Source organism: Zeus faber (assembly GCF_960531495.2).
Source record: "Zeus faber genome assembly, chromosome: 3".
In the NCBI taxonomy this organism is placed as follows: domain Eukaryota; kingdom Metazoa; phylum Chordata; class Actinopteri; order Zeiformes; family Zeidae; genus Zeus; species Zeus faber.
Genome location: NC_137190.1, coordinates 26,133,701 through 26,257,597, shown reverse-complemented (window position 1 = coordinate 26,257,597; position 123,897 = coordinate 26,133,701). Strand labels below are relative to the sequence as shown.

Sequence of the window (123,897 nt, the reverse complement as noted above, 5' to 3'; positions counted from 1 at the left end):
CTGGACAAATGCACTTACAATATTTGATGTAGGGATGCAACAATCCACATTTTTTTCAGTCCCGATCCGATTCCCATACATATGTGCCGATACTGATACCGATACCAAAGCTCTTTTTTTCTGCGTGGAGTAGAATCTTTTTTTTCTACTGGACCTAGACCATAAACCCTTGAATTTAAAAATGACTTGAGAATCGGTTGAGAAATTGGTCTGATTGGCGGGATTTTTATCCCAAAAAAACTGCAGCTCCCCCATTTACTTCTATTCTGTTCACAGGCCAGTCTTGCCCATTCCAATATGGCGACAACTTTGATGTATTGCACCAATGGGCCGAAGCGGTCAATGTGGCGTCTATAGCCCTGGTTATCTATGCTTGCGGGCGCGGCGCGGCCGGAACAAGGATTTTCAGCAAATGGCATCATGGAAGAGATTGTTGCGAAAAAGAGAAGTCCCTCTATGGGATTATTTTGGTTTTAAACCGGCGCAGACGGTCGCAGATGTCGTTTTTAAATCTTCATCCGAAGATCCAGTGACGGTTTGCCCAACTCCTACTTCCAGTTCCGATTTGCGCACGCTTTGAATTTTGCCTCGCAGGTTAATTATTTGCAGAGTTGAATTCTCAAGGAGGCAGACCATGGAATGGAATTTGGATCGGTACGTAGATCAACGATGTCAGTCCGATAGCCGACGAGTGATTGGCGTCAGAATCGGCACCCGATACTGATATTGGATCGGATCGGTCCCATCTCTAATTTGATGTGGCACATTTTATTCATCTTGGGAAATCCTGTTCAGATCAGATTTTAGAAGAGCGTGTGTGCAACTAATAAGCTAAATACTGTCGTAGTAGTCACAAGTACAGCAGGTATTTGGATTTCAGTAATGACACATACAGTTGGGACCAGTTTTGACATGTCAATAATTAATGGCCTCGCTGTTCTTAGTTTTGAAAATGCAGCATATTGTCCTCATTAATACACTAGCTGAATCATGACTTCAAGCTGTTCCATCGACACAGTATTGATGTTGTCCTTTTAAGAAGGGAAACTAGGGCTGTGATGGAAGAAGCTTAAGAAGCTTTCAAAAATGCACATCGATAACATTTCATTGAGGAATTATAACGGGAATCATAAATATATTTTTATATACTTAAATCGTCTGTGTCCGGACGTGGACACGTTGTGCCCAGTTCATATTCCCGTTGAACAGCCAAATCCGATTTGGCTGACAAAATTCGGAACAGCCCTAGAAATGATAAATAATAATCCGACACACACAAAAGAAATCCCCCCATATGTTCAATGGACTCACCCTCCCCCTTGCTCACACTATCAGCAAGTCGTCATGAATGGAGAGCCAGTCATCTAGAAAAGTGGGGCCACCTTGCCTGCTAAAGAAGGATTTGTTGGCTATGTTCCCCTGGTTTCCAAAGCAAATGTGATTATGGAGACAGGGTTTCAGAGCAATGATGTCCAAGAAAACAATGCATTTTGCTCAGTGATCACAAGAAACTTGATGAATATTCATGCTTTTCCTCTTCATCTAATGGGTGTTTTTGTCTCTAGCACCAGCATTTGGTACTTCATGGCTATCTATGGTTGCCTGTACTTGCCTTATTGTAAACCATTTGCTGATATCGGCAGCTAATATCTGTTCCCCAATCATGCCGTCATACATAATAGGAATTGCACATTTACTGTATATTCATACCTGTCTTAATAGAGTACCTTTACTGGTAAACTACTTATTCTGCTTAAATGGCAATAGTATAAAGACATATGTTTTTTTAGTCGATTCCACCATCATTACTTACCCTACACTTGATGAAAGGAAAGGCAGATGTAGAAGTTTTTTTGTGGTCAAGGCTGATTCCAAGGTCACAGCTTTAAGCTTTATACATTAACATTTGATATGTTTGATGTGTTTAACATCTTTTTGATAATTGCTGAATACATCTTGCTCTTTGTATAACAAATATCACTGCAGACAAGCATTTAAAGATGCTCAAATGTGTATGGCACAGAATGAAACATCTAGCCACTAAGCAGCTAGTCACTGAGAATGCGTTGATAGATGGTGTCGTACTGCATAAGTTAACTTTTTCAGTATCTAGTTAAGTTTGTAAACCACATGACAGAATAGCTATTATGCTGAAAATTGAAAAGAAATTCTGTTGGCCATCCTTTTAACCCTTGTGTTGTGTTTCCTATAGGGCACAATGTGGTTAAATGGGAACGGAACGTGTAGACCGTGAAGATTCTCTTATCCCTGCCCCAGCGCCCGAACCGTCTGAGAGGGTGTCGGACCTCACCGAGGCAAATCTGGGCCGTTGGCACTAAAATGTCCCTAAGTGGTGGCACTGCAGGCGGGAAAGGTGTGGACTCTAATGCGGTGGACACTTACGACAGCGGGGATGAGTGGGATATCGGTGTTGGAAATCTGATTATCGACCTTGACGCTGACTTAGAAAAGGACAAACTTGAGATGTCTGGCACCAAGGACGGCATGGCGGCACCACCCAGTGCAGTGGCGGCATTGCCGGACAACATCAGGTTTGTTAGTCCAGTATCTGGCTCTCAAGGCAAGGAAAGCAAATCCAAATCCAAGCGCAGTAAGAACTCTAAAGACAATAATAGCAAAGCCTCAGCTGGAGATGGGGCCAAAAAGGAAACTGCAGGACGGACTCAAGGGGAGCCTGTAGGAGCGGCAGTGGGGGCAGCAGCTGCTAGCAACAATTCAACACCTGGGAAGAACCTGGAAAAGGGGGGCAAGGCGTCCCGAGGTGTTCTCAGCGGTAAGAAGGAGAAGGAAGGAGCGAACGCAAAAAGTAAGAAGGAGAAGGCTGATGGAGGCCCCGTGGTGGCAATAGTTGCCGCAGAAAAGGACGTTGTGTCCCAAGCCCAAGTGGCTCTGGGGGCCGGTCGCATCGCATCCTTTGAGAACACACAATCAACAGACTTGTCTGGGGCTGATCAAATGGGGAATATTGCACTTGAACCTGTTGGGATTGTACCAGCGTTAACCACAAAAACTGAACCAGAAGAGCTAGAAAATAGTACTAATGAATGCAGAACATTGAAGAAAGTGAAAAATGAAAAGGTAAGTTTCTCTTTTGACATTTTTTTGCCAATTCTTGTTTTGTGTTCTATGTTATGTTGGGTTTGCGTTTGATATTTCGCAAAATTATTATATGTAGATTGTAACGCGATAAAATGTTGTTATGCAATGTTAGTAGCATACCAAAAAAGCATATTATTGTTTGCATGGGCATGAATGAATGGTGCACAATTTAAGAGTTGGCATTTTTATTTCCAGTAATCCACTTAAATTACCAATTTTCAACAATTTTTGACATACTTTGCTTAGCATTAGCTTGGGAACTAGCTGGAAATTAGCACCATATATGACTTCTTCAGCAGACAGAAGACAGAAAGAAAGCCCTTCGATGTGTCAAAAACAGTTATTTTCTTAACAAATTTAGTCGGACTGCTTATAAATATGCTGAATCTGTCTAAAACATATTAGAAACAATATTGTTTTGTGTAGCTTTTTCGAACATTTGTGATTGATCACTTGAAAGAAAGCTTGAATGCATAGTTAAAATTCCTTAAACAAAATTGAGGGATTCGATTATATCTGAAAGGTTTTCTGTTTGTGGTGTTCCACGTTCTGGGGTGCAACAGATCACAAAACTCACGGTTCGGGTTGTATCACGGTTTTGAGTCACGGATTGGATCATTATTCGGATCAGCAACAAAAAAAAAAGGGAGACAAATATAACTTTTCTCTCCATTTTTTCTGTAAAACACTTAAAGCTTGGAACTTTTGGCCATAGTCTTCAATGAAAACAACATTCAAGATGTCCCCAATGTTTAAATTAAATCTTAATTTCTCAGTTGTTAAATTAAAGTGCAATATGAGCCACGCATGATACCATCTTCCTTTTAAACATGGTAGTGAATGAAAACATTTGAGATCTGCCCCCAGTAACTGAATTTAATTCCAGCAAGAAACCTTGTTAAGTTTTGCAATTAATCTGCGGTTCACATGGGAGCCGAACCGTGGGAGGAGGTCCGTGCGGGTCACGGATCAACCACGTACCGTTACACCACTAGTTAACACCATCTGACAGTAGTTATGGATATCTTTCTGTGCACCCCTAGGTTTCTCTGCTGGTAAATCTTGCACTTATTTCATCATCTGTCCGTCGCCGTCTGCATCACCCAGTGAAATAGAGCCCTGTTTTTCTTCTCACTCAGTTTTTTTTTCCATGTTGTCAAGTAATAGTCAGTAATGTCAGTAATGTATGACAGTAGAGAGCGTATTGTGTACAAATTTCTGTCAAACAGGTTTAATTATTGCCGTGTTGCAGTGTAAGCTTAGTAAATGTTACATTGTGGTTTCCCTTTGCAGTTGATTTTTCCCATCCTTTTAAACCTTTTACATCCTTACAATCGCAGCACAAGAGAGTCACAGAAGAACTGCTTAACTATTCACCCACACTTATCTTGTCCACTCGTTGAGTTGATCTATCTTTGTCTCTATTGTGTGCCTGGGAGCAGCCCTTTCAGGCTCTCCCAGTGTAGAAAAGACAGCAGTGCGGGGTGGTGCCTAGGACTGTTTTTGTCTGTCATCGTGTTCCATTCTTAATCCCACAAGCCCCTGCAACGCCTGGTGCAGCAGGGTGGGGGAGGGAGGCAGCCAGCGAATGCAAAACGCTCCTCCGCCGTTTTTCCTGCTGCTCTCAAAGTGGGATGGGGGGGGGGGGGGGGGTGGGCTGCCAAGAAGCCTGTTGGATTCCTTAAAACCAGGACACCCTGATAGGAATGCAAGCTGCAGAGGCTCCCCAGACAGCTTGAATGAGGAAGGAAATCTAAGGACAGAAGGCTTAGCCATCACAATGTATTTAGACTGAAAAGGCTTCCCTGTGAGCACCGCTTGGATTAGTTGACATTGAATAGAGAATGGGGGGGACACGACTGTAATAACAAAGATAGCTATTGATATGAATATTGATAAAATGACACATCAATACTGCCAGACATTTAATCAATTATTATATCAAATATTTACTGGCTGACATTTCCAAAAACAATAAATATTTCAGTATAGTAGAAATGCATTTGGTATAATTACAGGACAAAATACTCTTATGTTTACCTATTTGGCCTTTTTTTATTTCAACATTGCTGCTATTTTTGCTAAACTAATAAGACGTTGCCTGAGAGGACTTAAGGACGTCAAATAAATCCACATCACCAGTGAACTAATTCTATTAAGCTTAAGACTTCAGCTCCTTTTCACTATCTCCTCTTAAACTACGCTATGGGTTAGGAAGGATGTTTCACTTTAATTCACTGTGTTTGAGTGCGAAATGGTGCATCTACATTGTCTCTGCCCAAATTTAAAGCTCCCCAAAGTATTGTCCTCCTTTGTGCCAAATAAATCATCCCTACTTCCTTAATACAAGCCCTAACCTCACAGACTGTGACCAGCTCTCCTCCCTTTATACAAGCAGAGAGGAGTAAGGTATTCATCAGCTGTCCCGGTGTACTGCTAGCCTTGACGAATGGAGCAGCTCTCATGGAAAATTACATTGGCAATGTCACTTCGCACAAGGAAGGAGAGGGGGGGGGGGCTCCACTAGAGAGTGAAAGAGCACGGCCACCACTCAGCACAGTTACTGATGTGCAGCTCAGGGAGTGCACAGGTCTCGTGAGAGCTAGCATGATTTCTTTCACTTGCCTGTGCCCAACTGACTGCTGCTATTGTGTTACAGCTCATTCCTTTTAAGTAGCTGCAGAGCTTTTAAAGGCTCAGGGAAAAGTTGAGAGGGTGACCTTAAACTGAGTAGGTGAGACATTTAAGTTGGTGATATTTTACAAATAAAGAACCACCTGAGAACTTGTCCCTGAGCAACACTGACAGAATATTCAATAGGAAGTTTATTCATGTCGATACATTGAGGAAATTAACTAGAAGATAAAGCTGAACTCTGCCCCTGTCACAGTGTCTTTTGTACCAACTGCAGACTACAATTGGGAGGTCTAATAACTGGTGAATAACTTGTTCTGTGTGATTTCACTCTGCCAAATTGGGATACAAAACACATTTGTGACTTTTTTTCTCAATGTGTCCTTATGTTCAATTCAGTTAAGTGCGACTACACTGTGAAGGTCCCCCTCAGACTGATGCTGTTTTTATAAACATGCAGGATTTACATGCCGTTCTTGTCCCACTCGTGATACATGATTTGCGTGATTTTATAGGCCTACAGAGAATGTGAGACACTATTTACACAATTAGCGTTAAGTACAACCCTTGCAGTCAGATTTTATCCAAATTGAGCTTAACCAAAAGCACAGAGAAAAACTATTTATAATTGTCACCAAAATTGTAGCGTAGGGGGCACACTGAACCAAGTGTTAATGACATTGCTGCCATCAATGTACAGCACAATTAATATGTAATTGCGATGTTTTCTGATCATGGGCCAGCTCGAGTCAGCTGTTATCCAATCATGTTGTCTCAGTTCCTGCACTTGCTTCTGATAGGCCGGACCAGAGGTTTGCATCAGCAGACGGGATGTGAGGGTGGTTGGTCGGGTATCTGGGGACCAGGATGTGGATGGCTTTTTCGGGAAGGAGAAGTTTTAACGCAATTAATTGCAGGCAGGGTACCAAGAGGTTCTGGTGGGTCACGTGGGAATGGGTGAGCAGATTGGACCAGGAGTTCTTGATGTATTGATGTTTATTAAGGATTTTGGAAGATGTTCCTTAAAGCAGGCTGTTGTAGCAATGGAATGTGAATAATACAAAGCTAACAATATTTGTTCATTAAACTTGTCCATTCAGCAAATAACAGAAAAAATGTTTAACAAAATAAGAGTATAAACTCCACACCGAATGAAAATCTAGAATTTACTGAATCAATATTTAGTACATTATCCAATATCCAAGTGACAACACCATTTATTGGTTAAACCTGAACTGGAGCATTGGTTGGGTCAGGGTTTTCTATTTGTCAACCATTTCCCTGACATAAGGTAATGAGAGAAAGGGGGGGGGAGAGAGAGAGAGGTTATTGACGGCTCTTATCAGAGCTTCTCCCCCTCGCTCCCCTGGATCGCAGTCTAATACCGTTTTTACACCAAAATAAGCGTGTATATGCATGTTTTTAAACGCGGGTAAACCCGCTGAAAGTAGATGATTGACTCCCTCCCTTGTGTCACATTCGACGTCAGGAACGCGCAGAAAAAAGGCTCACGTCATATTTCCAGTGTGATTGGGGGACGGGGACAGTAGAAAGCAGCAGGGACTATCTCCATGCCCACACAGCAACCCTCGCTCTAGGAGCAGGCTGCTAAGCCGGCCCCCTCTCCGCATCGGGCCCGGTCCTTCGACAGTGGGTGGGCAGAGGTGCTCCTCTGGCTTGGAGGCGGCTTGGAGCGGTGCTGGAGTGGCCCAGCCGGGGGGGGGTTCTCTGCTCTGTGCGCGCCCAGTCACGGAGCGGTTGGAGTGGTCCCCACGGGGAACGGGTCGATAACTTCGGATTTTGATTTTGCATTCTAAATCGGATATGAAAATTACCGAATGTTATACGGATATTCTGGTCTATTTACATGCCAGAACCCATGTCCAGAGCTTCTGCGAACGTAATAGCATCGCGCCGGAAAACGGGTGAAAAATTAGCGGCTCTGCCCAGGTGTAGGGATGTAACGGTACACCGTTTTAAGGTATACCACTGTATTAAGCAACCACGGTTCTGAACCGTAACCCTTTCCTTGTAAAACAGTGTCCACAGTGAAAATTAGTTCCAAAATTGAAGATGTAAACTTTAATTCACCCCCACTTAGCCAGACCAGATGCGTTCCTCCATCTTACCCAGATCAGTGCCACCATCTTTGTTTACAGTGGCAGCAGCAGAACTGCTTTACGCCAAATTTTTTAGATACCGTGCTTTACGTTTCTTGCGCGCATGGGAGCAAGTGTAAAAAAAACATGGCGGAATGGGGCTTCAGGAAATTGCTCATTAGATGGATTATTACAACATTTGCACATCTGCACAGTAGCAACATAAAGTTTGGTGAATTAAAGTTTATATCCTCCAATTTTCCAAAAAAGTCGCATTTTGATATGTCCTTATTTTGCCTCTGCTGTGAATTTTAGAGCCCCAACGAGCACCTTCCCATGTCGTGTCAGAGGGTTTACCGTGTGTTTTTCTTTTTCATATCAACTATTAATTGAATATACAGAAAACAAGGGAAATGGGAGGTAGTGTACCCTGAAATACTGTATAATGCTGTATTTTGGTAGATACCATACTGTGGATTTCATACCGTTGCACCTCTCCCTGGGGTTCTATCACTGCCGATCGGCGCTGGAGCCGATAAATACCCGCAACTACTGCACTCATTTGTCCGGAGAATGAATGCCAATTGTAACATTCCAATTAAAGACAAAAGCCAGTTACTAAAGACAAAAGCCAGTAGGCGTTAGTGTTTTTTTTGGGGTTTTTTTGTGCAGAGGAAAAGCGGCTTAAGTATGAGGCTGGTGATCCGGTTCAGGCTCTGCTTGGGCAGGTTGACAATCGGCAATAAACTCCATCAGTTGCCGATTGACATTAACGACAGACTATTATTATAATTTTTTTTAAAGCATTGAAACAGTGTAAGTGCAGTTAACATGTTGTGAAACTGATCCCGCAGAGCGGGGGCGGAGAGGGTGAGGGCCGTTCTCTCCCTCTGCGCTCAGAGCTGTTTTGGATTTATTATTGATTATTTGTAATGTTCATTGTGTTAAAGTGTTCTTGCAATGCTTGTGAAAAAAAAATAATAATAATAATAACTACTGTGATGTTTTCCATGTTGTTGTTGTGACTTGGTGTTCTTCTAACCCCCATTGTGAAGTGTATTGTCTAAATCAACTACAACCACAGAAATGGAATTTCTTACACATTGTCTCACGGAATTTATTCATGTTTCCTTTGTTTTTAACTTTTATGGAAAATGAAAAACATAAACCTAACTGGCGCACACGCATCAGGCCCGGTTCTTTGGCACCCGGGAGCAGAGACGCTCCTCCAGTTCGGAGGCGGGCTTGGGGCTAGAGTGGCTTGGAGCCCGACGGGCAGCGTGGTGATCCCCACACACTCAAAACATTTCATGGGGTTGCATGCACGGAAAAAATGTCAATAACTTGACTTATGATTAAACTGATTTTAATTTTGTATTCTGAATCGGATTTGCAATGATTGAGTGATGGACGGATATATTCCTGTCAATTAAGGCAAATTGGAGTGGAGTTGATTTTTTATTTTTTATTTTTTCACTGCACATGCTGGTTCCCGGCTCTTGTGCCGGAGTTGTTTGTTTCCTACTTATATAAAACAAAATATGTAAACACAACTGGGTTAAAGAACTGTCCCGTTCCAAAAAATCCTTTGTGTCCCCGCTGTTCCTTGCCGCATCATCTCCCCGTTGTTTTTCTTTGCAATGGAACTTAATTTAGTAAAACTAGATGTTATGTGTCAATGCTTTACTTGTAAATAATAAATCCTGCACTTCTGTAACAGGGAGACCACATTTATTCCCATTATATTACGTTCTATAACACCCCCCCCCCCTCCAATAGAATCCTAAATTGGCAATCGGCCAAGCCTAGTTCAGGCCCCCAACACTGGTATGTGCATTATAAAAGCCGATCAGACATCGGCACATCAGCTGCACAATTTTGTATTGCTACCTTCTGAAATGCCAGTTGCCCCAAATTATCTCTTGTTTTTTACTAGTTTTTGTCAATAATTGTTGCTAAATGTAACAATGGTGTTGCCATGGTAGCACCACAGCTACTGTCTCAATACTTTGTCAGTGCAGAATGCAACAGCAGTGTGCTGCTTTTAATTGGTCTGAATCCTGAGAGAGTTAATTTACCCTTTGACCTGCTGAGTGGAGTTTCCCCATTTCAAGCTTTGTGTTTCATTACTATGACCTCCCACCCAGCAAACCGGCAAGCCAAACAAATTGATACTCTGGTTCCTGCAGAGTCCAAGAACCAGCTAAGGAGGGGGGGGTGTATGTATGTATGTGTGTGTGTGTGTGTGTGTGTGTGTGTGTGTGTGTGTGTGTGTGTGTGTGTGTGTGTGTGTGTATGTATATATATATATATATATATATATATATATATATATATATATATACATACACACACGCACACTACTCACAAAAAGTTAGGGATATTTGACTTTCGGGTGAAATTTATGGAAAATGTAAAAAGTTCACGCTACAGTGATATTATATCATGAAAGTAGGGTATAAGTAGAAGCATGCAATGGTGATTTCCTCATCTCAAACAATTTATTGAAACTAAAGCAACAACAGTGATGGGTTTACCACAACAAAAAAATGTCAATGTCTCAAAAACTTGTCATGTGCCCTTGAGCATCAATTACAGCTTGACAACGACGTCTCATGCTGTTCACAAGTCGACTTATTGTCTGCTGTGGCCTGGCCCCCCACTCTTCTTGAAGGGCGGCCCTCAGGTCGTTGAGGTTCTGAGGTACAGAGTTACGAGCCTCTACACGGCGACTCAGCTGATCCCATAGGTTTTCTATGGGATTCAGGTCTGGAGAAAGTGAAGGCCACTACATTTGAGGTGCCCCAGTCTCCAGCAGCTGTTCCCTAATGATGCCACCTCCATGAGCTGGAGCATTGTCATCCATGAAGATGAAATGAGGCCTGTGTTGTTCGTGCAGGGGCACAATGACTGGATGAATGATGTTATTCAGGTAGTACGGGCTTGTCACTGTACCATTCACAAAGTGTAGGGCAGTTCTGTATTGACTAGACACACCTGCCCACACTGTAACACCACCACCACCACCAAAGGCTCGTCTGGTGACAACAGTGGCTGATGCATAGCGCTCTCCTTGACGTCTCCAACATCGTTGGCGGCCATCATTTCTGCTCAACGTGAATCGACTTTCATCAGAGAACAGCACTGAGGCCACTGGTCCCTCGTCCAGCATCAATGCTCCCTGGCCCGTGCAAGACGATGATGCCTGCGCCTGGTGGTGTGGTCAGGTACCCTTGCAGGTCGTCTAGCACGCAGACCACGCTGATGTCAACGGTTTTGAATGGTCTGACGTGACACTTGGGTGCCTCTCACCTCCCTTACATGTGCCCGGAGTTGAGTGGCATCATCATCCGGTTCCGCAGGACACTGTTCACAATGAAGCGCTCATCAGTGTGGGATGTGGCCAAAGGACGTCCACTTCTATGCCTTTCTGTCACTCCTCCAGACTCTGTTGCAACCTGCTGATGACACTCTGTGACACTCTAAGCTCAGTGGCCACTTCCCTCTGAGAACATCCTGTTTGAAGCCTCACAATGGCGAGGTACTGTTGATCAGTTGTTAGGTGTCGTCTTGGTCTCATGATGACAAAATGTGAACAGCATGATGAAGAGGACTGTTTAAAAACCAATCCTAATTGAATCAGGAAATGTATTGGTCGATTCATGGATCAAACACCTGTTGTGAATTTTGCCGTTCAGCTCCTTCTTAGAGAACAGCAAGTTGTGCAAAAAGTACTGAAACATTGAACAGTTGGACATGTGCATTCAAAAGTTTAGAGAACGTCAAATTAAGTTCATCTGTAAAGATTGTAATGCAGTTTAGGTTCATCCTGAAATTTCACCCGAAAGACGAATATCCCTAACTTTTTGTGTGTGTGTGTGTGTGTGTGTGTGTGTGTGTGTGTGTGTGTGTGTGTGTGTGTGTGTGGCGAAAAAATCTAAAATGTCTGTCCTTGAAATTGAGATTACCGTATGGGATTAATTTACACCCAATAAAGATAAAATAATTGACTGTGATCTAAACCAAAGCTGTAATTATGTTGTCATGTTGTGCAGGCGTTGTTTGTTTTAAATGAAATTCATGTTCATCTTTTAGATTTTTAACCCCGAAATCCAAAGCATGATAGATTTGGGAAAAATAATTTCAAAGGAGCCTTAACAATGAGACACTTGACTATGAAACTTAACTTAGAGCTTTTCCTTTGCAGATCAAGTGTAAATATTATTCAGTTTTATGGAATGGCCGTTTTCTCTCATTTCCTTCATCTAAAGCCCAGACTTTATGTCCTCTTTGCCAAGTGATGACATGATGTGTACAATAATTTTTAGCAAGTCATTGTGGAGAAAGTCTAAGTATAAAGAAATAATGAAATCAATTAATCTTGTTGTTGGAGACAAGATGTGTATTGCTGCTTCTGTGAGTTTGAAACATTTACCCTCAGGGAGCCCCTCACTACTCCAGACAAAAATAAGACATTTGATACTAATTGTTTTCCACATGTCTGCCATTAGCCTCTGTCCCTGGAAATAATGTGAAATTAGTTTATAGGCCAACCAACAGTGGACCACAAAAATTTGTATTGGCACTGAAATTGACCAATTCATACCAATTCATGAACACCATTGGACAGTTTATCTATTTCTTAAAGTTTAAACTATAGATCAATCACATCAAACATTTTATATTATTGGGGAACTTCAGGATTTAGGCCAGGCCCTATTAATTTTCTGTGATCTAAAATTCCACAACCCTTGGGCCTATTCCACGCCCTCAGCCCAGGGCTCAGCGGACCGAATAAATCAACCTAATTTCCCTACCTCAGCTGACACTATTTGCACAGTTGGCTATAAGATTGCTAGAAGGGGTTTAACGATTTCGATTTCAAATTAAAAACCTTAACGTTGGATACAGTGTGTCACCATTTCAAACTGTTCAGACAATTCTCATCTGCTTTATTATTTTTTACACAAACACACAAATATATACACGCTTATTTAAATTTGCCATCAGTGGGAGTGGGAGGGAAGAGGGACAAAATGCACTTGAGTAAAGGGTAGAGGAAGTTAGTTGGAGTCAGAATATGGAACCAATGAGCGAACTGAACTGGTAACTGCGGATTTCTAGTTGCTAATTCAAAGCAAACCCTCCAGCTAGCAGCACCAACAATTTTGAAAACTGAATTTTGGCTACTAAGTTGAAAATATCAGCTGAAAATTTCCAGTTAGAATAATAATGAGAAAAAATGATTGAATACTGATTTGTAAACCTGGTGTGGCCAATATTTTCAGTTATTGATTTATTCACCGCTTTTTGTTTTTTTCTTTTGGGTGGGTGGACACTTTTCTACCTTGTGCATTTTAAAAGCAGACATGCATAATGATTCAATATCACTGCCCTACCAGGGATATCTTGTGAAGCTCTTTAAAAATGATTGGGTTTGTCTCAAAGTGGCAAATCATGGCACATATTCTTAGTGAATATTCAAAAGGTCTGATCATTTGATCAAAAGATTGGTGGTTTTGGATGTGTGTTTTGTATTGCATGATAGTATAACTGATTGAATAAGTGGCCATCAAATTGAATTATTAGTTCTAGGCACACAGAAACTTATTTAGCCAAGGTTATAGTCTTAATACTGGTGTTGTCAACCCTGCATTTGGTTAGATTTGTCAATCATCTTTGGTTCCATGCTGTTTTGCTCTCTTATTTCTTTGTTTTCCCAAAGCACCTCCATTGAAGCTGTTAACTCCTTTGTTCATGCTCTCTTGTAGCTGACGAGCAGCATTTTGCGAGCACTAATGCTTTGCTATTGAACTCTCTTGCTAATTTCCATACCAATGGTGAATGAGATGCTGAGGTTGTTAAGCTTTATCTTTGTGTATAATGACTTGGACTTGGTCTTTGAGCTTGTTACTAATAATATATTAAGAATTCACTTCCTCTGCCTAAATGTGAACATTTCAAATGCTTTTTTAAGCTCGTAGATATTTCCCCCCCCCCCTCATGTTCGTAGACTAATCCCAACACTTTTCATTCAATAGAAGAAGCATGATTGGGTCCACTAAATTAATCATGTTTTGTCAAATACATGTTTTCGTCTGATGTTTCTGTGTTTATGTTTTTTCAAGTACCCGAGTTGTTTGTCTGTTTCTGTCTCACCCATGGGGATTCTCCTAGTCCTCTTGGAGAAGTAATGATGATTAGTTGTTTATAGATCAAAACATGGTAAAATTGTTCTCCAAAGAGGAGGATTGGTGGCGGTCTTGTATAATAAAAAGCTGTGTATCTGTGTGAACTGTCATCCCACAGGTCACAGCGTTATTTCAAGCGGTTCTTGATGATTAATATAGAGTGGTAATGCAGGTTGAGAATTTGAACTCCACTTGCAGATTAACTCTGTCTTTGCAGTGGCATACAAATACTGTGTTGTATGCCAAGCCTGCTGACAGCACAGGTTATAACAAATAAAAAAGTGGCTCCATTTATATGCGAGTTCTGTGTTGTTTTGTCACGTTTCTTTACCTTAGATACGGGAGAAATACTTAGCATTTGAAACATGTTCGTAACCTCTGCTAAGGTTTAGTATTTAATAGAAATATGAAAAACAAGGAAGACAGGAATAAAGAACCCAATTGACTGCTTGGCTTTTAGTCCTTGTGCACCGGAAATCTGAAATGGCACCAAAGGTTGCTGTGTGGAAATATTTAATGTCTCTTAATATTGAGTCTGGTCTTTCAGGGTCAAATACTATGCCTGTAGTCATCTTGACATTAGAGAATGTCTTCATAGATTTGTTCCCTAGTTTACCTTTGACTTTTGGGAAAAAAAAGAAAATCCATTCTGATTCATGGCCAGCTTCCTTCACCATTTGGTAATTTTTCTATAAATATTATAAAAAAAAAGCTAAGATTTATATTTAAAGTAACCCTGATGGTGGTTCCAATTCCTTTGTTGTTCTGTTGCTGTTGAAACTATTACATTAAGCAAAAGTAAATGTATTAAGCACGCCAAGGTTCTGATAATCATAACAACTAGAGGATTGCAACTCCATCTAAATAGTCTTCTGCTGCCATTCTGCCAAGTACCATTCTCACCAAGGCAGGAAGGAAACGGTTGCCCAAAAAATGATATTCTTAATGAATTGACAAAGCATGATCTGATTTAGCTTCATCAAGTGCTTGTGGATCAATACCGTGGGTTGACTTATTTTTCTATATCAGTATTGATCCAAGTTATTAACTTTCTTGTATATTCTGTTGGGGATTGTGCTTTTTATTCGTTTTGAAATTGATTGATGCTTGAGGGGCTGAAGGTCTAAATAGGATAAATGTTTGTGGGGGGGGGGGGGGGGGGGTTTCCTTCTTTTTTGATGTATGGTGACTGTCATGGTGAATCTGAATCCTTGTCTTTTCTGACTTCTTGGTTGCAATGATACGACCGCAGACCATAAAGCATTATAACGTGCCTTCCAGTATTTGAATCCAGGCATTTTCACCCCAAATCCAGCAATTCTCTTTGTTTAAATATCAAACACATTAAGAGGCTGACCGTTTGACTTTACAAGAAAAGGAATCTGAGATTCCATAAAAAATTTGAAATAAAGGCACCAAACCCTCATTAAGAATTGATGCGATGGTTCACTCCGGGGATGCAAAGAGACATCTTGGGTCAGCCCCGCAAAGGCAATCAGAGATCTGTCAAACAAAGCCCCGTCATGCTTTGTCTTTCCCTCCCCTCTCGCCGTCCTCTCTCTGTAAGCTTTTCAACGGGCTGCGTTGATGTGTGTCTGGATCAGTGCGCCATGAGCAAGGCATGTGTTTCAGAAGGGGGGATGGGACGGCAGAGGAGGCTTGTAAAAGTAATTCAGCTCATGAAAGCCTTATGCAGCAATAGCAGCTGTCTCCCATTGTCAGCCTGTGAATTTCCAGCGGGATTCATTTTGCCCCTTAAAGCGTGAGTAGCAGGAAAAATGGAGAGGGGGGCAAAAAAGCAAGAGAAAAGCTAAATAAAGAGGTGAGGAAAAAGACCGTCGTCGGCATGAGTAGATGTAGCTCTTGATTTTATTTTATTTTTTCTATTTAAAACATGGTGGGTGTGGGGTTTGACCGTCGTCTAATAATAAATCCTAAGTCCATTCGCACTCAGTGTGGAGCTTGAGGGAGGGAAATAAGAGCTCTGCTGTGGAGAAACCAAGAGGGCACATGAGGGGTAAGGAGAGGAAGGGGGGATGGGTGCACTGCCTTATGAATGAATAGTCTTTAACCCCCTTAGACACACACACACACACACACACACACACAGTGAATAGTTTGTCACAGGCTGCTGAAGCTGTATTGGGAGTGAAGAGGCGCTGCCTGAAACTTCCAGGATTCCTGAGTCCTTGGCATGTGGTCTGATTAGCAGAACAAAACCCACACAGTGGGGAGGGGCAGACGGGGCTCGACACCCCCCCCCCCCCCCCCCCCCAGCCGCCTGGAATTTTCTAGCAGTGAAGGAAGAGCTGGCTCAGAGTTAGTACTAAATCTTTGCAGTCGTGAAGAGCTCGCAGTGCTGTGCTGGGGGAGCTCTCTCCATTCTTTCAGGTTTTTTTTGTGTGTGTGTGTGTGTGCGTGTGCGTGTGCGTGCGCGCCTGTTTTCTGGACTGCCCAAAAACATTTGGTTTCTCCTGATTTATTGTTCTTGTGAGGTCATCCTCTTCAACATTCTGTTGAATGTCATCAGCCCAAAAATCAATTTGGATGATAAAATGTTTGTTGGTCAGTTTTTATTTCAGTCAAGGATCCTAATTTATTAAATAGCACAATGACTGGTAGTCAGCATACTAACAAGGCGGTGTTGAAGACTGACTGACTGGATTTTGGCATATTGGTCACCCCCATTCACATTTTCTGTGTTTAGTAAACTGCGGTTTCAAAAATATTTTTATTTTCATTTTGTCAAACATCCAAACATTCCAACGATTTCCATTCTCCTTTTCATGCTAACAGTATCATCCTGTAAGCGATTTTCCATTGCTATTGGGTTCATTAGAGAGAACTAATTTTCAGATTTGTAAGCATTAGAGACAGATATTTGGCATTGTATTAGCATTGTAAAGAAAGATGGACTACACATGGCTGGCTATGAATACAATTTCCCTCTCAACAAAGTTAGCGTATTGAGCAGCACTCAGCACACTGAAGCTTGCCTCAAACTGACTGACTGTTAGGCATGTGCTGATCTGAATTTCCTCTGTGGTTTGAACTTTTTTTTTTTAATACTCTAACAAGGTCTGTGCCAGACAGAGGAATCCTTTAATACAATTAAAACATTACCCAAAACAGTGGCGCCAGCGCCAGGGGCAACCATGTAGGCCAAGCAATAAATTCCTATTTTCCAATACACACTTGTTTCATTTCGACATTTTTCAATACTTGCTGATACATGCTCACTTAGTCTAACAAAGAACTTACTTGTTTTTTGCTCTCACAATATTGATTGCGTTTCCCACGTATGGGATTTATCCTTTTGTTAGGCTGAGGCAGAAAGACCACCAGCTCTAACACTTAGGACTGATAATGCTTCCAATTCAACCATAGAACAGTTGGATTGATGGATTCATGTTTCCACAATATGTGAGATATTTATCCTTTTTATAGGACCATTGTGTCTGAGCCCACACAACTAAAATGCGCTACTTGTCATTTTGCAACCCCCCCCCCCCCCCCTTCCACGACAAACAAGATAACTGACCAACAGGGGAAAAAAATGCCTAATCCATTTTCTTATCTGTCAGATGGTGTTTTGTCAGGAGGGTGGAGGGTCTAGATCCGTGTAGTCTGACTGAAGAGGTTGTCTGGGCTTATCCCCTTGTTACATTTTGCCCAATGTCAAAAGGCTATCTGCCAAGAATAGAGCCGCTCAGCCTGCGCTTCAGAGAGCGGCATCGGAGAAGCAAGTTAGCTCATGTGCATGCTTTTCACTGCTCCCCGTCTCCAAAGAGGCAAGCCGAGAGGTCAGGCTGGAGAGTAAAGCTTTTCGACTGGCTTTTCTTTAATCCAGTGACTACCGTGCCTGTTTTCAACATAATTGAATTTCATCTGGTTAGACACAAATAACTGCCTCTTACATGTGAAAAGAAATAGTGAAGCATATAAATCAACCCCCCCCCCCCTTGAGTTATTTTCATGTATGTGTGTCTGCTTCCAAGCTTGGAAGTACAGATTGGTGATGAAAGGATTTTCTTTGCCATTCTAATCCACACAGACAGCTAGGCCCTTGTGATTATTCCCGCCCCCCTTTCTCCACTCATCTCTTTGAATGCAGGGCCTTTCTAATTCACCCTAAAAAGGGTTTCTAAAGGGGATTATGCTGCTGATGGAAATTAAAGGGAGAACACGTCCGTCCTTTGGGACCAATGTCAGACTTTCACGAGGCTATGGATGCTCACACTGCGCACATTACAGGGATTTCATTTGTAGCAGTTGGAACTGGTGCTCATTTTGCATAAGAATAATTGTCGCTGCCCTCTCCATCGCACTAAATTATTTACAAACCACTAATCTAGGAGGCACGGCAGTGTTGTTGGCTTGACATTGTTCTAAATGCAAATATTTCCCCTTGGTTGAACTGTTATTCCCAAAGCTCTTTGTAAGCCAGGTAGCTATGAACACATCACGATAGCGTCTCTCTCTCGAGTTGCAATGCAGCCTTATTAAGGACCGCTCTGGCACATTTTTGGCACACCTTCCCGTTTTTCCAAATACGTTTGAAAATGGATATCGTTTTTGTCATTGTAGAAGAGCTTAGAAAATTCCAAGAAGTGTTACCGTTAAGACAAACCTTGCGCCATGACCAAATAGGAAGGTATTTTTGACCCGAATACAAAATAAAGCGTAATATTACCTGTGTGTATACATATGTTTCTTTACACCGATCAGTCACAACATTAAAACCGCTGACAGGTAGAGTGAAAAACATTGCTCATCTCTTTCCAATGGCACCTGTGAATGGGGTGGGATATATTAGGCAGCAAGTGAACAGTCAGTTCTTGAAGTTGATGTGGTTAAAGCAGGAAAAATGGGCAAGCGTAAGGATCTGAGCGACTTTGACAAGGGACACATTGTGATGGCTACACGACTGGGTCAGACCATCTCCAAAACGCCAGGTCTTGTGGGGTGTTCCCGGTGTGCAGTGGATAGCATCTACCAACAGTTGTCCAAAGAAGGATGCTCACGTTTTGACTGTAAAAATCTGTCTGACATACTGAAATCTCTTTGGTCATTTCTAGTAAAAATAATTCCCACTATGCGTAATTTGAATTAGTGCTGGGCGATGAAACAATTGTCATTTTTTCCCTCAATGTGGAAGTAAAATGGACTCGATCATTTTGATAAAAATTCCGAAGGTCTGTTAATTTCCGTGTTCGGCAAGTTGCAACAGAAAGCCAATCAGCTTGGATGAGCTAAAGCTGACCTTTCACCCTTAACCAATCACGTTTGTCCATATAGAACTTAGCCCCAACCCCTCCCTCGTGGACGGGTTGCGCTTGTAAACACAGACACGGAGCGGAGAAAGAGGCGCAGCGTCCAGAATTCGGAGAAGCAGGAACGTGATGTGACAGGGACACATACATCCGTAGTCTGGCGTTGTTTTTTTGGGGGGGGATATTTAAGTCCCAACCCAAATAAGACGATAAATATCAATTATGTAAAATATGTCGACGGGACGTCCCAGTGAATACAGACAACACTACAAACTTTCTTTTTTTAGACCTACTTGCCATTTTTATTTTGTTTTTGATTTGATCGAAATTTCATTTTGGTGAAATGTTAATTAAAGCAGCTGTGCTTGTTACTTATTGTTCACGAACAGAAATGATTTAATTAAAAGTCATAATATTTAATTATTTTTAAAACGCGTTAACTGACGGGACGTGTTTTATCTTGAATATTTGATATCTATTTGAAAAATATTATACATCTACATTCCTTTATGATTTCATTCTTTATAAAGCCTGCCTATCAATTGTTTTCAGCTCAAACACAGATAATATTTGACCGGAATCTCTCCCATTGGGACATTGAATTCTTCCTGGACAAGTGGAACGGCATCAATTTTTTATAGCGGAAACTCGGTTTGGCACCGCTAGGGGGATATTAGTGGTGGTTTTAATGTTGTCGCTGATCGGTGTATACTTCAGGGGGACTGATTATGAAAAAATATGTCTACTTCAGAAAACATGTGGTCCAGCAGGTCATTCACATTTGTCTCCCAACCCTATGCCATGTTGCGTCTCAGTAGAATTCAAACTGCCCCCCATCCGAGTAGCTCCACCCACGGCTTGAGCGCCATGGCTAGCAGGTCTGGTGGCGAAGAGCTACACTAAGAGCTAAGCTTGGGAAGTGCGCTTTTGTTGGCTGCGTAGAACAGCACAAATATTTTAAATGAAAGAGGAATTAATACCAACTTCCCGTGACAAAACTTGACGAGGGAAATGTAAGTATTTAAAAAACGTTGGTAACGTTGATCCGCTGCGCGCTGATCACACAAAGTCTGAACCAGCTTTTGAATTAGGCCTTGTAGATCCAATATGAGTGAAGATTCAGCAACTGGATCGCCTTTTCCTCGCCTCAAATTTCTTTAACTGATTTTGGTGTACTGATAAGGTGAAATCAGTGAAAGTTTACGGACTACATCCAACGTAACCCAGAGTAAAGCTTAAACCCCATTGGCTCACAGAACTCGGGCTCCTCCCACTTAAACAGAGCATCAGAAACACGATGGATTTTAGAGTAGGGTTGCCGTGGTTATCATTGTTACATGGTGTTCGGGTGTGTTGCCGATTTTTGTTGCCCACCAAAAATCTCACTGTGCAATACATAATCTGTGTGGAATTTTCAACATTAAAACTCCAAAAACATGATTTGGGGAACTCAGAGACCTATATAACTTGTTGAAAAGGAGCATGACAGGTCCCCTTTAAGACCAAATTCCACTTTCAAGATTTTCCCTCGTACTCCATGTTTCCTGTATGTTGGAATGCAGTAAAGCTTTTGTTTTTTAACTATTTGGAGAGGGAGAGTTGATCTGAGTGTGTGGGAAGAAGCATTCTGTGGCTTTCTGACCTGGGCTTGTGTCCAAAGACTTGGCATAACGCCTCATTATCAAAGGATCACCAAATCCTCACCCTACCCCAATGCTCCCTGAGTCGTTACATTTTATTTATTTAACCTATTTTATGTGTACCTCCCTGGAGCCATTCATGTTGTCTGGTTGTTGGTACGTTTTTAAAGTGGTATATTAATCTTAATTCCTATTAAAGCTGGAATTGACCTTACTAAACCCAAGTGAAACATCAATATGAGAGCCCTATATCTTTGAGACGGGTTGGATTGCTTATTTTGAGTGTGTACAGCTGCATGGAAAGTTTCATATTACTAATACCAGGAAGACACAAAGTTTTCATGCACTGCAAGCTCTGACTACTGCACCTGCACCAAAAATAAAATGTCTGCTCGTAGAAATGTTCTATTAGTGGGGCAACGATGTGTTAGGAGTGTTTACCTGACCTCACTCTCTTTATCTAGTTGTTTTTTTTTAGTATCTGGTATTTAACAAATTAAAATACTACCAGTCGTGTACCATTTTGGAATATTAAGCGAAGGGAAAACAAATACCGAATTTGAAACATTGCATGTTGAAAAATATTGACACAAATCTGCATTTTAACATGGTGTTCATCCTTCTGATTAAGAAGGAAACACTGGCAGCTTAGTTGGAAATGAGCTGTGAACTCCTTACCAGTTGGGTTTTCTGCAAAGACATTAAAGGAGACTTACATATAAATATTATTTGATAATAGCAGCTATTTGTTAAGAGCCTGGTAGCTAGTGTTTACTTGTTTGTTAATAAGTGTCATAAATCTGTCAGATTGAATTCCAACCCCAATATTTTACAATGTTCAGTACTAGAATTCAGTAGTTGTATGCAATTTGGTTCCACAACCACAGAAAAGGTTAAGTCAAGTATATTTATATAGCTCTAAAACACAGTACAACCTCAAGCCCACATTTCACATAGAAAATCAATTGCATCTTCTAGCCTTATCCTCCACCTGGACAAGGAAAAACTCCTCGAAAAAAACACTAAGGGGAATATGGAAAAAACCTTGAGAGGGGCCGTTGTGAAGGGAGAGGTCCCCTTCGATATAGATTGAACATCTTAATCGCTATTGGTTTTAACCAAGTGTTGGTTAGGCGACAGTAGGGTTGCCGCGGTTACCGGTGTTACACGGTGTTCGGTCATACACCGATTACATTACTTGCCCACTGTCATTGAGCATTTTTTAAATAGGAATAAAGTTCATTCCATTCAATTTAGTTCATTCATTAAAATATGTTAAACTAAATTATTTTGTCTGTCATTGTAAGATTTTATGCAAGTAATAACCTGGAGCTGCAACTCCTGTGCAATCACCAGACCAATCACGTTACGTAAGAGCACCGTCCAAATCGTCCATCTGTTTCCTCGCTACAACCACCAAACTGCCTATATGCAATAAATAAATAGAAAAAAAAAAAGTTTTTTGAAGCCATTGAGTGCGTTATTCCAGATAAAACATACCATTTCGCGCAGTAGACTACAACTTTAGTACTGATGTTGAGCGTCATCGACTCAAATGTCAAAGGTGTTACCGGTACCACCGGTGTTGTCATGAGTTTATTAACCGGTGGAAAAATTCCTCACCGTGGCATCCCTAGGCTTTCGCAAAAAATGATTTCCAGGAAAACCCTGCATGGTGTCATGTTTCATTGGTATGGAAATTCTCGTTCAACAAACAGCAGTTGCATGTCACAACCAGAGGAACCACCGACGTGCCAAAGTTAAACTGTCAACTCTATACAAGGCTATTTGACCAAAGCCAAACCAGGTCAATGTTGAGCCAAAAGTATGTTTTACTTCAACTTTCTATTTCCATTAAGGTACCACCACGCCCAGTGTAGCAATTATCTAAGGTCTTGAGTGTAAATTACAACACCAAACATGGTGTCTGAGTCACAGTGTAAATTGAGAGATATTTACTGCCAAGCAAGAGCCATCAGTTACTTAGTTCAGCTGAACAGCAGTTTCCCTCTGGCAGGGCGGAGCTGCTCATGTTTATCATTTCATGGAAAGAGAACTGGTTGAAAGGCTGTTTTGGGAAAATCATTTATTAAATGGTTTTATGTCTTCAAATAATGAACTGGCAAGCTTGCATTGCATGCTCGTATATTTTCAGTGACTGTCGCGTAAATAGTTAGAGCATTTTTTAACCGTATTTCGATTTGTCTGTAAACTCTAACTCTAGACTGCCTCATCTCGATCTAGATTTTTGACCTCTGTAAATTGTTTTTATTTGCATGATTCATCACAGTAAAAGCTTTAAATGCCATTGTGACATATTTACACTGTCTTCTGCCTACGTCTTTGTTTTAAATGTGGTCATGTGCATGTGAGTTTTATAGGCTCGACTGTTTTGTTTTTCATGCTGTTAGCTTTCTTCAGACAACAGCGCTCCATGCATCAAAGTCACCCCTGCCAATGTAGAGTTATCTTATGAATGCTGATGTGCTTAATAGAGACTGCATTGGAGTGTCCTTGAATACACCAACCCTGCAATATCTGATGGAGATGGGTGGGGGAAAAAAAAAAACTTCCATCAAAACATTCTTCATTCCATTCATCCGTTCACCTCCTCGCTCTGTGTTCCTCTTTCACAGTGGTGCCCCACCCATTCGGTCAGCAGTCCAGTCAGTTATTTACTTTTTTATTATTTAGTTTAGTTAGGGTTTTGACTATGAGGTTAGAGATACCTAGACGGTAGGTTGGAGATGGGTCCAATCCAATATCTGTATCGGGTGCCAATACTGACGGAAAATTCCAATGCCATTGCATACCTTGTACTGGACCATGAACCCGCAGTTTAATTTTTTATTGTTTTTGCTCCTTTAATGGTCTGCCTGATTGAGAATTCCACTCTGCAAATAATTAACCAGTAAAGCTCAATGCGCGAATTAGAACTGGGAGTTGGAATTGTAAACCGTCACTGATTGAAGCAGCCATTCAGTTGTGTCAGTCTTCAAAATATGATAATATAATATGCGGCGCCAGACAGATACTGGGAGTTGTAGTTCTAGTCGTGCAGTGCCGCACTGAAACAAATCACCGGCTGAGGATTAAAAACTACATAGAAACGCTCGACCAAAACAATCCGAGGTCAGTGTCGCCGCCATATTGAAACGGGCAAGACTGGCCTGTAAACAAATTCAAATAAACGGGGTTGCTGTGGTTTTCTGGATAAAAAGCACTATAACGTTTACGTTTCTCAACAGATTTCAATGAGTCGTTTTTAAATTCAAGGAATTATGGTCTATGCGGAGAAGAAGAACTCCATGACCGTCCCAATATGGCAGCGACGTTGATCCAGTTCTCTCACCTGTCAGTGTTTTAACGTTGCAGCTGATCGGTGTATACTTTCAGTTAACATGCATGCATAAAGAAAATATTTCTATAAAAATACAACTGTTTATTTCCCAATTATTTGAATTGTCTTGCATTTGTGCCAAGAACTGATATGGATGACTGTACTGTAATCTGAATTCAGATGGCCCACAAGACGTCCTGGGAAGTGATATAATGTGGTTGTCATATCAGAATCACAATTAGTGAAAAGGAGTAAATATTCAATATTATATATGCTTGTGTATCTTGATTTTATATATATATATATATATATATATATATATATATATATATATATATATATACACACACACACACTTTTTATTGATTTATTACTTATCTGTTAAAATGCTAATTTTGTCTGAATAGCATACACATTTAAAAGTGTGCTTGCCAAAGCCCTCAAATAGCAGTGTGAGTCAACAGTGTAAACAATGGGGACAGAGAAACCAGTTTATAGTTATAACATGTTACCTTGTAGCTCTAGATATTGGGTATTATGTTAACCAATGCCACCACAAAGGCAACAAATGTCAACATAATACCACTTGATGGTTTCCTCCCTCATATGAAAGATGAATGAAAGAAAATGATGATGAAGTTAACCGAGATTACACGCACGCAAGATCTGCATGTGTGCAGATATATATACACTCACTGAGCACTTTATTAGGAACACTATACTAATATTAATAAAAATGTATAATTTTTAACTTACACACCTAACAATCATTTATCCTGCACATAATATTGCATTTGTTTATCTTAAATATCTGACTATTTCTGTTTTGTATTTTTTGTCAATTTGTACGTATTTGACATTTTAATGTTTTTATCCAGTTCTATTTTATTAATTGTATTCTCCTTTTTCTGGACTCTTAAGCTTATTTTTTAATGCTTATGGTCTCTGCTGAAGGGCACCAAATACACAATAAATAAATTGATAATAAAATAAATTCCTCGTATATGTAAATGTACCAGGCAGAAATAAACCGATTCTGGGTAGGGCCTCTCTTTGCCCTCAAAACAGCCTCAATTCTTTTTGGCATTTATTCCATAAGATGTTGGAAACATTCCTTTGAGATTCTGGTCCATGTTGACATGATTGCGTCACGCAATTCCTGCAGATTTGTCAACTGCACATTCATATTGCGAATCTCCCGTTCTATCACATCCCAGAGGTGTTCTTTTGGATTCAGATCCGGTGACGGTGGGAAGTTCACCGAAGAACACTGAATTATTTCGCTGCCACCAGCCTGGACTGTTGACACAAGGCAGGTTGGGTCCATGGATTCATGCTGTTGGTGCCAAATTCTTAGCCTACCATCCGTGCGACTCAGCAGAAATCCAGACTCATCAGACCAGGCTACGTTTTTCCAGTTTTGGTGAGTCTGTGCCCACTGCAGTCTCAGTTTTCTGTTCTTGGTTGACAGAAGTGGAACTCGACGTGGTCTTCTGCTGTTGTAGCCCATCCACCCCAAGGTGTTGTGCATTGTGAGGTGTTTTCTGCTCACCGAATTCCTTGGTGAAAACACTATTATACAGTATATACAATTATCAGTTGTGAAGTGACATATACTTCTGGAAAATCCATAGTAACAAATTGCCGACACATTTCCTCGGCTTCAGGTACACATTGCATAAATACAAAGAATAAACCCATTATTTTTGCACCCCTTTCTTTGAACTTCGCATGAAAGTGGACAATAGAGAAAAAACCCGGCTGTTTTTTTCCGTTTATGTTTCTCATTATAGTACTCTAAGCCCAGAGATGGGCCAAAGGTTTGAAAGCTTGGACTGTAAAAAAGAACGGAAAAATACATAATTCTTACTTGATATGCAGAACCAAGCTTCTAAATATTAATCATGTTGTGGTTGAGATTCCTTTGATCATGCAGCCAACATCATAAATAAAAATTCAGGAGATTACACAAAGACAAAGAGGTTTCGCGGAATTATTCTGTTATTTTTTTCTATGCTTGAACAAAAAGATCTCTTTCGTGCAAAAATGAATTCATTAACATGCAATCCCTATCTCTATTTATCCCTGAAGGACATTACGGTATCGCTGCCCTGCTTGGGCGCGGCGGGGCTCGCTAGTTGATCAATAAAGGTGAAAATAACATGGAAATGAGTCGCTCTTCCTGAGAGAGGCAAAGAGTGTGTTTAGTCCGTTTCGTGCTGGGAAATACAACCCTTCTGAAGCCCCTAGTTGTGTGAGCCAATGGCGTTGGAGCTTTACTCCGTATTCCGTTCTCTTTCTCTGTAAACTTTAACTGATTCCACCTAACCAGTACGCTAAAATCTCCTCCTGAACAAATTTGAGGCGGGAAATAATAAATCCAGCTGCTGAATCTTCGCTCATTTTAGATCTACAAGGCCTCATCTAAAAGTTTGATTTCCGACTTTAACCGTGGTGTCCGGAGCAGCGTGGAGCTTGGGGCACCACCTGATACGGCGGGGCTGGGGGCCTTTTTTTGTTTCATTCAATTACAGAAACGTCGGAAAACAAATAAAACAAGTATGTCTAAGGTTTGGTTTGGGAAAACGCGGAGCGGATCGCGCGCTGCAGCCTACAGTACAGAGAACCTACCGTGGGCACACACACACACACACACACACACACACACCCACACACACACACACAAAGAAACACACCACGGTGTCTGGAGCAGCGTGGAGCTTAGAGTACCTTGGGGCTTGGCTTTTTTTCTTTTATTCAATTACTGAAATGTCGGAAAATTTAATAAATACATCTCCAGTTTCTTCCAGTTTGAAGAAATGTGGAGCTGACCGCACGCCGCAGCCTTCAGTACAGTGAACCTGCCAGGTTGACTGTACCGTTTGTCACAGACAGTTCATTCCAGTGTTCATTCCTCTTTCTTTTTTTGTGCCGGTCTTTAAGCCAACAAGAGAGGCCCAAGCTTAGTTCGTAGCCTCGATGCTAGCGGGTCCGACTGCGCTCCAGCCGTGGGCGGAGTTACTCAGATGGGGGCCGTGGTTCTAATTCTACCGAAGCCCCACTTGATGTAGGAGGGGGCTTCAAATCTGAACGGCTTATTTCTCAGCAGCATTTAGTACCCTCGTTTGTTTTTTTTAAGAAAATACTTATAAAAAAGAAATAGGGGTAACGATCTGAAGATAAAATGTGCTAAATATAATTTTTATATAATGAACATTGGACAAGTGCAGCTGCTTTAATTTCCATTTCACTGAAATAAAATTTAGATAAAATCAAAAACTTAATATGGGAAGTTGGCCTAAATCAAAAAAAATATATGAAGTTTGTGGTGTAGCCCGTCTTCGTTGGCACGTCCCACAATGGATATTTACTGTCAGCTTCGGAGAAAGTCGGAACTTAAATATCCAAAGAAACGCCAAACTATTGATGTATGTGACCGTCATTTGTCAACAACACCTGAGATATCATATATCATAGGATACAGTGTTATCTTTCTCCTTCCGCTCCGAGTCGCTCATTTTGGACGCTGCGGCTCCGTCTCTGCTGGAGGTGTGTTGACAAGTGCAATCTAACCCCGAGGGCGCTTCCTTCTATATCAACAAACGTAATTGGCTGGAGGTGAAAGGTCAACTACATCGGCCAAATTGGCTTCTCGTTGCCACATGCCTAACGCTTCTATAAATGAACAAATCTGCGGAAGACTATCGAAATGATCAAGCCTATTTTGTTTCGACATTGAGGGGGGGAAAAAATTGCGATAATTGTCGTTTTTTTTTTTTTAAGTCTGTGCCATCATGATGAACTTGCACATTCAATTTTTTGTTTTAAAGTGGGGCCTGTTCTTTCCATCTGGAAAACTAGATCTCACTCTCTACGACGTAGAGAGTGAGATCTACATAAGGTAAATCGCAGCAGTAAATCGTCATACCAGTCGGCTCTGACGGATTTTTACAATTTGCGCTCTACGTGAATTGGTTTGACAATAAAGAATATCAGACGGTCTGCTATCAAAGTTTTTCCACACAAATGACATTTTGTCCTAATAATTTTTTGCAATATATTTCCAAGCGATGTAGTGGAGGTCGGGGCTTTTTTATTTCTATTGACGAGCAGGTCTTGGAAGCTAGACAGAAGAAATTGGTATTGAAATTAGCATTGCAACACCCGTCTTCCACCATTTTCCTTGTCCATGCAGACCTTGATTTATATCTCGCACGCTATTAGAATTCAAAGTCAAAATAACCGTCAAGTCTGCACTTTTTTTATTTAAGACAATTATTCAGATGCCTTAACAGGATCTTTTAAACGGGCGGTGATGACGAGCTGCGCAACATACAAAGCCTCACCGCGCTCGGCTCTTAATGTTATTGACAAAGAGCGGACTCGTATGACGATTTACCGCTGCGATTTCCCTTATCCGCTGCGCATCCCCATTCCCCGTTTCTTCAAACAAGAACAAAGGTGTGTTTTCCTTTAGATCATAATTTTTTAATTTTTTTTATTTAATTTCAACTAATAGAATGTGCACTGTGACACAACACTAACAATCTAATATTGTCGTATCGCACACCCCTATTGTCGTTTGTATCCTCGTCTCAAATATTGAAAATACTGCTCTTGACAAGTGCTCTAATAATATCACTAACTGTGATATTAAAATGTTCGATAAACAGCGCAGATGGCTGCCAAGTTAGCATTAAAGATATTACAACATGCTCCAAGTAGCGTTATCACCCCTTTGAGTCTGTCTGACTTCAGCAGACGTCACACAGTTCTCCACCACCACACTGGGATTTGTATGCATCCTTCTGCTCCTGATAAAAAGATTTTGATCGCACATGGAAGCTACAGCTGTATGCTAGAAAATATGTATTTATTTACAATTACTGTCACTCAAATGTATTGCATTAGAATCCTGTCTTCAAAAATCAAGAAAATATTTCCAAATGAATCAATGTTGTGATAAATAGATGTACACTAGATATGCACTTTTAGCAACAGGATCTAATGCTAACCTCTAAACTCCAAGACTGAGAGAGCGCTGCCTAATATACAGCACAGAACAGAGTTTTATCTGTGCTTGTGGACAGCAGCTGTAGGGCAGGGGGAGGGTCCACAATGGCAGCACTGACTGTTTATTTTTATCAGAGCATTAGCAGATTAGGCACTCCCAGCTAACAAGGTCATCAGACTCTGGTGAGAGTGGCAGCCCTCTGTAAAGCAACTGTCAAATTAAGAAGATATGGCGTGTCAGTGTTTTTTTTTTGGGTTTTTTTTGCTCTTTCTTCGTTCTCCCTTTGCCATTCGGACATAACTAACTCCTCATTACTGCTTTTCTTCAAACACACAGCACAGGGAATTAGCTGATTTAGCGATCCCTCACTGTATTGTGCTGTGACACGTCATGTCCTGATTAAGCGACCATCTTGGGAGTGTTTGAGGGCGCCATCTGCAATTAGAGATGCAATGTTTTCATTTTGTTCGCTCTTGCTGTTGGACTATGGAATGAGCAGCCCACACTGGGTAATTGAGAACAGATATCAAGAACGATGTAATAGTTTGTCATTCCAGCGTCAGCCAGATTGGGAGGTATTTCCAAGGTATTCCAATGGATATGGTTTTTATTAAACAATATCACGACACAAATGTTTGTTTTTTTTCTTTTCAGTGAATTACAAACCATTTATTTCCCCACAAATATATCTCTGATATGAGAGTTGACATGACATGTAGCACTGGCCACTGTGATCATGGCCCTGAGGAGGATTGAGGCAGAAGTGCCCATAGGACTTGGAAGCTGAAGTCAAGAAACTACTGCCAGGCAGTAATAGTGCCCATCACCCTCCATTAAGCGAGACATGGTTCAATAGGAGTTCTGTGAGACAGCCAGCAGTAGAGGTCAATCACAGTGCTGTAGCCTGTGTTAAAGCAGCGGCGGCGGCATGAGGAAACAGGGCGCCGCGCGCTCGCGAGCACAGCCATCTGCCCAGCCGCATCCCATCTTGTAGGCACTTGGTACCCGTACGCACCAATTCACACACATACACCTACACACTCCCCACCCCGACATCATCTGCTAAGCTCCCTGCCCTGTTGAAGCCATTAAATCCATTCTTCTGACGGCGGCAACACTATTCTGCAGGGATAACCCACCATTTATTAACGCTTGTGAACCCTTTTCTGTTTTTTAACTCACTTCATAGAAGGCTGCCACATGAAGCATTGTGCAAGAGTTGTGTTAGTTGAATCTATTTATAATGTACCATACAACATTTCCAGCGTGGCCCTCTGATGTATTGGATTACTTGCTATTCTTGCTAAATTCAGTATCTAATGTTGGATAACATATATAGCAAAAGAAAAACTCTGGTTTCAAGCTGAAGATCACATACACCCGAGTAGTCTAAACCTCAAACGTGACCCAATATTTATAAACACCTAATTCAATGGCTTGAAAATGTGTTAACAGACAATCCAAATTCACACATCTACTGTATCAAGTGTTTGAAGAAGGCACCCACCAATGGAGCCTCAACACAGGGGAAGCGGGCTAACAGAGAACATCTATAAATAGATTGTGGTTAGGGGCTCTGGGGAAATCTCCCAGCCTCAATAACATGTTTCCCTTGTGTAATATGCAAGGCTAGTGAAATGTGTTTTGTGACTAATCTGCAAGTGGTTGGTCTTGGTACATTCAAGAGCTTGTATTTGTCTGACTTGAATATGCAAACTTTTGTAGAGATGCACCGATCGATCGGTCGGTCGGTGCCTGGAATCGGCCTGTTTTCAGCTTGATCGGCTATGACCGATGATTGGCCGATCAGTGTCGCCCAAATTTACACGCCCGACACAGTGCTCATGTGCTCATACTTGCAAAAATGTTCCGATACTCAAACCCGATGCCAAAGTAATTTAACATAATTGCGTAGTTGACGCTCAAAAAAGAGGGAAAGAAAGAAAATGTCAGCTGTTTGGAGGTACTTCGAGGTAGAAGATTAGAATTATTTATCCATCGCCGGACAATTCCAAAAATGTGCAGACTTTCTATCGCTGTCACTTCAGCGGAGCGCCTGCTCTGGTTGTTTGTAGCACACATTACGAGCTCAGCTCATGAGGAAAGATTCAACTCTTTTTTTGAGACTTGGTTCTTAACTAGTCACTCAGGAAAAGGAGTCGTTTGATTTGATTCAGTTGGTTTAATGCATGGTGAGCGAAGGAGGACCTCCGGTGAACGAGAGTGAGAGGAGTGGGCCAATTATTATTGTCATATATTTTTTGCTTGATTGAAATTTATTTTGGAGAGGAAAGTACCACATGAATATAATAGAAAGATGTATTTGCACTTAAAAGTGAAAGAGACTTTATCTTGATGTTCAAACTGGACATTTCCATGTTAGTTATATGTTGTGTTCTACTAAAACTCAATGGGAGTTACAGATTGCATTATACTGGAAACTGGTGACAGTCCTATATTCTATTTTATAAGAACTAAGTGACCGTTCCATGTTGTACTTTAATGGATCTCAGGGACAGTTTCATGCTCTTATATCGTTCCATAATGAATAATGAACAATAATAAACACGCAGTGTCAAAATCAGCAATGCCATTATTGTGGTAACTGAAAATTGCAGCGGTAGTCCGCATGTGCAGCTGTCTGCTGATCACGGGATGTATTTGTCATTGACGTACAGCAGATACAGTATACCCAATGAGATGGGTAAATGTAAAAGTTATTTAATAGCCAATGTTTTATTATGAACATACAATTCAATGGGAATCGGCCAAAATCGGAATTGGCAGGTCAGACTAAAAAAAAAATAATAATAAAAAATCGAAAATCGGTGCCATCGGTGCATCTCTAGTCTTTCGAATGCTAGCTAGCTGAAATTCTTCAGGCTCTGCTTCCCAGGATGAATTACAGATTAGAGCTCCTAGCGTAGCAGTGAAAAGCAAACACTGAGCACACCACAAAGGGCCTTCTATCTAGACCTAATCGCGCAAGCTCTCTCCTGGTGAAAGCCTGAGACTTGTAGCAAGTCGTAGAGTGAATCTTGTGCTTTTGGGTGGGAATCTAGGTGGCTGAGCTGTTGATGGAAGCCTCTTGGTTTGTTGTCAGCTTTTCCCTTTGGTGTGAGATAAGATTTATAACTATGGAGAAGGCTGGCGACAGAGAAATCCTTGGAGGCTCAGCTCAGCTTATCTGGATTTCTGCTCCCAGAGCAGCCTCTCTTTCTCTGGTGAAGCACAAGTGGGTGACCTTGACAAGAATGTGGCTTATGATTGCAATAGATACCCTTGTTGCCAACTGACCTATGGTCTTGAGTGGGAGTCCGAGCAAGGGGAGCCAGGGGACGGGCAAAGACTCACCATTATATCCTGACCGTTGGATTAGTTCTGCGCTGATGCGGAAATATAAAATGTGTTTTCTTCTCGATGGAACATGTTTTCTCGTCAGTAGAGCATAGTTGAGCTACCTCAAAACACCTATTGTTACATAAACAGGTGAAAGGGTTTCGCTATGCATTGCACAGGTTGACTCACCGTTATGCCATCATATGTGGGAAAAGTCGGTTCACTTTTGCCTCTTCGTGCAGTGTCGAGTAAAAGGAGGTGTTGCAGTAGCCCATCAATCTTGAATTCACCCTGCTTTTCTTCAGTGAAACATAAAAGGTTGAAATGATTGCCCGTTCCTGCGTGGAGAGCTTCCAGGCTTTATAACGTCCACAGTTGACCCTAATGTACCCCGTAGCCAACCCCCTGCGGTCAGCTAGCAAGCAATACCAGGCACTTGCCCAGGACAGCCAGCCGTGCAGAGAGAGGAAGGGGTGGAATTATGGGGGTGTCCGGCTTGCGGGGTCAAGCTAAATTTAAGTACGACAAGAGAAAAACGGATCAAAAACACCTGCTGGCTGTGAGCCAGCAAACATGGCAGCCAAACCCCTGAATCAGGGAAGTACAGATGAGGTAATCTTTCCTTAATAGTTCACAAAATTGAAATAGGCTTCTCCTTTCTCATCTGTTGCCAGAAATCTGCTCCAGAAAATAGAAGCGCTCGACCACATCAGGGAATCATTTGCTTTTGTTTTTCCATGTGCAAGTTAGCCTTACTTGGTAATATGTATTCATGTTGGAGAGCCTGGCTCGGGATGTGTATGGCCCCCTTTTGAATTTTCCAACTCACCAGCTTCTTAACACAAAACAAACAATAGTTTTCAAGGGTTTTTCCGTAATTGTTGGAAATTAAATACAAATGTAAATATTCATAGATGTTAATAGCTGACATTCAATCCTGTCTCTCACTAAACCATGCTGGTCTTGTGTGTTGATAGCGTTTACCTATTTTGTTTCCATTTGCTTTATTTAATAAGCACATTCTTGACAGCTAGTAATGCTTAAATACAGTGGAACTTTAAGCTGCTAGTTGAAACCAGTCCCTGATCTTTGTTGTCGTCGCCTATGGTTATTTGCTGTTCCCTCTCCTCTTTTTTTTTTGCCTTTATTAAACCAGGTTGGTCCCGTTGCGATCAAGGATCTCTTTTCCAAGGGAGACCTGGCCGAGAATAGCAGCAACACTTTCAACAAAAAAAAAAACATAAAAACACATTGATCTGAGTGACATGTTAATACTACCTGTTCAATTATATAAAGAAAATAGTAGTTTCTCCTCAAGACTAGCCAATATATTGATGCAATTAAGTAAAACATTAAAGCTCTCTTGAGCATCTTTCCGCTAATCCTGCAGAAAGTGCTACTGACAGCAAGACCAAAATGGGATTTAAGGGTGCTTAAGATGAATATTATTGAGGAATTAGTCAAATCAAAGCTGTTAATGCGTTAAGAACAGCAGGGCGTTGATGTACGCACTTAAGAATCACTCATCATTCATCCAGACAATTTTCCCCAGAAGTCCATGAAAGACATTTCTCGGAACTAATTCTTCCTCTTTTTTTCTTTCAAACTTCACAGAAAGTAGTGTGATGAAACCGTTTTGGATTCACAGAATAATTGAACTAGGTGGGTCATTCTGGCAACGTGTTAATACAAGGATTCTTTGGAATACACTGGATGCATCATTTTTGCAAAAATTTCTCCAAGTCACATTAAAAAGATAAATTCTGCTACCATTTGTACATACAGCAGGAAACTGTAATGCTGTCAAAGGTTGAGCAAACATTTTCCAGGTATGACAGGTAGTCCAAACACACTAGACAATGCATATTTTGTTCTAAATTGTACAGATCATTTTAACTACAATATAAAACTTTTACGAACGAATGAGGACTGCCTCTAGATCTCTACCTTCACACAGCATTACGATTCCGAAAGGGAATAGTTTACACAGTTTGAGTAGTTTTTTCTTTTTTCAATCATTCATTTTTGGGAAAATTTTACTTTAAGTATGGGTGGCTTAAAGGAAACTGTCACCGCTATTAATGTGGACATTAAGTAAATGCTGGTGGCATTTGTAGTCTATTAAAACTATAATATATACTATATATGTACAGTTAATTTTGACTGAGAAATCAGCATTCTCCAGTTCAGAGAGCCTGTCCTCAGTTGCTGTGTATAACAGTTTGTATTTTGCAAGAGTGTCTCAGCGGTGAGCCCTCAAGGCTACATACGAGTGTGTAGCTACAGTTACAAATCTACGCTGGCTGACAAATTCCTACGCTGGCTGGGTCATGTCTGTGTTCTAAAAGAAACTGTACTCTAGCTACTTTTATGGGGTTGGGAAGGGGCAGGAGCAACAATGTAAATCCTCGTTAGTTGTGCTACAATTGTCCCTCAGAATACATATTTTTGCTCAAAGAACTGAACAGTTTTTTTGTTGTTTTTTTTTCCAAGTGAAAGACTAACAACATTAAAACTGTCTGGAGTGTTTTTTTGGGGTTGTTTTTTTTACACGACGGAAGCAGAGGGTATGTCAAAGTGTGTAATTTCATTTGAAGGGGCCATGTCATTCAGTGGTTCAGGTGTGAACAGGTTGGTGAACGCCACTTATGTCGGCTGAGATTTTTTCCCTATGGTTGTCGACCCTGTTTTCTTTTTTTTTAAACATCTCCAACAAAGACGTCACTGTTTGCACTCGGAGCAGCCCCATAACAATTATACCTGTTGTCCTCCGACAGATGAGAGCCGACGTCTCTACAGGTAAAGCCTCTAACGCATGGTGCGAGATGGAATTCATTTTCTTTTTGTTTGGGGTTTTCCTGTTCTGTCTTTTTAATGGTAGGCTTTGACTTTTTGCGGTAGCACTGTTGCTATGCTGTACAGCTCCAAAAAGGTTCTCTTCTCAAATCTGGAGCAAATGTGACAGTATTACTTGCCTTAGTAACAGGCGAGCTGTAATTTGCAGCTGTTGCTAAGGGCTGTGAGATGAAAGGGTTCTCGCCGCTGAATTTGGTGGTGTTGCCTCTCTAGACGGTTTTCATGTTTTCTTCCCAGATTTCACTGTTCTGTTTCGAGTTTTCCAGGGGCTGTTGCGTGATAAAGTATGAGGCTTATGGGTGTCAAAATAAAGGCCTTTTCTGTGATTAATTGGCATTTTAAAAGAAGTCCAGAATAAGGGACTCTAAATATTTAAGTTTTAACGTAGTCATTTAGGTACCTCGCATGGGCATACAAATCTAGAGTAGTCATGACAAATACAGCTCCTATCTTATACATCAGCTTTGTAAAATGAGAGCCTATCTGAGTGGTTACAACTCTGAAGAGATTGTAGCTCACGGTTGACTGATTTTATCGCGGCTTACGTTCCTCTCTTTATTATTAATGTGTGGTTATGCTTCCCTGAAAGCCTACAATTAGCACTTGAAGCTTAAAGAGTTGCCTAGTAACGGAGTGTCTTTTGCCAGCCGTTGCACTACAAAAGCTGTCAGGTTCTCCTGGCTCATGATTTCTCATTCACTTCCGATGATTACTGCGAGCTCGAAATAGTGCTGGTGTGCTTTTATCGAGACAATACAGACGTGCTGATGTGCAGTGACTGGAAAACCCAGGGCTATGCTTTCACAACTGTTTGAATTGACAGGACTTCCATATTGACTAACATTCAATATACAAAGTCATTTTGTGGTTTCTCTGTCTCTTGTTTGCCGTGAGCATTTTGTCCATCAATAAAGTACTGAAGCTATTAGATGTGTGGCTGCATTTATAGTATTTGACTTGATGCTAGTGTTGGTCTTGTGACTTCAACATCCTCCTGAATAAGATTCAGTTGACCACGCTAGAAGCAGGATATTATCGTGTGCTGCCATTCAAATTCGAATTTTCTGAACCACTTTGAATATAAATGCTTTCTGTGTTCAGCGAGACAATGTGGATTACAAGTCACCGTGTCACTAGTATGACCGCTTATTGTAGAGGTTTTGGATCTTTTGTTCAACAGTGGTTCACTGCATACCACTAGTACTAAAAGAGGCTGTGGACAAAGTCAGCCTGCAGTGTATGTTCCAATGGACTTAGACCTTAGAGGTTCATGTTAGGGGTGTGCAATATGGCCAAAATCTTCTATCCCGATAAAGGTCATTTCTAATCTCTAACAATCATGATATAGCACATTTTCTGTATATAAAATGTAGAAATACTTTATCTTGAAAAACAAATGACACATGGTAAACCCTTTTTTAATTTGATTTGGGACGCGGTGAAGCACAGAAAAAGGCGCTTGTAAGGGCTCTCAAATTCATAGGAGAGGCAAAATAAGCGGGTAAAAATAGCGACATATATAGCAAAAGATTACGATTAAAAATATTAAACTGGACAAGCTTTAGCTCGTCTTTTATTATCACCCACACACCACAACACATGCATAACTTGCAGCTACGGCCAACACATCCCATGGCCGTGAAATGGCTTTGCCCGCATTTTTCCCATCGAGGCTTGTCCTTCCTCCAGGGGGAAGGCCAGGAACAGTGGGCAGCTTACAGCGCCCGGGGGCCAACTTCAACGTCCATCGCTGGTCGGACGATGTTTCTTGTGCATGTTTTTAGTGAGGGTTCTTACAATGTTATATGGGGGAAACCCCACGTCAGCGCATGGAGAACAGGCAAACTCCACTCAGAAAGGCCCCTGATCGGGAGATAACCCTCTGGAGTGCCGTGCCAACAGCGTCCCAGGCGGGAATCGAACCCAGGACCTTCTTGCTTTGACAAAATAGAAGGTGTAAATTTTCATTCACTGAAACATTGAACTATAACGCGATCTGCAAACAAACAGGTACGTTGGTTCGGCTCGGTTGTCATGTTTTAGTGATCCATCAATGGTGACATCGTGCAATTTGACATATCCTTAACAAATACTAGTTTATCAACACACTTCAAAAAAGTTGTAAACGAAGTACAGTGTTTTTGTTTTTTTTCCTCTTCGATGTTGAGCTCCATGCACCGCGATTGCTCCGTGAGTAATTTCCCGAAGAGCCATGTTTGTTTACATTCGATCCAACGTGCAGATTCTGCTCATTGCAAATAAAGCAGTTTGAGTTCATGTGGGTAAGAAAGGAACTGCATAGCATTAATTAAGTTTCAACCAGCTAATCTATTTTTGTTAGGCAGAGATTCCTTTCTACCAATGCCATGGACACACTACTTAACTTTCAAAGTCGTCAGATCGCTGTACTGTTCACACTACACAACTTTCTGCCTTGTGATCGGGAATCTTGAACTCATGTGGTTTTCACGCTTCATGACTAATCAGCGACAGGGGGTCACACATTACAAGATCTTTTACCGGGAGGAATCCCCGATGAGTCTGTCGGGTTTCCCATCCTCTTGATCACTGTAAAAACTGAATAAAAGCAGAATTTCAATAAGAAATATATTAAATACCCAGAGAAGAAAAATGAAATTGGTATGTTGTCTGTTGACCCCGCCGCCCCCCCATGTCTGCTCTCATCGGCTGTAGCTCGTTGCGTCAGTCCCGAGTCGAGCCCGACACGACCAGATATTAAACCTGCTTGATTTCTCACCGGCGTCTACGAGCGCTTGGTAAGCGGTCGGGTCGTGTTGTGAGCAGTTCATACCACACGCTCGTCGCTCAGGGGGTGCACTATAATTTGCCTCCGATCGGGGACTTTGCTCGTTGATCTCCAAAAACCTGTCGGCGAGCAAAATCACGCCAGAACCATGTAGTCTGAACTCTGCATAAGTCATGCCCCATGTGGCTCCAATGCGTTTAGCCCAGGTCAATCGACATAAGCCAGAGAGGCCCATGCAAAGGGTTTGAATATTTCCTGAGCAGGGCTGGTGATAGGATTTGGCCCCAAAACTCGTGATACAGGAAAAACCTTAAGATTTGCTTCCCGCTACACAATATGGGCCACAGATATGGCATACAGCCAAGATCTATCTTAGAGGATAGTTTTATTTATTTATATATTTTTACTGTGAGTAGTTTGGAAGAGTGCTCATTTATTATCGGCGTGAATTGTTTTCTTCCAGGGTTTTTATTGAGCAAAGACTAATTCTTCATATACAAAAAATAGAGCATAGAGAAGATACCTGTGCAATTAAAATCTAATAATATTCCTAGTTGTTTTTACATTGTGCTTGTTAATGTGTTTGCTGTGTCTGGAGACAAAAAGCCCTCACTATTTTGTTGCTTTGGTCTAAAGAGTCAGAACTCAAACCAGACACTTGCATCTGTTCCTCAAATTTTCCTCCTCGGGTTTGCATTATTAACCAGTCATTTACTTTGAATTCGGTTTTTTTAATGCTGTAAAACCACAAGGAAATATGTCTGTCCAAGTTAATTGTCTAACATTACATGATATTCCAATTATAAAGTAATGTCAAATATTTGTGAATCTTCGACTTAAAGCTGGTGCTCGTGGAGTAGTTCAGTTTTACATGTTCTCTGTCTATGTTTAGCGCATTTTTAACTCTTCGCTGGTATGCAATGAAGGACTAAAAGTCAAAATATTTTTCCAGGTCGAGTTTATTATTGCCACTCACCTCCCACATGAGTATAGCCAAGACAGGTGTCTCAGTATGACACTACAGTGTAATCCTCTCATAATCCTTTCCCAAGCCATACGCTCAGTTTCTTAATCCCAACTCAAATAAACAAGTTAAAGTCGAGGTTAATGTGTCCAGCAAAAAGTGCAGAATACATCCCTCTGCCGGGGGGGGAATTATTGCGAGATCCCTTAAAATCCGGGCAGAGATTTTCCTCTCCATCAGCACTGTGAAGCATGCTCGACATCCGTCCAAGATTCATATAATTCTTGTCAGCCAGTAAAACATCACTCACGCCAGTGTGACTTTCAGAGGGAGTTGGCAGCGGGGTTGCCTCGAGACAGGGTTTGCGTGACACTCAAACTATGTGTTTTTTTTGTGGGGGTAGATTTGGAGACCCAGCTGCAGGTCCTGCATGGAGGGGAAGAGTCATGGAATCTGGCACGGGGCGAGTGTTTGGTTGAACCCTGTTTAATCTGACAGGTTGTGTAGCTCTGCTGCATGTGGTTTTTGGAAGGGATTTCTCTGCGTGTGCGCCTGTGTTTACATTCCTCTGCCACAGAGTGAATGTCCTTTTGTTTTCGACATCTAACCTCTGCCTGTTCAAAAGGTCTTAACATTGACTACCAGTGGTGGTTAAATTGTTGGAAATAACAGTAGGGCTGGGCTTGATATTGTGATTTGAGACTAAATCATAATAGTGTGTGTGTGTGTGTGTGTGTGTGTGTGTGACAGAGTTAAGTAATCCACTTTTCTAGACTTCTTATCAATGACTCTACCTTCTTGGTTTTAATATCAACATTATCAATATCTTTTGGCTAGTTGCAAATTTTTGAGTGTTGGAATCCCTTCCTAAAGCCCCTTTCACACATACTTCCCGGTAAATTACTGGGATAACCTTTCTGGCACCACAAGTGATTTGAACTATTCACACATACAACTAAATTCAGGAATATTTCCGTCTTATGCCTTTTCACACATGCCATGACAAATGGCGGAATAGATGGAACAAGGGATACTCCAGCAAAGATCACCCGGTGCGCTCCCAGTCTGCACCCCCTGTGCCAGACGGACGGAACAGCAGAGCGCATGGAGCAGCGTAAGGACAAAGCTCAGTCACTAGCACACACAAAGAGGATGTACGTGGATGTAGCACGATATGCTATGAAATAAATCCTGAAATAAATAAATGCAATAAATATTGGAATAAATGTAAATATAAATACATAAATGGTTAAACATATGCCGGACAGACAGAGGCTCTTTAATTGCGAACCATGGGATCTTTCATCACTTGCATTGCGCCGCGGGGTTTCGTGAGACTCCTCTGAATATCATGCAAAGTTGCCATTTTCAAGCACGCAAAGTGAGAAAGCAAAACTCCTGCAGCATGGCACCGCCACCGCTAGGCTGTTTTGGAAAACAGTAAAGTATTTAGAATGTTTTGAAAAGGGTTACATTACAAAAAAATTACAACATTTTAGATTTGACTGTTGACATGGAGACAGTCGGTCGTTTAGTCGGTGCATTTTTAATATCTCTAGTTTGTCCCTAGTTTTAAAATGGTCCAGTCCAATAAATAAAGATGTCAGGCCTTGTCCCGGAAATGTTACATCTTCCATTCACAACACAGCCATCCCGGCATTTTCCCTAAGTCTTGAGGTGGGGAAATTGATTTTTTTGGAATATGGATCCGTGCTCCAGTTCACACATGACCCCATGCAGGAACGGTTCCAGGACATTGCTTGGAAAGACTGCATGTGTGAAAGGGGCTTTAGAAATCTCCACACAATTTTTATTTTTTTTTTGCCACCATTTCCTGTCAGTTTGAAGTAGGTTTAATTCGGTGGTGTCCGAATGTGCGTCCACATGAGGCATGGCCACAAAGCAGGTTGACAGCTCAGGCGATTACCTGTCCTGTCCTATTCGCTCAATCTGGCCTGCAGCTTGGCCACATCATGCATCAGAAAGTGACACAGAGTGATTACGATGTCATTAGGCCTAGCTCACTGCGGCTCGCTGCCACTCTAATTTGTTCTTCCTCAGAGGATCAGGAGAAATGGGCTCTCAAGACACATTTCAATGAACCATGAAATCTGCCTATTTCGACATGACGGGTATAAAGCTGGTGTCGAATCTCATCATATCCTACTGTAAAGTCTTCAGAGTAGTACACTCATCATGCTGCTATGGTGAAATGTATATTATCCTGCGTAGGTGTTTTAATTTGTAGTTTGTTTTGCACACTTCATTGTGTAAACAATGCTAAGTAGGCCTGCTTAATGTATGTTACTCATCTCAAAGTGCTCTGTTTGTTTTTGGAGTTCTGACCATAACTATGAACTGATCAGTCGTGTGAGAGGTCAAACACAGGCTGATAGCTTTCAGAGTCTGCTTTCGCAGCACAAAACCCTAAGAATCCACAACATATACAGTACATTTAATATTGGGCATATATTAGATGTGATACTGCCATTGCTATACACAACAAGCTCATTCTGTATAGCAATTTGTCTCTCATGTTGTTTTCCCAATTCGTAGGCTGTATCTGTCTTAAAGCCCACATGTTAATTATATTTATTCTAAGTCTAATTGGAACCAGCGCTGGCAACATATTTGCAAAGACCCAGCGCTTTATGCCCAATTAATAAATGTGGGGTGTTTGGCTGCAGTGTGGGATTCCTCCTGCAGTTCGGCGCTAATGATCTGGAGCACTTTAATGTCGAGTCGACTGCCTTGAATAATGAGCACTAAGCCTGTTGTCAGTACGGCCCTTAAGTCACAGTCAGTCTTCCCATCTTTCTCCCTTTACCCTCCCACACACTCTGCACCTCCAGTTCTCTCTATTCCTCAACCTTTATTTGTGCTCATCATCTTGCCACCATCTCTCCCTCTCTCTCATTGGTTTTCCCTACATAGTCTCCGCTGTTGCCTCATTGCTGTAGCAGTGTGTCTGAACAGGTGGAATCAATTACTGTCCCTCGGCAGCGCCCTCCCCCACTGCAACTTTCTTCTTAATTGAGGGAATTAATGAGTGATCAGTCCATGAGTTGATTGGGTGGATCTCGGGGCTGTATTCTAGGAGAAACGGGATGGGTGGGATCTTGTTTGAGTCACACCGCAGAGCTCACTGAAAGCATTTAAAGGGGGCCTTTTATGCAAAACTCACTTTTTCAGTGCTTGTGCGCATACATTTGGGTCGCGATGGGCTGACTAACACACAAACTGAAATAAGACAAGCCAGTCGTTTTTTTTTTTGTAAGCTGCGTATTTCCGAGAACATGTCATAAAACATGCCGTTCAGCTTTACAGCCCTGATCTACGTTATCCAGGCTTTCAGTACAATAAGAACCGCCCTCCATCTGAGTAACCCATGGCTGGAGCGCCACCAGAGTGACCGGACCCGCTGGCACTGAAGAAAGAACTAAGCATGGGAATTGCTCTGTTAGAGACCGGCACAAATCTTTTAAAAGAAAGAGGAATTAATATGAACTTTCCGTGACAAAACTGCAGATGAGGGAAATGTAAGTATTTCTTATAAAAAAAAAAACAATCAAAAAAATAATAATTAAGTATGCGGTAGGATGACTGTAGGCTGTGATGTGCAATCTGCTGCACGTTTCTACAAGCAAAACCCATAAAAGTCCTGTTTTTATTGTAGATGTTTTTTGTTTTTTTTTCCTTTTTTCCCCATTTTTCAACGTTTACATGCAACAAAAGATCCCTGCATGACGTGTCCCGGTGGGTCCCCCCACAAGCTTGGAGAACGGGAACAACGTTTTTAATTAGGCCTCATAGATCTAGTTTGAATGAAAATTTTGGTGGACTGATGAGGTGTAGACAGTGAAATTTTACAGACTAAATAAGGGCGCTTTTTTTTTCTTTGTCAGTCAGTGTGCATTACAATAACAGGATAAAACAGATAGAAGCTTACAAAAATGCAGAGGGATAACATTTCAATGGGAAATGATAAATAAGGGGAATCATAAATGTATTATATGTGTGAATTGTTCACGTCCGGACACGGCTCTCCATGCGCCCCGACGCCGTGCCCTCAAAGTAAAACGACTAAAAACGGTGTGGGGACGGGGCAAGACTCGTAGGCTAGATTATTTTTCTGCGAATAACGCATGGAGAGGGGGCAATCAGGGAGAGTGCGATCGTTCCATACCATTCCATACGCACTTGTTTCGCTCCATAAGCAGATGTAAATAAAATAACTTACACCTAAAATAAAAACACACAGTTGGGCGCTCCGAACGCGGGCACCTCATCACTGGCGCGCGCCTGTTAGCGTCCATCATCGATGTCGTCGGAGGGGTGCAGTCAGTTCTTGCGGACAGGTGCGCAAGAACTGATCGGGATGCCACCCTAAGTGGCCGCCTATCTCGCCTCAGGAATTGACTGACAAAATTCTGAGTCAGGTACAGCCCTTGACTTAAAACAACGGAACCCGGAGTAAAGCTCAAACCCCAAAGGCTCACACAACCCGGAACTTGTGCTCAAACCCCTTTGGCTTACAGAACTAGGGGCCTGGCAGCCCATTTACACTTAAAGCTACAAACACACAAAAACACAAAAGCGTCCTGTGCGGTTTGAAACAGGACGCTTTAGAGGCATGTTGGAGCAATGGAAGGTGGCCTGGTCTGATGAATCCCGTTTTCTTCATCATGTGGATGGGCGGGGCTAGGGTCCGATCGAGCATATGTGGGATGTGCTGGAACGCCCGATCCTTCGAGACCTTGCCACCTCGCAACTTAAAGAACTTCAAGTATTTGCTGATGACATCTTGGTGCCAAATACCACAGGACACCTCCAGAGGTCTTGTGGAGTCTATGCCTCCACGGGTCAGAGCTGTTTTGGCAGCACGAGGGGAAGCTACACAATATAAGTGGTTATTAGTGGTGGTTTTAATGTTGTGGCTGATCGGTGTGTGTAAAGAGCCCCCCACTGACTACAATAAATATACATACATTTAACACTTTGTATTTAAATTTTACTGCTCTTTTCTAGTTATTCAGATCCTTCCCTCAGGACTGCTGTAAACTTTGTGATGTTTACAGCAGTTCTTCAGTTTCCCCTGCTGGTTTGTGCACAGTGCCAACTGTCTTTCAGGAGAATATCTACACGGCAACACGCAACTATATATGCCCGTGCTCTGGTAGTGCACACGGCATGAGCCGCATGACTCACTCGTGGTGACTATGACAAACCTTTAGTCCTTCCTCTTGCTAAACGGTCTTGGTGCGAGGTTAAGGAAAAGGTCTACCAAGTCCACACGGCAACAGGAACTACTGTTGCGGCATTATCCTGCTCAAGCCTTGAGTTTGTTTTCAAGGGCCGCCGGCATTCCAGAATGCCTCTCATGCCTGCAGCGTCGTAGTCACTTCCTTCGACCGTGGCATCCGCTCTCTGTATCTGTTAACATCTGCTACACGCATGTTTATCTGGTGGTTTCTGAGGTCTCATGTCTCCCCTACCCCCCCTCTCTCTTTCCCATGCAGATGGAATCTCCAGTGCCTACACCAGCCCCTCCCCCGCTTCACCTCCTGGCTACCGTGGGCAACAGTGAGATTGCCTCACCATGTGAACAAATAATGGTCCGCACGCGCTCAGTGGCCGTCAACACGTCGGACGTGGCCCTGTCCACAGAGCCGGAGTGCTTGGGCCCCTGCGAGCCGGGCACCAGCGTCAATCTAGAAGGCATCGTGTGGCAGGAAACTGAAGACGGTGAGTGCTGCGGTTTCGCCCGACGTGCTGTTTACACTTCCAAGCGATTCTCTGCGCAGATGGGAGAGGAGGGCATCTGGCCCGCGGTTTCAGCATCATTGAAACCAGCTGTGATCAAGAGGGACGCTTTCGTCTTTTATTGGCTTTTATTGTTTCTGCAGTTGTATCATAGTCCATTGTATTATAGTCCCAGGTTTTTATGAAAGGTAGATTTCTCTGTTTCTGTCTGTATAAATTCTGCCTGTTGAAACTGGGTATCCTTAGCTGCCTCAGGAATCAGTGGATCATCTAAACAGCATTCAGGCAGCATGGTGCTGCCAGCCAGAGCACTAGGTGGCCTTGATTTTATTTATTTTTGCTCAGGTGTACACAGACATAGATAGAAGATATCTGCTCTCAAGCACACTGCGCCTCACAACACGGAGCAGCACTTCTTCTTTTCGGCACTGTCAGTCGGGAGCTATTCTGGCGTTGCTACCGAAGTGCAGTCCTGGGGAAACGGTAGACATGCACATTTCCCACCCTTTGGTCGAAAACGCATTTGCTGCATTTAATTTGAGGAAGGCACTGCCAGGTTCTCCCTGGGTCCGAGTTAGTGGCCTCATTTTCTGTTGTGCATGTGAAATGGCGCAAACACCTAATCTTCAAAGAAGCTGACATTCAGGCGCACTGAGTACAAATCAGCCACACATCCGTGCCGCTGCAAGGATGTGTGGACAGAAAAAGGTCTCTGCCTCATTAACATTCCCAAAGCACCGTTCCCGCTATTGAGTGGGTTCTCCCCCCTCTGTTTTCATTTTCACTCCAGCCCTGGGCAGCGTGTCTGATTCGCCCCTGTCCTCCTCTACACCCCTGCTCCGCTCTGTTACCAAGCAGCAAGTCAGGCGCTCCCTCACACTCTGTTTCCAAGCAAAACTGGGAGAGAGCAAAGCAGGCGTGGAGTCAGAGCACTGCGTAGGAGGCCCGGCGACTGCCAGAGATGGACAAGGCCACTTCTGTCAGTGACACAAACGTGGCTCGGAGCCAGAGCCCATTCTCTGCCTTCTATCCAGGGACTGCCCTCCCTCCTCTACTCCCTCTTTGAGACCTCTGTCCTCCCCCCGCCCTCCTCCCTCCCTCAGAGCTGCTATTTTGGCTGCAAGAGGCGATGTTTTGGCCTGATTGAGCTGTGTGTTCTTGTGATTCCACTCTACCTGACTTGGTGAGGAGGGGGGGGGGGGCAGGCAGGCAGGCGGGCGGGTGGCACTCATCCCTGCAGGCGGTGGCCGCCGGATGTTATATGGCCTCCAAGCTATAAAAACCAGTCGGGCTGCTTGAGTGCCCCCCACCACACTTTGAAGCCTGTGTAGTGTTTCACTTTTTCTTTCTTTTTTTTTTTTTTTTTAACCCTCACACTGGAAGATCACAGAGACGTGCCGTTGGGGGAGGGGGAGCCATTGGACGTACAGCTCTCCTTTTAACAAATTCGGCTTTGTGATGATTGTCAATTGCCTGTTGCACATAGCATGCTTTCCCAGACAGCCTTGTGCCTTTGTTTGCGTTGGCTGTGCCTGTTGGGGCTGTTTTGTCTCTTTCATCACAAACAAAGTCAACTTTAATCTTAACGCTGATATTGCGTATGTTAACAGGAACTTTGTTTTTTTTTTATATTTGTCGGCTCGGGAACCTTTCCGAGATGTGTTAACAACTATTAGTTTGTCGGTTTTTATGTTCAAATTTTGAAACGTGCTGAAAGTTGAATTATGAATTTCCTGGCACTGAGCTACTCAGCCTTCCATTCATCACAGGCCATTGAACAATATTTTCACTGTACGTCTCCTTCAAGAGCTCCTTTTCACACAATTTAATATAGGTCTCTGTGGTCCCTAAAACATGTTTTTGAAGTATTTTTCTGTAAATGCCACTCAGATTATGCATTATGCAACTTACACGGCTTTCAAAGTCGCCAGATCGCAGTGCAGTTCACACTACACACCTTTCTGTCTTGTGATCGGGAATCTTGAAGTCTTGTGGTTTTTCCACTACATGACTAATTGGCGACAGGGGGTCACACATTACAAGATCTTTCACCAGGAGGAATCCCCGATGAGTCTGTCGGGTCTCCAAACTACGTTTTGTCACAAAAATATGCGAGAATTGACACCGGAAATTACGCGATACCATGCGCGGGACAGGATTATTTACTTTTTATGATATTGATGATCACTGTGTAAAAAAAACAAAAAACAATTAAAAGCAGAATTTAAATTAGAAATATATTAAGCTAGAGAAGAAATATAAAATAGGTATGTTGTGTGTTTCTGGCTGCTGCTCCGCTGTCTCCCCGTCTCTCCTTTTCGACCCCCTACACCCACCCCCCGTTACGCGGTGTCTCCTCTCATTGGCTGTAGCTTGTTGTGTCACTCATGAGTGGACCCCGACACAACCAGACATTAAACCTGCTTGATATCTCACCGGCGTCTATGAGCGTTTGGCGAGCAGTTGGATTGCATTGTAAGCAGTTCATACCACACGCTCGTCGCTCACGGGAGCGCACTATGATTTTCCTCCGATCTAGGGCTTTGGTTGGCATTCTCCAAAAACCTGTCAGCAAGTGGAAAATCAGGCCAGAGTCACATAATCTAAACTCGGCATTAGAGCAAATCCAAAACGGGCTGTTTTCTGTGTCTGTGGCTTTTATTGTAAACGAGCAGCCAAGCCCCTAGTTCTGAGCCAATGGGGTTTGAGCACAAGTTCCGTGTTGTGTGAGCCAATGGGGTTTGAGCTTTACCGCGGGCTCCGTTTTAGTTACTCTGTGAACTTTCACTGATTTCACCCTTTCAGTCCACCAAAATCTGTTTCGTCAGTAAGGACCCCCACCAAAAACATGCAGAACATCGTCGTCTGACCAGAGATGGAGGCGATGACCTGTCGCTGTATGCTGCCCACTGCTCCTGGCTACCCCCTGGAGGAAGGACAAGCCAGGCTTGGTTAAAAGCAGAGAACTCATTTCAACAGCTGCCATTTGAAGAGTGTGTGTGTGTGTGTGTGTGTGTGTGTGTGTGTGTGTGTGTGTGTGTGTGTGTGTGTGTGTGTGTGTGTGTGTGTGTGTGTGTGTGTGTGTGTGTGTGTGTGCGCGCGTATGCGTTGGTCGTCTTCTTTCTCATTTAAAAGTTTGTTCCAACATTCACCGCGGTGTCCGGAGCAGCGCCAAGCTTTGAGCACCTCGGGATACGACGGGGCTTGGGCCTCCTTTTTAGTTCATTTAATTACGGAAATGTGGGAAAATAAAATAAATACATCTACGATTTTTTTGGAGAAACACGGAGTGGATCACACATCACAGCCTATAGTACAGTCACCCTCACGGGGACAGACACACAGAAAGAAACATACAGCAGAATTTATTTTTAAATTCTTAGATTTCCCTTGTCTGCAGTTTTGTCGCAGAATGTTGGTATTAATTCCTCTTTCTTTAAAAATATTTGTACTGCTCTGTAAGCCAACAACCGAGCACTTCCTATATTAGCTCTTAGCTTCGATGCTAACGGCTCCGGTCGCGCTCCAGGCATAGGTGGAGTTAAACAGATGGGGGTGGTTCTAGTTCTAATGTCTCTCAATGCTACGTAATACAGAGAACAAAGCTGAACGGCTCATTTTAGGACGTTAGGATGTTTTCTGAAATAGACAGCTCACAAAAAGACTGACGGGGTCGTTTTATTTCACAGTTTGTGTGTTAGTATGCCCATCAGAGACCCAAATGTATGTGCACAAGCTCTGAAAAAGTGGGTTTTGCGTTCAATCCTCCTACCGTCTAACAACTCACTGACTGGCTTTCAAATTGTCGAAGCACAATTGCTTCTCACATCACATGGCACTTCTCTGCTGGTCGTCCCTCAGAGACCCACGGAAAACAGACTTCTCTTCATCGTGGCGCAACTGAACAAATGAAAACCAAATGAGGAAATCAAGGCAAATCCAGGCAGAGTGCTGTGGAAAAGAAACAATAAGCCGAGGCCCCTGAGCCATAACAGAAACAGGCTGATTAGCTCTGATGTTGAGCAGTGCTCCACTTCTCTGTATGACGAGTCTCAAATAGGGCTGTTTAGGCATGCTGTGTGTGTGTGTGTGTGTGTGTGTGTGTGTGTGTGTGTGTGTGTGTGTGTGTGTGTGTGTGTGTGTGTGTGTGTGTGTGTGTGTGTGTGTGTGTGTGTGTGTGTGTGTGTGTGTGTGTGTGTGTGTGTGCGCATCTCATTTAGCATGCTGAACAACAGCTGCTTCACCACCTCCGCCTTTTGCCCTTGTGGGAGTAAATGAACAACAGGCTCCCAGTAATTGTCTGCACCTCACCCCGACTCAAAGAGCGACACAGAATTAAAGCGATAAGGAGAAAATGGCAGCGCCGAACAAAATTCTGACCACAGAAGTTTCACATTCATTCAATAGGAACCTCAGTGGAAGCAAACACATTTTATCGTGTATGCTCTGAGCCATCGAGAGACCGTCTTGTATTGGATTTGACAAGCAATCGTTGACCATTTAAATACTGCCTTGAGTTGATACGAGAGTCCGTTCGTGCTGAAAGGGGCACAGCATGTCATCTTTTGCAGCTGAGAAACACTAAGAGTAGGAGGTGAGGGAAGGTAAGCGACCATTTCATCCAGCCAATCTGTGTGGGTGGATGGATTTGGGCATGTTGGTATGGTGCGGGGGTGGGGGTGGGCGGGGGGGCATGATATTTTAAGACCCAGCACGACGCAACCCCCCCCCCAAGCAAAAGAAGGAGCCGTGGCAGCTCCCAGGACCGTGTCGGCAGAGCAGCGGGCCAACCCCTCCCAGGCTTAGCATGATGATACCTCCAAATGTCATCTCTGAAATGCCGGAAAAGTGTATTGCTCTTGAAATGCGGCCAGAACGCCTTGGCTCCTGCAGCAGGGTTGGAGGGGGAAACACAGAGGGGGCCCTCTGGCCGAACATAGCAGCTACATGCCAGCGGCCCCTACTACACGCACACAAGCTTATACATAAAGGAATGTGTTAAGTCGAGTTATGAGCCTTTCACAATGGAGCTATGTCTCGTTTCTCCCCACAATAGGTAGAAAAGGTAAACAATGTGGAAACATATTTCACAGGTTATTTACGTAACCGGCATTACATCATTGCAGGATTTGTCGAGACGTTCTTTTAATTGCAGTGAGGTTAAACGTTCCTTAGTGTCAGCACACAGAGGTTATTCAAGTATGAACACTGTTGTTAATTCTAAATTCTAAATGATTCTACAACCGTGTCATATCATATTAAAAGGAACGGTCACCTGTGGAGCACACTCGCCAGCTGTGTGACCTTGTGCTTTTGAACACCACATATCAAAGGCTTCATTGAAATGCTTTCACAAAGGGGGAAGTGATTTTTTTTTTTTTTTGGGTGAATTAACTCCAGAAAACATCATTACAGTAAGCTTTGAGTAAGTAGCAAGGGAAATCAAGACTTCTATTAGCAGTAGAGGAAGAAAAGGGAAAGAAGATTGTACTGAACTCAATTTTCTAAGTCACAGCCTTAAGTCCCTACTCCCAGATGCCTTTTCCTGTCAGTGGTCTCTGTCCAGGAGTTGAGGTTACATACACGTCATTAATGCCACCAAATTATTGATTTGGTGGCATTGCTAGCTAACGGCAAACCCCATTCTTATTGGCTGACAACTGCATTCTTTCATGTACTTAAATAGTTTTGAGAGGCGCTCATATTCCGGGAGGAATGGGTACAACGTTCCAGCAGTGGTCACAAGATATCATGTCTGCTATATACAGTATGTGTCAACAACAGTCTGACAAATGCCCCTTTGGCAAACCTGTCTCTTAATCTCACAACCATCTTGTTTGAGGAAAATCACCTGAGGGTGTGTTTGAACGTTGAGTGGGCAGATCTCTCCATTTGAATGGCAGATATAGCATACCCATTGGTATGAAGGCCAGCTGTTTGCCACCTGCCTGACACAAATTTACTGACACAAATGAATGTATACGTTATATAGATGTAATTGATGTATATGAAGACTTGCGTTCATAGCTGTGGGCTGTATGAGTTAATGCTGTTGTAGTAAGTACACCGATTTGTTTTGGAGAGGACTGCTGCGTGTGACTGCTCACACTGCAACAATGTGGAAAGCATACTAATGCCCTATCTTTTGCCTCTGACAACTGTAAGGGATTTGACCTTTTCAAAGGGTGTTAGTCTTGTCAGAGGGAATGACTTAGCATTTTTACACATTATAAGCCTGAATGCAGCTTGAAAGGACTCGCCTCACCATTTTGAAATTCCAGTTTTAAGGCAGACGGAGACCAGAGATTTTGTGTTTTCGGTTCTTTAGTTTGTGGACCGGCCTTAGCCGTTCCTGTGCCAATAGCCTATTTTATCAATTCAGACTTAAAATGATTCTTATGTGGCACTTTTAATTGTCTCATCGTCATGCCTCCTATGATGCAAATGTATGATACCTTTTAACGCGTGTCATGATGTTAATTATTTCCAAGATATTTATAGAGAATTTGATGTGGATGTATTGATTGGACGCATCTTAATGAATGTCAGTGAACTGCATTCAACCTCTTAATATCACTTTGGGGAAATTAGCCTTAAAGTACTGTTTGCATCTTTTTTTTTTTTTTTTAATAAAGTCAATGTTAGGACTGTGCTCATGGCAGCACTAAGCTATCCTTGGTATTCTGTCTATAACACATACTGACACAATTTTTCTCAATGTGATCACTTTTCCATCTCCGTGGAGCACTGACTAAAGCATAGTTCAAAGAGAGAGAGTGCATTGAGCTAAATGTAATCTGCACCAGGATACCGAGAGGATGCAAACCTCATTACAGGCTACATTTGCATCAACATCTCACTATCTGCTGAAAGCACTATCATGTTGTTTACTCGAGTGACAGTGATTGTGCCAAGGTTATTAATAAGTCCATGGCAAATTTAAAAAGCAGCAGATGGGAACCATCATTTTGACATTGGCAGCCGCAGTCATATGATGCCATGTTCATTCACCAGCCATAACTGATTCTGTCACATCTAGGAAGATAACAAAGGTATTTTTACAAGGGTCAGTCCGTGAAAATGCTATTAACCCCAGTGAAGACCTTTTAGGAGCAGAGCAGAGTTCAGCCGGTGAACCCATGGCCTGAGCGGAGTTGACCAACGGCAGGGAACCTCATAATGTGGCCCCTCTGCAACCTAATGAAACACACCGGGGGGAGGGGGCAGCACTGCAGCCAGTGACCCATGCAGCAGCCACAATCCCCTCAGTTGATTTTCCGCCGGCTATTAGGCTCTTATTCAATAATCATACACAAGTACACCACAGAGCTTGGTGCACAAGGAGGGGTGTCGCTTGTTTTTCAGCAACACTGAAAGGAAATGAGAGGTGAAATTACAGGCCAATTCCCCTCATTAACATTTGCTTCACTCAACCAGCCTGAGTAACCCTAATGAGCCTGACGCAGGGAGAAGGGAGGGCAGATGCAGGGAACAGCGTTTTGCTTCTCAGAGCCCAACCCCCACCCACAAACTACCCTTGTTACCACCACTCCCAGCCTTCACAGCCCACCCACAGCAAACAAGCTCCCAACGGAACTCTGGTTTCAAAGAGCAGATCTTTTTTTATTTTGTTTTTGCACCTTCAGCCTGCGTCTGCTCTTCAAAACACAAAGAGAGCAAAGAGAAATCATAGTAACACGCATATCTATCCCCCATGTGTAAACCGGTAATCAAACAGGGAATCAGAGCAATGTCGTTTGCAGTTTGTTTTCTTCGACGGGGAAATTCGTTTACTTATTTTTTTACATTGCTAACATTATAATCTTTGTCTCGGCTGTCTAAAGCTGTTATCGCTAAACAAAATCTGTCAAGCACTGATCAAAGATCGCTCATAAAAAACGGACAGTTTTTAATCATTGATGGTAGTCTTGGTCAGGATATTTATATCATGAATCTGAATTTATCCCCAATTTATATTCCAGTGAAATGATTGTTGGAAGCAGAAAAAAATATATAAAGCAAAGAATAAAGTAAAACCTGAGATGGAGAATTGCAATGAATATGCAATGTAAATTGTAAAGCCAAGCAAGTTGGAATTGTAGGGGGAGATTTATCTATTTATTATAGAAGTTATTGCTCTTGGCAATTATTGATATGAATTAAGCGTAAACAAATTGAATCGTTCCTGAAACTGAATTGAGTGACTTAAGTAAGCTTAGTGTAATGAAGTAAAGATAATATGCATATGGATCCATGTTCACTATTGGGAGCATTAGGATATAAATATAATTATCCATTATTTTAATTTATGAGCATTAAGTCACTAAAGAAATGCATATTTTTTCGATCTGAACTTTTCGGGAGTATTTGGTTGTAACATTATGACTCTATTTAAAGAATGGTAGAATGGTTGAGACAAATGTTAATTTGAATTATAATCCGCTTACAGTAAAACAGTGTTTTTTTTCCATAGACATGCCTAAACAGGATGTAATTATTCAGATAATTTGGAATTTATGCACATTTCACGTCTAAGAAAAAAAAAAAAAACTCAAAACGAAGAAAAAGACTTCTATTAACAAATAAAAAGCCTTTTATTGTGACCTGTTTCAATACCATCTCACTGTGAAATGACCATCTTCATTTTTATTTTATATTTTGTTGATGGAGAACCGTGGACCTTTTTCCTTCTTTGATACAAGTAAAAAAAAACAGTATTCCCTTCATGACATTCCTCAACCTCTGACTATATCAGACCTTTTCTGGGTTTCTGCCATTTGTTTGCCATAACGGGCTGAAATTTTCAAACAGAACGGCTAGTGTTTGCAACAATACGTTTATTTCTACCTCAGACATGAAATACGGCAGTGCCACCTGTAATGCAGTAAAGGATTTACCGCGCTCCTGGCTTAAGAAAGAAGGAAAGGCTTGATCCTGAGCAATGTGACAGGCTAGTCATTCATTTGCTTTCCCTTGATTTACATCCTGCTTCAACCAGCTGCCAGAGCCATTTTGTCTCAGTGTGAGTGGAGAGCGTTGGGGGAGGGCTGGCCTGTGAAAGGCGTTTCAGAAGAGGCTAGGGTCCTTTTAATGTTACAGAAAGTTGGACTGGAGGACCTCTCCACTAACCCCCCCACACACACACACACACACACACACCTGCATTACCCTTTTGATCCAGCTGTTAGAGTCGGAACCAGGGACTCATGTTTTCAGGCCATCGAACCATGGAACAGGCTTGTAGCCAAGTGTCAGCAGGTTCCTCTAAACCTATTTAAATGCCCCATGAACTCGCCGTTTAATGCCGCAGGCAGCAAAAGAAAAATGAGTCCCGAGCCGTGTATTTTTCTGCAAGTAGGAAGGAGATAGTGAGTTGGGGATGGTTATAGCATTGAAAAGAGGAAATGGGGTGAGGGAGAGTGGCTGAGAGAGAATGTGGTGAGCCAGAGAGGTTTTCCTGAGCTAATAAGCTCAGAGGAATGGAAGCTGCCAGCCAGCATTCCTGTGCCATTAGATAAGTCAGCAGCTTCTGATTTCTCCACAGTGCATGCTGAGGTCACCTCTGAGGGGTGGGGATACAATACATTTAAAATGTCTAAAAGAGAGGTTCTCCACAAATGTATTCATTTTATTGTTTTTGTTTTCGCCAACTAGGGACAGAATTGCAAGCTGTCTGTATCAATGCTGTCCAATAGAAATAGTCACTGTCATGGGCGGAGGTTAAATATCAATGGACTGAAGTCTTGAGATTGTGTGCTTGTCTGTGTGGTTCTAATTTGTCTAGAAAGTGAAATCCCTCTGTCTGTGTATTCCGTCTTGTAACTGATCTTTAATGTTAAATACCTGTTCACACCATCGCCCTCTTTCTGAGATAGACTCCGATACACCATTCACATGGAACTACAAAGTCAGACGCATTGCAGCACGAACAATGGGGTCATTGAAGAAAAACATTTAAACAGATCTTCAGCTGGATATTCAGTTGAAGACTGTCAATTGGACCCATTCATGTTAAATTGTTGGTTAGTCAGACTTGCATTTCTGTGAGGAAAATCTGTTTTGTGCACGTTTTCCTATGGAAGTCACATTTATCTTTCTGCTTCTTCCTGGGCACATGTTCCTTGGCAGTAAAGTCAGATAGAGGACGTTGACAAGTATTTTCCTGCAAATAGTCCTCCTTGAAGTAAATCTGCTCTGCTGTGATCTGGCTTATTTAAATGGAGAGGCTGGTCTGTGAATATTCCCCTGTCACCTGAGTGAGATCAGTCTTGAGTGTGACCGGCTGCCAGTGTCTGATATGTCCTGAAGAATACTAAACAAGGTATTTGCTTCCTGGTGATTTAGAACAGGGGTTCCCATCCCAACCTTTTTTATTATCACGGACCGCACCGCAGCGCACAAAATGTTCACGGACGGGGGTGGGGGTGACTGAGTGTCTCCCCGTAATGCACAGAGGAAAATAAATACATTAAATACATTTACAATAAAAGAGTATTATGGTAAGGCAAAAAAAAAACACCCATGTTTACAAAACTTGGAATTTCGCCCCCAACTTCGGGACTGGCAAGCAGAGCGAGGCGCACCACGGCCGAGTAAATAAGAGATAGATAGATACATCTACAGGACAATAAAACCTCACTGTTGGCTCACTTGTTTTCGATTTGAGATCGCTCTGATCGGGCTTGGCCCAAAAAAAAAAACAAAAAAAAAAAAAAACACAGGCTTAACAGAGCACCCTGGCTTCTCACGGCATGGTGGCAAATGCCCCCGGTGGTTGGGAACCCCTGATTTAGAAAATATAAGTCTTTTTTGTCCCCACAGGTTTACTGAGCCTAGAGCAGCACAGTCAATTTGCTGATAGAACCTCTGAGACTAAACCTCTGATGTTGCCTTTTTAATTGCTTAAAAAAATGTTCATGTCTTTTTTTAGCTTTTATTTCAACTCAACCTTGTTTCATCTCATTTTCATGCTGTGTTCATTTCATCCTCTCTTCTGTGAAATACTATATACACATTTTTAAGTGAAGCTCTGTAATACATTTATTATTATTTTCATTATTATTATAATTATGTTTATGATTATTATTACCAGCAGCAACATAATATTCCAGTGATTAACAGATTGTGTTTCTAGACTAATGAACGACTCATTTCCTTCTTCCTAGGAATGCTGGTTGTTAATGTCACTTGGAGAAACAAGACATACGTGGGCACCCTGTTGGATTGCACTCGGCACGATTGGGCTCCCCCCAGGTAAATACCTTTTCCATTCATCCTGGAAATATAGGGCAGTTGTTCAGGAACTAGTGAGTAAATTTTTTTACGTCACATAAAATTATTACTAGCTTTAAACATAGACTACCTTCAGTGATTTAAAAAAAAAAAGCGCCTTTTGAAAGAATTTACCGTCACACAATGTCATTTCAAATGCCAGGGTGGGATAAACATGATTGCTACATGGTGCCATCAATCATCAATGCTTTTACTGTGTCCTAGCTGTCACATGGTCTCTAACCTCTTAAAAAAAGAGCACCCCCTGATATGAATCAGTGTACCAGTCAGCGCTTGAGGATGTAGCCCTCAGCGGCTATCTGCCTATGTGTAGTGGGGCTTGCCTGTCCCACGCTACTCTTTATCTCAAGCCTAGGGAAACAGGACTCATTCCTAGCTGGCAAACGGCCGATGTCCCCGGAGGACCTGATAGAAATAGAAAGCTGCTCTAACAAGCCAGATTGCAGGATCCAATTATTGGGGCTAATAGCTTTTCCTCAACACGGTATCACATTCCCAATCACAGAAGACTTAGTTTGTTTTTTTTAAGACCGGCAATAGCTGGGTGTTGCCGTCACATTTTCACAATATCTGTTTTTTTTATGCTAAACATGCAAATTGAAAGAAGAATAGATAGGATCCACTGCCCAAACAACATGATTGTGTGTAATATCTGTCTTGTATGTGTATTCAATGTTCATCTTTAAAACCGGTTACTGAATCCAATATAAACGAAAATCAAGATTAGAGCACAGCATGTAGTTAACACAAACAGATATCATTCTAGCAGTAATGGCATTGCTTTGCTGGGTGAGGTTTGTTGTGAGGTTTGCACCAAGAAACAGTTTGCAGCATGACTACATTAGGGACATACTATGAATAATTCAAAAAAAAGCTTTCAGCAGACTGAATATAAACCCAGGCGTGCAATGAGTAATGAGTCTGAATTCCTGCACCACTGTCAGACTACGGATGTATTCACATTCCCTGCTGGGGCTGAAATTGTTTGGAGAGACTTGTAGGGGAAGCTGTGACTCATCCCCACTCTATGTCTCTCTTTGTCACAGATTGCTAACCTTCACTGCTGTGCAGAAAGACATTACAATTACAGAAACTTAGGGTCTGACTGCTATTTTTTAAGAATGTAAATTATCTATCCATTACAAAAGCAGGCTGAATGTTAATGTTCAACTGCATGTGCCGGAATTATCGTCACTTGTTCTAATTTATTTGGAAGTTGGCTGTTTTTTTTTACTTTCTTTGTATGCATTGTTAATGACTAGCGGAGATAACAGCAAGTCAGATGTATGTAGTTTCCAGTAATACACCCACTGCATTGCCTGTGTGTCAAGTATTGACTATTAAATTAGAAAAGTACTAAGTAATTCCAAAAGTAATTAAGTTCTTCCCTTTGTTATTTTCTTCATCATAGTTAGTGTTTCACTTCAGCATCAAAATTATAGTACTGCAGCTAGCATTGGTGATGAATTTGAAATATTATGAATTAACCTAATATGATATTAATTAATCTTCTTGTTGCTCCCATAAGGTTCTGTGAATCTCCTACGAGTGACCTTGAAATGAGGAATGGACGAGGCCGGGGCAAGCGAATGAGACCCAACAACAACACACCCATCAATGAGAATAGCAACTCGTCAGATAACAAAGGCACTAACAACAACAAGACACGCGCTGCCTCCAACAGCAAGGGGCGAAGGGGCAGCCAAACACCCTCTGAGCGTCGCACGCCCCCCAACAGCAACACAGAGGACATCAAGGCCAGTCCCTCCTCAACTGGAAAACGAAAGACCAAACCTGCCTCGGACATGGAACCCAACTCTAGTTCAGAGGACACCAAAGGAAACAAGCGCATGCGAACTAACTCCAACAGTGGAGGGTTAGGTCAGAGTGGACTCCCAATCCCTTCTATCAAGACTGAGCCTCTTCCTCCTCCTTTAGACCGCAGCTGTCCTTCGCCAGTTCTTATTGACTGCCCACACCCCAACTGCAACAAGAAATACAAGCACATCAATGGTCTTAAGTACCACCAAGCCCGTGCCCACAATGATGATGACATAAAATTGGAACTCGATGGGGACAGTGAATATGGAGAGGACTCAACTCTCCACCCTGAATCAGGGAATTGCAATGGTGCATCGATATCTCAGAAAGGATGCTTGTCTCCAGCACGTTCAGTCACCCCAAAAGGCAGGGGTTTTGATGCTCAGAGTTCCTCCCCTTCCCCTGGAAAGTTTGGTTCCAAGCAGAGTAAAAAGAAAATTGCTGATGCAGATCCAGAAGCAGCTGGAACACCAATGGATGGGTGTGAAGATGGCCCCAGTCTTACTGATGAAGCCAGTAATGATGGCATAGATGATAAGAGAGTTGTAGACAAGTCAAAAAAGATAAGCAGTGGCTCAAAGGCTGAAAAAATGCCCCAGAAAAACATGAAGTCACCTCGACCCCTTGGCCCAGGATCCATGGCACCGCAGCAGATCTACTCCTTTCCCCCTGGAAACCCAAACACCTCTCCAGGGATGATCCCCATGATGCAGGGAATCCCCAAAAGTCCTCAAATGAAGGGCACACAGCCCAAACCTTCTGCCACTGGGGAACCTGCCTCCAGTAACTCCAAGGACAAGAAAAAGAAAGACAAGAAAAAGAAAGAAGGTGGGAAAGAGGCAGACAGTCCCAAGCCACCAGGAAAGAATGGGAAAATGGAAGAAGGAAAGCTCCCCTACCTTGAGTCCTCAGACCAGGGAAATAGAGGGGAAGGGCTTCTCAATGGCTCCTCAGACCCCCACCAAAGTCGCCTGGCTAGTATCAAGGCAGAGGCTGACAAGATCTACAGTTTCTCTGACAATGCCCCGAGTCCTTCTATTGGTGTAGCCAGTCGGATAGACAGCAGTGGGATGCCCCAACCTCTGACACCACTCCATGTGGTGACTCAAAACGGTGCTGACAACTCTTCAGTCAAAACCAACAGCCCAGCATATTCGGACATCTCGGATGCTGGCGAAGATGGCGAGGGAAAAGTTGATGGTGCCAAAGTCAAGACAGAAGACCAGGCTGTTAGGGAAGGTGCCAAAAAAGCCCTATTTCCAAACCAGGCACCCAACAAAGATTCCCCTTACTATGCTGGGTCCTATGAGAATTATTACTCGCCTAACTATGTAAACCCTAATTCCAGTGGGCCAAACCCAGCCATGCCAATAGTTGAAGGTCATGTAAAAATCAAAAGGGAGGATGACCTAGACCAAGTGGAAGAAAAGGTCAAGGTTGAGGCTCACGAAGAGCGAAAAGCAGACAGCAATGTCTCCGGGCAGCAGCAGCAGCAACCCTCAGTTATCCAACAGCGCTCAAATATGTACATGCAACCACTGTACTACAACCAGTATGCCTATGTTCCACCATATGCATACCATCCCGATCAGGCCTACCATAACCACTTGATCAACACTAACCCAAGCTTCCGACAACAGTACGAGGAGCGGCAGCGGCAGATGGCTGAGCAGCACCGCATTGCAGAGAAGAAGTCTGACACAGCAATGAAAGAACGTGAGGCCTCCATGAAGGAGGAGTGGAAACAAAAGGGCTCAATGCCCCCCAATCTCTCCAAAGCTCCCAGTCAGTCGGACTTGGGGAAGACGCCACAGCCACCCAGCAAATCCAGGGACTCTCCCTCTGAGCCTTCCTCCAAATCCATGGGCAGTATCAAGGGAGAAGACTCTAAGTCCCAGCAGGCTGAAGGGCTGAAGATGAAGCTGAGTGAAGGGGGGCATCATGGAAAGGAGGACTCCAAGCAAGTCCTGGAGAGCAGAGGGCAGCCAGGGATGGAGCAGGCTATGTGGTACAGACAGGTAGGTTAAAAAAAAAAAAAAGCAGTTAAACTTTGGTATCATGACATTAGTGCTGGTATTTTTAGTGGTGTACAGAGATTAGGTAGAGATCAGACACCTTGAGTTTGCTTTATCTTTTGGTCTAACTTTTCTCCTTAAACAGTACCCTGAAGGCCAAAAGCCCCAGTCGGAAGAGGAACATCAGCCACAACAGCCGCGATGGAAAGACGAAAGGGATAGAGAACGAGACCGTGAGCGGAAAATAAAGGACGACAGACCAAGACTCAAGGACAGTAGTGGTGGTCCCAAAGAGGAGGTCAAAGAGGGCACTGACCCTCGCATCCCCTCTGAGGACCACCGGGCCATGGGCAAAGATCCACGCTCTAATGCTCACATGCAGTTCTCGTCACCACTAGCACAGCACCAAGGTTACATGCCCTACATACATGGTTACCCGTATGGACAAGGCTACGACCCCGGCCACCCAGGGTTCCGGGGGATGCCCTCAGTCATGATGCAAAATTACCCAGGTATTAGGCTGGAAATGCCGGTGAACGATATAAACCAATAAACCACAACATTAGAACCACCACTGATAACCACTTATATTGTGTAGCCCCTCCCTCATGCCACCAGAACAGCTCTGACCCATCTAGGCATGGACTCCACAAGATGTCTGAAGGTGTCCTGTAGTATATGGCACCAAGACGTTAGCAGCAGATCCTTTAAGTTCTGTAAGATGCGAGGTGGAGCCCCCATGTTCCAGCACATCCCACAGATGTTCGATCAGATCGGACTCTAATCCCGCCCATCCACATGATAGAGAAGAAAATGTAATTCATCAGACCAGGCCACATTCTTCCATTGCTCAATGGTCCAGTTCTGACGCTCATTTCAGGAGCTTTCGGCGGTGGACAGGGGTCAGCATGGGCACTCTGACCGGTCTGCGGCTACGCAGCATCATACGCAGCAAGCTGTGATGCACTGTGTGTTCTGACACCTTTCTATTATAGCAGCATTAACTTTTTCAGCAATTTGTGCTACAGTTGCTCTTCTGTGGGGTCAGACCAGACGGACTAGACTTAAATTAGCCCATGGGCGTCCGTGACCCTGTCCCCAGTTCACCGGTTGTCTTTCCTTGGACCACCCTTGGTAGGGACTAACCAGTCACTGGGAACACCCTATCAGACCTGCCGTTTTGGAGACGCTCTGACCCAGTCGTCTAGCCATCGCAATTTGGCCTTTGTCAAAGTCGCTCAGATCCCGACTTTTGTCCATTATTCCTGCTTCCAACACATCAACTTCAAGAACTGACGAGCAATGTTATTCACTTCACATCTCAGTGGTTTTCATGTTGTGGCTTATCGGTGTATATCGTAAAACAGATTCTTGAATATGGATGCACACTACATTGTTGAAACAGACCTACTGGCTACAGGTTAATAATGCAATTACCAGCTGTTACTTTGCATTCTTCTAACTACTCTGTCTGTCATCCTTAGGTTCTTACCTACCAGCAGGCTACCCATTTTCGCCATATGGGGGTAAAATAGCCGGAGGTGAGGAGGGCAGCGAGAAATCCCGCGCTAGCCCTACTGTGACTAAATCGGCAACAGACTCTAAAGCCCTGGATATACTGCATCAGCACACCAGCCAGTACAAAAGCAAGTCCCCCACCGTGGGTGACAAGCCCCCCCATGAGAGGGAGCAAGAGAGAGGAGTCGGAGGGGATCGGGAAAGGGAGCGAGAGAGGGAAAGGGAGAGAGACATGGACCGGCCACGCTCCTCGCCCTCCCAGCGCATCATGCCCTCTCACCACCACCTGGGCTATCCCCTGCTCTCAGGACAGTACGACTTGTCTTACACCACAGGTCAGTGTCATGCCAACACACCACCACCTGCTCGGCATTTTGACAAAATGTGATTCTAATTCCTTGTGTGGTATTAAAGAGGAGGGTAGAACTCTGTCCATGACTTAAATTAAAAGTAGCACCTGTAAACCAACTAGGCAGACTAGTAATTTAGGGTTAGGTCTATGAGCTTTTAGATGTATAATGCCCATAATTTCGAAGGCAGATCATTGATAGCACACTGCACTAGGTGTCTCCTCATCCGATACCGTTGCAAGTAGCAGCCTCACTTGCACAGAGTTTAGTGCTCGGCAATAAAACAATAGCGATAATTATTGTGATATTTTTTCCCTCAATACCGAAATAAAATAAGCCCAGTAAATTCGATAATTTCTTCCGCAGATTTGTTAATTTAGAGACATGTCAGGCAAGTGACAACAAAAAGCCAGTTCATTTGGATGATCTGAAGCTAACCTTTAAACTCCAGCCAATCACGTTTGTCGCTATAGAAAGAAGCCCCGCCCCCTCCCTCGTGGGTAGGTTGTGCTTGTTAACACACAGAGAGAGACAGAGAACGGCAGTGTCCAGAATGAGCAACTTGAAATAGAAGGAAAGAGATGATCGTTCGCAGCATTGAAAAATGAGGGCCGCATAGCTGTACATCGATAGTTTGGTGTTTTTTAGATATTTAAGTTCCAACCCACAGAAGATGGTAAATATCCATTGTGTAAAATATGTGGACGAGACGTGCCGACAAAGACGGTCAACACCAAAAACTTTATTTTTTATTTTTTTTTTTAGATTTAGGGCTAACTGCCATATTTATTTTGTATTTGATTGTGTACATTTTAATTGAAGTTAAATGTTATTATATAAAATAATATTGAGCATTTTTGTTTTCTGATTTTTTTTTTTTCTACCCATGTTTTTGTTTGATATTTATTTAGTTAAAAAAAACAGTTTAAAAGCTGTTCTTTTTTGTTGGAACATGTGATTTTTACAATGCAGATTTATATTTCAAGACTAGTGTTTATTTCACACAATGTCATTCCACCAATAAATGTGTTTTTTAAGATGCATCATGGCATACAACAGTCTGTAGGGAATAATAGAAAAGGAATTTAACAGAAATTGTGATTTATTTTTATATTTATTGTGATAAATATTTTTATCGAATGTTATGAAATATTTTATCGCGCTAACATTTTTGGCCATGACGTCCAGCACTAACGGAGGTTAGAACGACCCCCTTCAATAGTTGAGACAGCCAATAAACTGACATTGAAAACAACAAAAGCCAACAGAGTTCGACAGGTGAAACGTCTGCAACACTAGCAACCAGACAACCGCACAAGGCAGACCCTGAACTGTGCATAAACATTGTCAAAAATGAACAACCAGAACAAAATACTGAGCCGTTTAAACCTGAAAAATATTATTGGGCAGACATACCGGGGCTTTTTATTTTTTTTTTTCCTCCCACTCCACACGAGGGAACATTTTCCTCAGTGCGCCGTTTATTTAATTTGAACTGAAGGGAAATGCCTCTTTAACTCAATTGTGATAATGTTGATGTTTCAGACAGCACCCCGTGAAAAAGGCTTAGCCAAACAAAGCCCTCACTGCAACATAGCAAGCTACCCCGATGTGCAGTGCAGCACTTAGCTGCTCAGCTCATCCATCCTAAGCAGGTCTTTTGAGGACAAGTGGATCACTGCGTTATAACACACATGGAAAAAACCCGCTGAAGCTCGAGGCTGGCGCAGGCTGCATCGACCCCTAGTGGCAACTTGATCAGGCTACAACCGAATGTGTTTATAATCAAATATAGTTTGTATCGTGGAGACTATACAGCGACTAGACTTTGAGTGAGCATTATCTGTTGGTGTCGTTGGTGGATAAAGTGTGACTGAAATGCCTGTTTTTTTTTTTGTTTTCTTTTCTCTCTGCGTCCTCACAGGGAAACCTGACCGACACACCTCCACCGTGCAAAGATTCATGTGACTGGCTCACATGAGAAGAGGATTTCCCGGGTGTTCCCCTTTAGACATCAGTTGAATGGTGTTCCTATCTATATTTTTTTGTTGTTCTGTCCCAAGGCCTGGCAGATTGTCTTTCTCCCCTTTGCGAATGAACCCAAATTCTGAAACCTTGGACTATAATAGGACTGATATAACGCAGGTTCAAAGCCATCGCTCTCTGCCCCAAAACGCAGGGGAACCATCGACCCGCTGATTAACTAGTCTTTGCACTGTCAACAAATACAATGCAAAAAGAGACAGACTGCCTGAACATCAGAGGTTTTTTAATTATTATTGTTTTGACTACATTGTTTTTTTGTCATGTGCAGAATGAAATTGGCAGTGGATTTTTTTTTTTTTTTTTTGGGAGGGGGGGGTTTGGCTCATGGGAAAGGGGAGTCAAGCTAAATAAACAATTGACAAAAAGAAAAGTGAATCATGTTGAAATGATTGAACTATATGTCTTTGGCTTATTGTATGCCATGAAACAACAATATCCTTAACTTGACAATGATTTGGCTATATTTTGTGGGGAGAGGGAATGTGGCAATAGCTGCTCTCTTCAGAGACTTAAAAGCCTGAGATTGGAGTTTCCATTTTCCCATCATCATTGATGAATCCCGTTCTCGTGGAACCCTCTTCTTTTCATTTCAGGGATGATGTCATGTCTCGCGAAAGGACCGCATACACCTCAACGGAGAATAAACACTATTCGTGTTTTGTTTTTCTTATACTTTTTACTAGATGCTACTTCTATTCAGCGCTCCATATCATTGTTCAGCCTTGAGTGTGTGTGTGTCCTGTGCTGGTGTCATTGCTTCTTTTTTTTTTTTTTTTTTTTTGTTCCCCCCCCTCGCACATTGAAAATGGCCTCTTTTAAATCCTCACTCACTTTCAACATGCACTCACTTGGATAGTTGTAACCAGGGCTTTCTCACAATCACCTGACTTTGGCGTATGCCCATGCTGTGTCGAAAACGTGGATTCAACCGGTTTCTGTGCCGTAGCTCATGAATCCTCACTCGGAGGGATGAACTGACAACACCCTGCTAACATCTTTGATCAAATGTGACCCACTCGGAGGTAGTATGAACCAAAGGGGGAGGGATGAGAAGCATTCTGAAGGCTAAATGAGTTCTGGGTAAAATGGGAGCTCTTTCATGCACTTGGTGCATATAACACCCCTCTTGACAAACAGCCAAAAGGGCTGGAAAGGGCTGAGGCACTTTCCATAAAAAGACCCCGATACCGGTGCAATTAGATCTAAGAAGGCGATCTCTTTAGACCCCCCCCCCCCAAATCTAGAAGACATCCAAAATACCTAAGTTAGTCTATATTGGAATTTGAGTATAACACAGGAAATACAGTAGTGGTCCCGTTTCGCTTGGCAATTCCTTTCAGCCCTCTTAATCCCCAGGAGTGAAACCGTGTTCTTACACCATTCACATTGATTATTATTATTATTTTTTTGTTTGTTTGTTTTTTTTCTTTACGTATTTCATGGGTGTTGAAGAAGTGCACATTCCTGTTCTAAGCTGGTTGTGCTTTGTATGTTGGGAGTGCATTCAGGAACGATGGCCTCAGGAACGATGGCCCCAGAAAGGTGTTTTCTTTCTTTTTTTACATGATACTGAGAGTGGAAGATTGGCATGTAATCAGTGAGTTGGTGTTCTCAAATACTCTCTACAAAGATTGTTTTCGGTTTTGTTTGTGATAACTTTTTTTTTTTTCTTTTTTTTTTTTAACTTTCATATGTTCTTAGGTAGGTTCTTGGTTAAACATGTGATTTGAGACCTTTGTCAAGCCACTAGCTAATCTCAACTTTGAAACCCTCCAAAGTTATGCTATGCCAGATAACTGTTGGTTTGAACACTACTCATGAGCAGGAAACTGCGGCTCTTGGTTGGAAGGGTTCCAGGACATTCCGTGTGAGTGATTTCTTTTATTTTTCCCCGCCAAAGTCATAAAGACTCCGTATATCTCTGAACTGTGTGAATTTCCAACCAAGCAGAGTGGTGGTCTGACATGAATAAGATGAATGTGATTGTCTTTGTACTTTATCTTAGGCAGCTGTGATGTTGTCATTAAAGTCAGTGGGGTTTAGTACCAGCAAGCTGCATACATATAGTTTTATCAGAAAATGGTTGTGACAAGTGCATTTGTTCTCTCTCAGAGAGTAGTAATGTTATCTCAGTAGTAAAAGCAGAACCCAGTGAAAATCCATATATACTTAAAAGTGTATGAAAAGCCAGAAAAAGTAATGTTTGCTATCATCTTATTGGAAAGTGCTTGGCTCTGTATTTTGCAGGACTGTATTTGTTTCATGGTGAAGAGTATATTTATTGGCCGGCAGTTGTCTCAATTGGTGCCTAGCTGAACATTCTCCTGTGAAAATGCAGAGACACCTGCTTGTTTGTCTTTTCCTGACCCACCTACTGTCACTCAAAACCCCAGAGTACCAGGCACTCAATGGTACTCGCAAGGATGTTTACAATGTCTACATTTCTTTCTATGTGAGAAAATTCAGAACTCTTTCTCCTCCCTGCCCCGCCACCCCACTCACCTCTCCCTTCAGGAGTTTGTGTAAAGTGTACATTACCATGGTTCTTTTTTATACAATACTCTGTAACTTGCCTTTGTAAATTTGGGCTGGACAAAAAAATAAATCTTTTTATGAGATAATCTGTCATAAGGAGCTGCTCACTTGCTGGTGATGTTACACATTTCTGAGAATAATTTTGAATGGATGAAAACAGTGTTTTATTAAAATATATAACAAAGTGTCTTTATATAACAAGCAATGTCGGTTTTGGGCGTCATGGGATTTATGATTAATCGGTGATAGTTGCATCTGTTTCTTGTGTGGTTGTTCTTAGACTGCACTGCGGCTATTTGGCCACAGGAGAGCAGTGCATTCTAAAAGGCAAAGTCTATTTAATCATTAGTGAGCATCATGCTGTACTAGCCAATGGGTGCTGAAGTGAACATTGAATGGAAAACATGGATTTTCAAAATTAATGCACCTGTAAAAGTTGATATGCTGTTGTGCAGCTAACATTCTGGCTATATAAGCTTTAAAATATATTTTTGAAACGGCAGCCTTTCTCCACAAAACAAACTTCCATGTCGAGCATTAAATGTGTGCAAAATCCCAATCGAATGGCTGCAGAATGCACAAACACTAGCCAGCGTGACCCCATTTTTGACAGTGTCACTAAATGTATATCTGTACTAAATATCTACTTTTTTTTTTCTGACATCAGCCTTGACTTTCACATCTGCCAAGCTGCGTGGGTATTTTGGAAGTAATGCCACTGAACTGATGCATTAACATAATGCAATAGTGTTGGCGGAGGGTGATTATGGCGGGGGATGATTTTGTTGAGTGTAAATGTGAAATCTGATTATCCCCTATGCTCAGTGTGGGAGGAGGAGGAGGGCCAAAGGGGCTGGTTGGAAGAGAGATACACAGGGAGGGGGAAGCTCAGGACAGAAAAGTGCTGAGGCAATGGCTTTTTCAGAGGACAGCTGGCTGGCATCAGGACGGTGCTCTCAGCAGAAGAGCACCTCAAGGAAGGCGCCGGAGTTGTTTTTCGCCGAGCGTGAACCAGAGACGTGTTCCAGGAGGTGTACATGGGATGCACTATCTACGCAGCCAGCCCTGAGGGCCTTCCTGCCGACGAGGCCCCTGGCCGTGACAGATACTACATGCTCCACCACCACCGCCATCCCCGTGGAAACTGTAGCCAGAGGATAGCCGCAAGCAGAGCCAGGTCAGTCGCTGTCACTTGGCAACAACCCGCTGCAGCTTTTTGCCCATGGAAGGACGAGCTCAATGCAAGTAGAGCAGTACATGACTTAAACCAAGTCAGAACCAAGATAATTTAAAGGTATTTGTATGCATTTTATAAAGAGTGTATATGACTCCAAAGAAGAATTGCTTTGCTGTCAAATTGTGTCACCAAGTTAGTAAGAGCGTAACTGCAAAGCTCACATTAGTGGCCACCAGCTCGGCGACATGGACCCTTTTCGGAGGGGTGTCTTAGCATACCAACCACTCAGAATATTGACATAATATTCATATCAGCTGGTTTCCATGACATGTCAGCACCAGAATATACAATATGTAGATACTTCACAAATATTGTGTATATTCGTGCACTAGAAAGTTATGCAGACAATTATAATTACATTGTAATAATGCGAGCTACACCTGTGTTTACGTGAAAAGGATCCTTTTCATTTAATGAGTGGACTTCTTGTTTGCTTTTTTTTTTTGTTGTTGTTGTTGCTTGTTTTTCCCCTTTTTACACTCGGGTATTAAGGTTTTGTGACTCTTCCAAACGATGAGCACAGCTAAACTTGTGTCCATCTTCACTAAAAATAAGATTTTTTTTTTTTCCTTGAAATGGCCATACAGCTTCTGAAGAACCAAAAGTTGCTGCCCAAATAATTGATACATTAGTTTGCTTTCCAGTGAATGGTTGGATGCCATTGTATATCCATGGAATGAGTTGGTTTGACTTTACTTGACCCTGTAGCCACGGCCATGATGTGGCTATTATTAGAGTGGAGTCCCATATTCAATGACAGGGAAAAGTCATCTGGTAAAAAATTAAAATAAAAAAAACAACGCATCCCTAAATGTTTCTTTATGAAAAATATGTTACCTCAGTGTTCCGGTCCTGACTGCTGAGTAAGTAGTTGTAGGTCGCCAAAGCTTCGTAAAGGTCCTAAATGTGACTGTTTAAACTCTTAGTGCCGCCACAGCCTCCGGGGGGTTTGCAGACCCATTTCGCCAGACAAATGGATGACAGCGACAGTTATTACCCGCTCGGGGGAAACCTTGACGGGACGAGAAAGAGAGATCCCTCCATCGTCCAGGTCGGACCTCGGGGTGTTTAAGGCTTGAAGGTTCCAGATTCTTTATTTGTCCCATGCATTATACAAGGTATGAATAAAGATAGATAACAATAATCATTAGTAATAATTTTGTACTCACCCTGACTTAACCGCCACCCACCCATATGGACTAACTGGTTATCATAGTCAGGTGCACACGTGCTTCTTGTTAACTTCTGTTTGTGGATGTTATTTATATTTCATGTTATTTTTGCATCACGTCTGGACACGCACTTGGCTGCTGTGTTATCTTATTTGATGTTATCCAAATATAGCATCTTTCGTACACAACATGCAACTCAAAGACCTTTGCAATAATAGGCCATGAAATCGTTTTAAAAATGCCATAAATAAATGCAAACAAGTGAAATGCATTTCATAAAAACGGGTAAAAATCATACTAATATTTCGATTTAGTTCATCAATTTAGACCTTCAAGGATCACCATCGTTCCTCAGCGAGTTACTGGTCTTGAATTACGGCTCTTAAATTAAATGAATCCTATAGTACTGTGTGTATATAACACAAACAAAAAGCAAAAATCGAAGCATTATTATATACTGAACGAAAAAAATAGAGTTGTGTAATGTGGGGAAGTCCAGTAGCTAGCTAGCTAGCGGCTAATGGCTTAATCCTTTTAGGGAGACTGGAAGGTAGAAGAAAGGTAAACATGAGGCTCAGCCCACCTCGGCTCCGAGCCGGGGAGCTTGTCGAGTCAACACGCCAGCCTGCTGCTAGTCACCGGTGACGGCTCGAAGCCGCCGTGTTTCCCCTGCGTGGGGGGGCGGAAAATGCAGGAGAATATGATAAAGAAGACGAGGTAGATATGGCAGAGTAGCGGAGCGTGAGAGGTAAGAGACGCCGGGGAGAGAGGCGCAGAGGCGGCGCTTCAGGGCGTTGTGGCGCTTACCCTTCCACCGTCCGCGGTGTCCGCGCTACGCGTTCCGCTTTTACTGTTAACGTGCCTCGCGTTCACAGCTGATACGTTGAGTGTCGGACGAATAACGCGTCCGGTAGTTACGCGGTAGTTACTCGCAAACTAATATTAAACGGCGATGCGAAACTCGCCGACGATTCGTTTGCAGCGAACGAATCTTTTCATGGGTCGGATCTGGGGGCACACTGGAAAAATTGCCGGGAAAAACAAGTCGAACGAGGCTCGGACCTCGATTCGCGAAAGAGAAGAGCGACGCGCCCCAAAAGGGCTCCTGGAGTTGCGATTCAGCGAGCGGGCGAGCGAGGGATTCTACCGACACGCCGTCATTGACATTCAACGTGGGGGAGTTGGCGTTTGCCATAATTCACGTTGAGTGTGACTGATTTAGGTTTCGGCGCTCCCCCAAATCAATTCATTTTGACAGAAGTAAGTTATTTTTGAGAGCCGCAGTTTGAATTGTGCCGACAGAACTAAATGCACGTATTGAATGAGTTATTACTATTATTATTATTATTGTTGGTGTTGTGCGAGAATTCCGTGTCCAGCAGAGCCGAATGAACGAAGAGTCGGAAAAACAGAGCGGCTCTTTGACTGTGACTCGTGAAGAACCCAATCTTAAAAAATGAGTCGAAACCAATACATCTCTAATTAATTACTTAATCTAAATTATTTAATAGTGGTCGAATCGTAATTTGAAAAACCGCAATGCTTAATAAATCCACGCTATTTTGTATGGAATTGTGATGGTCACCTGTCTCTTTTGAACAGTGTATTGTTTGGCAATTCACTAAGGCAGTGGAAAAAGAAAATAAATGAGTCATTATCTTTCGTAAGATATTTGATTTCAAGATCAGTCACTGTCGCTTTGAACTTGTTTCCGTGTTACCGAAGTACCTCACAGTGAACTGCACTCAGCTTAGGTTGTGTACTAAAACATGTACAGGCACTCCTCACTTAACGACCTACCTGTTTAATGGCCGTTCAGACTAAAGACGAGCTCTCTGACCAGTCTGTATTGTGCCCTGCGTACAATACCGCGGCGTCTCAGCGTCAAGCATCTCATTGCGCATCACCCTTTATATACTATATACACTGTATACATCTCATCTCATCACCGTTCTCACTCTCGTTCCCACAGTCTGTCAGTATTCACTACACTAGCGTTCTCAACGGCCACGCCCCCTTACCGTGAAACAACACGGGTCCTCGATTATCGACCAATTCAGGGAACTCGGTCGTTAAGTGAGGTATGCAGGTACTCCTCACTTAAGGACCGAGTTCCATTTCTACGACCCGGTCGTTACTCTAATTGGTCGATAAGCCAGGGTCCGCCCCCTTACCGTCATTTCAGTCTTGGAGGTTGCGAACGCTAGTGTCGTGAATACTGACTGACTGAAGGAACGAGACTGAGAAAGGGTGACGTGGGATGAGATGCTTGACGCTGAGATGCGTGCAATATGCTGCGGTATCGTACACATCGTACATTACAGGCTGGTCAGAGAGCTGGTCTTAAGTCCAAACGGTCGTTAAACAGGTAGGTAATTAAGTGAGGAATACCTGTATTTTTTGGGTTATGCAGCCGAAAGAGAGATAAGAGCAGAATGCAGCGCAGGGTCTGTCAGGACTACAAGAGGTTGTCAGGCTAATCTGTGTTGATAGAGTAGACTTCCTTCACAGTCCAAAGGCTGTGTAAGTCAGTCTCCCATGGTCAGAACACTGTCAAACACCGTTCAATCAGGCATAGTGGCTGATTTTTCACGCCATGCCTTTGTTCCGACAGCCCAATATTCTGAAAGCCCAATAGTTCGAAAAATGTCCCATTGGAGATGTAATTCGAACCCAACCATGTGTAACCTTATACCGAAACCTAAAGGGGACCTATTATGCAAAACTTACTTTTTCAGTCCCTGTGCACATACATTTGAGTCTCTGTTGGGCCTACTAACACACCAACTGTGAATGAAGATAACCCTGTCGGTTTTCTGTGAGCTGTCTATTTCAGAAAACATGGTGGTGAGATATGCCGTTCCGATTTGCAGACCCTCCTTGTCAAGAGGGGCTTCAGTAGAATTAGAACTGCTCCCCCATCTGAGTAATTCCACCCACAGCTGGAGAATAACAAGCACTGCTGGGAAGACCAGCACAAATCTTTTAAACGAAAGAGGATTAATACCACCCTCTGTGAAGAAACTGCAGTCGCACGTAGTCTAAGTATTTAAAAAGTAATTTATTTCGAAAAAATAAGTATGCAGTAGATATACTTTAGGCTGCGGTGCACAATATGCTGTGCGTTTCTACAAATTTTTTGTTTTTTTAACATAGATGTATTCATTTCATTTTATTTTCCAACGTTTACATGAAACAAAAAATCCTGCATGCAGTGTCCGTGTCTTCCACAAGCCTGGAGCACGGCAACCAAAGTCCGAACTTACTTTTAAATTAGGCCTTCTAGATTTAATATTAGTGACGATTCAGCAACTAGATTGCTTTATTTCTTGCCTCAAATTTGATCAGAAATAAGATTTTGCTGTACTGATACAATTTAAATCAGTTTTATTGACGAAATACAACCGAACCCGGAAATAAACCTCAAACCCCATTGGCTCAAGGAACTAAAAACCTGGCAGCTCATTTACATTTAAAGCGACGTACTCAAGCAGCCCATTTTAAAACAGGATGGTTTAGAGGCATTATAGACTGGCTAGAATGCATAATCTTTGTGGTATTTTCAGCAAAAAAAACTTAAACATGTTTTGGGGACCTCAGAGACCTTCATCAACTTGTTGAAAAGGAGCATAATAGGTCCCCTTTAACCATCTCTAACCTTATACCTAAACTTAACCATCTCTAACCTTATACCTAAAATGAATCACCTCAAACCCGACATCTTTTGGACTATAGGGGTTTTCGGAATAAGGGCCGGTCGGAACAATGGTCAGTCCCCTCATACATACACTATACGAATATATAAACATAAAAATACCTGTATGTGCAGATAAGGACTACATACACAGATAGACATACAGTATGCACATACACACAAGCATAATGACCAGATGAATGAAATGTCAGCAAAATTAATAATAAACAGATAAAAACATGTGCTGGTCGGGGAAACCTGCCATCTGGACCAGGCATTTCAGGATTCAAGAGGTTTATTTGTCACATTTTTGGCAGCAGGACGACAGCGGCACACACCAGATGAAATGATACGACCCGGCCTTATTTTCACTGACAAGCATAATTCAGTATGTGTTATTCAATTGGTTAATTACTTATTTACATTTACTATAGAAACTATCGTATACACTGAAGTGACTGTATGTCATACCTGTGTGTGTGTGTGTGTGTGTGTGTGTGTGTGTGTGTGTGTGTGTGTGTGTGTGTGTGTGTGTGTGTGTGTGTGTGTGTGTGTGTGTGTGTGTGTGTGTGTGTGTGTGTGTGTGAATATATTAAACATGCCAACAGAGCATATTTGCATGTGTACTACCTACTAGCCAGAAAGTCCTAAAGGGGTGTAACTTAAAAAGTCTGTGCTAAAACGAGAATCAAAGCCTTTCTTTTGTTGGTGTCAGAGTTAGTTTGAAAACAAACTTCAGACAATATTCTTTTATTGTGTTTTTTATATAAATATTTGAGGTAAATGTTTAAAAGGGCAGAATTCATTCCTCAAAATAACATTTTCCAGGGGTTTTCATTGCCAACCATCACAGAGAGCAGAAGTAACCAAGGGGAAATATATATATATTTTTTAATACATTTCTCAGCCTTAATTTATTGAGAATTTTTAGATAGAAATGCATTTGTACATGTAGATGTTGATGATGATGATAGATGTTGGTTTTGCATTCAGTGGCAACACGATGAAGCAAAAAGGCATCAAACATATCCTCTGTAATTGGAGCTGTAGGTACTGTATATGCGTAGGCAGGGCACATGTAAATATTTGTGTCACACAAATATTTCCACGGCGCCACGCGGCAAAGGGGTTATAGGTGTTTGTTGAAATAAACGAGAAAGGTGTCGTTTATGTTTCTTTAAGGGCCGCCTCAGAGGCAGTGACCAGATTACAGTTCATTGGAGTGGAGTTGGCCTCGTGACAGCGGAGGCTGCTTCCCTCCTGAGACGGGGAAGGACCGTCTACAGGGCGAGAGGGAGGAGAGGGGAGGCGTCCAATTAGAGCGTATGAAAGACAGCAAGGAGAGATGGAGGGAGGGAGGGTTGAAGAGCCAAAAGGTCACTTTGTGTGGCTCAACACACTATCCGCTCTGTTCCCTTGAGAACGCGCCCTGGGTGTTTCAGACTGTATTTACGTGTTCACGGCTGCAAGCGGGCTGTGTTGAGTTTGACTTCTGGGCTTCATATACATGTAGAATAGGTCATTTACTGTACCTCCATGTTTCTAAAACAAATATGAAAACAGGTATGCAATGTGTCTCCTGACCAAGACCCTACCTGGTTTAACGTGATTACCAAATGAATGAACAAAAAAGGTAAGACCAGTGTTGTGTATTATTTTCTTTTCAAAGTGAAGTAATCAAACGTTATACAAACTGACTTTAAACAACAGGCATATTATTTCCCTTTTAAAGAATTAACTTTTTCAATTAAAATGTAATAATGTGGGGATTGGTTTGGCTATATTTAGCCCAGATACGTCTGAACCACAAACGTTTTAAGTGTTAAAAGTCCCTTTTTTGTGCAATCAAAGCTACATTAAGCAAAATTCAAAGAATTGACAATTTGTACAAAAAACAACAACACAGTAATGACTACTTGTAAGCCTGGGTATTGAAATGTTATTGACTGATTTACAGCCATATAATTGTGTATGAAGTAATTGTGTGACATCCAATGCCAAATATCAGCGCCTAAGTACTTCATCTCTCAAGTGCCATTGAGCCAAAAATAAATCTGAAGGATTATACGGCAAAGATGTCATGGAATTTTCTAGTTGGAAGGATTTTTAAAGTTTTTGATTCCATTTACCGGTATATAAAAACAGAGGAAGTTGATATGGGGAAAAAAATCACTCTCAGGAACTAGTATCAAAGCAACATATCTGTACTAGTACCCAGAGGAATTTACCTTAAATCTAACAATACCCAGCCCAGCCCTAATTACGTGTGGGGCTATTTTCAAACCTGTGCAGAGTATTAACAATTGATGTCAACATAAGTTTCGAAAGCCGAGCAAAATGTAAACACACGGAATAGCTTCCCGTGGTGGCTCATGACAACCGTCAGGTGTATGTTTCGACTTCGTGACTGGTGGCTCGAGTGACCTGTGATGTATTATCTGCGGGTCGACTTCCTCAAAACGCTCTCATTTCCTGTTTCTTAACGTCAAGATTGTCCCTGCGTCTTTCAAGTTCTGTAGCAGCTTGTAACTACAGGATATTTGCCAGTGCCCGCAGACCCACTCCACCAACCTAAAACCACTAGAAGCATGTGGACAAATCCACCCATGATCCTAACATATAACCTGAAATTTGACTGAAATCCCTTTCATATATTGATTGGTTAGGAGGGGTTTTTAGTATGGAGATGTGATGATTTGTAAAAAAGTGTTATAATGCGATAATTTACCCAACCAGTGGTGCTTCTGGGTCTCCTTCCCTGACAGCACAACACCCTTGTCCCCCCCCCCGGTCCTACTCCACTTCACTATTCCAGACGCTGTTTCACCCAATGCGGCCTCGACGACCCTCCTCTCCCTTTCATAAGATCTTCACAGTGCGGACAAACCTTTTTTAGCGAGAGGACTAAACGCTCATCCATCGCGGGCCAAAACTAATGCCACTCCATCTAATTGCAGATTTATCCGATTATTATACACGGGGTCACCGGCTCTCCATGTCCCCGCACCAGGACACAACGTGCCTCTGTTGAATGATGTAAGGGCTGTTCCGCCGACTGTCCTACTGAAGGATTTTAAAGGACCGGATTCTTGGCCCCCGCTCGGGGTCTGCGCAGTGGGATTAAAGATTTGGGCAAGTACGGGGATTAACAGGCGCTGAGTTAATGGTTCTCTTCAGCACATATTACCCCTTTCCCACTGCACTAAAAACCCCGTAACACCTGGTAACATCCGACATTTGTCACCAGTGGGAATGGAAAAACCCGGGTCTCAGTGAAATAGACACCAGTTTTAATCGGCTCCACCTCCGATCGGCTCTGATGTGAACAGGACACCCGGGTCGACCCACAAATTTTTTTTCCCACACGATGCGTCACATGTTGAAATTCTGACCGCTGGCGCATTAATAGACAGGAATATCTATGTATCATTCCATCATTTCTGATCCCATTTAGAATCCAAAATCAGAACCGGTCCCCTCTCCCTGCGGCAGAAGGACCGGTGCACGTCGCCCCGGCGCTCCTTGCTGCTTCTACTGTAGAGTTGGGTCGTTGATGAACGATCCGATTGTCTTGAACAGCTAGAAATGTTGTTTTTTTTCAAGTTTTACAGTTTAATGTTGTTGTTTGTTTAAGTTGCTGTCTCCTCGACTGTTTTATTCCCAACCACACTAAAACCACGACATGCCCCTTTTCCGACGTGTTCATGAGGTAGAACGTGACGCACCAGAAAAAAACGGCATTTCTCCTGGCAATGGGAAAGGTGTCAATCCCCTATTTCTAGCGGCTGTTTTTCCTTTTCCTATCATCACTTCATATTTAAGATTCATGAGATGCAATTCTTCTGCGTTGCTCTTTGTAAGTTACTCCATTGCCGTTACCACTTGAGAAGCAGATCTAGGATCCGTGGCCCCCGGAAACAAGTTTCTGGACAGTTTCTCCACTTGACATAATAGAACAGGAACACTCTTCTCTTCTCTCTTTGCTCTCCTCTGCGGTTGTGGATGGCCAGTCACCTGTTCCATCTTGAAACACGAAGAGCCTGTTGTTCCAAGTGGCTCCTGGCTCAGCTGTGTTGCCTGTGGCCAATTAAAGATAATATGCAGGGAACTCTGTGTTCACCAGCTCCTTTCCATCCACACCTGTAATTACTGTGGGCAGGTGCTAACTACTTCCTACTCCCAGTGGAAAATATTGTGGCGGCCAGCGTTACATTACATTTTCATATACAAGGAGTGTCTCTCTGTAAGGATTGGAAAAGCCTAATTCAGGGGCTTAGTGGCAGCATGATTGTTAGTATTGACTGTAGGTATGAGTAGAAATGATACAGCTATCAGCTCCATCATTAAAACCACCACTTATAACCATTAATATTGTGTAGCTCCCCCTCGTGCCGCCAAAACAGCTCTGACCCGTGGAGGCATGGACTCCACAAGACCTCTGGAGGTGTCCTGTGGTGTCTGGCACCAAGACGTTAGCAGCAGATCCTTTAAGTCCTGTAAGTTGTGAGGTGGGGCCCCCATGGATCGGGCTTGTTGTTCCAGCACATCCCACAGATGCTCAATCAGATCGGGCCCTAACCCCGGCCATCCACATGATGTAGAAGAAAACGTGATTCATCACACCAGGCCACCTTCTTCCATTGCTCCATGGTCCAGTTTTGACGCTCACATGCCAAATTGTAGGTCCTTTTTGTGGTGGACAGGGGTCTCTCTGACCGGTCTGCGGCTACGCAGCCCCCTATACTGCAAGCTGTGGTGCACTGTGTGTTCTGACACCTTTCTATCATAGCAGCATTCACCTTTTCAGCAATTTGCTCTACAGTTGCTCTTCTGTGGGATCGGACCAGACGGGCTAGATTTCGCTCCCCACATGCATCAATGAGCCCATGGACACCCATGACCCTGTCGTCGTTTCACCGGTTGTCCTTCCTTGGACCACTTTTGATAGGTAATAACCACTGCACACCGGGAACACCCCACAAGACCTGCTGTTTAGAAGATCGTCTGACCAAGTCGTCTAGCCATCACAATTTGGCCCTTGTCAAAGTTGCTAAGATCCTTACGCTTGCCCATTTTTCCCTGCTTCCAACACATTTACTTCAAGAACTGGCTGTTCACTTAGTGCCTCATAAATCCCACCCCTTGACAGGTGCCAATGTAACAAGATGAGCAATGTTATTCACTTCAACTGTCATTGGTTTTAATATTGTGGTTTATCGGTGTAGATGGATATACTGTACAGGGTGAATAAATATATATATTTTTTTAACAAACATATGTAAAGTGGTTGACAATGGGGCAAACAGACCGCATCAGATGGTTAACAATGGCCTCAATCTGGTTGCCTGAGGCAACTGGGCAACTATTATTGCTGTGTGGCAGTCTTTCTGCAAGTTTCATTAGCAGTCAACTTGGAAGCCGGTGCCAATTATTTGCTCCATCAACGCTCCTTATTCATTTTTTGGCAAATGTATCCACGTCTCCATTTATTGCAGGGCCAGAACCATGACGGAGCAGCCAGAGCACAGCGACGAGACGGGCCTGATCTCCACGCAGGAGCTGGAGCCCTCAAAGGATGACGAGGCACAAGGACACTTCAGGCAAGACGCTCACACTCACTATGCAAAAATGTTTCTGCACTTAGGTACACAAACTAACTACTTTATTAGACTTTGTATGCCCTGCCTCCTCTTACTTTCCACTGTCAAGAGCGCGCGCGCGCGCACACACACACACACACACACACACACACACACACACACTCACAAACACACACACCATCTGCATCCTGTACATGGTCATGAGGTTGGACCCCTGGAGGTTTTACTTTCTTTTATTTGGGTCGTATTTGATGTCAAACAATGGCCACACACACATACACAAAGCACGCAAACAGATATTTAACTCCACAGACTAAACACAGACATCCCATAACTGTTGAACTCGCTATTGTTCAAATAACGGCGGCTTTATTTCGGAATTGTGAGAGAATTCATAATGATTTATTTGCGTGTGTGTGTGTGTGTGTGTGCGTGCGTGCGTGTGTGTGTGTGTGTGTGTGTGTGTGTGTGTGTGTGTGTGTCCAGAGGCTTGATGTAAGACAACCAAGTTTTCCTCTCATTGGAATAGACACTTCATCATCATATGACGTGTGTGTGTGTGTGTGTGTGTGTGTGTGTGTGTGTGTGTGTGTGTGTGTGTGTGTGTGTGTGTGTGTGTGTGTGTGTGTGTGTGTGTGTGTGTGTGTGTGTGTGTGTGTGTGTGTGTGTGTGTCCAGAGGCTTGATGTAAGACAACCAAGTTTTCCTCTCATTGGAATAGACACTTCATCATCATATGACGTGTGTGTGTGTGTGTGTGTGTGTGTGTTATATAAGAGGGATCGGAGGCAGGCGCATTGTAATCCTGTGGAATCTTTCCTGGGAGGGGATTTGGCAGCAAGGTGAGAAGTGTGTTTATAGAATGACTCTGGTACGGAAGGTGCCCTGACTGGCCCTGTGTGCAGCACATGTCACGTCTTGAAGCTGTGCTGTATGGTGTTCCCTGTGAGTGGGATTTGGTTAACACTGCAAACAAAAAAAAAAAAAATGTGTTCCCCCTTGAACTTCTTATTCTTTTATTTTCATTCATGTCTTCAGACTTGTCTAAACCTGAAGCAGTATCATTTTTAGGATTTTGAACACTAAGGTATTATTAATCTTAAGTGCAGCCTTAATGTTTTTAATTCAAATAATTCTCCTCTGAAATTTGTCTCACCTCTTTGAGTCATTTAGCACATATTCTGACATATTTTACTGAATGCAAAGCATTGGAGACACATTGTGATTATATAATTAGTGGATCTGCGGTCAGTCCTGACACGCTTGTCGATCCAGCCCAGTGCCCTTGCCGTACCGACTTCCTGTCCCTGTAATTAAGTCCTGACCTTGGTACCGGCAGAATCCTTTTCCTCTCTCATTTAGGATTCCATTTGCCATTCCTCCAACTGGTAATAAGCTCTAAGAGTCGGTCTCACTGCCACTGGCACTTACACACACACACACACACACACACACACACACAGAAGTGCAAACACATTCATTTATTAAGGATTTTTATTTAGTATATTTTAAGATTATAGGGCCAAAGTGGCTACAGTATATTAAATGGCACAAACTGGAGAGGCTTGGAGAGGCAGCGCTGGAGTGTTTGGTCTGCTGGACAGTGTCACTGGTACCTGATATTTAGTCTACTAAGCCCCTCAGTGCTTCTGGAGGACAACATTTTGATGTTTTACACAACTTTGCATCAGTGTCTGATAAGTAATTTCCAGCAGGCCTCCGTTCGGGCCTTATTTAACAAAAGCTTTATTGATAAAGCATCCATGCTATGCTGCCATTATACCCGTTAACCGGTAGCGATTACAGACGTACTGTAAGTGGTATTTATTTATTTGAAGAGGAGCTGCATGAAAGAGAGAGAGAGAGAGACTACAGAGGAGTGTGTGTTTTCAATAATCCTTCTCCCCTGTCACCTGGGAGTACCGAGCCACTGTGGAGTCTTTTAATAGGCTGCATCCAGCCGGCAGGAAGGCTCGAGCACAGACACAAGCTCACAGCCCCATTGTTCACTCCACACTCGTAGACTAATAGCACGTCTCCTCCAGGATCACAGTCGAGATAACATTGCACTTTGCTGTTTTTCAACCCCCGAAAGAACAAAATTAAAGATAGATGTGAATGCTGAAACAGATCGCGGGTTAGGGTTTGACAATTTTCTCCTGAAATGTTTGTTTATCTCTGTGCTTATTATTACGATAATTTCGTTAGTTATTGATGAACCATCAGTTATAATTGTTATTATACATATTTGCATTTGCCTACAATGTAAGCAAGTCCATCAAAAGGAAAAATGCGAAAATATAGGATTTTGCTTTTATTAGCCTCCCCGTGACACTGCTTTCTGAGGTGATGCACTCATCTTTATTCCATCTTTTCCATTGTGCTAAGACCACCAGAAATGTTCATGGAAGGCTTCTCTAGTAGCGTGCAGTGCAGCCATGTTACTCAATGTTATGTCTTTTAGTTGTCGTTTATCATTTATTATGACCTTCAAGGGGTCATTCCTATCGTATTAAATTGTTGACTTATTTTGAGTAATATCAGACGATCAGATGTGCAGGCTGTATGATTGTTGCTTAAGTTTGCCCGTTGCTACGGTGAAAGTGAGACGTGGCTTTCCAGTTGATATTAGGAGAGCAACACCGACTGAGCACATGTTTGGATGTTGTCGATGGTGCTGACTTTGCTATTGTAAATTAGGCCACAATGGGCGGCGTGTTTGTTTAAGTGTCGGGCTTTCAGCAGGGTCGCGCCACCTGCCAGCGCTGTTCTTTCCACAGCTGCTTGGCTGTAAACAACGGCCTTGTCTCTCGCACCGAAGCAGCAGGAGGTCGCAGCATCTGTCAGATCAGCCAAACCCCTCTGACACTCTGTCCCGCCTGGGTCACCCTGTACTCCTTATTCAGCACCCAGCTTCTACGAAAACTCTGATACTTTTTAATCTAAACCTTTGATAAGCTTGGTCTTCTATTGAGAGTAGCTTCAACCTGCTGCCGCACAATTGGGAAATCGCGGTCGCCTGAGAACATAGTCACCCAGTGGTACCTACGCATTGCAACTTTGGTTCAATACTGGCTTGACTACCAGCGATAGAAAAATCTTACGTTAACAAATACCAGTTATCTATCTTCACACAATAATCTTCTCTTTCACCTTCTCTTTTCCTCTTGTTTTAGCATAAAAGCCTTTTGTCGCTTTCAAAATCCCCATCTCTGACAAATACGGTATATCTCTTCCACCACCCCTCTACCAGCTGGCTGCTCCCTATCCCCATGCCCGTTCTGTAGCCACGGCACCCTAAATACCACTCCCTACTGCTTTGAGTATGTCATTATGCTTTCAGCCACCAACTTTGGTTCGCCATCAACGAGGCTGCATGTCGTCCCTTGGCATCTTAATGTTAGTTTAACTATTTTCTGTTGATGTATATTAGCATGAGGCACACTGGTTTATGTGAAGGAACTGTGAGTTGCTGTCTTCAAAACACATCAGGCAGTTTGTGGAATTCCCTTCCTTTCTAAACCGTGTTGACAGAAGCCAGCCTGGATGCTTCTGGGACTCCTCGCCTGATAGCTCTGAGATTTAGTCCCAGGACACCTCTGTCCCACCACATGCGCTCTATACTGCTATTATTATCTGACGGACCATGGAAGAGCTTGAACTTGGCAGATATGTTGCAATTCTCCTTCACTATGAAGTCAAGTGAAGTTTATTTCTGTAGCACTTTATGACAGTACAGTCTGAAAGGGCTTCACATTTCACAAAGAAATCAACGGCATTCCCTCGTCTTAACCCCTACCCACACAAGGAAAAAAACCCTTGGGGGGTAAACAAGGTAGAAACCTTGAGAAGTGGGCACAGAAGGAGGAATCCCTCTTCCAGGATTGCCAGGATGCAATGGATACCGAGGGCAACATTATTAGCGTTATATGAGAAGTATTATTATATATATCAGCAAAAGAGAAGTTCACACCAGGCAGCTCTAGCCCAGTAGCTGGGCCAAAGTAGCCTTTCCTGCGCCCATGGGCTCACCGGGTTCTCCTACAACCTGATAAGCACGAAGCTTATTCAGCAGTAAATGCAGAGTCAGCGCCTCTCCCCCCCCCGCAGCGAAGCCAAGACGGAGGCACAGACGATGCTCTGACCTTACCCTGGTGACTGGCGTCATTATGATGCTGTTTCTGTGCCAAACGGAAAGATGCAGGAGGAAGGGGCCATTTTAGTATAATGGCACCTTGTTGGGAAATACAAATGCATCACTGTTGTGTGAGGATGAACGCTGATTAACACGTACAGTTTGTTTAGCAACATGAGGAAGAAATTGTTAAACAGACCCTTTGGCGTAGCGGGAACGCCCTCCGGTCTCAACACCTAAACGTTGTTGTATTTGATCACCACTATGTGTCGAGTTAGTTTTCTTGGAACTTCTATCACGTATACTGTTCAGCAAAAGTAATTATCTTAAGGACTTAAAGGAATTAAAGGGTTCAGGGCTGGGACTGCGATTTGGAATTGGCAGTGATAAGCGGAATTGGTGCATTTCTATCTCTGAGGATGTTGGAGTGTTAGTTAGAGAGGGTGGTTCTCTATGTTCTCTCCTGTCCCAGCACTAAATATGAGAATCATTCTATCACATCTGCTGCAGTTCTCAAGTTATTCTTAACAAGGCTTTCATTCCAATGAAGTGTGTGTGTGCGTGCGTGCGCGCGTGTGTGTGTGCGCGCGAGTGTTTGCTAATTACTAAATTGAAGTGTATATAGTGAAAGTAGGTGTATATTAGCTTGTGATTGTGTTGTTTGTAAAATCATCGCATGGTAATAAACATACCAAGCAGTGTGGGATAGTATATCTAATTATCTTAAATATTTACTTGTGTAGAGGGGGTCAGCCTCCCCAGACAAGGTTCAGGAATCAGGCAGCTGCTTCGCGTTGTAGTTTACTGATCATCACAGAAGTAATAACATTATTCTATAATCTGTGTTACGCTCACTGACTCAGAACGGATGTCAACCCTTAAGCACTGCACAAAAACAATCAGGTAAGAAATCAAAGTCCGGAACGTTTATTCCAAGAAAACGGGCAGAGGTCAAAACCTGGAGGTCAGTCAGAGAAGGCTAACTTATCCCGCAGGGAACAGGCAAAGAATCAGGGTCCAGGTAAACAGAGTCTAGGGGATCAGGCAGAGGTTCAGACGGACATGTTTAGGGACCTACGACCTCTCCTCAGGTCTGTATGCTTCCCAATCTACCAGATACTGGAGGCTACGGCAGATTGTTTTGGGAAAATAATGAAATTGCGATTTTCTTTCTTTAGACCAATAGAACCATTTATTATGCGATATTTTTGAAAGTTCCTTATCTTCTGTATTATTCATTAAACACAAGCCATACATCATTCTATAGTATGACCAACACAACATTGGATACAGTCAACATATAAACTGCTCTTTCCTGTAGGCCAGGCCTATGTGTTATGATGAAATTAGATGAATTGATGCATGAATTGATATGAATATATTTCTTTATTTAACTATTGAATTGTAAAATGAAAAACCTTCAATCACAGAAGAGTGTTGACTCATTGATTTAATTTCAAGCCTTGTAATTGTTAGAATCTGAAAATTAACATTTGAAAAATATGCAGTGTTTCAGCAGAAATGTATTATTTTTTATAAGAATGTTGCACACATACATCCACATATACAGAGCGCTGCTCTGTGTACTCAGACAGCTTTATGCTTATTAAATAAAAAAAAGGTAGAAAAACAAAACCAAAAAAAGCAGACACAGTGTTCATAAAGAGACGTGTGTCTGGACTCTACACGTGTTCCAAGCTCTGCCAGCAGCACAGCACACCGTGGCCTGGGCAGGAGCACCAGGTCTCACTGGGGGGCAGCGCAGAGGTTTAAAACAATCGCTACAGGCGCGGAGGGGGCATGGAGAAAGTGTCCCCATTATGGACGGTTTCGTTCCATATGCACTCGTTTCGTTCCATAAGGAGAATAAATGTAAAACGTAAAATAAAAATACACTGTTCTGGCCAGCCGATCACGGGCGGACTCTTCTCTCCTGAGGCAGCTTGAGTCGAGACACGTGGAAGGTGGGATGGATGCAGAGAAACCAGGGAAGATGCAGGCGAACAGCTGCTGATTGATGATCTTGGCTATGGGGAATGACTCTACAAAGCGTGGGGCCAGCTTTCTGGACTAAACCCTGAGGAGTAAGTCCTGTGTAGAGAGCCAGACCCTCTGTCCCAGAGTGTAGGCAGGGTGCGGCGACAGTTGGCTGACTTCCGATAGCGGTCAGAGGTGTGTAGTAGAGTGGCACAGGCCAGCCGCCAGGTACGTTGTCACTGCTAGATATAGGCTTGAAAACATGGGATGCTGGCCTTGCTCTCCTGCTCGGGAAGAGCAGGAAAGCGGCTAGAGGCTAGAGGAGACCAGCTGGGGCTTGACAGGAGTTCTTGTTCTGTGAGCACACAGGACATGCAGCCACAAACCTCCAGGTGTCCAGATCAATGGTTTCCTACCACAAACGCTGTCAGAGAAGGGAGAGGGTCATGGCTACCCCTGGATGGCAAGCTAACTGGGAGGAGTGTCCCCACTGCTCACAGAACCTGAGAGCGTACATAAGCTGGCACAAAAAGCCAATTATCAGAGCAAGTGCCAGGAGATGGGGGGGTTAGAAAGAGAGTCCTTTACCTTTTGCTCCACCTCCCAGGTAACCACACCAACTATGCAGTATCGGGGCAGAATCTCCTCTGGCTGTGAATGATGGCCCACAGCTTGGTAGACGTGAGAAAGGGCATTAGATTTGGTCTTCTTTGATCCCGGCGGTATGATAGAGAAAAGTCAAACCGTACAACCGTACCTTACAAAACAGCGCCCACCTGGCATGTCTGGGACGTATCCGCATGGCTGACCAGTTGTATTCAAGGTTATTGTGGTCGGCCCAGACAATGAACAGTTGCTTTGCGCCTGCCAACCAGTGCCTCCACTCCTCCAACCCCATCTTGACTGTCAACAGCTCTCGGTTCCCAGTGTCATAATTGTGCTCTGCAGGGTATACAGTAACTTGCGAGAGAGGAAGGCACAGGGGTGACGTTTTTGGTCGACGGCAGCTTTCTGGGACAGTGCCGCCCCTACACCTAAATCTGAGACATCCACAACAAACTGACGAGAGGGATCCGGTTAGTTGAGAATGGGTGAGGAGGTGAACAGTCTCTTTAACTCACAGAAGGCCTTGTGTACCGCAGGTGCCCAGGGGAAAGGAGAACTTGGGGAGGTCATTGCTGTGAGTGGTGCCGCCACTAGGCTATAGTTCCAGATTAACCTTCTGTAGAAGTTGATGAACCCCAAGAACGGCTGACACTTCTCCCTGGAGGTCGGTACTGGCCAGTTGACGACTGTCTCAATCTTGGCTGGGTCCATCTGCACATTCCCTTCATCAATCACAAAGTCCAAGAAGGAAACCTTGGGCACATGAAATTTGCACTTCTCAGCCTTAACGAACAGCTTGTTCTCCAGACGCCTCTGGAGAACACACTTGAAGTGGTGGATGTGCTCCTGCTCAAATCTGGAGAAGATAAGGATATCATCCAGGTAGGGTATGAAAGCCACTCTTGACCTCTTGGTGAGATACCTGAGGGTTTGCAATTCAAAACAAGCAGAGCGTGAAGAAGGGCCGGCAGGTTACTGGAGCTCTAGAGAAGCGTTCGCAGAGAGCCTCCTTTGTCATGGCCTGCAGCAGATTCCTGGAGAGTCCCCGTGATGGCGGTGAGTTGTTTCTCGTGTTCTCTCTTCTGAGAGTCTGAGTCTGCTGGGTTAATTTCTGGCCAGATTGTAATTTTGAAAGGATATGAACCCACGAGCACGACACAAAAACAAGCTAAGAAGTCAAAGTCCACAAGGTTTATTCTAAATAAAACGGGCAGGGTTCAAAACCAGGAGATCAGTAAGAGAAGGCTAACTTATCCGGCAGGGAACTGTCAGAGAGTCAGAGTCCAGGGGATCAGGCAGAGGTTCAGACAGGAATCAGGAAGTAGTTGCGGGAAAGCTAAGTCTCAGTCTGACGGACAACAAAGGGAAGTGGACTGGTATTTATACTGAGGGACTGAGGAAAAACCAGATGGAGGGATGGGAGTGACATCGAAAGGGAGTGGGCAGATCTGAAATGACATGGAGGTTAGTGACATGGCATGAGGAAATGACAAAAAAAAACATGAAAACAAATACAAATACTGGGAGATCAGGGAGGATTCATGATGTTCTAAGTATTTAATTTGCTCTCATCACAGGTTTCATCTGATCGAGGACCTGTCCTATGAAGATGTGAAAAAGTGCTATCGGGGTTCGGTGAGTAGAGTCTCTTCTCCAGTGTTTCCGCTGCTTCACACCAACCCCAGAACCACAGCTGCAGAGATTGTCCTAGAAAAGTAGAAGTGTGAATTAGACAAATAAACTCTCATACGTGTAGTCAGACTTCATGATGAAGTCAATGATGTTTCCAAAATGAATCTATTTTTCTTTAAATTATCAAAAGAATTATGGATCTAGTGCTTAAAAAAGGACCATGAGGAAACACTTTGCTCATTACTGTGTGTGGTGTTGGAGTGAGCCTAACCTGCCATTCTAGCTGTAGTTATATTCATGTTTTTCTAAAATTACAGTAACACTGCTTGCTTACCGTCTCTCTGCTGCTGGTGATGCTTTGCTTGGGATTCGTGGGGCTTGAAATTCGATTTTTGCCTTTATTGGTCCATCGGATGTCACCTCAAAATGATCGTATGTATATTCCAAAATAGGTAAAAACTACTGCTAAAAACATGTTCCGCATAGAGAAATAAGCCATTTCTAAAGTTTGGCTCCTTTCAAAAGAAAAAACAACAACCTTTGGAGCACTGCACAGTACACCAGTTACATACTTCATATTACAAAACAGGAAATAATGTCTTTTGATAGAACTCAGATGTGATCTAGAGCAGAGGTTCCCAACCACCAGGCCTCGGACCGATGCCGGGCAGGCAACTTGGGACCTGTTCAGGGGCGCCACCAAGGGGTGGCCAGCGGGGGCCACAGCCGCCCTGATACAATCACTGGCCCCCCCTTGCAAGTCGCAATCGAAAGTTTAGAATTTTTTCTTTTTTTTTTGTGGGATGCAAATTTAAAGGAATTTCTTTAATTGATAGTTGTTAACCTTAATAACCAATCAGAAATGAACTAATAACATGATGACGTCACCAGGGGGTGGTGCCATGACGCGTGGGGGCCGACGCATCGTCGCTCACCTCAGAGATTTTGTGATTTGGTGCAAGGGGCGCGAGGAGCGTTTCTCCCCATTTCATTTCAAAATGGAAAAGATAGAGGCAAGCCTCGCTGAGCTGGTTCACGCATTCAGGAATATTAGCGACCCGTCTTTATGCAAGTAAAATAATTATTATTTTTATTTTTTGCCGTCCTCCGTGATGGAATGAGCCAGATGTTACGTAACGGATCAAGTCTTGTGCAGATATGGACAGCGAGAGGCCTACAAAATGACTAAACATTGCTAAAATTCTTCTCTATAAACAGACACTGAATAATTTAGTTTAATATATTTTATTGGAGTCATCACTTTCTCAGTCACTCTTTCTCAGGCACTCACTTTGTGCGCTGTGGTCCGGTCCATGATAATAAAAGGGTCGGGAAAACCTAGCTCATAGTTTCGTTTTTCTGCGTGGATGAAAATCCTACATAACGTGACTTCGCTGCCATTTTGTAACCTTTAATTGGACATTGGAAACACATACGCAAAAACAAACACATGTAGTCACGCGTACATCCTTACTGGAAGATAATTACTTGCAGATGTCTGATCGTTGAGAGCACGTTTGGCACAAGAAGGCTAACCATTAACCATTAAGAGCCTCCCATCCTCCAGCCCAAATCAGCTTGGCCTAGAACATGTTACCCATGACTAAACTAAGATTAGACTCCCCAGCATGACCGCCATCAACAAAACAACAAAAACAAGAAATTGTTTTTGTGGTTTTGAAACTTCCTCACCACCGTCACAACAAAAGGCAGAGGAAAAGTCTAGCTGTAGAAAGTGAGTTTGATTGGAGGTCATGCTGTGAGAGATGTGTCAGACGAAGTGGTATAAGGGAGGGAAATAGGAGACGGAAAGATGACAGTTGAGGGCGGCTTTGCTTAGCGCAGCGTCTGTGCCTGTGTGTAGTCAAACCAGTTGGTCGCCCTCTCAGACTGCACGCCGCAGGACGGATGGTTGGGTGTGTGTGTGTGTGTGTGTGTGTGTGTGTGTGTGTGTGTGTGTGTGTGCGTAATATTTTCTGTTTGCACGTGTGCTCAGCATAAGTGGACAGTGTGCGTATGTAGATCAAACACAGCTGATTTGCAATGGAGGCAGCGCTCCATGCACAGTCAGCCTTGCCAGATGGGAAATTTAAGTTGGAACTGTTTTATAGAAATTCTGAGATAATTGTATACTACCGCAAACACTGTCACACAATCCGGCTCGCAATGGTGGAAGCGGTTCTCAGAGCCTTTACATAAGTCAAAATACAAATACCCCGAAGTACTTGCTCTCAAATGTATTTTAAGTATTATAAATGAACATACTTGTCATAATCCAGACCCTGATGTTGAGTCTAAAATACAGCTTGAAGTTGTAATGTACAACACATTAATATCCTCATTACAAATTGCAATAAAATAGTATCGGTGGTGTCATAGTCATTTAATAGGATATGGACCGAATGAATCTCTGATGAATATTAAATCAGCAGCTTGATAGATCCAGTCCCTGTTTTTGTTTTTTTTGTTTGTTTTTTAACTAAAGAAACGCGATTGTGTTAGAAATGTAGCCGCGTAAATAGTATAGAAAGTATCCGAATACTTTTAGCTACCTGAAAAAAGGAGTCGTTGCATGAAAACGGTTGTTATTCCAAAGTTATGAAACCATTTTTATGGAAATACTCTCAAATCAAAGCCGACAGTCTGTACTTCTAAGCCCAGATTAGATTCATTCTCGAAGCATTTAGCGGCACAGCGCCACAATATCAGTTAACGTGTCCCTGTCCAATTACCGGTACTTATGGTCAGGTCTGTATTTGCTTGGAATAAAAGTCGAAAGTCTCCGAAACTGAATATATCTAAGTAAGTAGTTACCTTCCACCACTGCCGGTAGGATAATATTTCATACATCTGGCAACGTTGGCTCTGGTGTCTCCCTCCCCCCGGGGCTCTGACAGTGGGCAGGGGAACAGTGTGTGTCTTGCAGCGGTGTGCTCCAGGCCTTCGATGTGCGCGATTGTGTGTGTGTGTACGGGGCCAACGTGCTGAGCCTGGTGCAGAGCTCACGTCCTCTCAGGGAGCGGGTGGCGTCCGCGGTGAGCGGAGCTGGAGGCGCCGCCGCTGCTGCTGCTGCTGCTGCTGCTGCCGCCCCCGGTGGTGGTGCTGGTGCCGGGGCCGTGCGGGCCGGGCGGTCAGCCAAGGAGCTGCTCATGACCCTACCCTGTCCCTCTGCACAGACTGTCAGCAAGTACAACTCCCAGTACCACAAACTCTTCCAGTGCGTGCCCAAGGACGAGATCCTCATGAAAGGTAGGGTTGGTTTCCACCCTGGGGTACAGATGCACCGATACCCATATTGGGTACTGGATATCGATCCAGTGCCAGGCATATATATAGAGTGTAGGAGGAGAATATCCCCAGAGCTAAAAAAATAAAAAATAAAAATCTGATATCAAAAGCCGTATTAAACAGAAGCAATTTCATATTCTGTAGAAGCAAGTTAGGTGTCTCGAATAGGGAAATATAGATTCTATGTCAACCATTATGTTTTAATGACCCCCAAACTAAGTCTCCTAAGTACTTGGTATCAGTTGATACTCCAGGACTGGTGCATCCATACCCTCAAGCACTTGTTCAGGATAATCATGAGAACATGCTGCTGTGTGTGTGATGAATAACATTTGACTTTCAATGTTCCTGTGTTTTATGAAAAACTATGATCATTATTGTCATCGACCTTTTCATTCATCATAATTTAGTAACCTGTATCAAACCTTTACAGTTATTCTCAAGTAGAAATCCATCTAAAAGGTAACATGCTAAATTGAAGACCTTTGTTCATATTATTCTCTACACAGGAGTGTCAAACTCATTTCAGTCAACGTCTGGAAAAAATGACTTATTTCTGCCTCACGTGGGCTGGATTTCCGTTTTCATAAGCTGTTGAAGGTCTGTGCACACATGCACATGTATGGCCACAAGACCTCCTACTCAGAACTGTAAGCTTCCAGATCAAAATGGTCCTTATAAGGGTAAAGACCATTTTAGGTATGGACCAATACATCCCAACAACAGATCTGAACTAACTAATTTAAGCCGTAATTCATGTTATTTCCTTTTTCAGGCAAACCATCCCAAATACTCCTGACCCACTTGTCAGCTGTCAGAGTGTAATAACCTCATGTTGTTTTCCTTCCTTGTCAGTGTACTCCTGCGCTCTCCTCAGAGACATTCTCCTGCAAGGTCGACTGTACATCTCCAGAAACTGGCTGTGTTTCTACGCCAACCTCTTTGGCAAGGACATCAAGGTAGGACTGACACGGAGAACCTAACACAGTGACTGGCTGCCTGACGGGCCGCCGAACCGACCCGTTTGAACTCAGGGCAGAGGTTAGCAAGCAGAATTAACCAAATTGACAAGCTGTTTGCATGGCAGCTTCACAGGCATATTCACAAGGCCAGCTGTCTCAACAGCAGCAATAGAAATAACCCACAAACACTCTGTCCTCATTTACCCCCTTGGTCTGTAGGGTGGGACATGGTGGATCAGTTGCTCATTGCAACAGCGCAACCCTGAGTTTGATCCCTATCTTGTTCTCAAATGGTCACCAGTTTCCAGTTAGTGCTCCATTTCCTCCGCCCTTCCAAAGACATTGCTGGTTTGGCTGAATTTCCCAGCAATGTTGAATTGTTGTTGACACTTGGGAGTGTATCCCAAGTGTGTCGCTCTGCCGTAGTGATATGGAAGTTAAGTCCACATACTGACACCCATTTTTACCAGTACATTCTGTTGTTGCTGTGAGAAGAGTTACGTTTTTCATTGTTGTCCCTTTTCTATTGATTTATTTTTTTTACCTGTGCTGTCAGCATGTTTGGCATATAACCCATCATATTTGTATGCCATTGCATCAAGGACAGAGTTAATCTGCAAGTGGATTTCAAGTTCTCAACCTGAAATGTCACTTTGTATTCATTCTTTAATCATCAAGAACTGCTGCAATAACTCTTTCCCGTGGACGACCTGTAGTATGACAAGAGCACAGCTTTTTGTTACACGGAACTGACACCAACCCCCTCTTTTGAGAACGATCTTACCATGTCTTGGTCTATCAACAACTAATCATCATTACTTCTCCAAGAGGAGAATCACCACGGGTGAGGCAAATAAACATAGAAACATCAGACGACATGTATAGACAAAACATAATGAAGTCCAGGAAAATTATTTGGCAGTAAATGAGGAAGAAAAGGAGAAGGATGTAATCAGGAGTCTGTTTGGGGTGTGTTCAAAGCAGGTGTTGGTGGTGTGTGTTTGTCTGTGACGAGTCTGCGTGCGTGTGTGTGTGCGTGCGTGCATGCGTGCGTGTCATTTGTCCACCAGTGAGTGCAAGCAACCCCCGGAGCAACACCCATGCATGGCCCCAAGGAGCAGAAACCAGTCCCAGAGAGCATCCCACCCTGCACCCCTGAAGCGCACACATACAAGCCACCCCCACTTGCAGGCATAAGAGGCACTCACAGGCGCAGATCCCAGACCACGGGCGCCGGAGCCAGGTCCCATGCCGAAAAACCGACACCACGCCAGAACCACCGCCCCACAGGCGAACTGGCGGGGCCCCCAATGCCCTCCATCGCCCTGTGCAAATACGAAGCCCGCCATACTGCGACCGGCCAGGTGCTCCCCCAGCCACAAGCCCGAGTGCACATGGCACAGGACACCCTAACATCCCCTGACCAGCCCCGGGCCGGTGCCCATGCGGACCACAGAACAGAAGACTTCTATCGCTTTCCAAAAGTCATGAAAGGATATCAACAGAGGGCTCTGGTGTTAGTTTTGTTTTTCACTTTGTAAGCTATAGCTACTGCTATCAATAAAGGGACTAGTGTTCTCACCCTCTCAGCTTAGCAGCATCATCAACTCAGCACGTGTCACCTTTCCTTTCCTGGAAGGATCAGTTTTCCGCTGGTGTGACATTCTAGAAGATTTTTACTAGGGACTTCAGAAATTAGTTTCCAGTTGGCCGATATCCTAAATTTGCTGGGAGTATACTGGCTGATTTACAGCTCAGGAAAACGGATGAATGGATTTTGGAATGTGTGTACCTGGACCAGATAGACTTGATAAACTTTTTACTCTGAACTGGTTGATGCGTTTTCTCTCTTTGAAGTCACACATTATTCCCTTCCCTCCTGAATCATCAGCATCCCTGGACTCTCCCCAGGCACAATAAGCTTCTTATTCGGAGCCGGCATTCCTCGCATTCTGACTGAAACGAGACACCTTTCTCATTTTTCCCGCGGCCCCAATATAACCTAGTCCCACCTTTGCATTGTTAAAAGCCCTTAAGTAGTTTGTAGTTTTACATTTTCCTACTATTGACTGATAAATTACATAGAAGAAATGTGAAATCACAGAAAAAACGTATAATAGTCTTATAATTTTCTTCTTAAATATTTGTTTATTTGCTTATTTTTATTTTTTTTGTTTATTTATTTTTTTTTGCAATAAGAGTTAATCAATCACATTTACCACAAACTCTGTCTCCCTGCAGTGGTAATCATCATTTTCTCCATAGCTTTCACACTCTTCTGACTTCTGTCGGTTTATTCTTTATTTCCTTTCCGTCTGCTTCAGGTGGCTCTCCCCGTGGTCTCCGTCCGCCTGGTGAAGAAGCATAAAACAGCCGGTCTGGTGCCCAACGGCCTGGCCATCACCACAGACACCAGTCAGAAGGTACACGCTTCCTCATCAAACCAGCCTCATCTCAGGGCATGAGCCAACATTTTGGAGGGTTCCACATGGCGCATAATGTGTCCTGAGAGTTTTCTTTCCATTGTTCTTGCTGTTAAACCACTATTTACTAATGTGGGTAAATATAGTATTGTCGTCTGTTGCATAGAATACGCATTTGCATATATATCTATTAATATTATCTGCATTATTATTATTATTATTATCTATATATGATTTTTATTATTATGGATATTCCATCTCCATGATGTCAACCATAATATCAATCAATTCAACAGTCTTATTGATATCACAACGTAGACACGGAGTTGACTACAGGTACTCCTCAGTTAACGGCCTACCTGTTTAACCACTGTTCAGACTTACAACCAGCTCTCCGACCAGTCTGTATTGTAACGCTGCGTCCAATACCGCGGCGTCTCAGCGTCAAGCATCTCATGGCGCATCACCGTTCTCAATCTCAGTCTCGTTCCGGCAGTCTGTCAGTATTCACTACACTAGCGTTCACAATCTCCAGGACTGAAATAACGCTAAGGGGGCGGGTCCTCGCTTAACGACTAATTCGCTTATCGACCTGGTTGAAGGAACGGAACTTGGCCGTAAGGTGAGGAGCACCTGTAGTTGATAATTTAGAAGTTTCTACCAAGGAACTTTTGGAATTTTTTATCATTTGTTCTGAATGGAAAATTAAGCACAAATCATTACAATTCTGAGGAAATCTAAATTAATTTCATTAGAACTCCTCATACTGAATATAGTTTAGTGAAATAATTTATTGTATATTAATAAGTTTGTTTATCAACATTTATCACATTAATTTACATGTGCTATTTTAAGTAGATACGCTGCTGTATGTTACTAATATTATTATCTGCCAAATGCGAGAGAAGCCCAATTTGAACAGTGTGACAGACACAAATCGAGATAGGAAATGTATCAGCCACAGTTTTATTTTTCTCTCAAGGCAGTATTTTGAAGTATTTCTTCTGTTTTTGAAACGTTAAGATTCCGCGATTATGAGAGGGACGTAAAAAGAGGGAGTGTGTCCAATCTGTTTTTTGACATGATTTTTGTGACTGTTTTTCAACGGCCCAAGTTAATCCGCCATTGAAAAATACAAATAAATAAAATGAAATATGTTTAATGAGACTCTAATCCAGTCTCCGTTTGTCTCCCTTAGTACGTGTTTGTCTCACTGCTTTCAAGAGACAGTGTGTATGATGTACTGCGACGAATATGCACACACCTGCAGGTCAGCCCCCCCCACACACACACACACACACACACACACATTTTTCAGCTATGAATAAATATCCGGCCGCTCATCCAGTGTCTACACTCCTGCTGTGCTGAGAAGTAGCTCTCTCCTCTGCAGGTCAACGGGAAGAGTCTGAGCCTGAAGCAGTACATGGAGGAGCCTCATCTGTCCCTGGTGAGTCACATGGATTTACTGCTCCAAAAAAGAGAACGCACAAAGTTTCCTTATATTCCGTGAGGGAGAGAGACATTTTGATTGTACCCTGTTCACAATCAGAATCAGAATGAGTTTATTCCGCGAAGTACATTATTCATATACAAGAAATTTGGTCATGGTGAGCATTGGTGCGTTTCTCTACAGACAGTAGAATTTAAAAAAGGTGAAAAACAGCAAACAGGCAAATAAACAGTAATTGCCAAATAAAAAAAAAATGGAATAACCAAATATGCAAGAATATACAAAGTGTGATTCTATATGCACAGGATGAATTATTGGTATTGATAAAGGTAGCAATTATTACTATGTGTTCTATGACTCTAAGGTGTTATAGTGTTATTCTTAATGCTTGATCGTAGCCCAGCAGTGTATTGGTGAATTGATATTAGTACAGCAGGTAGCGGTACATTCTGACAGTGAATTGCTGTCTTCAATCTATCCTCAATACAGATAGTGTGTATGAACAGAGATCATGGATCACAGTATAGAAAATGGTTTAAAATTCAAGCTTCTCTCTCACAAATGTAGACCTTATGTCAGTGTACAACAAAACAAAGTGAAATGAGTTGTCCAGATGGTCCGTGGTAATGTTTGAAAAAACAAACAAAAATTTGAAATAACTTGACTCTGCCCTTTTTTTCTGAATCAATACCTTTTTTTCCCCCCAAGGAATCCCACTAAAATGTAGGTACTTATTTCACACTAAAGCCTGGGTTAGCAGGATACTATCCAATGGCCTTGTCAAGTCACTGTTTTCACGTAGTATTGAGTATAGGTATTTTTGGACAACATAGCTTGTGAATGCAATACATTTGTATCGATTACACACATTTTACACTCATTCTAGTATTGTAAAAAATGTTTGTGTTTATGTTATACGAAACATTTTATATATACTGCTGTTAAAATGTTGCTGAAAACCTCTGCCTCTGGCCAAAGTCTTAGTTTCTAATACAGTGATTTAACCCTAATTCAAGGAGGGGTTTTATCTGAATAATCTGATGTTAAAATCATATCAAAGTAACAAAGGGCCAGTGAATTCAAACGTTAGAGTCAGTGGTAACACATAAATTGAACAGAAATTCTTCCCAGCTGATTATTCCTTCCATGTCACTGATTTGAACATCTCTGCTTGAGGATCCTACTCACCACGATATGCACTTGCTTAGAGTCCATTTAACTTTGTTGTTAGTCGTCTTAGTTGCTTCCTATGGATTGACCGAGCCTCTTGTCCACGGCAGGACGAGTTCCCGGTGGTGGACGAGTTCCAGACGGTGTTGAAGTGGAGGAGGAAGCCGTCGGTGGTGTCCGTGTCGTCCTCGCTGCCCGACCTCCTGGGGAACTCATCCAGCAGCCTGAGCGCCGGCGACACCCCCTTACAGGAGGAGCAGCTGCTGGAAGGTGAGACCTCGCTGCCACTGGTAACCATGGCAACTGAAGTGTGTTTACAGCGGTTAGTGCTCTGGTTATAATGGGGTTTGGTGTTCGGTTGGAGAAAAGGGAAAATGAAAACAACTTTCAAAATGACAATAATTTCAGTAAATAATTAGAATTTGGTTTGTTTTTAACATGCTGGTTATGTGTTTATAATTATACATGTATTCCGCTATTCAAGAATACACGGGGTCCAGTTGAGTGGTGTTAGGTGCGTTTTACAGTTTCCCGGGTTCTTTGAAACGCGGCACGATTTTTCGAGCTTACTTGAACGCAGCATGCCCCCCCCCCCCCCCCCCCCCCCGATTTGTTGACTCCTGGTTGCCCGTCTCGCGGAGCAACCACTATGTGGTCTACACAGCGCAACCCTCCTATCTTTAAAACAACTGTCTATGTTTGCCTGTAAACTAGAACTTGTCATTGTTAGAACTCACCCCATTGTCTGTAGAAATAGAGATGCACCCTGGGACGCTGGACGGGACGGCTTTTGGTGTCGTGTCGGGGATGTTGTTTATTTGTTGAGTTTTTTACCTGGATTACATTTTCAGTAAGTAGCGTTTTCCATGAAATATCAAAAAACGTTGTGGTATTTCTATGAGTAATTACCATTGCACGGCTTCTATTTTTCCGACACCACCCTGGATTTTGAAGGTATCACTGCGTCACACATTTCAGTGTTTCCGAGAGAGTGAGAGCTGAAGACATTTTAATGATTATTTTCTATAAGTTTTGTCATTTATCCGGCAAATTAATGTGGATCACAGATTTAAACACATCTACTAACATCTACCAGGTAAGAAGCTATATAAATATACACCTAAATCGCCAGACATTCTCAATCGCAATCTGTACATTTGTAGTCAATAATATGATCGTTATAAAGCGTCTCACTGTAAATCTCATCTTGTTCATTTTCGAACAAGACGTGTGACGTCTCAGTTAACCAAGACCAATATTCAAAACTGAATATTTCAGTTTTTCACTAATATCTGTTCCGTATGTGGATTGATTTTGATTAAATTTAAACCGCGAGATCCTTACAGTTACATAGTGGTTTAAATGACACCTCAACTTGTTTCTAGCCTGTGCCGAAGTATGGTTCCATATAGACGTACTGGCTCATCGGTCTTAAAATCGCTCACAATTTGGTTGGTTTTTCGCTAATATCTGCTCCGTATGTGGATCAATTTGGATGAAACTTCAGCCACAAGGTCTTTGTGACCGCACGATTCAAACAAGACACAAACCATGTTCGTGTGTTATGTCGAAGTTGGTTTTACAGATAGTTTAAGGCGTCAAAATTCCAAGAATATTTCCTCTTACAATAACAATAACGGGCTTCTGAACAATTACAATAGGCGGCTGGACCCCTAAATATAGCTGCAGGCAGCAATACACAGGGTCAATGGTAGTCGGACCTTCATTTAATCTCAATGGACGAGTGTGCTTTGGCTCTGTGCTCGGTGTGTTTTGAGACTGCAGAAGTTCATTCGTTAAGGTCTACTTACAGTGTAATTCTATGGTCGGGTGGTGTTTGCGGCTGTAGGTGGGTTTCCTACATCGCAACTAACAGCGTTTATCATTCTGATGTAGGGGTGTATGATTCCGGCTAAAATGATAATCACGATTATTTTAGTCAATACTCTAAGCACGATTATTTATCATGATTATTAATCCATTTTGGGGAACATAATCATTTTATGGCACGTTGTAAATCAACAGAAAACTGCCTTCACAATGATATTTATCTTATGAACCTATAAATAAATAAACTAAGGGAAGTGGTTTAACTGACTTCAACTGTGTATACAATTAAATTAATTGTGTGTAGTGAGCTATACATTTGTGTTTTTTAATTGTAACAAATCTTTGAGGCCTCTTGAAGGGAACCTTAAAACACAAAACAAATGAAAATATTTTTTAACAAATACACAATTAAAACATGTTCCTTGTATTATGTAATGCTTATTGTTTTGTTACAAGTAATTGTAATTCAGGAAGGTAGTATACATTGATATCTCTCGAATGGCTATGAATTCTGACAGTGATGTCATTGTGTTGTGCATAGTAAGTAAGTGCATATATTAACGACGTTTAATACGCTGCGTTTGTTTGAGGTAATTGTCTGGTTATACTTTAACTGATTTTTCAAACATATAAACAAATAAGGTTAATAGTAATAAAATATTACCCACTTTGTAACTTGGTATGGTTAAGAGTTTGTATCTTACTGTATATTCCTTTAGTTAAAGTCCAATCGTGTCTTAGGGTGATGCGCGCTGTGCGTGGCATCACCGTGGTGAGGTAACGATTGTTGATCACAAACCTCTTCCACAATACTGACCGCCAATATGGAAACTTGAACGACGCCATGTTAGACCTGCCCCGAAAAACAAATCATGTTCAGATTGTCTGTGGGTTCATTGAATCGATGACATCCATAAAGTTCTGAGGTCTGTTACATATGCCGGGGCCGCCATCTTGGTGAGGTCCAGATTGTTTAGTAATCACTAAACTGCAATGCGATCATGTGACCTGTGCGTGCTGTGATTTGGGCATGCACGCACGTTGTGGCGATGATAAAAAACTACAGCTTTTCTCTAAATCATTTCACAATAATGGACTGATCTGGATCAAACTTGGACGACAGCATGTCGGAACTGCCCCGAATACATTTATTCATCTTGTCTGTAAGTGCGGTGGATACATGACATCCATAGACTACTGATGTTGGTTTTTCATTAACAATTATAATAATGATAATAAATATAGCTGCAGGCAGCATATACACTGGGTCCAGTTTATTCGTTTTAGATACGTGTTACATTTTTTTGTTTTTTGTGAAATCCATCATTATTTACTGAACTTACAAACATCATGTAGTTACGTTCACGTTGTCCCACGAATCAAACTGTCATGACATTCCCATTTCAAACAGATGTCAACCATTAATTTTAATTTCTAATGGGACATAATTTGTCTCATATGAGATTGGTCAGATCTAAATAACAGTTCTAAATAGCTGAGCTAGCAGTCCTAATTTTGTTTGTATGTTTTTAAAGTAGAGTAATTTGGAAATTTGGACAAGAAATGACGAGTCAGATCATTGTTTCATTTAACAGTTGTCCAAAACAGCTGGACAAAATAATCAAACAAATATCACAGTATTTATGAAGATCACACATCAAATTTTGACGGTATATTATTAAAAAGGCAATCTTAAGTAAAAAATTTAAAAATAAAATGGACAACTTATATGAAATTGTCAGAGTAAGGAGTGTTTATAATCATTGTGTTATATGTAGTTGATTAACAAAAAAAACAATGTTTGGGAAGGGAATTTTAATAACTACAGCTTGACATTTGGATAACATTTTCGATAAGTTAAGTTTCTTCGAATGCGAAAATTGTTATGTTATTTCTGTGGGTAATTACCATTTCATGGCTTCTATTTTTCTGACGCCTCGCTGGATTTTGAATGCATCACTCAGTCGCGCATTTCAGTGGATTCGACTTGACGTGGTCACAAATTTTTGTGGACTACTTTTTCCGAACTACTACTACTTTTGCGTATTTTTCATTAATCCGGCAAAGTAATGGGGGCCAAAGAGATAAAAATAAAAATCTTAACGGATTTACAGACTTCTACCAGGTAAGAAAGTATATAAATATACAGGTAAACATACAGTTTTTAATTTCGAACCACTACAGTGTGACACACTGTCCGAATGTACATTCCGAATCAGAACCTGCACATTTTTAGGAAATAGTATGTCATAAAGTCATAAAGCATCTTACTGTTAATCTCACCTTGTTTATTTTGTTTATGAATGGTGGCGTGTCAGTTAACCAACACCAGCTAGTATTTGGGTCGAAGTTGTTTGGTTTTTCACTCATCTCTGCTCCGTATGTGGATCGATTTGGATCGGTTTAAAAGACACCTCAACTGTGTCCATGTCATTTTTGTGTTTCAGATAGCTTTAACCGGGTTGGACCTATTTTGACGTGAAATGCATGGGACCGTGTCTGTGATATCAATCAAATTTGTTCGGTTTGTCACTCATTTCTGCTCCGTATGTGGATCGATTTGGATGAAACTTCGACCACGAGGTGTTTGTGACATACCAGTTCAAATAAGATGTGAACCGTGTTCGTAGCCTCTGCCAGTGTTGTGTTCCAGATTAGGTTTAAATTCAGAGAATTTTCCTGGAACAATATCAATGTAATACAACTACGACTGATAACAATTATAATCTTAATTACAAAAATAATACAAATTCTGTGTTTGTATTCACTCTTACTCGCACATTTTGAGCCTTTTATGAATTAGCTTGAAGCAGGTCCTCGTCAGTGTTTTATTTTCATTTTTTTCCGATAGACAAGACAATATTTCTAACCCCAGATAGCATTGGCTTCATACATTCAGAAACGTATTTTTGATACACAACGCTGCATGTTTTGTTTTCTTTTAGAGACAGAGAGTTTTCCTACTCACAGAGAGAAAGTTGAAATGGCTGGAGTTTAAATTCACAGATTTCAACATTTTAGAGATAGAGATCAAATTCACAGAGAGTTTAAAAAATCAGAGACATTGAGAGAGTTTAAATTCATATATGTATATATATATATAGAGAGAGAGAGAGAGAGAGAGAGTCTTCAGAGGATTGTGTGTGTTTTCAATAATCCTCTCACCTGGGAGCAGAGTTGCTGTGGAGTCTATTAATAGGCAGCATCCAGAGGTCTCTCTTACGCAACAGCACTTTAAGCTGCAAATGGAGATTAAATCGTGTGGTGACTTGTGCATTAAAACAGACACAACAATTTGCGTCACCGCTCAGTGGTTCTACTTTGTCTTCATTTGATTGAAGCTGAGAACTTGGTCACATTGGGTCACCCTTCAAGCCTCTGTATCAGTACGACAGAACAGAATAAAATAGAATAGTATAGAACATAGCATTATACGATAGAACAGAATAGAAAATAATAGAATAGAACAGAATACAATAGAGTAGAACAGAATAGAATTTAATAGAACACGACAGAATAGAACATAATAGAATTTAACAGAATACAATAGAGTAGAACCGATAGAATAGTATAGAACAGAGTAGTATCGTAGAATAGAACCGACATAATAGAACAGAATACAACGGACATAGTAGAACAGATAGAATAGATCAAAATGAAATAGAATACAACTTCATGGTCTACGGTAGCAGAAGGACCTTTTGGCTTTACAGTTTGGCTAAGACTTAAACGCACACCAGAATAAACAGCGTTAAGTTAATAGCCGCTCGGCGTTATGCCTGGATCCCCGGAATGGAGAAGAGAAAGAAACGACTCTAATGATCATCACAGTCATTTCACAGACTCGGTAGAATCCTATTCCACAAGCAGAGGCACAGCCTTAACCAATGTGTGGGGAAAAGATTAGGTGCGGCTCACGTACTGTCCATATATCACGGTTAATCCATCGCAACCTGTGTGTTGTGTCGCTGAAAGATGCTGTGAGCTGCTCATTTGCGCACGAAAAGCGCTGCGTGTAAACTGGGTGTGTTTACGATACATGTTTTTGTTTACACGGTCCTGAGCACGTAAACATGCACTGTAGCGGTGTGGGTGTGTGTGTGTGTGTGTGTGTGTGTGTGTGTGTGTGTGTGTGTGTGTGTGTGTGTGTGTGTGTGTGTGTGTGTGTGTGTGTGTGTGTGTGTGTGTGTGTGTGTGTGTGTGTGTGTGTATTACTTGATCTAACTGTCTTTGCTGACAGCGTGTTTGAATTCCTCTGATAAATGTATTTATAGCGTGTGATAAAAGGTGTCTGGTGTGTGTGTGTGTGTTTCAGAGCGCACGCTGCAGACGGAGCGGGGACTTCTATCTGAGCCGATGGCGGAGCTGGGCCAGATGGAATACCAGCTGCTCAAGTTCTTCACTCTCCTGTGAGTAGAGGGGAACGGGGACAGGAGGGATGAACGGGTTCCTTTTGCCCGTTTACCTGCCTGCCTGGGATGGATAACACACCCCATACAAAAAATTGTACCAGTATGGTCATTGGGGGCAACGGTGTAAATGACCCGATGAGGGTTTGATGCTGATGCAGCGTTAATGAGACCGGATAAAAAAAAAACCTAAAAAAAAACTACGGGCTTCGAAGCCACGACCCATGACCTCTGAGCTAGCCACCAAAATATTGATTTCTTCCCGAGGGATCAATAGGCGAGCGCATATTGGGCTCCGTGTCTCAAGTCTCTCCTTAATGGTCAGTTTCAAGTGTGAATCACAACACAGAAACCTCCTGTGCAACTTGAAAGACGAAAGTTAACCGACTATTATCGCTTCGATAGCCAAAAAAATGCTGCTTTCCTGACTTTCCACGGCCAGCGCAGGACAGAGAACATGCAAGTTAGATATGAAGCCCTGGAAACAAGGTCGCTTGTCGCCCCCTAGTGGTCATTAAGAGATATAACGTCTCCTCTTTTCTCCTCTCTTTTTTTCCTGTGCAGGCTCCTTATCACGTAACCGACTGTGTATTTAACCAAAGAAACTGTAATGTTTGTTATGAATTGTACTTTACCTGTTGTACATGTGTGTGTTCTGTTGTTCCAGAATCATTCTGCTCATCCTGTCGTCGTGCTACCTGGCCTTCCGCGTGTGCAGTCTGGAGCAGCAGCTCTCCTTCCTGAGCAACCCCTCGCTCCCCCTCCGCGAGAGGTGGGTCCCGAGCATCCTCATCATCTTCATCATCGTTTTCATCATCAGAATCAGTGTTTTATTTTTCATTTTGTATCAATTTCCGAAATAACAACGACAATATTTCATTACAGGATGATAGAATAGTTTGGAAAGTCAGTGTTAGTGTTTTAACAATCCAACACTGCACTGTAATATGAATATCCTATGATTCTTCTACGAAATACGATAATATTGTTCTTAATTTTTTCTCTAAAGCCAAATTGAATCACCGCACGTCGTTTTATGTTATCGCAAAACACCCAAGCTACTCCACACCTATTGGATATTCACAGTTGAAACTGAACTCTTCTTAACACCGAGCCAAAAGAATTACACGTTCATGATCCTCTCATGAAGCTCAACAGAAAAGTTCTGTGTACTCCCCATGAATGACTTTTAAAACTAAGTTAAGGTTCTCCCTTAAAAGCGACCCGAATCTCCGCCTAGCCGAAATGTAACAGTAAGAGACCGTCCTCAACAGGACACAGACACTTTTTTTTTTAAACAAAGTGCCTCTTCAAAGACAAAAGAAATCTGGATTTAACTAGAAGGACACATAACACTCCCCTCTGGTGGATATGCTCGGAGGCTCAGAATACCCCGCTCTGACTCCTATCTCCGTGGTGTCTTGTTGCCTAGGTAACCATGACTTTCCACTGGGACCCTGTGGGTGACTGTTGCCTGCGACCGGCTGGCGGCAGAGCCGGTCGTTCTGAACAGATCAGAGCCCGGAGACGGCTCAGTCCAGCACGACTCAGGACGAAACAGTACCCACCCGGGGACCGGACGTCGATTGGCGCCTCCGACTCGTACATTGGAAGATACATTCCTTTTTACCTTCATCTCTGGACTATGCAAACAAGCTAGTCTATTTATTGTTTATTACTGTAGATCTTCACTAGAGGTTTTTTTTGTTTTTTTTTACCGCAGTTAAAATGTAGACATAATGAGCCATCTCGTGGTCTAATCTACTGTTAATGGTGCTGGCAAACTGGAGATTGGTGTCAATCACACAATAACAAATATCGTGTTATCGGTTTGTTAATGGTGGATGGATGGTGAGAAGTCAGGAAATAAGATAGAAATGGTGATGGGTGTAAACAACTTTTATTCTTCCATCAATGAATCCCAGACCCTCTGGTTACCTCCAGACTCCCATTAAAACCAGGTCTTTGATGTAAGGAAAGCATGGGAGCACACCGTCCTCGTGCCAGGCATTCATTTGATATTTCTCCCTAAAAGGTGTTGGACTTGATTTAAACACCCTGCTCCAACTTGAAGCACGTAATACTGTACAACCACAACACGTCCTTTAAACGAATTACAAAAGCACTTGCAGTAGAGGCCAAATTTCATGCAAGAAACTTTGAATTCAGTTTTCAATGACATGATTACATGCCCGCATGCTGCTGGATTCTTCGGTCAATATTTCTCCTCATTCAAGACTTTTTAAACCAATGAGTCACATACTTAGTTATTCTAAGTTATGTTTAGCTTATATGCCTTTGTTCTTCCCCAGACCCCAATCCCAGAATGCCAGTGGCTGCAACACACTTTTTAATGATATGAATATGTCCATGTTTTCAAAAGTATGTTAATGTGACAATTTTATGAGATGAGATTTGGTTATCGCTCGGTGATAGGTACTCGTTTGTGCTAATGAGGGTATTTAAATGCAAAGTGGTAAACGGTGTAAGCACAGATACTTGGCCTGGCTAAGATCAAATATGTACTGTGATACAATCAGAACACAACTGCTGTGTGTGAAGAGATGTGAATGAGGTGGTGACGTGTTGACGGACATACTATATATATATATATATATATATATATATATATATATATATTGTTTTTTTGTTTTTTTTTTGTTTTTTTTTCATGGAAGAGATCTCTTCTTTTTATTCGTTTTTGTTTTTGCTTATACTAAGATTGGTATCACTGGACCTGCTGTGAGAGGAGTGTTTACTTTGTGCTTATTTAAAACATTTCAGACTAAGTAACTCCAGAACCTGAAAAAGAGTATTTTGTTGCTGTTCGGATCTGTTTTCTGAGGGTCATATATATTATACATTGTTGTATACAGTATATTATGTATTATGGTATACATATTCCAGATTACATCCAGGAAATTAATAACACAAGAAATAAATAGATTTACCGCTCGCGCGCGCGCACACACACACACACACACACACACACACACTTCAATGGGTTTTCGCCTTCAGTGGTATCTGTGTTTAATTGGTTATTTAATGCTGAGTTTACTTTGTTTTAACAGAATTAACTAAACCCGTGTGATAATTTATTGACGGTTTCTAATAAACTACCAAAACGAACCTAATTTGTCTTAGTCCAGATCAACCTGGTCCACCTGGAGGCCACACCCATTAATCCGGGCTCCATTTAAGACGTCACTTAGACCTAGATTAGCTCTGATCTTCCTTCTGTAAATCTGATTGTTTAAAGCAAGACAAGGGCAAGGCTGAGCCCGTTTTAAACCATGACTGAGAAACGCCATTTCGCTTACTCCAGATTAAAAGTGTGATTTAGTCTTCGATGAGGCCTAATCGGTATCTGCGAGAACCGCCCCCGTATGTGAACACAACAGAGGATTGAATCTAGAAACACAAAATAGAATATAGTGTTTTCTAATGCATTTGTTATGTATTCATTTCATTTCAGTGCTAATTTGTTGTGTCTGGCTCAAGCATTCCTTCATATTTACTGGACGGATTATGATTTGATTTTAAGCCACCGGCCCGACCCTGAGTAAATCCACTCAGTGAAGTGTATTGTTTTAAAGCACAACTCAGTAATGTGACGTTTCCTGACGAGTTGCAACTAAAGGATTTCACAGTCTCCTCTTTCATGTGGCTCTTTGTTGGACCCAATTTAACAAGATTCTTTCGAGAGGCCGAAAAACAAAGCACTCAGGGCAAACTCCCATGAATCTGTCTGTGTGTGTGTGTGTGTGTGTGTGTGTGTGTGTGTGTGTGTGTGTGTGTGTGTGTGTGTGTGTGTGTGTGTGTGTGTGTGTGTGTGTGTGTGTGCGTGCGTGCGTGCGTGCGTGCGTGCGTGCGTGCGTGCGTGCGTGCGTGCGTGCGTGCGTGCGTGGGCGCGCGCGCGCGCGCGGAGTGGAGGCAGGTCGCAGCAGATGGCCAGACAGGCTGCAGCCTCGTCCGTTCCTCCAGGACCCATCTTGTCCGTCCTGGAATGCTCCCACACGGCCTCTGCCCTCGCCGGCGTTAAAAAAACAAAATCAACAACAACCCCGGACTCAACAACTCACAACTCCCTGTAGAGCTACCGGAGGACAGCAGCACCTTGTAGGACCCCGTGCTAGAACCAGTTAAAAAACACTCCATTTCCAAAAAGCGGACGACCCCAGTGGAGGGTGCAAGCAACGTGTCCACTTCTGGAGAAAGGACAGACCCGAAGCATTTCAGTTAAACCCTGTAATACACTCGATGTCTGAATAGATCGATGGAGGGAGGGAAATTGCGGTCTGACAACAGCTCACGTTTAAACAACAGGTAGTAATGATAAAGTGATAAGAAAAAAAATTCACAAAAAATATCTGAATCAGAGCTTCAGAAGCGCTCCGATAATGAGGGCACACGTTTTCGAGCGGGGAAACCTCCTCATGAGAACCCAGGAAAATGAGGTCGGGTTTTGGCTTCGACCGTAGATGGGAATGGGCAGATGGGAGGCCGGGCCACAGAAAGGTGCCCCACAGCACGTTTGCTGTTCCCTGCCCTACTTCTTTTTCCCTCTTTCTTTTCACCTCGTGGTGCCGGGTCGTCCGCTTGACCCGCTTCACGAGCCGGAGCAGAAGGGGAGAGCGTTGTGATCCGCACCCGGAAGCACAGTGGCTTCAGGATGCTCCTCGGTTCAGTCACACTGACGCGCACTTCCATGTTTGACGTCACGTAGTCGCTTTCAGACGTGCTCCGACGTTCTGTGCGCTTCCTCCGAAAGCCACATTAAGGAGGTCAGAGAACAATGTGCTCTGTGTTTCAAGGCCCTTGCCAGGAGTTAAATATGAAGCACCTAGAAACACCGGGAGGGAAACTTTGGTCGCTGCTCTTATCCGTGACACAACCTGGGGCGGTCTCCGTGATTTGGGAGCCCCCGGGTACGAACAATGTGAGGCTCTTCTCCAACTCACTTAATGCAAGCATGGCTGGTGAAACAAAACTATTTTGAGGGAGCCCTTTTCAGTGAGCAAAGCTAAATGGAGGTGACCCGGTTGTGTGATGGCTCAGGCGCCGCCGTCACAGGTTCAAGTCCTGATTTTTCCGTCCAAGTCCATGTTCCTTGAATCAAGTGATCGGAGACGGCCAAGCTCCATAAGACTCAGTGGCCCAAGCTCCGTAAGACTCAGTGGCTCAAAGCGATAAGTCGTTGGTCGAGAACTTTAGTCTTGGAGGCCTTGAGGGTTTTACAAGGTGAGCGCTTGAAAGCCGGCAACACAAGTACACGCTCAAAAGTTCCCGGAGATCAGGGCAGAGAAGAAACGCGCGCTTGTGTTGCCGGCTTTCAATGATCACCTGGCATCAAAGCCTGAAGTCCTTGAACCCTGAAGCCCTCCGGCAGCGGCTTGACTCTTTGAGGCACCGATTTTTATGGTCGTCTCCTCCATTCATATTCATTTCAAGGCACAGGGCTTGGATGGAAAATTCCAGACTTGAACCAGTCTAAAACCCATGTTGGGCGTTGTGTTTGATATGTCTGTTTTAAGACTAGATTTCGAGGAATATGTTCTGTCACAGCAATTATGGGTCATTTTATGCAATAGATCTAAATTAATCTCCGATATTAAACGGTATAATAATGTAATCTATCGGAATCTTATCACTGATGATATCACTGCTGATGATAATCCTCGTAGTGCTGTGTGACAAGTTTATTGTTACTTTTGCTTATTCACGTACGTACATTTGGTCTTTTGTGTTGTAGGCGTGGCCTAAAATAGAATAATCTCAGTTGCAAGCCCAAGCAGCCTGTGCGAATTCCATTCACGTAAAGAGCCCAATCTCTTAAAAGAGCCCAACTTTTCATCACATCACAAAAGTCTTAAAACTACGAGTGCGTATTTCCTCTCCTCCGCCCACCGTGCCCGTGTCCACTCTGTACCGTCTCCACACAAATTCACGAGGCCTCCCAGCGCATGAGGCTCCATTCAATTGCCCAACTATGGCACATGGAAGGACCTGCTGTGCGCGTGACATAAACCATGAAACAGGAGAGTTTTTATGACACTTCTGCTATAGCTACATGTATAACCGCTTCTCCTCCCACTCCGCCGTGCAGGTAGAAAGTTGCCGTTTGAGTCATTGTAAACGCGCCTACGTCTGACTCGGCAAATCGGTCATTTGTCGGACCTCCTTTATTGTTCTCTCTGGCTTTCAGCGCCGTCCAGCCCATAAAGCAGGCTGCCAAGAGAGACGAGCGCCCCGGCTTTGTGGCGCTTTACGAGGACAACTGTAAACCTGGGAGGCTCCCCGTGGCTACTTCAGGTGAAATATATATGACCGGAGGGTGTAGATGAGAACGACATGAAAGGGAGGGGGAGGAGGTGTCTGGAAGGTGGAATCAGTCCAGGACATGAAGATTTAAGAGCTGCTCCGGGCCCTCGGCCGCACGGGGCTGAAACGGACTCGTTCTGCCAGCCTCGAGTGCCCTGCTGGCACACAGCGCCATGGGAGTCCTTGGTGAGAGGACTGATTATACTGCATGTGGCCAATTTAATTAAGGTCTATAAATTCATTCAGTGGGACGACACTGACATCATTTATATGGTCCTTTATATGGGCTGCTCATATATCGTACATGTACTAAGTCTACTTCATCCAAACTCAAGTTGCTGCGGAATATCAGTCACCTTGCCCCACTTTCTGATTCTGAAGAATAACTCAAGCTTCATCCTAGATTTGCCAGATCCTAAAATAGAATATGGACTGGTTGAGTAATTGTATGACTATTTTAAGTGACTGACTGCCGATAACAGCTGTTGTCTATTTGTATATAAGCAAATTATTATTTGAATAATCATTTTCTTTAAGAAATCCTATATTTTATGCTATATTTCGCACTTTTAAAGAATTGTACTTATTGGCATGCGGTAAAGTCGATATAGCAGCATGACTAGTTATGGTCATTAAACTGTCAATATGGATGTACATTCACAAAAAGAACATCACGCACAAAAGAAAAAATATCCTCACCACCTCAAGTGACCAAAAAAACGCCAAATAAATCTATTAGACTACTTTCCAGAGACATAACCCTTTCTCGGAGCAAAGACGAGGGTGAACCCAGAAGTAAAAAACAAAACAGAGCATCACAGAGCTTATGGACTACCACTTCAAACGTCTACATATATGTAGCTACACATTTATTGCTGGATACATGAATAAAAAAAAAAATCTTTGACTTTTTCAGTTAGTTTATTATTTTGTGATCCATCATACCAGCGCATTATTTGACAAGAGACAAGATGGAACCTGAGGGACTTAAAAAATAGTTTGAGAGACAATATTATCAACCTCGCGCCCTCAAGTTTTACCTCCACCTCATTCCCATCAAAAAACTTTAAATTCAGGCCTTCTGCAGTTACTTCAGTTTTATCATGGAAGAAACCTAAACACCATGTGACAAAAAAACTAGAAGAAAATGACCACACTGCTGACAAAAAGGACAATCTGCCAAATGCCAAAATATATGACATGAACATAACGTCAATTCTAGTTCATTTCAAATGACCCTGAGCAATATTCTATGTAAACATTTCCACAGTCACTTAAAAAGCATTAAAGGTGCAGTGTGTAGAATTTAGTGGCATCTAGCGGTGCGCAACCAACTGAATACCCCTCCCGATGGCGGCGCAACATGGCGGCCTCCGTGAAGCATACCCGCTCCATATGCCGAGAAAAACGTCTCATTCTAAGGTAACGCCAACACAACACTTCTTATTTTCATGGGATTATACACAAATGAAAACATACTTGTGAATAACATTCCCTGCCACGTCCGTTCTGTAAATTCCACACACTTGACCTTTGAATCAACTTTTGTAAAGAAAAAAAAACTGTCTCATATAAAAAAAGACACATTTTCCTCATTCTTATTGATTACACTTTTTTTTTTTTATATATATAGGCATGCTGGTGTATTGTTCAGATGGTGTGTGTGTGTGTATGTGGTATAAACATGTCAGCAAATACTATCTATCCCAAAAGGTCAGTGCTTGTTTTTGTTTTTTTTTAATATATAACAAGCTCATACAGACTGCATTGTATGATCAAGTGCATATAGGTTCCAGCAGCAGATTATTAATATATATTATTTTTGTAATTTGCTGTTATGCATATAGTGAGCATAAGGTATTTTCTATGGAACAGCAACGGGGTTTAATCTTTTGCAAGTCTCTGGATCAGCCTGCGCCACTCGGATCTCTTCTGGGTGATGTGGGTCGGGGTGATGGTTTCCACGCCGGCTTTGTCGCACAAGGCCTCGGCGTTGCAGATGACGTACATGCCGCAGTCGTAGCTGTTCTGCTGCAACGGAGAGGGCTCCTCCGCGAAGTGCACCTTCCCGCCGGCGCCCAGGAAGGGCTCCAGCTTGCTGGCGATGCGCCTGGCGTGAAGCGAGTTCCCGCCCTTCTGAGAGTCATAGTGGGCGAAGCGGGCGGGGTCGCAGCGATAGACCAGGAGGCTCCAGTGCGAGCCCCCGGCCGCCTGGTGCGAGTTGTCGTTGACGGCCAGGAAGACCAGGCGGCGGGAGGCCAGACACAGCGGTTCGAGGAAAAGGGCCAACTCCTCTCGGCAGGAAGCGCACTTGATGAACTGGGTGACCTCCGGGCTGATGAAGGCGATGGTCTGGCCCAGGCCTTTGAAGCGCTCGGCGGCGAAGTACTCGAAGGCGAAGCCGATGACCTGGTCGTTGAGCCAGTGGGGTCCCTCCAGCAGGGCCACGTCGGAGCGCCGCAGGAGGCTGTCCTGGAAGCTCAGCACCACGGGGTCCATTCTCCAAGACGGACTGACAGGCTCAACCTACGGGAGGTTTATCAAGAAACCGATGTGATAAATAAGCATTGTTTAAGACAACACTCTATTATGAATAGAACATTATCTTTCTTCATCCGGGTAAACGAGAGATAAGAGGCGGCGAGATACGATAGATGGAAAGATAAACTCATTTACAAACAGCGGCTGGATAGGTTGATAGAAAGATAAGATTACAGACAGACAAGCGATAGACGGATCATTTGAGTGGGGTCTTACAGCAGAACACAGCAAAACAATAGGCGATAAAAATAGCAGCGATAACACATTAATAAGAAAGGAAATACGGAAAAATGGGACATCCACTTAAAAATTAACCAAAGAAATGAACACACCGGCAATACACAACGAACCAAATCGTTCCAATTCTCATACATAGGAATAAAATAAAACCCGTACATAAGCTGTGACGACGGAACGAACACCACGGCGACGATCGAAGGATACGATAAAAAAAAAAAAATGGTTTCGTATTAAAAAAAAAAAAAAAAAGGTGGAAAAACTAACGTGCGTGAACGAGCAGACTGCTGCTGCTGCTGCTGCTGCGGCTGCTGCTGCTGCTGCTGCTGCTGCTGCTGCGACGCCTCCCTCCCCGCGTCGCTCACGCCGCTCACGCCGCTCACGTCCACTCCACCGGGCGAGCAAAACGTCCGAAAGCCGCTTGAGCCGCACGACTCGTCGCGGAGCGCGTCGAGCGCGTCCACGCTGCGGCGTGGACGTGACGCACCTGAGGAAACGCGCGTCCGGCGCCGAGCAACAGCGGCGGAGAGAACGCGCTCTCGCCCATCGCGACATTGGCCGTAAACCGTTCCGTGACGGGCGGCACTGCGCGACAGTTGGCGTTCGCTCGTTGCCGAAGCGACGACCAATCACGTCCCGCCTCAGGGGGAAAAAAAGCCTTTAATTAATGCGCAAGAGCCACCCCGGTGTCTTTATTTATAGCTTAAAAATATATATATCGATATGGATATACATATATCTATATCGATATATAGTTATTTATTGTACTTTATTTATTTATTATGTAAATGACTCAAAAAAAGAGAACAGCGTAAACATCGTTCACATAAATGATGAATACATAAGCGCATTTACACACATGTGTATTTTCATCATACAATACATATTTATGTTCCTTTCAGGTGGTTTGTTTAAAGTGTTGTTGTTGTTGTTGTTGTTGTTGTTGTTTCCTTGAACGCGCAATCGCTGTGACTCGTGTCTCACTTCCCGGTTTACCTCTGCGCGCGCGTCTCTTGCCGCGTTCCATTGCGGTGTGGAACTCGGAAGAATCCAATCCCCACGCTCGGTTATGCGCTCCCCTCCACCCTCCCCTCCACCCCGCAGTGTCAGCACGCACCATGAACACGCAACACAATTCTATTTGCATGGATGCTCGTTTGACAACACGCCGAACATCGACGTTTGACAGCCGCGTCGTTTTTTGAAGCGATATTGTGATTGCGTGCGTGTTTTCTTTTAGCTGGCGGGATTCACAGGGGGAGCCCCGGACAGAGGCAGTGGAAGAGGGTAGTCGCGGAGCACGTTTGGAGGCTCAGAAGTGGGGAAAGGACCGCCCCGAAAAGGATTTGTTTTCCGAGCTTTATTCGAACGCAGCCTCTCCCCCCCCCCCCCCTCTCTCCGGACGTTTTTATTCCCCGCCCATGTTTGGCGTGGACGCGCAAACGGGCGTGTGCGCGCAGTGCAACGCACCGATTAAGCGGCGGCAGAAGGGAGACGGCGCAGTGAGCGACCGCCTGCTAATCATCCCCCCGCGGCGACTGCTTCTTTTTATTTGCATTTTTTTTTTTTTTTTTTTTTTTTTTTATTATTATTATTATTATTATTATTTTTTTTTTTTTCTTCTTCCTCTTTGTAATAATAGAAAAGATCGGTCGAAATTGCGCTAACTCCCCAGTAACGTCTCAATGACCCGCGCGGCGAGGAGTGCCGAGAGGGGAGAAGAAGAAAACCAAAACAAGAACGAATCCAATCTTTGGGACTCCATGGAATTAAAGAGACGGGTGCGTGTGCAGCCCTGAGAGAGGGAGAGAGGGAGAGAGGGAGAGAGAGAGGAGCGTCGCTGCTGCGGGAGATCTGCTTCAACCTTGGAGATCCGAGGTAAGGAAGAGCGTGCTGATCAAGTCGTTTAGGATCCTCCATCCCTCCGAGAACCAGACATCTTTCTTTTTTTTTTTCTCCCCCCCCCCCATCATTGTTATTATGATTTTTTGTTTAAACTGAATGAATAGCAGCGCTCTGACGTGCTGGCGCAGCCTGGGTGGCTGGTTGTGTGCGCTGCGCGCTTGTAAAAACCCGAAGTTAAACAGCTACTGGTTGAAGTTAAAGCCGCTGTCCGGTGACTCGTCGTGTCACAGAGAAACTACAAAGTCACTGGTCTAAATTTAAAAAGTGCTCCTCCGCAAATTCGCCGCACTCGCCCTGTCACTGGGCTGAAGGGCTTGTAGAGAGGACCCCTGGAAGAGCTGTCACACCTAAAACAGAGCATAGCTATATTTATCCCGGTCGTTATTTTGTTATTGTTGATCTGATTACTATATTCATTTAGTATTATTGATCAAAATTTTTTTTTATTGTTGACCTGATTTTATATATATATATATATATATATATATATATATATTATTGATCGGATTATTGTTTGTTGTTGAGCTGATTCATTTTTACTATTGATCTGATAATTATGTGTTTTGTATTCATACCAATGACATCAACTGGTTCATTATATCCAAAGGTGAAGCATTTTGTGTTGTTATTTTGAGTAATGGGGCGGAGTAAATGTATTATTTAGTGGAGGTCAGTGGGAGCCTGTGATAATGCAGTGCACACTGCACAGCAGCTGGGATTGGGGAGGGAGGTCTGATGAGGTGAAGAAGCTGCTGAATCATGGGGCCTGCCTCAGCCAGCCACTATCGGTACTCCTCACAACTCATTCAGTCACCGCTTCACTCAATCTCTCTCCCACTCCTCGGAAATTAAGTACAACATTGTACGTTTGGCTTGTCACGCCAGCAGTACCCTGTTAAGGCAAACATTTTACCAAATTGTACCTTTCTTGTACCAGTGAGGTACAAAATTACAAGTGCCAAGGGTACAATGAGCGTACATAAGGGCACTGCCAGTATGACAAGATAATACTGTACTTTATTTTCTAAGAGTGTCACGTTTGGGGAAATGTCGAGATGCTGAGAGATTAAGATTTACAGTTTGTGGCTGTGTGAATTGCACAAAAATGTGACTAGAGGAACCAGTCTAATATCTTTTAAGACAATCAGTAAAATCCCACGTCTCATCTTTGCATGTAGTTTGTCTGATAAGTTCCAAAATGCTTCCACCTTCCCCGATGCTAAAAATAACTTGCATATAAATAAGTGAAACATTTGCCATTGCGTCGCACTGCTGTGCAGCTCCATTGGGACGCCGTCCGTCCCTCAGATCTGCACAGGTGATGAGAGTGGAGTGGGCCTATCCCGCTGGAATGTGAGGTCTGAGGCAACACAGCTGCCAGGGCAGGCTGAGAGACGGCCTCGGCCAAGACACCGCCAACTGGTTCCTCCCGACATCTGACACCTCTCGAGCGTTCTGTCCTCTATTTTAGTATTACTGGGCATTCATTTGTGTCACAAAAAAAACGTTTATTCCGTGACTTAATTTTTTGGCGAGTGCGGGACCGATCCCAAAGACCCCCGGAAGGTTTCGAATTAAGGAATCGGGTGCTCGAGTTCTGCACATTTAAACCTATGTTGTTTGAACTTTTCCATTTTCTGTTATTAACTCCAAGATATTTAATGTAAACAAACATGAAAGCAAACCAACATGGGATGTGAAAGAACTGCGTCTTTCCAACAAGCGTCGGCTCCCCACGGTGAGACAGTTTGTTGATATTCCCCCACTCTCTGAACCGCTTTGACAAAAGTTGGCCTCCTGAGGTTCTGGGCATCCCTCCCTGATTGCTCAAAGATATTTTGTGACGCCCTGCTCCCTTCCCTACCCACTCTTTACTGGAACAGTGATATTTGATGGCCAAGGAGATGCTGTTCATTCATTTTGAGCTTGAAGGACATGCTTCAGTAATGCTCCTTGCTTATGAATTTGATAGTTTCACTTTAACTGCTCCTGAAATTTGCAAACTTGTGCTGAGTGACCAACCTGGGTTGTGTCTATTTCGCAGATTTTTTTATTCATTTATGCTCTTTTATTTATTTTCTCAACACTAAAGATGACTATAAATGCATCTCTCAAAGGGATATGGGGATCCTGATGACATTTAAATATAGCAGAGACACATCATTTGTGTAGGGATCTTTTCCTAGGCGTTATATATAGCTGACGCACTGATGCAGGAAGATTTGCATCACTCAAGCAGTTTTGAAATGCTCAGTCATGAAAAATGCATCAGGAATCAAAATAGCCCTTGTTTATACAGTATATAGCGGTCCATTCTTTTTGGCAGTGAAACAACATCTATTAACGATAAAGTGAGGTAACATGGGCCTATACAAATTTCAGTGTTGTGATAGACTGATTTCAATAAATAACATTGATTGACTGCTATTCCTTGAGGCTGAACGGTATTATATATATTACCATATTATTTAAAACATTTTTGGGTCAAAATTTAATATAACAAGTTTACTACTTGCAGTGATGGGATGTTTGGGTTCGGTGGACGGCAGGAGTTTTAAGAAGTTCTATCATCTGTGCTCATCATCAGAGATGACCTTCCGATCATCAGAATACTGCACATATTGGTACCCAACATGCTGCAGTATGTCAACACAAACAAGTTACAATGGGTCTCTTCCCCCTTCCTAAAGTGATAGCTAGTGATATTTTTCTGCCATACCTCTTGTTCACTCCTATTGTCCAAACCCCTTAATAGGATAGAGCACATATTTATGTTTTTGATTGGTCATGTTTGAAGGACGACAGCCCTTTATAGTGAATGCTCTCATAGCTGAATGAGAAAACTTTCAATCAATTTATCCAATTTCAATCGTATCTGTTATTCTTGTTAGATGGAAAACTTGTTTTTCATCCATTTTAACTTTTCCTGAGTGTCTGCCCGGAAGAACGAGGTTTATGTTTAACGTTTTTTATCATTTTTAACTGAGGCTGGTGCAAATGGAAACATTTGAACAAAATAGTTGCAATGACATTGTTTTTCCTCACATGCTGCCGGCCACAATGTTTAATTCATCTAAAACTGAGATACATTTATCTTGGCCTTGAGTCTTTGTATCATGTGTCCTGGGCTGAAAGTTTCAGAATCCATGACCCAAAGAAAGGCTGGATATGTTAAGCTGCCTTTATTATATACCCTGCATTTATCAACCACATCCTCCAACTTGTTTATTTTTCACTAACCGTCTAGGCTGTCTTTTTAGGTTGTTTATTTTTGGTAACACCATGGAAACAACACTGTGATGTAACCGACAAGCATCTTTTCCAAATGAGACTGATGAAAAGCACAAGTCACGTGCTGCCTGCTTACACGGTCTGACGGGGGTGTCTGGGGACACCCCGAACACTGTTGTGACCGCATGATGGGATTGTATGGCGTAAGTGATTGGCATGCACATGAAGTCATTAAAGAGGAACCTGCTTGTGTTGCACTGAACAAAGCCCCCCTTTCTTTGGTTGTCCATTATGAGGGAGGCTTTGGCCTCAAAGGCTCAGCTTCCCTGCGTTTTGCATTTCCCCTCATTAACTCTGTGCTGCCAAGAGTGGCTGCAGTGTTGATGGAGAGAGGGGACCCTGGATTGTGTGGCTTTGTTATTTTTATCTCCATGAAATTGTATTATTATTATTTTTTTTTGCAACTCTTTCACATAAAGATAAATGAGACTCCCCATTAGCAAGTGAAACTGATGTGTGTTACAACATGTTTTCAAATCCCTAAAATTAGCCTTATTTTCCCCCTACAGTTAATTCCACACGCCGGTGTTTTGCTTGGGACAGAGAAGTAGGGCGCAGTTTTGTGTTTCAATCCTTTTTGTTGTTGAGAAATCCCCGCTGTGATCTAGTTTGTGTTCGAACAATCACAGGAAACCTGAAGGGCATTGGAGAGAAAGTGGTTTCCTCGGGAAAAAATAACCCTCAGGTTAGTTTTACCTGCTGCTTTATCAGGCTCTACAAATAAACGTTGAATAGGTTAATGATCCCAACACTAGATTTGATGAGGTAACACCATTAAGTCAAGTTGCTATAGGACTGGGCACCTAATTTATGGCCAATTTGACATTTAGTATGAAGATGTACCAGACCAGGTTTTTTTTTTTCATGCTGTACCTGACCAGGTATATTTGTGGTATATGCCAACAAACGTACCCCTCCATGTGTGTGTGTGTATGTTGATACAGATATGACAATGGCTACTGCGGCCCCCTTTAGCTATACGGTACATGCATGCCCTTTCCTAATCCCTAGGCATGTGCTCTTGTGTAATAGGACAATACTGGTCATTTTCATGCGGGTGCTTCCATTGAACTGGACAGTGGTACCCTCTTACTAAACATCAAGCCAAACATACATTATATATTATTTGTATATATATAACATATATAATGCACCCACACAACACCCCGTGAAATGGAGCTCACAATATATTTCAAAGACCAATTGACATGCAGCTGCAGTGGTGGAGTCATATTAGGTTGATTGTAAATTATCAGCACGTGTCAGCTATAAAGGGGGTCTAAACATTCAGCACTTTGATATTTTTAAAGCAATAGTCAGCACGGCAATTTCAGGTGCGTCAGTCCCAAAAACTGCAGACTCATTTAATTGTTTATTCTTTTTTATCGTCAAGGGGAACATTCTCAAGAGGGAAGTGCGAAGTATATTTCCAACTCCTTTCACCCTCAAAGACCTGGAGGCTTCTCTTAAAGAATGATGCGATATCCCACGACACACAATTCATGATTTGGAGGACAGCATTCCAAAAAGTAGTGCAGCTGTTGTGAAGGTAAGGGGTGTCCCTACTCCCCTTTATAAGGTGTACGCCCCCTATATATGTGTGTTTTTGTGGTTGTTAGCCTTTACTTACTCTTCAGTTTGACTATTTTGTAATTAAGGGTGACAATTGTAAACAATGCTTGCAATGGCCTGCGAGCACTGAGGCAGCACCAGGCAGCTTGAGGAATTCATGTGGTTTATAGTAGTCTGCCTTGTGTCAAAGAAGAGAGGAGAGTCAAGAAGGGAGGAAAAGAGGAGATAGCTCTGTTGAGCCCACATTAAACAGACAGTATCTGATAAGGAAGCCCGAAACGCTGCCTGTTCCTGTCTAATGTAAAACAGGATAGGTTCTCTTACTCTTAATTGGAGCGCTCCATCAGTGATCATCCGATTGTGATTGTGTGTGTGTGTGTGTGTGTGTGTGTGTGTGTGTGTGTGTGTGTGTGTGTGTGTGTGTGTGTGTGTGTGTGTGTGTGTGTGTGTGTGTGTGTGTGTGTGTGTGTGTGTGTGTGTGTGTGCGCTGCTTTGTTGAAGCTTATACGTGTAATTTCCTCAATGTGTTGAGGAATATCATAATTCTTACAGGAGAGATTGGTGGAAAACAATGGGGACTTTACTTGCAATTCATCTCAACCATAGACGGCGTGTCTGTGGATGTTTTTTATTTTCTCAGGTGATTTGTCAGTCACTCAAGCACCCATCTTGAGAAAACTGTGAAGGACGACCTCTACCTCCAAGCCTTACCGTACTTTAAAGTAGTGTTTTTTTAATCATTTATTTTTTTCCTCCTCACCTTTTCAACTCTTCCACGTCTGTCTCCTTGATAACGGTGGAGGGACTACGCGGAGAGAGTGTTAAAGTTTGCCTATAGAAGGGCCCCTTTTCGGCCTTGAGGAGCCGGTTCGTGAATGCAGCTAACTTGGCTTTGCAAATCTATCTGCTCTACAAGTGGCGCTGCAGGAGTCCAGTGGTGCGACGGCAGCCTAGGCGAGCTTTGTAGGACTCTTATAAGGACTGTAGTGTTCTCTCCCGAGGTGTACGCTGAGTCTGGGTCAAATGGCCTTCGTGTCTTGGCCAGTGCATGCCTAGATAGGGTTGGAAGAGGGACACTTGGACCATTTTGACCCTCTTAAGATGATGGAATTCAAGGCTGTTCTCAGAAAGTGTTTGAAGCTGTTTTGTTCTGCACGGTAAGCGCCCGACTGTATGGAGAAATGCTCTCATTGGCCAAACTCATTTAGCAAGAAGTTGAGACCGGAATATGCGTGCTGAGTTGATTTAAGTGTAGCCCGATGCCCTTTTTATAGCATTCACTTTGTAAACCACATTAAATGCAGTAAAAGCTCATGTTAACCATATGTGAAAGGGCCATGAAACTAGGTTTTATACATACAAATATAAACTTAGAAGTTGAAAAACACTGTCAGTGAAAACCTTATACCTACCATCATATACGGTCCTGTACAGTACAGAGATATTACCATAAGGTTTATGCCATTTCAGTAATGCCTGCAACTAAATCCCCATGGTTAAATGGCTGAGTAGTATGCCTTCAAATCCTCAAGAAGATATACTTTTAAGCATGGTCTGTATCATTGTACATTGTCACAAATGGGTTATTTTCCATAATGTCTAACTTCCTAAGTCAGAACTATTTCCAATAAATTGATGTTTCAGCTGCCTCTTTGTGACCAGCACTTTTAGCCTCTAATTTGATATAATTGTGCTGAAAGAATTGAATATTTGAACCACGTTGCGATCCCTATGGGTCAAGCAACAAGACGCTCTACGTGTTGACACGGTACAGCCACGGCCCATTAAACAAACCCGGGGAGGTTCCATGCCGTCGGGGCTGCGCTGCCTACCGCTCGATCAGCACCGCTGCAGACGCTCTGCCATCTCAACCGTTCACTGCAGCTTTGACTGCACCACCAGGCTCAGATTTCAAAAGCCTGTGGTACGCAACGGGGAGAGCCACAGACAGCATTCTGCCCCATCCTCAAGAGGAGCGTGAGCAAGCTTTCGAAACACTGCCCTGTAATTACAGTTGTTTTTTTTTGTTTTTTTTCTAATGCGCTGAGCAGATGTGCATAGCATTGTGCAGAGCATTAAGCCTGCAAATTGGACACGATTACCCTTTTTCTGTTAAAAAACAAAAATGAAACGGCACAAAGAAATCAGCCTCTCTCCTATTAGTTGTTATTTCTGTGCCTGCCTTTAAACCAAAGTGGTGTCTAAACTGTATTGATTGTCTTTACCATTGCCATTACAAATGCAGTGACCTAAAAGCCAGCTCCGAGTTTGAGAGCTCTGAGAGTGAGTCTGTTTGAACTCCCGATCAAAGGAAACCTTAAGAAAAAGGATAGATAACATCCACAACGGGAGAGGGGGGAAAACTGAACAAACTGCATAGTCACTCACATCAACCACAATCAAAGTGCAGCTTTTCAGATTATGGTTTATTAGGGTTAACCCTAGCTGCTCTGTTTGGACTCATGGAAATCCCTTACAGTATTCAGCTCGGATTTTGTATTGATTGGGACGGAATGACGTTACTGCCTCGGGCTAGACAATCAACCCAGGAAGAAGTGATGTCATGTTTTCTGTGTGGCAGGGATACTGATAGACCAGCGGAAGCTCTGGCCAGTGGTGAGAAAGAAAATACGAATATAAGTTTTTGTGCGCAAGTTTTGGATCGGTTGTCTCGGCTTGTGAATGTCATTCAAATCTTGTTTTAAAAAAAAAAGAAAAAAATCATTCGCACAAATACTACCTTTTGTGGTGGTATCGTTGAAATGGCTCTATTTGACTATTCATCTGAGATTTGAAATGCCCTCGAGGAAGCAATCTTGTCACTGCGGTTATACAACGCCTCCGAAATCAACCGTCTGCCAACTTCCATCGAGCTTCACATAGCAAATCAGCCGTGAGGAGAACAAGCATACCCACATATCCTCATGTTGGAAAATATGAAATGGATCAACATTGTACACACAAACAGTATTGACGAGTGCTGATGGTATCGTTGCCCATCGCTGGTCTAGGACAGCTGTGTGTTCACCAGCGTGGGGTTGGAGACATCTACAGTCTTGGCACCGTGATCTGTGATCAGCAACAGTCATTACTGCTCATCTCCACTCAGCTGTGAAAGAGGAGATGAGTTCTCCTGGCATCTCGCCTGTGCTATGTGTGTGTGCAGATATGTGCAGTGAACCATTTTGCATGTTCTGCTACTTACTGCCTTCATATTCTCTATGTTACAGTAAATGTTGGGCTTCAAGTTTTGTTTTTTTTTTGTAGATCGGTTCTACACGCGTGACGGAATCTTATCTGTGTTTTGTTTTTTGCAAAGCATTTCTACCCATGAGCAATTCCCTGCGGGTGCCTGGGCTGCTCCTCGGTGCCGTCTGGCCCCCGGGTCCGGGCCCTCTTGGCCCCGATAGTCGTCCATTCTGAGGGAGAAGTCGAGCGTGGATAATCCGGGTCACTGATACCTCCTAGTTATTCGCTGTCTTCGAGTCTTCCTGCCCTGTCCTGTTCTTTCATCTCCACTGTCTGCCTCCGGCCCCTGAAAACTGACCACCCGCCCCGTTGATCCAGAATAACGTCTGAACTATTTTTTGCTCTGTGACTGCTGCCCTTTGCCAAATCGCATTGTGATGCTTGTGGGCTGCAATCCCGACACAAGTATCCCAGAAGGCGTATCACGGCTGTAGTTCACTTTCATTGCAAAGTACAAGCACTTTCTTTGTCTGTTATTTTACCTGCTGCCAACTTTTCTTCGCTGTCCATGACACTTGGACTTGATCTGCAGAATCCTTTGTTCTTGTAACGGTTTCATTTTATCATCTATTCAAGCTTCGGTTCCAGAATCCTCCCACTTTCTTTGCTGATAGCTGTCAATATGCGTGAGCTGAAACTATCAGCTCACGCATATTCATGAGTTTTATTGCTTCCCTTACTGATTAATAATTACCTGCTCTTTGCTTCCGCCAGGTTTAACATGACATCACCATGCAGAATAGATCTCTAACCGGCTACCTGGATTCCCTTGGCAGCTGCGGTAAACAGATATCCATGTAAAAGGGGATACAGTAGTTTTGTGGCCTCTGTATGTACAGACCTCAGTCAGTGGGTGAAGAGTGGCGTTGGGTGTTTACAACACATGGGAAATAACAAGAAAAATAAACTTTTTTCAGAGAGGGACCAGAAAGCAGTGGAGCCATTAGAGACTAAGTAAGACATTGCGTTGAAGTAGGTACAGCATATGGATCTTCCAAAGCTGCTGTCTCCTCCACCGTGTCGGGATGTAAAAAACGGGGAAGACAAGATGTCCAGGAGGAACGTGCCATTATATCTTATTTCCCATTCTTTTGTATTTTTTCTCCATATTAAAGTTGTCCCTCTCTTTCTACTGCCAAACCTTTCTAGTAACCTGGTGAATATTCTGTTTCCCGATAACAATTCAACTCTAAAATAGTGTTGCCAGTGTCTCGGAAAAAGTAATCGCAGGCCTATATATGGCAAATTAGGATACTTAACATTGCACTGCTCGTTGCTCCATTTTACTATATGGAGGGAAAAAATAGAAATTGTGAAAACAAAGGCATGATGGTGTTGTTATGGAGTTTGGACACGCTTCCTCTCTGACACAGTGCCAGGGTCATTGTCCAGGGAGTGGACGCAGGAAGTTCACGTCTCCATGGGGACCGCAGAGGAGTGGTCCAGTTTACTCTCGCTGTCTCATCTTTCTTTTCCATTTAAACTTTTATAAACCCTCACATTTATTTATGGTCTCCAACGGTAGATTGTATAAGGCTGCCAGCATGAAAAATGACATTTTATTATGCGGCCATTAATTCTAGATACTCTTGATGATTGTTCATTATTTACAGTTTTATAAAACAAGGAGAGGATAAATTATTATTTTCCAGCATAAAAGCCACTTTTTTTATAATAAATGTTCAATTTACTACAATTAACATGTGGATTAACAACTGAAACATGCTTGTTGTAAAAATTTTCCATCTTATTTGCCAGAGATATGATTCTGGCAGGGAAGATAAAACTGCTCTTAATGCGTGTGTGTGTTTGTGTTAAATCATTCATGGTGTTTCTACAGTGACCACCTTCAAACTTTCCTGAATCTTCTTAACATGTCACATTTAACCTCTGTTATAAGCACATTTTAAGCAGATGTGCTTCAAATTTAAATTTGAAAATGAAATTAATCTACTTTCTGTGATTTCCAGTAGTGGTTGAATAATTTCCTCTTTATTGCTATGTATATTTACAAATGTGATGGCAAAACAACCGCAGGAGGAAATGTACCAAAGACAAAACAGAACCACAGTAGGCAGGATGTGCCTATTTGGTGTTTTGGTGACGCTACAATGTAGGATCAAGTCCTTGGAACCCGGTGTAGCACACTGTGTTAAGGTCTCTTCCCGGCTCCATTGCCCCACTAACTTCCTCCACCACTCGTCCTCAGGCCATTAACAATAAGAAGCTCTGTCATGACAAAGTTTAGGCTCTCAATTTATAATAGGCACACGCAAGACAACCTTTTCAAAGAGAATGTCATCACGCTCTCGGATTTGCAGGCTCCTTTTGCCTCAGTTTGGCAGTGTAGTGCCACCTGTCAGTGTTTATCCAGTGGAATTTATGGTGGGGAGGGGATTGACGCTGGCCAAGCAGTTAGTTCGGAATGACCAAGCAGGATTGTCTCTGTGCACGGACAATGGTTAACAGGCCCTCAGTGGCTCTGTGTAATTACAGTGTGGACAGTGATCCCAGCACGGACCTGTTTCAGCCTGCCTGCCGTCCAGCTGACCCAGGTGTTGTCTCTACACATTTCTCCGGAGTGGAAATACTGTCAGCAGCGTTAAGACTAACTCTG

At 42.8% G+C, this 123,897-nt stretch overlaps 3 protein-coding genes across 8 annotated transcripts; 2 read left to right on the top strand and 1 right to left on the bottom strand.

Moving 5' to 3' along the window:
* Nucleotides 1-2,340: 2,340 nt before the first annotated feature.
* znf609b (zinc finger protein 609b) lies at nt 2,341-64,143 on the top strand (the record flags this gene model as incomplete). Its single annotated transcript, XM_079997374.1, has 7 exons — nt 2,341-3,099; nt 44,757-44,982; nt 56,166-56,253; nt 57,821-60,131; nt 60,274-60,640; nt 61,613-61,981; nt 63,921-64,143. 7 exons carry the CDS (start codon nt 2,341-2,343, stop codon nt 63,962-63,964), a joined length of 4,164 nt encoding a protein of 1,387 aa, XP_079853500.1. The 3' UTR covers nt 63,965-64,143.
* A 3,462-nt stretch (nt 64,144-67,605) lies between these two features.
* Nucleotides 67,606-104,965, top strand: gramd2aa (GRAM domain containing 2Aa). 5 transcript variants are annotated; one of them, XM_079998237.1, is made up of 12 exons: nt 67,606-67,754; nt 78,176-78,280; nt 86,575-86,632; nt 89,806-89,878; nt 90,773-90,876; nt 93,204-93,302; nt 94,501-94,572; nt 94,696-94,752; nt 96,036-96,195; nt 102,071-102,164; nt 102,832-102,936; nt 103,597-104,965. In XM_079998237.1, the coding sequence occupies exons 1-12, from the start codon at nt 67,615-67,617 to the stop codon at nt 103,598-103,600; spliced, it is 1,071 nt and encodes a 356-aa protein (XP_079854363.1). In that variant the 5' UTR covers nt 67,606-67,614; the 3' UTR covers nt 103,601-104,965. The 5 variants fall into 5 exon arrangements, with proteins under 5 accessions (XP_079854363.1, XP_079854359.1, XP_079854362.1 ...); XM_079998233.1 differs by having other exon boundaries at nt 89,542-89,878; XM_079998236.1 differs by lacking the exon at nt 67,606-67,754 and adding an exon at nt 67,802-67,871 and having other exon boundaries at nt 89,542-89,878.
* A 4,376-nt stretch (nt 104,966-109,341) lies between these two features.
* On the bottom strand, nt 109,342-111,769 carry senp8 (SUMO peptidase family member, NEDD8 specific). 2 transcript variants are annotated; one of them, XM_079997875.1, is made up of 2 exons: nt 111,751-111,769; nt 109,342-111,011 (listed from the first exon to the last, which is right to left on the bottom strand). In XM_079997875.1, exon 2 carries the CDS (start codon nt 110,982-110,984, stop codon nt 110,370-110,372), a length of 615 nt encoding a protein of 204 aa, XP_079854001.1. In that variant the 5' UTR covers nt 110,985-111,011; nt 111,751-111,769; the 3' UTR covers nt 109,342-110,369. The 2 variants fall into 2 exon arrangements, with proteins under 2 accessions (XP_079854001.1, XP_079854002.1); XM_079997876.1 differs by lacking the exon at nt 111,751-111,769 and adding an exon at nt 111,531-111,542.
* Between the last annotated feature and the right edge of the window lie 12,128 nt (nt 111,770-123,897).

Excerpts from the sequence above, each read along its gene's own strand:
- gramd2aa (XM_079998233.1), top strand. The coding sequence starts at position 67,615 with ATGGGATGCACTATCTACGCAGCCAGCCCTGAGGGCCTTCCTGCCGAC. Across the intron at positions 93,303-94,500 it reads CCACAGACACCAGTCAGAAG|TACGTGTTTGTCTCACTGCT; the intron begins GTACACGCTTCC and ends TGTCTCCCTTAG. Across the intron at positions 94,753-96,035 it reads AGGAGCCTCATCTGTCCCTG|GACGAGTTCCCGGTGGTGGA; the intron begins GTGAGTCACATG and ends TGTCCACGGCAG.
- senp8 (XM_079997875.1), bottom strand. The coding sequence starts at position 110,984 with ATGGACCCCGTGGTGCTGAGCTTCCAGGACAGCCTCCTGCGGCGCTCC.